The sequence below is a fragment of the Melospiza melodia genome, chromosome 6 (genome assembly GCF_035770615.1).
Source record: "Melospiza melodia melodia isolate bMelMel2 chromosome 6, bMelMel2.pri, whole genome shotgun sequence".
In the NCBI taxonomy this organism is placed as follows: Eukaryota; Metazoa; Chordata; class Aves; order Passeriformes; family Passerellidae; genus Melospiza; species Melospiza melodia.
The window spans coordinates 46,747,160-46,869,055 of record NC_086199.1 but is presented as its reverse complement, the minus strand read 5'-3'; the positions used below and the strand labels follow the sequence as shown (position 1 = coordinate 46,869,055).

Below are 121,896 nucleotides of genomic sequence, written 5' to 3'. Positions count from 1 at the left end.
GGGGCCGAGGAATCAGCCAGCAAAGGAGTGGTTCCTCTCCCCTGGAGAGCCAAGCCTTGAATGAGGCACACCTCAGTTAGGGTGAGGAACCCTTCCCGCCCATGATCCTTCGCAGTTCTGTGTTAATTGTTGTACCTCATTTGTTTTTCCCTTGTCACTCCTCCAAGTTACGTGGATCCCATTCATTACTAGTTTCTCCCTGCTCTCCAGTTCCCTATATAAACCCCTATTTTCCCCTGTGAAACTGGAGCTGCTGTCCCTGGCTCCCTTCACAGAGGGCCCTACTCTAATAAAGGTCTCCACTCTGTGGAACCTGCCACACAGTGCTCGAGTCTCTTTTCTCTTGTCACCGCTGCTGGGCTGAGAGCTGAGAATCACTCTGCTGCTGGGATTGTGAAGACCCAAGGTCCTGTGTAGCCTAGTTCTAAACTGCAGCAAAGGAAAAATATTCTGCAGTTTAGAACTAGGCTACACAGGACCCTTATATTCTGGTCCTGTGTAGCCTAGTTCTAAACTGCAGCAAAGGAAAAACCATCTGATAACTCCAGCAGGCCTTTGTGAGTCAAAATACTGAAGCCCAGGACATTTTTTTGTGCACAAATTCAGCTGGCAAGACTTCGGTCCTGGTAGCATCCATATGTTGCCCTGTGAGCTTAAGAGCAAAACAAGAAGATACTTAATAAATATGCAATATTTGACACTGATAAAGTCATTAAAATACATATGTAATGACTTATTGATTCAGGGAGTGTCCCCTGAATTTTTCTGAATATTCAAAAACATTAGACCAGAGCTTTTCTAATTCTAGCATCTGTACACCATCATTCTGCAGGACAGTATGCAGCTGGCTTTAAATAAAAGAGTATATCCATAGAAAGGCTGTGAAAGGAGAGAGGAACTCTCACAGAACCCTGTTGCTAAAGTCATGTTTACAAAGCTTTTCCTTGCAGGGAGGTGGATTTCATGTTTTCTATTCCACAGTATCCACAGCAGGAGTTCTGGTGTATGTACTTTCATACTTTGGATTTTGAACATGGTTAGTAGCAGCTCTGGCTTTTGGTTTGTGGAATTGGTTTTGAGGTGTCTTTCTGTGAGAGACTGAAACATTATGGCTAAGGGCTCAAGCATTGTTATAAAGGAATTTGCCCTTTATGGCAAAACTGCACAATGAAACTGTAACCACCAAAGCCCACCCCTTCCTGAATGTGCCTTCTGACTGGAACTTTGGACTGAGAGTTCAGCTGCCTAAGGGGACGTGAGATAACAGTGACAGTACTGTCCAGTTACCTCAGGGCTAGGGAGAAGTAAACAAGGCTGGGGAAGAAAAGGTATCCAGAAGAAAGCCAGACCCAGCATCTGTCCTGAAAATGAGCTCTGGCTGTGTCCAGGGTGGGGGAGGCCACAGACTCACCCGCTGAGGCAAGGTTTGCCCTCCCCCCAACCAAGGGGAGAGGAGGTTTCAGGGCTGTTGCATCATCTCTGGTCAGAGGGCATGGCAACGAAAGACAGCCAAGATGACAGATCATCAAATGGAAGGGATTTTTGAATAGATATGTCTGACTATACCCTCTGTCAGTAACATATTGTGAAAAATGCCTATTTTATGATTGGCTTTTTGCAAATATTGAAATGAATATTATATGTGTTATGTTAGAAGGTTATGCTGAATTAATTTTCTTAAGTAATGTGTTAAATATGGTTTTAGGTTATAACATAATGTTAAAATAGAAACTATGTATGTGGGATATTTTTTTAAAGACAGGAATGAGGTACTTGCACCAGATAGCAGCCACAGGACATCTAAATCTTTCAGAGAAAGAGAATTTATTGCTCCATGATCAGAATAAACTAACTTCTTCCTGCCTCGCTCAGCCCTGAAGATGCCATTAGGATTAGGAGGAAAAATTTGACCCTGACCAGAGAGAATCCTGTGTTTGAATGGAATTTATGCATCTTATGGTGTATGAATTTGCAACAGGCTGTTGCTTTTAAGGGTTAATCCTCTGTTAACGGGTGTCCATTTTCAGGCTTATTATGCCCAGAAAAAGGTACATGGATGTCCATAACTATTTGTTTCTATTGTCTCATGTCGTCCTAATCCAAATTGTCCAAATAATTATTACTCTAATTATATTGCTATTTTTATAACCATTTTATTGTTATTAAACTGTTAACATTTTTAAAAAAAATTTTAAAACATGTCTTTTTAAAAACTTTTTTTTAATTGCGTTTTTCACAATATAATGAATATTCCCGTAGTCTAGGTAGTTGGAAGGGAAGGGGGAATCGTTGTAACACTGTCCTTGTGCTGTTCTTGCTTCTTCAGTAATAAGCTGCTCTTGGTGGTGCTTTAGGATCTCCGTGACTGAGTTCCCTCTGGTGTTTTTGCTATAGGACCCAAAAGGTAGAACCCAATATACAATACAATACAATACTTTTTATAACTCTGCCATATGCTTCTCCACCACCAGCTGTTGAAAATACAGACATTTCTCATGCATTTAATCGCACTTACACTTTTTCCTCTCTTTATTCTATAAGTAAACGGCTTGAAACTCTGAAAAACAAATGGCAACTGGTTTCAGGAGCTCCATGACTTCCCTTTGACGTCTCCCTGTGACGTTTTGGCTACAGAGTCCAGAAAGCGGAGGAGGCGGCAGCGCCGCGGAGCGCAGTCCCGGTGTCTCGGAGTCCCGGCGTCTGAGCATGAGCGCGGCCGTGCGGACGGTGCGGGCTGCGGGCGGGGGCCGCTCGGTGTGCGTGCAGTGGGAGGACGGGAGCGAGAGCAGCTACCCGAGCGTGTGGCTGCGGGACAGCTGCCAGTGCCCACTCTGCTTCCTGCCCTCCGCCGGGGCGCGCAGGCTGCGCCTCGAGGACCTGGATGTGGACATCGTGGCCAAGCAGGTTGCTCTGGCAGATAGCAAAAAGGTATTTGAAGCAAGCCGTCGTTCACCTTCTCGTGAAAGTCGTCTAACGATGCTTATTAATTTAAATTCGAGACAATTGCAAGTCGCACTCTAATGACAGTTTGCTTGTTTGCACGCCTTAGCAGGTATTTGCAAAGCTTTCAGGAAGAATCGCATTTTGGGGAATTCGGATCTTTCCACCTTCATGTGAAACTTCACTGTATGGATTTTATGCAGAGGCTGCATAAACTCAAGCATCAGCTTTTATAATATAATAATGCTTTTCAAAATTCTGCCATATCCTTCTTCATCACTAGTTGTTGAAAATTCAGACATTTCTTGCACATTTAATCACACTTACACTTCTTCCTCTCTTAATTTTTTAAGTAAATGGCTTGAAAATATGAAAAAATAATGGTAAGATGATGAATGACTTTAATCTATAACAAAAATATCAGCTTTATTAGGAAACTTTCGATGCAAAATAACCTTTATCTTGAGTGAACGCTCGATCCAAAATTAAAGCAAATAATCAGAATTGGACTAATGTCTGTATCCCTGTCTACTTATCTACATTAACATTTCTTCCTGCAAAATAGAAGGTTATCAGGCAAGAGAGGAGAGGAGCTGCCCTCCTTATGAATGTCAACCTTTCCTGACATATAAAATCCTAGCATATGATTTAGATTTTTTTAATGTTTTATTAAAAACAGTTCGTGGCTCCTTTGGCAAACTGATTTCCTCGGTTTTATACTTTAAGATATTTTAAACATATTGGAAATGCAGCAGTCAGCCCTGTGTCAGATGTGGCAGCCTCGCTGCAGGGGCAGTTTGCAGAGGCTGGCTCATGTGTGAGTAGCTCAGCCACAGGATAAGGGTCCCTGGTGAGGAATTCTGGACTCCCAAGTTGATTGTACACAAAATTAATGCCATGTAAATTCAGTATTTGATCAGGCAAATTAGGAATTGTCTGCTTCCACTTAAATTCAGAAACTGATAAAAGCACAGCATTAATACTAAAATGATACTGACAGTGTTTTACCATCATGTGAATGAGCAGAGTCATGTGAATTGGGAATTGATACCTATTCATCCACCTTAAAAATTCAGCTAGGGGTCTGTGCGGGACTGATCTCTTTCAGTTCATGACAAGCAAAGCCATATGCTTTCTATCCATGTTTTCTTTCAGGAATTTGAAAAACTCAACACTTTTTAAAAATTTATTTGATAGAGGGAAGACTTCAAAAGTAGGAGGTGGACTTCTGTCCTAGAAAAAGGTCCTTGTCTGTCTTGTTCTTTTTCTTTTCTCATGACCTGTCAGTGTTTTGCAAGAAATTTTTGCTCTTCTGAGCTGGGTTGAGGTGCTCTCCCCAGTGATACGTGCCAGTTTTTACAATTCCCTTCTTTCTGTTAAGTGCAGCTCCCACAGTGGAAACAGTCCACACAAACCAGCAAATTAGGTCATGGGTTGAAATGAAAATTAACATTTATAGGAAGTAGCAGAATGTGAATGGTGTTTCAGTGGGGTTTTCATTACTTGTTTGCTATCATGTTTCAGGAAAAGTTTAACTCTGATATTATTGATCTAAGTATTACAACTTCTGCTGTTGCTAAGGAATTTTGTTGTTCTAGATGATGTTTTTCAATTTTTTTTTTCCTAATTCAACTTTTCCTTTGTGTTGAAAGATCTCTATTACATGGCCTGATGAACACACAAGTGAATATGAAGCTGAGTGGTTGAAAAAACGGTGCTTCTCTGAAGAAGCCAGAGCTGAAATGCGAGTAGATTTATTTTTGCCAGGTAGGAATTAAATCCATGTCTGCCATGCTTGTGACAAATGCAAGGGGTTTGACACTGACAGTCCTGGTTGAGGTGCCTGTGTGAGGACCAGGTCTACCCAACTGAAGCTGTGGGAACAGCCCTTGGTGCCCAGTGCCAGGCTGTGCATGTGTGACAGGGACCTGTGGTTATCTTTTCCCTCTTCTACCTTCTATACCTGGGAGAAATGCAACTACTTGGGCTACACTTACTTTCCTAAAAGCCTTCTCTTTCCAGAAAGTGTTAGTAGGTCTCATAAATGAGCCATGGACCACTAGTGGTCTGTGGCTAGGCAAGTGTCTGAGTGCTATTTAAAATATTTAAATTTTTTCTAAATTTTTCTAAAAAGAAAGTTTATTTGGAACTGCAAGGGAGTTACAACTGAAATATTTTTCCCCTTTTTCATGGCCTTCTTGTTAAAAAGTAACTGTGTAGCCTGGCAGTGTGTAGTGCTGAAGTTAAGGTTGTGTTTGCTTTGCTTCCCGCGCGTGTTTTAGTGGTAGACTGTCTTTTGATCACAAAGTATTTTGTTCAACTGTCTTTGTGACATTTACCCTGTACAGATCACTTACCCTTTAAAGTGGATAATTATAGAGCCACGAGGTTTGGCATGATGCATTTCATCAGTCAGAAATTTGACAGCATTTCAGACTGAGCATGGAGGTGTGAAAGCTTGGAGGATGCCTGCGATTGCTCTTGATGGTGTTCCTGTGAGATCTGCTCTTGCAGAAAGCTGTGCATCTGTGTTCAGTGTTAATACAGTATCTGTTAAAATAGGACATTACTGGTTTAAAAGATAAGAAATATCTCCATTCATTTCAATGGATGTGTAATAAACTCTTCATAGTTCAGAATGGATCTATTTCCCCTGATAATATAAATGTTTCTATCTACTTTACTTTTGGCAAAAATAAACGGTTGTGTTTAGTATTTTGAAGAGTTTGGCATGCTTCCAGAGTGAATATGGTGAAGATGCAGACCTCATTCAGGGAAACTAGACTTGATTTTTCAGATGGCAAGAACTTTTATTTGTGAAAATGAATGTCCTATGAAAGCTAGCAGGATGTTTTGTAGTCTTCAAAGGGATCGATGTAAATTGCTTTAATTAGTACCCATGCAAAATAATCTAGATCTCAGGTTGTGTTCATTGGCAAAGGTATTAATTACTGAGATTTCAATATTTCAGATGTAATGCTACATTTTTCACCTATTACGAAGTCTTAACTGACTGTGATTTGCCTTCACATGCATGAATTTGCGCAGTGGTTACCTTTGGCATCTAAATACAGCGCATGTTTTGGAAGCCAGTTCTCTGCTCTGCCACTGCTCCCCTCCATTAGAGCCATCCAGGTTAAAATATACACCAAAGATCTGTTTCATTCTTTGGGCAATGCTTTTTCAGATTCTGTTTCACATGGTTGGTCTGAAGAAATTGTGTATAAATGTTACACCAATTAACTGGCTTTATTTTAGTGGTGTCATTAATCTTCCTCATGCTCTCAGACAATGATAATAATGAGCTCCCTAGCTCATTATGATTGACACCTTCTTGCAGTTTTCCCCAGGTTTCAGTTGCAAAAAAAGGCTGTGAGTTTGCTTGCTGGCTGTTTAAGATCTGTTTTTCATTGTATATTTTGGTAAGTTTAGAACACACTTTCTTGTGGTGATGCACACTGCAAATTACATGCCCTTAAGCAACTAACCATAGCCCAGGAGTATAATGTTACAGACAGTGCTATGAAATGCCAGCCCTGCATGCTACTTCAACAAAGAGAAATGCAAGCTTGCCAGACTGCTGTAGTTAAAGGTTAACCTTCCTTCACTGCTGACATTCAGAGCTGTGGCTGGTTTTTTTGTGGTTTTTTTTTTTTTTCTTTTGCAAGGGGTTATTTGCTTTTAGTGCTGCTTTTTAAAAAAAAAAAAATGTTTTTCCATCATGGTTTCTGATTCCAGAAACATAGATGTCAGACATTCTGTCAAGCCCAAAAAGAAGAGTAGGTCAGATTTTCAGTGCATGATCAAGTGACTATAAATAGCTCTATGGCAGTATGTCAAGATTTCTCTTTTAAAACATTGCCAGAATCCTATCCATACAATATGCAAAATCAAAATCTGCTATTTGTGTATATCAAGGCTCATTTCAGCCCCACTTACAAGATGCTCCCAAAAGAACAGCCAAAGAGCCATATTCTACTTCTAGAGCTGTGGTGTCTCAAAGATACTCTTTTTTCTTTTTGTTTACTGGAGTTCTACACAGCAGATGTCGCAGGAATGATTTATCATGTCTGTAATTCAGATGCTGGGGTTAGTAGAGGGTGCTTGTGAGAGACACAGAGTAAGCCAGTATCCACTATCTAACTCCATTGTGTTTGCTGAGGCTCATTTTCCAACATGCTGGTATTCCAACAATAGGATGGGGCTGGGGGGTTCAGGAGGTGGGGGTGGAAATTAGATAACATCACAATCATATTTTCATGTTGGGTGAAAGAGAAGATTCTGCAGAGCTAGTCTGTAGTGGTACCTAATATTTTTAATATTAAATTAGGTTAATGTTTAAACAGCAATTTAAAGGTTTCAAATGATGATAATTCTTTAAAATGTGATAATATGGTACTGAATGTTTACATCCAGCTCCATAAAAGTTTGAATCAGGGTGCTAACAGTATCAATGCTGTTTTCAGTTTCTCTGCTAGGTCCTGAGAGATGATAATTTTAGGAGGATGAAGTTAAAAGTAGTTTTTTACTTTAAAAGTTTGGTCATTTGAATTTATCCTGCAGTAATAACTAATAAGGGCTTAATGACAAGTTAGGCTGCCATATACATAACTTACGATACAGCAAAAATACACTTGGCTTTCAACAAACATTAAAATACATGCTGTAGGCAAAATAATTTTAAATGAAGTAATTTACTCTAGTGGTGTCTTGACTTTCTTTTATTACTCCAGAAAATTTGATCAGCATTGTCCCAAGTTGTGTAGTAAATGCTGGATAATTCCAAGTGTTGATGCATGCACACCATCTGCAGGTACTGAACAAAGGGTATCTTCTCATTTTATGCAAACTCTAATGTAGTTAGGACTAACCTGGTATGATCAAGAAATGGGATTTTTGTTTTTCCTTTCTTCCCCCCCCCCAATTATTGTTCTGAAATTATTGAAAGAGGCAATAATTCTTTCAAAAGATTTTCATTCTTCCCATTTTGAAAAGCACATAGATCTGGGGATTTAGTAGTCATAATATAAATTATCAATAAAGATACAAAATTATTTTATAAGACTTGTTTTTATCCTGTATGAGTTGTTCAGTTACATTTGCAGAGGGACCTGGGCAGATTGGATAGATGGGCTGAATCCAGCAAGGTGAGGTTCATCCAAACCACAACAACCCCTACAGCACTACAGGCTGGGGACAGAGTGACAGGACAACAGCCAAGCAGAAATGGACGTGGGAATGCTGACTTGTGGCAGACTGAATGTGAGCCAGCAGTGTGCCCAGGTGGCCAAGAAAGCCAATGGCTCCTGGCCTGGATCAGGAATGTGTCCAGCAGGGGCAGGGAGGTCACTGTTCCCCTGTTGGGCAGCACCTGGAGTGCTGTGTCCAATTTTGGGCCCTCACTTTAGGAAGGACGTTGAGATGTTGGAGCATGTCCAGAGAAGGGCAGCAAGGCTGGAGACGGGTTGGAACACAAGTCCTGTGAGGAGCAGCTCAGCTGTGTAGCCTGGAGAAAAAGGGGCTCAGGGGTGACCCCATCACTCCCCACAGCTCCCTGAAAGGAGGTTGGCCCAGTGAGGGTCGGGCTCTGCTCCCAGACAACCAGCCACAGAACAAGAGCACACAGACTAAAGATGCACCAGGAAGGTTCAGGCTGGACATCAGGAAGAATTTCTTCACAGAAAGGGAGATTGGGCATTGGGATGGGTGGCCCAGGGAGGTGGTGGAGTCACTGTGATGGAGATGTCTAAGAAAGGCTGGATGTGGCACTCGGTGCCCTGGTTTAGTTGACAAGGTGGTGCCAGGTCATGGGGTGGACTTGATGATCACAAAAGTCTTTCCCAACCTAGCTGACTGTGATTTGCAAACATAAAGATTTTTAATTTGGCAACTGCAGCTGTGCTGTGCAAGTGAGACCTAAGGCTGTCCAGACACTAATGCCTCACCCTTATCTTTCTTACCCCTTCAGCTTTCAGAGCATATGTTCTACTACTTCTACTATAGTACAATGGAAACTGTATTTACTGCCTTAGCAGGGGGAAGAAATTGTTCTATGATGACATGATAAAACAATGAAGTGCTTGATTGGGATCCACAAGGAAATACTGCCAAAGAGTACAGTCCCTGTGCAGTCCAGTGCAGCTCCTTGATAGATTTTCAGGCTGAAGAGATTTTGTGAATAAAAATGGGTAGAAAGTTCCTGTTGTTTGGTATGTGGAAGAATAACATGCCATGGGTTTTCTAAGACTTTCAGGAAGTCTTTTTAAAAAACACTTTTAAGTGGAAGAACCTGCATACCACAAGATCTTTTTTCCATTCTCTTTTGCTTTCCTGTCCCTTTTCCAATTAATTATGGATCTGGTAATCTGTCAAATTGTAAATATTGGACAACATAGAGCATTTTCTTCTGGAGCCAAGGTGTAAATGCTGCTTCTTTTAGCATAGATCTATGACTTGTCTCTCACCTATTGCTGTTGTGCTCACCTGACTATGATGCTCTCTGGGACCAGTCAGGAGAATTCCTTCACTGTTTTTCATACAAATATGAATTGTTTAAAAGCTGTTCATGTGTATACCATAAGTGTGAGAAATTAGACCTCAGAACTATTGCAGCTAGTAGAAGGATCAAAATTGGCACTAATGTATTTAAATTAAGCTCTAAGAGCTCTTTGAAAAAACCCCACAATTACTAATATGTAAAGCATAAAGACTAAAAAGTCTGCTGGAGATCCTGTGCTAAAATTAATAATTTTCTTTGGGATAATTAGTATTAAATGGTGTGGTCACATTCATATTACCACTTGGAGCTATATGCAATGTCCCAACTTCTGGTGTATTTACCATGGTGTCATTATGGAGTACACTGGCAAATGTGAAGAGGAAAAGGCTGCTCCTGCAGTAGCTCAAAGGCTAAGCTCTTGACTGCATCAGCATGTCAGGAGGGGCTGGAAACTTGGAGCCTTTCTTCTCTGAAATTTGAGGTGGATTTACATGCGTTTGTGTACCAGCTTGCACCTTTGAAAAGAAAGACAAACCTAAAGCATTAAGGGTGCTGGCTACACTTGTCACTGGAAGGGAATTTATATAACAAAAGTGAAGCTTTGGGGAAAAGAGTCTATGGCTTTGCACGGCAGGATTGAACTGTATTTAATCTCTAGCTTTTTTGTTTTGTTGGTGTTTGGCAACTATTTTTGTTTGTTGTTGTTTTTAAAATGCAAAGTGGTGAAGCATTAAAGAAAAATAAAGCTCTTCAGTTTTAGTAGCTGTTTTAGGAGTATCAGTGTAGAGTTCAGTTTTGTTGACACTTTGCAATTTCCACCTTTAGCAGTACCACATAGAGGTTAAATATCTCTTCAGTCAGCAGGCATATTATGGTTACAGTATTATTCCCAAATACATTTCAGAGTCTGGCAAAGGCTAAATTCCCAGAAAAATTATTTCTCTTCAAGTTAAGTGATATGAGAAGCATTTTGAATTTAGCTTTTACCTCCCTTTGGCTCCACAGCTTGAATCTGAGGCCAGAGGACAGGCACCAGTGCTGCAGGTCTGCTTGGGTGGAGGATGGAGGGTGGTGGTTCCACAGGGCAGCTGTAGGGGTTGGCAGGTTTGTCATGCCAAAATCCAAGGCAATCCCAGCCTGCTATGCTGAGCATGTGCTGTTCTGCAGTGCTGTGACAAAGCACAGGTCTGTAACAAAAGCCAAACCCACTGGAAAACCCAACACCACAGGCCATGCTCTGCTCCAGAAGGATCATCTCATATCAGGTGAAACTTCTAGCAAGAGCAATTGGGAACTTGAACAAGAGCACACTACAGTCCATGTACCATTGGAAGCCTAGGACTCCTGGAGCTGCAGTTCAATTCTAGGTGCATGTATTTATTTTCCAAAGTGAAGAAAATATGTTGATATATTCCTTGAAATTCTACTTCTTGTTTCTGGAAAATTAGGAAAATATTTATTAGCAAGTCAGTAAGAAAACTAGGATGGAAAAGATGAAACTTAAAATGTTCTATTAATTTTCACATAGTTATTCACCTGCTCTGTCTTTCAAAGGATATTCTTATACAACATACTTAAGTCTATTTAAATTTCTTAACTTCTAATAGAGTAAAGTGAAAATATTCATACTTTATTTTTTCACCATCTTTCAAACATGTGAAAAGATGTATATTAAGTTAAACACAGTGGATCAGTGAGTAACTGACCATGGAGTGGTATCAAAAAGGAATTTAATGATGTGAGATTATATGTCTCCTCATGATTTGCATTTTTTTATTTCGCAGACATGTGTTACAAAATTGAACAGCTTGTTGAATCATACTGCTTCTTCTTTGAAAATCGGGTAGACCATAAAAGATGGTCTTTGTGGATAGCTTATTCCTGGTCATGTGTGTTCTGATTCTTGGACCATCTCTAAGTAGCCTTAGCCAGATGAAAGAAGAACACTACTGGTTAAAAAATATTTTAACTCTGTAGTGTCTGAGTTAATTTTTTTTTAAGAGCATATTGTATTTTGTGCTTCCTACCTATATCTAGAAAGAGGTAAAAAAAGAAGCCCAAACCTGATCTTCGCATTTGTTTGAACTATAGGATGTCCTTCAGTCACAAGGTAAAATTACCCAAAGTTCTCAATTCTGAAAGCTCCTTGGAATTTGTAGTTTTTATTTGTCCTGTCCACGAAGAGACGTTGGAATAAATGGAGATACAGGCGTTTTATAAGTCATGCCACCTGTGTAATTTTACAAATGTTTATGTGGTCTCGTTTTTTAGTGTGTGATCTCTGTGATTGATGATTGGGCAAGTTATCTGAATATTAGCTAAAACACCAAGTAAGGTAGTTATGATTTAAACAAAACAATTATTCTAGAAAAAACCTTTTTATGCTTTATAATACACTCTTCTAAGAATAGCAGCTTCAGATTAAATATATAATAGCAAGGAAAAACAATTATGTCTTTACTGTAAGAATAAAAGCCCTGATTCAATATTTTTGAGAATGCTTGACTTAAACCAGTAATGTTTCAAGTTTTGCAAGAAACTAGAATCAATGCTAACTCTAAGCAAAACAAAAAAAGTAAGAATGAGCATCTTTGTCCTTTTTACCCATTCCTGTGCACTATCTTTGAATGTGTGTGTATGTTTGTGCATACAAGCCAGTAAATGGAAGAGTTTTGATACTAAAACAGCTAAGAACTTGTTTCTCTATTTCTTCCCTTTCAGAACATCAGTACTGGGGCTCAGACCTTCAACTTCCCAAAATACCTTTTGAAGAGATCATGTACAATGATGAAAGTGCATACAGGTGGTTGTGCACCCTAAAGAAAGTAGGAATTGTTCTACTGACGGGAGCTGCTACAGGGCAGGGAGAATTGATTAGACTTGGCCACAGGATTGGGTTCCTGCGTCTCACATTTTATGGGTGAGTTTGTTTTATAAAATCTTTGTTTTGCCAGTGTTGTAATCACCTCTAATGCTCTTAGTCTAAGCTTGTTATATCTCTTTTGAGGATTTATATGCTAAAGCAAAGTGTATGTTTTTTTCTCTATATTTTAGAAAATTTGGCATCAAGTTCATATACTTTAAAAGATAATTGCTCTGCTGTTACAGGTAGGGTATGTAGAGAAGAGCAGAAATAACACTAACTGCAAAGAGAAGGAAAATGCTGTTGAATATAGGGTAACAGTGAGACAGACTTACTTATCTATGCCATGGAATCCCTAATTCAGTCCTGTTCTGAACAGAGGAAGTTATCTGTTCTGAAACTTCTATTTAGTCTGATTTTGAGTTATGTCTATAGGTAAGACTTAGATGATGGTATCATGGCCTACCTCACCAAGAAAATGGGCTGAGTACCCATTTTCCTGCTTTCAACAGAGCCTGCTCTGGAAAGCCATAGCCAATCCCAACAACCAGAATTCAGCTTGAAGGCACACAAGCAGGCACTTGGAAATTATCTTTTTGATGCCAAGAACTGGCAAACTGAAGCTCTACCTCTGCAAGCACCTACTAAATGAGCAGACAAACCATGGTGGCAACTCAGATCTTGCTGAGCTGAATCAGTAACCTTTATCTAACTAAGAAAAAGTGTTTGTAGCTAGTACTTACCATAATTTTCCACTCCAAAACAGAAGTTCAGTTCTTGCTGGCTTCCAGTCCTGGGGTGGCTTTTACAACTGTAATAAAGTAATAACTTTGGATCATTATTTCCCTGGTGTTTTACTGGGAGCCAAATACATGGCATACAAAATATGAGAAATAAAAGGATAAACTTGGAGTTGGCAAGCCTGCCAAATTAAACATTACCGCAACAGAACCCTGAATTTTAAACTGTAATGTAACAGCAATGAATACAATTCTAACACATGAAAGAAAAAAGCCTTTCTTTGTGTCTAGATGTCTACTTGGTGTGACCTCCCTAAAATGTCATTACTGTAAAAAGTGGAAACATTCTCTATATCAGCCATATAACAACACCAAGAGTTTCCACTTTTTAAATTAACTTTTTTCTTTCCATTATGGAGACCCAACTGCATTAATGAAGTCTCCAGTCATACTGCTATTTGTTTCTCCAACTTCTCACCTTGTGAGACCTTGTGTTCCTCCTCTGTTCTGAAGCCTTGTCCAGTGCTTGGTGTGGTGTGAAGGCCTTCCTTCAGGGCTCCAGCACTGCCATGGAAACAGCCAATCCATCAGTGTCACCTGGAGGTCCTCAGCAGCAAGAAAAGGACACGTGTCCCAAATCTCATATGTATAAGACATACACTTTTAATGAAGTGTAAGATCAAATTATTCAAATGTGTCTTCAGTTCCTAGTGCTGCACTTTGGCAGGACTAAGGAGGTGACAGTCAGCCTGGTTTTCTACTGATGAAGTCTGAACCCATGTTGCTATCTAATGCAAAAAAATTGCTACACCTGCTTGGTGCCAATCTTCCTACTCTATCAAACAGCCTGAACAATGGGCTTTGGAATCTGACCCTAATTATTAAACCACAAATCATTCCAACCCACTTTGCTCTCCTTAAGGTCCCAGAGTCCTCTAACATAACCTTACTACCTGTGCCCCCAACATGGCCAAGATGCTTCAGCTCAGATGAGACTTAGACAAAGTGAGGTTGATTTTTCCCTATTCAATGCTGAGCTCCCCATTAGCCTCTTTGACTTCAAGTCAGTAATCTGGGCTTTTACCAAAGCTCACTGTGTGGAAGGAAAGCTCCTGGAGAGCAGCTTCCCTTGCAAATCCTGACAATACTAAAGCAATGACTGCTTTTACAAAAGCTTCTGATGATTCTATAAAATGTTACCACTCCAGCAATTTTATATATTTTATCTAAATAAGACGGTGTTAAATTGTTTTAGAACCATCAAGTGACACCAAAGCTTATGAATTTAAAGATGGAGCAAATCTAGCTGCCTTCAGCACTAATTGCAGGAATTATTAAAAGGGGCTATTTTTTGGCTGTCAGACTGTGGAAATGTGGTTGAAATTGTCACGCTTGAGTGCTGAGGTCATGTGATAATGAATATGTGCTGTTACTCAAGTAATGTACTGATGAATATGTGCCATACCAAATAATAAAAACTATTTCTTCTAGTCAGTTAAACACATTTGCAAATACTCAAGAGGGTTTTCCCTCTGGAAATTGTAGAAAACTAATTTTAGCATTTTTCATAATTTCTATACTAAATAGCACTCCTAGAACAAAAGTGTTTATATACTATATATGAATAATTTTATCTGCATGATCTTTAACCTATTTTCTTTTTAAACTGTTATTAAGAAGTAAAAGTAGACACACACCATCTGGAACATATTTTGTCTATAGTATTCCACAAGGGAAAATGAGTTTCACAATTTCTTTTTGGTCACTGATGTGCGTGCAATTATATCATGTCTGTATGGTAAATTACACTTTTCCAGACAAACATCTGGATCTATAACATGCATCTGCTGAGGATTATCTTCCATCACATGTGCTTTGTATAAACAAAACCTGTGGTTCTAGGTCTCAAATTCTCCTGCATGGTGTGTCACTCAAAACACATTTTGTCTGTGCAGCAACATGAGGCATTCATGTCATTGTCATATAGCTGTGACTTACTTTTTTCACTGCAATTGTCAGAAAACTTTTTACTGAATTTGCCATATTCCAAGAGATGAACTATATAATAAAATAAACAGAGCTAGTTCTCAAAAAGGATGTCATAGAAAGGGAAGAAGTTTCAAAGTCTTTCATCAAGACATTTTTCTCCAGAAGCAAATTTTCAGCTTACGGGAAAGATCCCCTTGTAAAGGATATTCTATATTTTCTAAGATTATGAAGCCTTAAAAATAACTTCTGGGGAAAATTACATGGCCTTTACAAGTTCTGCATTTCATTGATAATGTGCTCCATGTGGCAGAGGGGAAGTGAAAGGTTGATAAAAAGAAATGGGCCAGCTTCTACTCACTTATTTCTGAAGCATCATTACTAGGATGATTTCTACTGGCAGAAGTCTCTTGGTTAGTGTCTTCAGCTGGCCTTTTCCACCACTGGAAAGCCATCCTTCTTCCAGGTACTGCCCTGAAGCCAGATGTCCCTTGACACACTGAAGTTTTATCTAGGACTGCTGAAATAAGCCTCTGTTGGGGTGGAGGGACACTGCTAAATCTTTATTTCCTTATAATGTTACAATATTTTCATGTCCAAAGATGAAGTGACTGTTGTGCTGTGATTTCACAGTTTCAATGTGTACTGTCTGGCATGCAGGCTGGATGTTCTAACGTGTTTTCTCTTTTCCCTTTCATTATAAAGACCAACTTGGCAAGTGCAAGACAAAGCAGATGCTAACAATGTAGCATACACAACTGAGAGACTCTGTTTTCACACTGATTACCCTGCTCTGCAGCATCCACCTGGGGTAAATTGAGTTTACTGGCTTTTTCATTCCACAAAAGGAGAAAGGGAAATGTTCTTGTAGTGTGAAAAATGATTGGTGATCAGTGGCTCTGAATTTTGTCTTAAAAGAGCAATGTAAATATATCGATATATTATACTGCAAATGCTGATCTATATACACATGGCATACAATTTATATGGTATGATATAAATTCAGCATGTCTCCCATATATCCCATAATTTTAAAATTAAATTCACAAAGTATTGAAAATATTGCCGTATGAGAAAACTTTCAGGTCCTTTATATGCTGTGAGTACTGCTCTCATTATTTCACAAAAGTTAGTGTCTAAATGCTATAGTCAGGTTGTGACATTTTAGGACTCATCTCTTCAGCTCAGGAGGGTAACAGAGAAAGAATGAAGATTAAGATGGTATATTCTGTTTTCTGTGAATTGGTAAAAGATAAATACTTTTTTGCCCTTTCATAACAGACAAAAAATCAGGGCCCTTCTGTAAAACTGGACAACCACAGAAAAGATGTTTTCACCCCGTTCCTGTCATATCAAACTGTAATCCACATAACTCACATCATTCCAGAGAACTGGAAAGTAGTAGGAAGAGAAAGAGGGACTCAAAGGAAAGAAGCAAGACCTCTGCCACTGACTCACAGGTTGCAAGCATTAGAGGATATCCCAATGGGATGGATTTATGAACACGCTATTTTAATTTTCTGCCTTTGTGATACTGGTGGCAGAGCTGCAGTAAATGAGAGCTCAGTCTGTCACTGAGAAAAAAACCAAACAACCAGAATAAAAGAACCACAGATGTGAGAGAACTGATACTAATAAACTGTTAAATATGCAAGCCAATTATTTTTTTAAAGAGCTGTTAATTCCTTCCAGGTTCAGTTTCTTCATTGTATAAAGCAAACAGCTGCAGGAGGTGAAAGTGAAGTTGTAGATGGATTTCATGTATGCAACAAGCTGAAGAAACAAAATCCTGAGGCATATCAGATCCTGTCCTCTACTGCTGTAGACTATACTGATGTTGGGGTGGATTACTGTGATTTTGCTGTGCACAGCAAACAAAGGATTATAGAGTGAGTAGTTTCAACAATACCTAAAAAGAAAATCCCTGTTGTCATCTGGTGGATGATGTGTTGGTAAGAGAAGGTCTGCTCCTGCCACCTTGTGGGAAAACACTGGTTTAACTTGGTCTGTAGTTCTAGGTTTGTGTGGAGTTTTTTTGGTTGATTGGTTGGGATCTTTAGTCTGGTTTTTTGGGGAAATGTGTGACTTGTACTGTGCATTGTGCCACTTAGTTGGTTTTGCCACACACAAACAAGAAGTGGTGGTAATTAGAGTTACTCTAATTACCGGTGAGCAAACAGCCAAATGCCAGCCAATGTACATGTATATGTCATGCCAAGGAGAGGTCATCATTTGAAACATTTAGGTTAAGAACTATATACTATCAGAAGATGAAATGTAAATGTTCATATTCTTTCCTGATTAAAAAAAAGAAGTTGATTATTTATTTTAAAAAGTCTACAATTAAAGAGTGTATAATATAGATCTTTGGGCAAATTAAGTGTCTACACTTTTTCCTGGTTATCCCTTTTCCTAGTTAGTCTTAATTAGCAAAATCCAATCCAATATCAATCTGAATTTTACTATAGAAACATACTGATATTCCATCAGGAGAATTCAGTTATTGTTTAATCATCTTGAACTGTTTCAGTAAAAACAGAATACATTCCTTTTTCTTTTTTCTTTTCCTTTTTTTCCCCTTTTCTTTGTTTTATAGCACAGATTCTAGAGGTCAAGCAATTCGCATCAATTTTAACAATGCAACAAGAGACACAGTGTTTGATGTACCAGCTGAAAAAGTGAGGCCATTTTATGCAGCTCTAAAGGAATTTAATGATTTATTGAACAGCGCAGAACACAAGTTTACTTTCAAGATGAAACCAGGTCAGTAAGTTCCTTCTCCTTACAACAATTTTTCACATGTTTTTCCTGACAATCAAAATACTTGAACACTGCTAGCACTAGTACTGGGAGGAACTTCAAGTCTTTCAATCATCTATTTTATTTCATACTGCTTTCTTGCATTAATCTCGTAGATTTCTTTTGCCATTGTTACACTATAAAGAAGAAAAAAGTGGCAGGGGAAAATAGTCTACCTATAGATTAGTCAAATGTATCTCTAAACTAAATACAAAACAGCATTTTATGCTACATAGGATATTAGAAATTGATGTTTCAATAGCACCATCGATTGGCAGTCCTATGTGTAATGTCTTGTGTGGCCTTAATCTCTGTTCTTTCATTCCTCAGCATTAGAATAAATATATGAATCTCTCAAGAGATATTACGAAAGTAAATTAATCTTTGTATCTGACTGCCTCATATACTATGTACTTGTGTCTAAAATGTCTGTGAGGAAATTAATCTCTCTCCTTTGGAAACACACAATAAAATAATATGTAAGATCACATTAATGGAAAAACAAAGTGCCTTACATTACATTAGTGGCATCCATTTTGTTGATTAATGGAAAGGGTGGTATGGGGAATGAGGAGAAGATAAAAAAGACTATGAGTTTATTTAATTCAAGATTTACCATAATGGAGACACACAAGGGAGAAAAATTAAATTGGTATTCTAGCATTATTTATGCAATTTCCTAACTCTGTGTTTTGACTTTGTTGTTATGAAATTCTCTTAACAGGGATAGCATATATGTGTATAGTACAGCTAGTACTAGACTGGTCAAATAAAATGTATCCTAATGGTTTTCACACATTTTATTTATTTCACCCCTATGGATTTGCATTCTCCTCAGGGCTTGATTTTCTCAGTATGCACTCCTCTAGCAGCCTGCTTTTTAACTCCTCATTATACAAGAAATGAAAGAGGTCTCAAAAGGAACTGGCCTCTCTGGTTGAGAAAGTTAAAATTACTGTGTTGTTGTTGTGCATCTCCAGCTGGGCTACTTAAAATTATTGCTCACTAACTGTTGATATGAATCTGCCTCTGTGTCTTTTGAAGGAATCAACTCTAACATTCCAACTACTGACCTTTGTCTTTGGTGCAATCTCTTTATAGGAGATGTACTGACATTTGATAACTGGCGTGTGCTCCACGGCCGCCAAGGCTACCCATCCTGTCCAGAAGTGACACGTCACCTGGAAGGTGCCTATGCAGACTGGGATGTAGTATTGTCAAGGCTCCAGCTCCTTAGGAAAAGGGTCCTGAAGAGGTCTAGGCAATGAAAGGTGATGCTTCCCTGGGAGATCTGCAGTTTTCCTCTGTGGAAGCAGGGAGCAGAAGTTAGCCAAGGAAGAAATTCAGTTGGGACTGAAATTTGCAGGTGAATAAATAAATGCTGATGATGAGAAGTAGCCCCAAGGAGTGTGGATGAGTAGGAAAGCACAAAGGGGAAGCAGGCTACAGCACTTCCTTGTAGGAAGGCAGAAACCCCAAAATCTAAGACACAAAACTTTCTCCTAAAAGAAAAAAGTACACAAAAGGTGATTTTGTGCCTTTTTTTCTTTTTTAGATCAGATTGCTTGTGAAATATTAAATGCTTCACGTTGCAGAACAATTTCTCTTTGCTTACTTGGTGTGATTACACAAAGCTCTGCAGGAAGATGTGCTGCAGCTACAATGTCATTGAATAACATTTTCTGTTGGTGGGTCTATTCTCTCCTTCACCAGAATATTTAATTGCCGCTGATGCTGATGGGAATTGAGAGCCTTTGGAGGGCGTGCAGATTTAATGTGGAGATGATTCCCCAGCTAAGGCAAACACAGTGAAACACGCACAGAGAGTTAAAGAAAAACTGTAAATAAATATCTGCCTCAGAGCAAGTTCTGAAAAAACTCATCTCCTCCAACATCCAGCTCTTCCTTGTAGCTCAGCTCCTCCTCTGAAGGGAAGCTAAATTACCAACAGGGGATGTGTGTTACAGATAAGTTCTGCAAGGCAGCAGAACATCCACCAGACTCTGAGAAGTGGCAAGTACAAAGTCAATTGAATGACATGCAGTTATCTCCCAAATTATAAACCACACTTTTCCACCCCCACAGCATTTTATGGAATTGCAATTCAGATTGAGAAATCCCACTCCACCCGCTGCTGACCTTCTCCTGGCTGAAAATAACCTCTGAGAAAACCCCAGGATGACTCCAACTGCCAGCCCATAAACCCCCCTGACCTTCTGTGATGGAGACAGATTTGTGTATTAACGTGTCACATTCCCAGTCCCAAAGAAATAGGAGCACTATAAAACTGGCCCAGGTCTGGTTAGAGGGAGCTGCAGCAGGACAAACAGCTTTGCAAACCCAAAGTGGCAGATCTGGCTTTATTGAGATGTTTCAAATGTTTTTCTCCACACCCAGCAGCTGCACCTGACTGAAATGCAAATATCAATCTGGTTTCCTGGGAAGTCTTTAATTCCTCATGAGCAGAAATAGGAATATAAATTATATGCAGGATTCATTTCTGCCATTCTATAAATCAGTTGCTGACTGGGATTTGGACATTTACAGGCCTGACAAAGAGCTCCTCTCCTCTCCTCTCCTCTCCTCTCCTCTCCTCTCCTCTCCTCTCCTCTCCTCTCCTCTCCTCTCCTCTCCTCTCCTCTCCTCTCCTCTCCTCTCCTCTCCTCTCCTCTCCTCTCCTCTCCTCTCCTCTCCTCTCCTCTCCTCTCCTCTCCTCTCCTCTCCTCTCCTCTCCTCTCCTCTCCTCTCCTCTCCTCTCCTCACATAGGAAAAGCTCTTTACACAAACAGATCACCTCACAAGTTAGTTCAGGTTTCCAGGTTCTAGGAGGGAATAGTCTGATTCATGAATTTTCTGGAAGTAGTAAAATTTTTCAAGAATTCTGCTGTTCTTTTATTAAATAAGACTGAGGCAGGAAATTTGCCTGGACCTGGAAAGCCCGATGGAAAGCCAGCTGATTTTTAGGGCCTACAAGTATAGGGGCCCACAAGTTTGGGGTTTTTTGTTTTCCTTGGTTTTTTTAACGGATTTAGACTCCTAAAATACTTTGGAAATTTAGCTACCTTTGAAAATTTGTCTACAAGCACCAGGCAGACCTGGAAAAAAGGGCAAAACTTGTGGTGAGATATCTGTAATGTCATTTCTAATTTGCTCAATGATAGAAGCTCTAGGGAGGTGGAATTAGCTATTCTGGAAGGTTTGTAGAACGAATCCTCGACTCTGCTATGATTTAACCTCATTCTGACACAGATCAGTAAAACAAATGAATATTTTATAATAAAAAATAGAAGCATTAGGAGATTTTAGGGAGAGAAAAAAAGCTATCTCATACTTCTGAGTGCACAGTTTGAGGAATTTGCAGTAGCTGGAATCAGGGCCTTTCAAGATTCCTCAAACGGAGCAGAAGAAAATTATTTTTAATTAGGGCAAGAGCTTGCTTGGGGCTGCGTGTCCCTCTCCTGTGGGGTGCAGGGAGGCCAAACTTAGGGAGGGCAGGCCCAGATTTTGGCTCAGGGAATGGGAAGGAGGGTTTAAGGGAAGAAGCAAAGCTCTGTCTGTAATACACCATCAGAAGTGTTTATTCTGTAGCAGTGAGAAGAACCCATAATCAGCTGTGAGCACATCAATTATTTAAAACAATTCCAGCAAGTACAGCCCTTGACCTCCCTCACCATCCCCACCCCCCCAATAAAAATACTTGGAGTGATCAAAATTTATTTTCATTCCTTCTGCTTCAACACCAAGTATTTTTTCAACTGGATTTGCTGTTGTCATGTAGGAGGGGAAAGAAAAATTTAAGTAAAAAGAGCTTGGGCAAGACAGTGAAATTTTTCCTCAGCTCTATCAACAGGATGTCCTTTGCTCTGAAATACTGCAGAAATCATAGAAGTCTTATAAAAGTTATCCAGTCACTGGAGCACTGAACACTTCAAAATCTGTGTCACCTGCAAATCCTGATTTCTTTTTGGCAGCTTTTCTAGGTAGGAGAGTGATGGAGGAATCGAGTCCGTGGGCAGGTCCACACCTTTGCAGTCACACTAAAAGGATGAACTGGAACACAAAAAGAGAAATAAAGACAGTGTAAGAAATGTAAAGACAGTGTAAGAAATGTTGTCTGACAGGGAAATTCCTGTCCCATGAACACAGAGTTATGTAGAAGAAACCCCAAACTTAGCCTTAGTTCAGTACAATCAAATCAGCCATTGGTCACTGCTGATTTATGTCCCTGCTTGACACAGATGTCGCACACTCACATTCCTGTTAGAAACATCAATTTTAAGCCTATTATGAACGTAATTTGTTACTGATGGGAGCTAAATGAGTGGTTGATGTCTCCCTTTTGGGTGGCCCAGTAGAGGGGAAAGGAGCACCCCACCCCCTGGTAGTTCAGGGGATGAAAGATCCCCCATCTCCCTGCCTCATGTGGGGAGGGGGAGAAGGAAGATGAGCAAACACTCAGCTCCTGGTTCTGTATTCAGGGCACATCCCCACTGCCTCATTATCACATCAGAGAGCCTGGACCCATCAGCGCTTTCATTACACAACCTATTCCTCCCCCAGGAATTTCTAATTCTGCCATTTTAATTTGTTTGGGGGACTCTTGGCAGCCTGTTCCCCTGTCAGAGAGGAAATTTGGTTTATTAGACAACATCTCGGAGCAGTTAATCTTGCAACTTTATTTTAGACCTTGAGAGGTCAATGCATAATTTAGAGGGGTTTGGATTCTGTTCTGATTGCTTCTTGCTCAAAGACAACCTCAGTTATAGGAGCTCAGCTTTCCCAAAGCTCTGCTTTCATCATCAGCTCTGCTGCCACGGGCCCTGACTCCCCTCCCTGCCCCACAGGGTCACATCCTGGAATTCTCATTTCCAGGGCAATGGGAGCAAACTGGAGCTGCAGCCCCCCTGCAGCACTGTGAAACTCTGAATTAAAGCCTGCAGCACAGGAATCCCGTGGCTTACAGACAGAAAGAAGGACCAGCACGGTCTTTCCCAGCCACAGCCCTCTTGCCTTCAATAATTGTTGCATTTTTGCTGCCTTTGTTTTGCTGGTCTGTAAGAATCCCAACAACGATGTGGTCAGTGACATAAAAAGGCATAAAAAAGCAAAGGAGATCATTTCCAGGCAGTTCACAAAGGCTCCTCTGTCACACGGTGGTGCAGAGAAATTCTGTGCTGGTGGGTCCTGTTACAAGTGGAGGGAGTGAACCTGGAAATAATGTTATTTCATCTTTATGACACATAAAGAAGTCAATTCAAATGTCAGTTCTCAATGGAACATGAGATCTCTCGGAAATGTGAGGCCCATTCAAACCTAAAAAATACGAGTGAGGTATAAAAATATCTGGTGGATTTTCAGGACATGGTGCCATTACAGAGCTGAGAGCTGGAGAGATGGACTTCTTTCTAAACAAAAAGTTAAGAACAAGAAATAATTTTCTGGATTCTCTAGTGTTTGTCTCATTTCCTTGAAAAGCTCCTGAAACCAGTGTCATGTTTATTCAGCTTTTAATCAAGAGTGAGGCAGTCCTCTTCTAATTAAAGCTGAGCCAGTTTTAATGCATTTTAACAGCTATAATTCTATCAAATGCTCCATTTAGATACTCTTCTCTGACCAAGCCTTACTTATCCAGAGCTCTCATTATTCCAGTCATCTGTGGTATTGCCAGTGCTCTAAGATAAGGGATTGTGGGTTTCTATGTTACATACAAATACATGTGTTTACCACTACCAGGTCTGAGGAATAACCTCCATCCAGGACAAGTAAGGAGTTTCTGCTCTGCCTTGCTGACCTTGCCCCCACAGCTCTGAGAACCAAGCACAGTTCATGTCACATTTCTGGTAAACCACCCTTTCATTTCCCTGTGGGCACAAAAAGCAGATATTTAAAAGTGAGTGTGTGTCTGATCTAGAGATACACAAGGCAGATATTCAGGAGTGAAGATATGTATGTCATACATGTTTGTGTGATATACACGGGCTGTGTTTGTCCTTTCAACTCCATAAAAGTCTACAGGAAGGGTTTGTGCTCCAGCACACTGTTTGTGTCCAGAACACTGAAAAAGGTAATTAAAGGTACTTTTCTGCACCAGTTTGCAGACTGAGACCCTAAATGACTCACGCAGTGTCTGAGGTTTCAAAAGCACAGCGCTGCTCAGCAGACAGAAGCTCAGCTGTCAATAACAGTCTGCAGGCAGTGCCCGCTGCACGGCCTGCTGGGAACATGAAAGGATTTGCAAACAAAGCGGGAAAAGCCCAGCGCATGACCAACCTCCCAGTCCAGCGAGAGACGTTCCCATCCTTTGCCCGTGTCCGGACAGACTGCAGTTTGTCCGTGCGGTGTCCGTCCGTTCCTGGTGCCCCCTGAAGGGAGGAGCGAGGCTCGGCGCGGCCCCGGCCGGGATGCAGGAGGAGCGGCCGGGAGGCGCCCGAGGGGCTCGGTGCCGCTCCGCCGGCAGCGCGGCCATTCCAACACTTGTCGGGCTTGGGTTTGGGCCTTTTTATGTATTCTCCTGTGGTTTGTCTGGATTCGCTGGGAAGGGCGCGGTCCGTGAGGTCCTGTCCTGACGATGCCGAGTGAGCCGGAGGAGCGGGAGGGTGCGGGCGGGCAGGGATGCGCCGGGCCGGGCGCCCCCGGTGCTACCTGACCTTCTGCAGCTCCTGCCGCAGCCACGAGGGCAGCGGCTGGCCCAGCCTGTGCAGCAGCTTGGACAGCTCCCCGTTGTGCTCGCGGTAGTAGCTCGACAGAAACGCTCGGGACTGAGAGGGGGGAGAAACAAACCAAGATCAGGTTAAAGGAGACCCCCCCTGTAATGGGTTAAAACTTTAAGTTTGTTCATCAAAGTTGACAAAGTAATTCCAGTAAGACTGTTGCAACATCTCTAGTTTGTTTAAGTAAATTTCCAGACTTTAAAATATAAGGAAGATGAAACCAAAAGACAATAGGTTTCACAAACATTTGTTTATCTGTTTAGTAAACTGTTAATATGGGTGGTGGGTTTGCTATGATTGATAACACAGTATCAGCTTATCCGCTCAGTAAATCTAAGATTCCAAGAACTCAGCAGATTGAACCTAAAAATTCCAGGAATCAGACAAAGGAAAATTACCAACCTTCATCTTCAGATCCCGGGAGGTGGACTATGACAGCGTGCTACACATCAACCCGGAAGAAGGACTGTATAAGAACTCCACAGAAAACCAGAAGAGTGTGGCAGTGTTAGAGCGGAGACTCTCCTGTCGCCCAGCGCGCTTGAGGCACTGACTTTGCCTATTATCGCTTGCTCTATCAATTAATAAATTTCATGTTATTTGGACTTATTAGTCGGTGATTCATTCCCCACCGCAACTAACCTATAACACCCCCCACAAATTGGCTCTCACAGGGGGAACTCAATGCCCTCTCTTCCAAAGCCCGAGTTTCTGATTTTTAAAAACATCCATCCATTGAAAATACAACAAAGGGGGGAAAGTAATCAGTGTGTTTGTTTAAGGTCAGTATTAAAACTGACCTTTTTTGCTCCCATAAATTTCCGAACAGCCCTTACCTCTTGGTCCATTGGTGGGTATTTCCGACCTTTGCTTTTCCCCAGGCACTTTGTTTTCCCTCCTTCCAATAACTGGCACCAGAAGCCTTTCTGAGGGTCAGACCAGTGGAGGATCATATATTTTAAAAGACCTTGCTACAGAAACATTTCCTGGCTACTGAGACATCAGTGTTAGCCCAAAATTAATGCTGCACACATCTCCCTGGATGACTGGAATTCTGAGGACAGAGGGGGCAACCTGTATAAACTCTGGGGATTCATTTTTTTCCCACAAATCTGCCTTGGAAGTGTCTAAAGGCAGGAAGTTTTTCTCACTACCTGCACTTGGTAACTTTTGTTGTTCTTGTCCAGCCCACAGGGTGATGTGCAGGTCTCCTGAGGAAGCGCTGCTTGGGTGCTGATGATTTAACCTTCCTGAGGAAGAAGCTGGCTGCTCCCTATCACTGCATCTCAATACCATTTTCCTTCCTAGGGTGGCATTGTAGCATAAACACTGTCTTAGCAGCCTTATCTGGGCCATGGCATTTGATTGTGGAGTCTGAAATGCAGAGATAGAAGGGGTTTGGATGAGGGCTTGGAAACGGGCTCGCTGAGGAACGAACGGCACACCACGTGGCGTCGGGTTTGGAATTTACTGCTCTGGGACTGGAAGCAGCTATAAAACATCCAAACACTGCTCATTCCTGCTGCTCAGCAGATGTTTGAGAGGGATGAAAGATAATTGGCTGGAGCACAGAGTTAATTAGTTACACACCACCTTTCTGCCCCTGCCCTGTCCCTACGATACAGATGCAGAAGTGAGTGAATTTCAGGAGAAGGGTGAACCTTCTCCATGGGTTTTTTCTTGCCCAGCCTATTAATGCAGCCTGACCTTTGTTTTCTAAATTGTCTCTGCAGTTGTATCAATTAAAAACAAATAAATCATTGATTAAATGGGTATATTGATGATAGATTCATTTCTGCTTTGGCCTTTCCCATCTGCTCCCTGCATGGTGAAGTGCTTTAGCTGCCTTGCATTGATTTCCCAAGAGGAGCAGCAACATCATGTGCTGGGTGAAAGGGAAACTGCAAAACTATGCCCCAAACAATCCTTCTGCCTCAGAAGCAGCTTATTGAACATTATGATGTGCAAATTTGGGAAGGGGAAAAGAGGGTGAGACAGTTCAGGCTGAATTCAACCCTCTGTGTTCAGAAATCACAGAACTCTCAGGGCTTCTGTGAATGTAATTGGGCACAGTGGAGGTATTTATTTAAAAATAGTGATAGCCCTAAGGCTGAAGCTACAGGGGAGCGTTTTAGAGCTGTCAGCAGCAAGCCTTGGAGGCCTGGTTATCTTCCCTTCCCTGCAGAGGAAGCCTGGGGGAGAGGCAGGGTTCTGGGAAGGCAGTACCTGATGCCAGAGGCAGGGAATGCCTGGGAGGGCAGAGCCAAGCAATGCCACCATGAGGATCTCTCTCTCACTCTGACAGAATGTAGCAGCCCTCCAAGGGAGAACACTTTCCTAAGCACACTCCTCTCATCCTGTCTTTTCCTCCAGCCCTGCCTCTGTGCTCCTTCGCTCCCCTCCCATGGCTCCCTTCTGCCTGGCTTGATTTCCCTCTCCTGCAGGACTTTCACACAATTACTCAGGGTGATGGACTTGTTGCCCAGTGCTGTTCACAGGCCCGGCTCCTTAGGCTGCTTCCTGACGCCTTTAGGAATGTGTGCTGTGCAGTGGTTAGGCAGTAATGACTAGGAACAATCCTAGGCAATCTTTTCCCCTTTGACAAGCCCTGCCAGAAAGCAGGTACACACTTTAATGCATTTTCCCCTTCCATCCCAAATCCATGCAGAAGTGAGGGCTTCCACAGCACATTTGCATTCTTGATGCCTCTACACAGGGAGTGCATAATTTTATGGATCTGTTTACAATCCATTTTTCCTGTCCAAACCAGTATGAGAGGCCAAATTTCTTCCTGCTGTGCGACTCCATGACTTTAATTTAGTTCCAGCAAGGAAGATGTATGTCTGTGGGTGTGGATTTTAAAAACCCAGCAGAAGGCACTGCAGATGTGCAGTTGTGAGTTGTTCAAGCATCAATAGCTCGGCTCTGTGATCAGACTCCTCCTCCCCTCCACCCTCTTTAAAAACTAGTGACTTAAAAATTTGCATTCTGAAATTCAAAATTCTTTCTCTAGAAAAAGGTTTTGGCAGAGCAACTTCCTTAAGCACTGAAGTCTTACTTTGAACCTGTGATATAAATAAGCTGAACCCTGCCAGGAGAGGAAACATTAAATGGAAATTGCAAGCAGAGAGGAGCAGTGTGGGGCAGCTGCAAAGTCCGTGGTTGTGTTTCCCTCAGGACCAGCCTGCAGGGAAGGTGAAGCAGAGGCTGTGCTGCTTCCCACTCCATGTGCTGGCTTAGGGGCTTGGAAAAGCAGTGCCAGGCTTCCCAGGCCACAAATATCCCAGGGCTGGGGCTGTAAGAGATGATGCTCCTCACACAGGGAGGCTCAGGGCAAAAGCTTCTTACAATTTTCTGCTGGACTACGAGGGGAGAGGGGAATTCAGCCCACTCCCTCCCCTGCAGGAGTCTCAGCTGTACATGGAAATGCAGACAGGAAAATGGGATTGGGGAATGAGCACTTCTCACCCAGCCTCTGCCATCAGGCTCCTTGGAATGGTGAAGGCAAACTTTCCACACCTGACACTGCAGGCTTCAGCTCCTGGACACTGATGGGAAAGAACCCCCGGCTTCTCCAAGTTATTGTTGTCCTGATGTGTTTGTAATTAGTAATGCAGGGATCCTGGTGGGAGGGGATGTGCCCTGGGACTCCACAGGGCAGATAAGAAAGGGAATACACTCACGTTAGGGCTTCAGAGTAATTGTAGTGAGGAGAGACTCCCAGAAACTTCTGCACTTCATCCATCACAGTAGCAGGGTCACTTCTCAGCTGCCATCCATCAATAATGAGCAACTGCAGGGGTAAATATGGCACTGATTTGAAAACAGGACTAAGGGTAACCAAAAAATGGCATTATTTCACTTCTGTGACAACCTGGATTTAAATTAGCTTTTAATGACTTTATACAGTGCTAAAAGCATTCATGTGGATGAACCCCTTTTTAGGTTTGCTTTTTACCTTGTTGAGTTGGATTTGCATAGGTGGGCACCTTGTAACTCTGTGTGTGCACCTTGTTCAAATGCAGGAGTTAAACCTCCCAAGCCAAACCTGACACTCAGACAACTCTGAGAAAAGAGATAAGGAAAGGATGTAAAATATTGTTGAGGTTTACGATGTGTCTGTTGGAAGTCCTGAGGAGAGAAGGCAGCAGCTCCAGGTGAGGGCAGAGGAGGAGCCCAGGGAACAGGGCATGGGATGCTCAGCACCCTCTGCATGCTCAGTTTGCCAGGACATCCCCCTCTCCTCTGGAGGAATAAGCTGGGATGAGGTGGGCAAGGAGGAGACGTGGCCTGTTTGCTCCCAGGGCAATGCTGCCCTTGCTGCCAGCTCAGCAGCTCTGGGCAGGACTTCTCCCCATTTATCAAAGAGTACAAAGGGCAGAGGAAAGAAAGAAGTAAATGACTGAGATTTCCTCCCTTCTCCTGCTTCTCCTCTCTTTAGTACAGCTGAGGCTGGATAAAAAGAAAAATCAGGATTGCAAGAAGACAGAGCTTCTAATTCTTTTTGTTGTTTGGTTTGGTTTTTTTTCCCCAGGTCCCTGACAAAGTAGGCAACGCTCAGCTCTGCCTCCTTTCAGCACATACTGTCCCACCCAGGGCAGACTCTGGGGATCCTTGCTGATGACAGAGCCTTTTCCAGCTTTGCCTGACAGGAGGCACAGACATGAACTGCCATGTGGCCATGTCCTTGGATAAGGAGTGCCTGTGCATGTGCTTTGCAGTACTAAAATGTTTGCTTTAGGTTATTTTATTATTTTTTTATTATTAGGCTATTATTACTTCAACAATGGAGGTATTCTTTAGATCTATGCATTTAGGTAAATTTTTCACGGTGAAGTTATAAAAGACAATGCAATAAAATATCTGAAGGAAGAGGGGGCAAAAGAAGGAATCTGTGCTCCAGCTCTAAGAAAGGCCAATTCCATATGAGGATCAAAGACATGTGAAGCTTTCTATGATGGGGACTGACTAGGGAGAAGGATGAAATTTATATTTCTTAAAAGCCCTGGCACAAGGTGTGACGCTGCAGCTGCGGCTTTCCCGGGGCGCAGGAGCCTCGGGACAGCTTCGGGCCGTGCCAAGGGCAGCCGAGCCGGGCGGGCTCCCTTACCTGGGCGGGCGGGAAGTGCGAGAGCCACCTGTGGATGTACAGCGCGTACCAGCCGGGCTCCAGGCAGCGCCGCTGCAGCGCCCGCAGCTCCGGCGGCGCCCGGGGCCCCCCCCGCGATCACCTCGTAAAAATCGAACCTCAGGGCGGCGGGGTCCTCGTGGGAGCGCTGGTGCTGCGGGAAGGCAGGGAAGGAAATACGTGCAACGGTATGGATGCTGCAGATGAAGCCTGAATTCTTAAAAATCTTAAAAATCACTGTTTTACTGCTTTGCCTCGGCAGCTGGAAAGCTGCCAGTGAGACATGACCCGGTACAAGCTGCAGCCCCTGGTCGTGCTTTGCTCCTTGCAGAACTTGCTGGCAGGATCAGAAATTATGTATTTCATGCTGTCTCCCAGGATTATTAATCCCAGGCTATTTTAACACTGCATTTAGTGTTTCCTTTATGTGTTTGCCTATGCCATTTTACCAAGCATGATTATATATTTCCCTAAAAATAGAATTTTTAAGTAGTTAAGATTTTGTTATGGAAGGGTGTGGGCTCAGTAAAAGGCAAAGAAGAGCATCCTGGAGTTTCCTGGGGAAAACAACAGGCTTGCTTTTGTTTCCAAGCAGAGAAAAAAGCCAGTGTCTCCAATCACAGCCCTTTTTACTTCCTTGGAAACTTCAGGAGACGCTGGGTGCATCTGAGCACGGTTGCAGGTTGCTGAGCACATGCTGGGGGAAGGGGAGTGGGGCCAGAGCTCAGCATCAGGAGCTCTGATTCCCTGGCTGGGCCATGCTCCTCTTCCCTGTGCATCTCCCTGGGCATGGAGCCCTGCTCTCCCTCTGTGCCCTGTCAGCTGTAATTGAGACTGAACTGTTTGATCCCAGCTGGTGGCAGCTCTGTGCTGGGAACTTCCATCATTCCCAACACCAGTGTCACAGGTGCCAGCTGCACAAGGTGGCATCCAGCAACCTCCTGCTTCCACGGGGTGCCAAGGCTGTGCCACAACTCCCATTATTGCCCAAGGACACAGGTTCCCACTGATGCCACCACCATCCCCTGGCAGTGGCCCCACTGTGCATTCCTGGGGCACAGAATTCCAATGAGGTCAATGAGGATGGTGATGATCTTGGCCTTGGGGATGAGGGAAGCAGCTCTCCTGGGAGCTTCCTCAGAGTAGAAATAGTTGGCACTTTTCTCAAACAGAAGGTCAGTGGTGGTGTTGGAAGGAGTGGGGAAGAATTCCATGTACCTTGGAGGGGAAGAGACTTGTCAGAATGAGCAGCAGCACAACAAGGTCATGGCCCCATGCTTCCCATTTCATGGTGGCTGACAAGGTGAATTTTCAGACATAATTCTCAAGAAGCAAAATTGAATTTTTCAGCTCAGCCCAGACTGGAGTAATGGGAATGCATCTTGGCTCTTAGGTGGTGCTGGTAATAGCTAAAGCCCTCATGAAGTCTGGTAATTAGGTTTTTCCTGTGATGGATGGGATTTTTGCTAATAACTTCAGTGTCAAAGGGATATCTTTCACCAGTTTGGAGTGAGTTCAGTTTTAGCTGCAGAAAAAAATTGGGAAAAGCTTCAAAATGTCAACATTTAATGTCAACATTTAAATGTCAAACTGTTTAATGTTAACATTGTTGAAGTACTTCATTTTGGGACTGACACATTTTTGCTTTTGGACGCTTTCAGAATTACAAGATTTGAATTTTGGCTTTGAATGGTCTTTTCCATTTAAAATTGATTGGATGGATCCTTGTGAAGAGATAAACAGAACCTCACTTCATGAAAAGCCACTTTGGAAGGAACAGAGTGTAAGTCAGTGCAGCTACAGCTATGACAAGACAGAGATGTTACTCAGGACAGAACTGCCTCTTGCATTCATTTGTGTGAAAACTCAGAAAATTCTTACTGTAATATCTAAACAAAATTAGGGGCTTGATTAAATGCCCCATCATTACCAATTAGATTCTCTTTCCATCTAATAATAATTCCCAGCATAACAAATTCATCCAGTAATTAAGGGGATGTCACACCCACTCCTGGAATTGTTCCACTGTGATTTTCCATGCATTAAGAATGAACACCTGGATTTTGTCATTCTCCTTACCAGTCAATTTCCTTGTGGTAGTTGTTGCCATTGAAGAATTGAACTTCCTCAAAAGTTTTTGGGCTGGGGAGATTGCTGATAATGGAAGGGTGCATCAGAAGGAATAAATAAACGGCTGTTGTACCTATGACAATGAAAAGAGGCGCCATTAGGAAATATTAAAAAAAATTTAAAAAGGACCTTTGACTCTGTAGAAACTTTTAAAAGCTCTCCTTGTGCTCCTTACCTGTTTTCTGGGGTCCTATCACCAGGAATTTGGGCAGGTGGTCACAAGTTTTGTCTCTGGACCAAACATCCCTGTGTCTCTCATCGTCACACGGGTTCTGAAGGACAAAAGGTGGTGGTGCCCATCACACTGGGAATCTGAAACCTCTGCAGGGTCTGAGTGTTCTGCACTAATGCCAGGGCCCTATACTGAGCAGCAACATCCCACAGTGTTTGTACAGTGGTTTTGAATGACTGAGGACAAGGTTCAGTCATTAGCAGAAAAGAAAAAGAAGGGGGAAAAATTGGAACATTGATTTAATCAAATTTCCATTTGAGGTTCAGATGGAAGCCTCTGGATGGCTTTGAGGCATTACTTTTTGAGCTGTCAGAGTGGTTTTGGATGCATGGGGCTTAGTGCCAATTTTAATTTACGTGAGAATGCAAAAGGGAAGGACAAAATAGAAATGTGGGATATTTTTCATCTCCTTATCTTTCTCCTACCTATGAATGCAAAATAAAAACCTGTGAACAAAAGGCCCTGCAGAAAAGGTTGGGACTGGCTGCTATTCAAAGCAGTTACCATACAGATGCTGCTTGTGCAGAGGTAAGAGAGGATACACTTTGCTGGTGAATAAAATTAACTAAATATGATGGAGAAAATAATCAGCTGAACAGAATTGCTGCAGCCCAGTGAAAATATTGTAGATTTATACTTCCTTTGTAGCTGGGCCAAAAATTATAGGGGAAATTTTCTGCACCTTTTTGCAAGTGTAAGCCCTAAATAACTGCACAGGTTTCCTTGGTGCCCTCCTGGATTTAACCCTGTGTAACCTACAAGCTCAGTGTGGCTCGCAGTATTCCAGGTAGAAGAGGCAGGTACAGGTAACCATTAGATGACAGTGTTGAACTCACATTCCCACGCTCGAAAAAGGCTTTTTAGAAGAAAAGATGCTCGTTCCAACGAGGGGATTGCAGCAGGAGGAGGGAAAGGAGGTGCCTTTACCTGCCACAGGGGGTCAGTCTGCTCGGGGAAGAGCTGGAAGTACTTCTGGGCCAGCTGCACGGGGGGCAGCGTCTGCAGCCTCAGGTTCGTGGAGCTCCTGACAAAGCTGGCGAGGTTGGCAAAGGTGTAGAGGCCCAGGTGGTCGTTGCCATAGTTGGACAGGTGAGTCATGAAAATGCTGATCTGGGGGCAAGAGGAGCCAATTTGCTGTCCCCCCCGGTGCTGGCTGGTGTGCCTAGAATAGCATGGCTGTAAGTAAGGGAATAAATTCTGACACAAACACTCCCAGGCTTTGTGAAGGATGGTATCTCAGCTAAGTATCTCTGTCTTCATTTTCTCCTTAAAGCTGATATAACTTCTTGTTATCAGCTTTTATGTGGCCACTGCCTTGTAGATCTCATGATTTTTTTCAGAGGAATAAAGAGAGTTTATAGGAATAAAGTGACAAATGTATTTCCCAGCATTTTCTTTCCATGAGGTGATTAAACACAGTTTTGTGGCTGTTTTACCTGTAGATTGTAATTTTTTACTTTTATGAAGATGGCACCAAACTGAATGTTGTCCCTTGGCTGTTTTAGTGAGTGCAGTGGCCTGAGCTGGGATGGACTGACAGTGAAATGGGATCACAACTGCAGGCAGATTTGGGGGACTGAAGCAGCCTCATTCTGAAGAAATGAGCTGTCAGCAGTGGGGACAGCTGGCAACAGTGGGGACACCTGGTTCCCAGTAAATGGTTTGCTCTGCACAGAGATAATTGTGTCCAGGTGAGCCTTGTCTGAGATGATTAGGAACGGGAGAAGTTTATAAAGTCACGTGCAGGACAGTGGCTGTGCTTTCTTCTTTTGGAAGCTGCTACAGGAGTCATGTTTAGGTCAGTGCATTTTGAGTTTGTAAATTCAAAATGAATGGAATTGATGTGCTGGAGGGTTTCTGGGTGTGTTTTGAGCGATGCCTTGCCCAACCCAGGCCTGAGGGACAGTGTTTACGCAGCACTCCTTTGGAGCCTGGGCTGTGGGTCAGATATGCTTGAGATAGGCTCTGAAATACCTCTCTGTGTGTCTCAGGAGGGTTTTTAGCAGTGATCCACCTGCAGAAAAGCTTTCCCTCCTGCAGGTTCCTGCTCTGCTGTCCCAGGCTTGTCCCTAGTCCATCAGGGGATGAGAAGCCACCAGCTTCCCGCTCTCACACTCTTGCCTGTGCCAAGGTGGTGCTTCTTTAAGCACCAGCCTCCCGTGCTTGGAAATGTGTCCATCAGTTCGTTAAATTATTAACAAGGAGCTTTTAGTGCTCCTCCAAGGGGGAGAGAGATGGAGCTTAGGAGAAAGTGTCCCTCATGGCTCCTCTGCAGTGGGATGGCATTCTGCACACTTTATGCCACAAAAGGTAATTTATTCTTCCCTTTTATTCTGCTCTGGGCCTGGGCTAAGCAGAGATTGGAAGCTGTACAAGTTGTTTTTTTCTGTGGATTGATTTGGTGGATTCCAGTTCTTGTGCGTTTTATGACCCCAAGTGTTTGACATAAACAGAGTGACTCTTAAAATTACCCTGAACTTGGTGCATGTCCCTAAGTACTACCCCAGTAACCATAAGGAAGGAAATAAATCATCCTCTTCTCACAAAATAAACCCCAGCCAATGCAAACAGATCCTTGCTAGTTCAACTCCCGCAAATGTGCAAAGTTTTTCCTGTAAACTGTTTTAAAGTGCTGAAAAGGAAAACATTTGTAGGGAATGTTGCTGGAGAATATCACCTTGTTTCTGGAGCATTTGTTTGATGAGTGCTAAATGACATTTAATGTTATTGCACCAAATGAAGTATGCAAGTAAATCTGTGTGCTCCTCGTGCTTTGTTTACACTTGAAAATGGATGAGATTGTTTTCAATGTTAAAATGTACTTGTAGGAGAAGAGTATTAGCTTATTCTAGGAGTTTCATTTTGCTGCAAACCAATTTAAAAGATCCAGTTAATCGCTCTTCATGGAGTCAAAAGATCTTGGACACTCTTTTGACTTCTTTTGCTCCAGTGGTCTTTTTGGAAGTGAAAAAGCCCCAGATATGATGCATTATTCATGGAGTAAAATGGGATTTAATTCTTTGCTGTCTACCTCCAAATCACTGGGGATGAAAGGTGATGGGTTTTAACTGCTCACTTTAGAGCATGGATGATCGCAGATTGTTTGCAAACTAATGGCAGGACCATCGCACCCTCTCGCTGTGTGCTTTTTGTCTCTAGGGCTATTTCACATCACTTACATCTAGAATTTAGATATACAGTGTTTTCTCTATATGGAATCTTGTTTTCTCTATATGGAATGCTTGTATATGCAGGCTTGTGTTATAGAAAATGAAACCTACAGTAGTTAGTAGAGAGAAACAAAGGGCTTTAAAAAAAAGCTATTTGAATAGAAACCAGTGGCTTGAAACTGTATTCTCTACTCAGAGTTTGTGTGCTTGCTCTGGATGCACTGCCCTATTAATTCAGAATAAAGCACTTTTTTCCTTCTGTAACTGCCAGACTTAGCACAGCTTTACCTAAAAGCACTTGGTTTTGGACAAAGATTAGCCACCTGCCTCTGGAGGGCACAGCTGGTATGCATCACGATCTCAAGGATGGCAATTCTGTGTTGGGAATAAAAGATTGGCTGATTCCTTTCTGTTGCTATCTGAAACTCTCCCTACCCATCGATCAAGCGCTTGCAATGAAAAAATCCATTAGGAAACTTAGGTATAAATGTGTTCCACCTCATCTTCTCAGCCACTCCACAATTAAATAGGATCAATGTTCCTCTTTAGGTCCTTTCCTCCTGCTGCTTGGCGCATTGCTAGAAAGCCCAGGAGCCAGAGTTGGGTGTCATGTGGGAATTCCACTGTTCTGGGAGGAAATGGATGTTTAGTGTCTTTAGCTTTTTTAAAATAAGGTTTGCTAGAAGGGAGGAATTAATGTGTGGATTCTTCTGCAGCTAGGGGGAGGCTGGGAGGGAGAATTTTGTGTTGACAAAGCACTAATTTTAATAATGACAAATGGCTTCTCTAGAATTCAGCACTATTCATATTCATGACCCTTCTGCTGCTGAAGCAAAATCATTTATATGCCTGAAAATCGCACCTTTTTTTTTTTTTTTTTTTTTTTTTTTAGTTTTGCTCTCTTTCCACTCTGCACATCTGTTTATAATTTAATACTCTTGACAGGATAATTAAATATTTTCCAAATATAATATCTCTAAAGAAAGCAACAAAGTCAGTGTTTGGACAGAAATATTTTTGTCTTTGATTGAAGGGGAAACAAAAGCACGGAATGGCATTTTATTTCCTGTGCCCATATTCATTACTGTGTCTGCTCTCCACCTTGAGTGCTCCCAGGATGGGAGTTGGAAGCTGCTGTCCAGCAGTGGTGGGAAGTGGCCTTGGGACAGCTGTACAAATGCTGCAGAGCCTCTATGCTCTTTTAAAATTCCCTATTGGAAAAGCAAAATTGGTTCTCATTTACCCAGGAACGCTTTCTGCTTTTCCATTGTTTAGTTGGCAGGATTAAATGAATTCCTCAGTTTTGACAGAACAATCTTTTGCCTTGTTCCTTTCCTTCTGAGAATACAGTTGCTATGTTTGATATTTTATTTTTTTTCCTGTTATCTCTCCAAGTTTTGCTTCTAAAGTAAAGGCTAAATCATGAGCACATTCCAACACAGCCACCGCTCCCCCGATCATATACATTTGTGACACCTCATGATATGTGGGGTCCCAGATGAAGAAAACTGGTTGGGAGGTTCTAATCTATTAGTTATATATATTAGTTATATATTGTTTTTTTTTTCAAAGCCTGAAAGTAGAAAAAAGAGGGGTTTTAGTTTTTTTCCCCTCTCAGCACATGCTTTGAGAGGCTGTGAAAAAAGTAACTACTGCTTCTGATGAATTTGTGCAATTGGTGTGTAGCTGGGTGAGGATGGAAGATCTGAATGGAAGTTTTATGGCTGTTCATTTGTCACACTTGTGCAAGTGATGAGCAGCACAGCTAATTGTGGCCAAAGCTGCTGCCAGTCACATCTGTGTGCCCCAGGAAGCCTTTGCAGAAGTCTACAGCAATTCAATTCTCTTGTTATTTCCATTTTCTAGTGAAATTCATGATACAGGAATTTGTTTTCTTGCCATCTGTGTTTTCTCATTGAAAAGACTTCCTCAGACTATAAACTCTCTCTTAAAAAAGGAAATAAATCTACTCAGTTCAGACTTAAGGACAAACCCAAGTTCAAATTAAGGAAATGAAGCAGATTGCAGGGGTTTTGGATACTGTTGGTTTAGGTCAAGCTGAACATGAGGCAGAGCTGTGGAGGACAAGGGACATGCAGGCAAAAAGAAGCCCAAAGGATGATGACTTTGGATAAGTGCCTATAAATGACAGTTCGTCTGCCATTTCTCTTTAGACATGTGGTAAATGAAAATCTGCTTCTAACTGGGCTTGGAATGATGGGAGGAATGATGTCTCTTATCCCTGACATGACCCTCTGTAATCTCCAGGCGGAGGAAGGAAACATTCCCTGGCATTCCCTATGGACCCTAAGTTACAGAACAAGTGTAAATCATTCTGTTTATTCTGAGCACTCCTATAAAAACTAAGAAAGAGTTTTCACCAGGATATTTTCTTTTGAACTGCAAAGAAATGCCTGGCAAGTTACTATAGGCTGGAGATACAGGAAATTTATCATTTGTTTTTATAGCAGTTCTACTGTCATGTTGCTATCTTAGCAGTTTTCTGACTGCTCTGGGTGATAGTGTTCATAAATGATGATTAATTAATCCAGTTTGGTGGCCTACTCTGAGCAAACACACCTCAGAGTTAATTTAATTCTCCACTCTTGGTTTCAGAGAAAAAAAAAAAAAAAAGGCAGCATTTTCAGTTCACTAGAAGATATAATATTCTCAAATCAGCCACTTTCCAATTAATTTGAATGGCAAGCACAGTGAGGAAATTTAGTTCTTGGCCATTTACTTCTATTAAGGATTCATTTTCAATAATCAGAGAGTTCTGAGTCAGCTTGTTTTCACCTGGAAGACTTGCTCCTCTCACTTGAATAAATAATTGCATGGTGTGTGCATGAAGGTATTGGATTCTTTCCCTCTCTCCCCAGTACCCCCTGGTTGACATGCAGTCGTTGGCTGCAATTTCTGCCATCACCCAACTTGCTGGGAAGGAATTCTGGTGAAATATCAAAATGTGTGGAGTGGAGCAGCAGCTTTCATAAAGCAGGAAAATGTCATGAAAGAAGGAAAAGAGATGTGCTATCCTTGAAATGTTTTCCTGATCCTCCGGGTTTCAAGCTAATTAGTTTCTAAATGTGCTGCTGAAGGCCTGAGTTTCCATGGGAAAATATTTCCCTGTAGTAGCTCTGTGCTTCATGTGGGATGAAGGGGGAAAAATAATTATTTACCATGGGGGGGAAAAATAATTATTTACCACGGGGGGGAAAAATATTCAGGACCATGAGGAAAGGTTGATTTGTGTGTTTATGAACATTAAGATAAATTCTGATGTAACTTGTTAACAAAACTCCCTTTTAATTTGGTGGAATGAACCTTTCCCTCTTGTCAGGTTGGAGAGGAACACGTGTGTCCCTGTGAGCTGCACCCTGATAACTGCAGCTCCACAAATATTGACATTTTTTATTGGGAGGTTGCCTGCCTGATTTTTTCTGTCCCCAAAATGTGCTGAGATGCTCAGCTCACAGAGCCCTCAGCAGAACCGCACTGTGAATTACTTTTGGATTGCAGCACATTTCCTACAATGCCCAAGGTTATTTTTTATTCTTTCTATAACTATGCTCAGAGAAACAAAGCAAATAAAAAGAAAAACATTACCAGCACTCAAGATGTTCCATAATAACATTCCCAAGTCTCTTGTGGAAGGTATAAATTAACCCCTCTCTGTATTTGCTTTTAATATGCCAAAGCAATAATGTGTGATTCTCCTGTCTCTGTGATGAGAGGGAGCAGGGAACAAGAATAAAGTCTTCCAAGTGTGGCACATGCAGGATGTGGAGAATGCAGATCCAACAGGCTGGGAATGAGCAAAAGCCCTTTAGTCATGGGGAGAGTTTAAAAATGGAAATGCCTTTAAGTGGCCCTCAGAATTAAAAGTGTCCCATGCCACTTCCCAGGGAGTTGGAATAATAATGTACATTATTATGGGCTGCCTGTAGCTTCTGCTGAGGGGAGTTCAAAGTTACCTTTCAATCACAGGTCTGATTTTGCTCTTGACAACCAAATTCCTGTGAAGAAAAGCTAATCTTCCTGAAATTCATCTGCCATGTTTCACCTCTGCTTAAAGCTTCTCAGGGGTGTTTGATTGAAGTGGGAAGAGAAGCCTGAAGAGAACCCTTTTTCTGCTGCTTTTCCATTTTTAACCTGATCTGTCAGTTGCAAATATGTGATACTTTGGTGGCTTTATGGGCCAAATGCTGTGCAGGGTGTGCCTGACTCTACATCCTATGTGGTGAGGCAGGTGTAAACCTAGAATAGGGAGGGTTATGCATATAAAAATAGGGAGAAAAATTACTTGAGCCCATTTTGATGGTGGAACTTTGGAAAGGAGTCAGTGGGAGATGGAGTAAAAACACCCTGTGAGAGGAAGGGGAAAGGAAGAGTCAGTCCTGATGAATTCCTTTGTAACAGGGAGAGAAAAAAGGGTGCTGCAGGAAAGGCGTGCCAGGATCCTGGGTTACCCAAAAGCTTTTCAAGATGAATGGGTAATGGGAAAACGTGTATCCCATTGGCAAATAAATCCAATTCACTGACTGCTCAACCAAGCCCGTGGGTGTTGTTGCTTCTCCTCAAAGCCCCATACACTCATTTTTGCTGTAGTACTCGACTGAGGTGCCTTTTGTGCTGTCACTTGCTGGCTTAATAAAAAGCTCTCCGGTTTAAGGAGGTTTTTTTTAGGAGAAATGTCTCTCTCGCTGTTGTTCATGGAGGCAATAATATTTAGGGCTGTATTTATTAGTTTATCTTGGCTGTTAAATGTTTATGGCTGTTGTTTATGGCCTGTGGAGCAGGGGAGGAAAGGAAAGGAGCCATCAAACAGATAGTGGGAGACCTTGTGGATACTCAAGACATGATAAATAGAACAGTTTGTAAAAGCATTAAACATGTCAGGCTCTTCCCGGGAGACTGAATGAAGGGCAGGGTCAGAGAACTCACTCGGTTTTGAGTCTGACATTTGGATGTGGAAAATCTCCCTGAAAACTTCAGCACCAATGGAGCTCTCTAACTTTGCCTATGAGAAACCTGCTTTTTTTTTTTTTTTTTTTTTTTTTTTTTTTTTTTTTTTTTTTTTTTTTTTTTTTTTTTTTTCCTGCTGCTGAAAGCTCTAAGGTTTTGGGGACCTTGTTACAAATGGGTTGCCTTTAATTCTGAGTTTTCACAGGTTACATTTGGAAGCAGAGAGGTATTTGCTCTGTTCATCCCATTTGCTCTCTCCACCTCCTGTTCTGTGTTTGGTCATGATAGCAGATGATGGGAGCCTGGGAAAATAGCACAGCTTCCACACCAAATTCCCTTTCCAAAAAAAAAAAAAAAAGCAGGCACCTTAAAGCAGGCTGGTTCTACTGCTCGTTTCTCTATGGAGTGTGGCAAAACCAGAAGTGCCTGGAGAGTTGATGGGAAGAGGTTTAAAAGAAAACCAATGTGGCACAGCACCGGTGAAATAAACAGTGAGGGAGGGAGATTGTACGAACATATTCTGTGAGAAGAAAAAGTTATTCTAAAGCACAATTAAGCTAAGCAAATAATGAGCGGTAGAATTTTTAAAAGGCTGAAAATAACTGAAATGTTGAACTCCTTTGAAATGCCATAAGCTTTCTTTTTTCATCTTATATAACCCAATGAAGCAAATGTTAAAAAGATATCTCAAAGCACTGCAAAAAGTTGTAAAGAATTGAGAAGGTTTAGGAAGAGAAAAAAAAATCACATGATGCTGTTCAACGTGGTTTTAAACAGAAAATAAATTTTTACAAGTTTCAAGCTGACTTTGCCTCTGCTGCTGGAGCTGTGGGATGCTGCACACCTGCAGAAAACATAAATATTTTTTTTCATAATGCTGATCAGAATCAGAGAATTTTCTAGCATATTTACATAGCTGGGTAGTGTTACTTTCCCATTAAGGACATGGTGATTTTATTTTAAGATGCTCTTTGATATTGCACTCCTGTCTTTGAAGATACATCATGAGCAGCAATGTACTTTTTGGAGTATTAATGTGTTTTCTTGGTTTAAGATCTACCTATACTTAATAGAAATACTTATGCTGTTACAAGAATCATAGTGTTGGGACAAGTTTTATTTTGCCATCAAAATTAGATTGGGCACAAAACCAGTTTTGTAAAGCTTTTTTACATTTTGGTTGGTTGTAGCTTTAGATGTAATTTTTCTCTCTTCCCTTATTTCTAGTGAGTGTGGTGGTTTTGCTGCTCTCTTTTCGCTGCTGCTGTGCAAGTGCTGATGCTACAGCTTTTGGGAGGTCTATCCTAATTAAGATTTAGTGACTAACTGGGTTTTGATGTTTGTCAAACCACATAGTAAATAACATCAAAGATGATTATAACTTAACTCTGATTGAACAGTCAGCTTTTGTCTGGCAAGGGAGATAGGAAACTTTAAACTGAAATTTTTCTTACTTGTATCAAATAGTAAAGCAAAAGTCTAAGAAGATAATATTAATTTTCTGCCCCAAACTGTATTTGTATTTATTATTTGTACATACATCTGAAGCTCCTTGTTATTGCTCTTAGCCTCCACATGAAGGAAACCCTTCAGAGGGGAGCTGGATTGATACCTTTGAAAGAGTTTGGCTATTTGGGTTTATTTCAAGGCCAGTCTGTTTGCTGAGCCTTCCCCACTAACTTCAATGAGCTTTTCTTTGAAGTGTTTATGCAAAGAGTAAGTACCCCAAACTGCAGACTTGAGCAGCCTGCTGCCTTAGCTGGATCCTGGAAAGGTCTGCCTGGGATTCTTGTAACCCTCATTAAAACTCCAAGGAAGTTGGTTTGATTTCTGTCTGTCTTGGTGGAATTTATCCCTCCTCTGCCTACTACTAAATCATCTCTGCCAGACATGACTCATCTTTAGGATTCATAAATTAGACAGTGAAAATATCTCTCTGAGTCACAGAGTATTTAGTAGAAGCCATTTAAAAAAAAAAATTTCCATCAGAAGATCCCCTTGACAATCTCTCTGCAAACTTTATTTCAATGCAGTGTCCCTTGGGCACTTTCTAATTTAATCATCTGTGTGATATTTCTTCATGGAAGCACAAACATTTTTGGTATTTGAGCTTAATAGGTATTTGTAATATATTTGCTGAAATTGCTAACCATGATCTGAGGAAGGGATGGAGTTTGTATATATCTTTTGAAAAACTGTTTAATCAAAAGTTGATCATGGCAGTTTTTTCAAATACTACCACCAATATCTAGGGCACTCTCAAGTTATTGGGACACAGATTGGCTGAGGAATTTGGGCTGTTCTAAGCATTGCTTGTGGGGTTAGGAGTTGTACATGCTCTGCTGCAGGCTGCTGCACTGCCCAAATCTGAGGAAATCTTCACCTAAGTGAGAAATGCACAGGTATTCATCCAAGGATGATAAAGCTCAGTGTGAATTCCAAGCTACAGTTCAGGAAAGCATGGGAAGAAAAGCCAGCCTGAGAGAACTGCAGGTAGTGGGGAGGCAGGATAAAGAAGAAGGATCTGTTTTATTCTCAAGTGAGCTGTCATGTGTATGGTATAGAAAAATTTCTGATAGAAAAGTTCCATTTCTCTAAGACCACTGAATCCCACTTGGACACCAACTTACTTACCCAGCCAAATGTTCACTCACCAGCATCTAACTGTATAGCACCAAAAATCTATTTTTAGGTGTCTAAATAAAAGTGACCTGGGTTTGAGTCAGCTCTATCTGAAGTTGCTTTAGCTCTGCAGAGGAGTCAATGAATACTGGAGTTTAAACTCACTGAAAATGAGGCCACCTGGAAAGACAGGGACATTCATCTTGTGCCTGGTGCAGCTTGTTTGGGTGCAATGGGAAGGAGGGAGGACAATGTCAAGAAAAAATAATCAATACATAGGGGGGTTGGGTCTTTTGCTTGCTCCTTGCACCTCTAGGCTCCTGTCTTAAATGGTACCGGGCATTTTTTAGCAGCTCAAAACCTGTTTTTAGGAGCTGGTGATGGAGGAATAGTATCAGGCCTGAGCCCTGGGGTTTCCATTGAGCTATATGAGGAGTGCCTGAGGAGCTAAGCTCATGAAAAAAAAGAAAAAAAATGAACAAGATCAGTTTTTTCTACCCTCACAGGTTAGTTTCAGCTTCACACGTCTCTCAGGGGGACCTGGCTTCAGGCTGGGAAACAATAAGGAGCTGGAATTAATGCATTTCCCAGGAAATTGTTGCAGGTACCGTTGTAGCTGGAAATTGGCAGAAGACACTTTTTTCCTTTGTTCTTAAACTGCTTGTTAAGTCTGAGCAAGTGGTCCTGGTTTTGATTTCCCAACCTGATCTCCTTCCCTTTCCCCCTCCCTCCTCCCTGCCAGTCAGCACATCCAAAAACAGCACAAGAAGGTACCTATGGGGTTCAGGAGAACGGTGAGGAACAGTTCCCCTCCTCAGATACTTTTGTCCAGCTCCTGAGGACCACTAGGATATTCCTTGTAAAAAACAGTGTGAGTGAAAAGGCCACAGGTCTGTCGAGGGAGCACCTGGGAACAGAGGAACAGCAGCTTATTCAGGTATTGCAGTGCCATAATCAACCTGGGGAAGGACTTTGGTTTCCTTTAATTCAATATTTTATATAGTTTTACTCAGTTAAAACAACAACCAAAACCTGCATTTGTAGAGCATTTGGGTACATGTGTGAAAATACTGCTGATCTTGAGTCTGTTCCAGCAGTAATTGGACTCTGCAGGAATTTGCTTTTGAGCCACTCCCTCTGCCTTGTTTAGGGGATCACAAATTGCACTTGGTATGCACAGGCAATATTCAGAGCAGCTTTTGGGACTTGAAACCATCCCTTAGAATATTTGTCAGTTCACTTTAGAACACCCAGCTTGGTAGGACAGGCCAAAGGGCTTGCTAAGTTTTCCTGTCCTCTGTGCACTTTTAAGTGCATGGGAGGAGACTTCTCTCCCCTGGGCGAGGGGGGTAAGAGTCAGGCAGGTGTCCCAGTCCTGCCTCTGGGAATTTCAGGAGCAGAGCTGAAACTTCAGCTTTGCAGAAGTGCTGGAGGAGATTACTTACACCTGTTCACCTTCCCAGGTGATGGGTTTCTAATCCTTTCATGCATAAAGATGAAGCAGAGCTGGGAACAGAGGTCTTAGGCCATTTAATGATTTCACAGAGTGCAGCCACAACTTGGCTGGTAGTGATGGGGCCACAAGCACATTTAGTTTCTGAGGAACACTTCTACAGTTGCCTGAGACTGTGTGACTTTTGTCCCCCTCTTTTAAACTGCCTAACAAATGCACTCTTTGGGCATCCTTACAGCTGCTGGATCCTGGGGAATTTTAAGGAATGTTAAGGATGCTGGCAGAGGCGAGGCCTCCAGTAAGAGCAGCCCCCTCTGGAGTCCCTGCAGTAGTATTGCTATGAACATGGAAATGCGGTGTACCATGATGCCATTGTGGATGAAGCCCCATCTATACCGTGCAGGTTTCAGGTGTGGGTACTCCTCTGTGCTGGTCACATGGATGTGCCACACCTTCTTCCAGGCCTCGTAGAGCTGCACGTGCACCAGGTACACCCCCGAGTGGTGCGGGGCCACCGCGTAGCCCACGCCTGTGGGGATGCCGTGCTCCTGCAGGGTAGGGCACCACAGGGATGGACACATTAGGGACACACAGAACACCCTCCCACGCCATCATTCAAAGCTGTGTTCCTGCACGCTGTGGCACTGGAGAAGCTGCTGTCCCTAGACAGAGTTGTACCTACTGTAGCATGAGCTGGAAGGAACTGGAATTACAGTTGGGTGACTGCAATGAGGAAGAAGTAATCCTTCTGGATTATGTTCCATTGCTGTTGCATGGAATAGATTTGCCTCCTGTTCCATTACATATTGCCCATATTTTGCCTTGTTCTTTTTAAAGGTAATCTAGTGAACCACTGCTGCTTATTTACTAAGCTAGTAAACAGACGGAAAAAAATGTTGCAGTGACATATATGGGTTTTCAATTCCTAGTTCTGGCATAGGAGAAAGATTCCTTCCTAGTTTTATAAGTAAATATTCCTCATATCTTCTGAATCTCCTGATTTTTTACATGGTGTTAGAGTATAGCAAAAAATAGCTTGGACTACTTTTACATTTTATCAATATTTATATTTAGCTCAATTCCTCTATGGAAATATATGCGTTCATCATATAATCTATAGGTTATCTTGCAAATTTCCTCCAAAGACACAAATTCATCTTGCTCCCAGTACTACCAGACAGGTCAGCCCTTTTCTACTCCTTTAAAACTGATCTGCAGAGAGAAATGGCTAAAATATGAGATGATTATTTTATGGGGGGTTTTTTGTCCTTCCTTTTGCCCACATTATCCATTGATTACTTTAATTCCAGGAACAGCAGGTTCTGCTGGGCATCAAGTACTTAACAAAGAAAGGGTTTTGATTCATTGGCAAAAATGAGGTTAAATCTGTAGGAAACACTAATTCCTACATTACGTAATGCAACCACTTTAAATGATCCACTCCTTATAATAAAGACCTCTGGTTACAGACCAATCCTGTAAAAGAGAAACCCAAACTCTCTATTTTGTCATTTACTGAGGACATAAAGTAATTTCAGTTTCTTAATGCTGTTACCTACTTGAGAGGCATGAGTCAGTTTAAGGGTGGAATGAGGGATAGCTCTATAATGACAGATGGTAAATCACCCTGTTCTCTATTTAATTTTTTTTTTTTTGCCATGGACATGTAAAAAGGAAAAAGCTGTATCAAAAGATTTCTTTGAATCTGGCCATTTATTGCCATGCCTGGGAGGTCTGTGATGCTCAGACTGTGAAACTGTTAACCTGAATATCCTGTCTCAGCTTTCATGGACAAACCTTCACAAAATGTGGGGTAGGGAGTACACAGAAACAGAGATGTAAGGCAAATGTGTCCTAGGGTTGACAATGAACACTGCTCCGGATGACTTATCCCAAAGTAGGGATTTGGATGAATATGTGTAAGATCCTGTTTATCTCCTGGCTGTTTGATGCTGGAATTGCCATGGCGACAGAATGCTGAAATGGTGATCTGCCATTCACAAATCAAATCTGGCAGTTTTTCAGGAGTTCTCAACATAAAACACAAGTTAGTCTCTGAATAAAACCTGCTCACTGCATAGCTCATCACACAAATACATCCAATAGCCAATATGGAGTTAAGAAAAAACAACTATCAAATAATTATGTTTTCTTTGGGCAGTTCTATTTGCAGTTTACCTGGGAAGATTAAATACTGTGTGTCCCCCTTTTAATGATTTTCTGATTTTTTGTTATTAAACTTATTTTGGGAGTGAAAACTCATGTGTTAAAGGAGGAGTATACTGGTGTGTCAAGATATGAGAAATACTGAGTATTTTTCTTGTGTATTCTAAGGAGCAATTGCCTGATTTTTGCCTTGAAAATGTACATTGGGTTTTTTGATTTCAAAATTTGTGCTTGTTGGTTTAGTTTGGAATGTAGGTATGATTTGCCATTGTTAGAGAAAATAAGAATGCTAACTTTTAATTTAATAAATTTTATGTCTGCTGTAGGTCTTTGTACACAGTCAGTCAAGGTGCAGGTGTGAAGGCTTTTATTAGATGCAAAAGCTAAGTTCAACCTCCGCTAAGTTTGCACAAACTTTTGGCTTTGTCTGATAGCAGGTGATGCAGCAAATGAGTATTTCAGAACAAAATAAGGTGAGGCAGAATAAATCTGATCCTGCTGCACAGGATGATTTTATCCTCTATTCACAGCCCATTTTTAGAGGCAGTGGGCAGCTCTCCTTCCCCACATGAAGTACAGATATTAATAATGGGCCAAATGAGGCTCTTTTCATCACATGTAGATACTTTAGCCTTGACTCTGTGTTCACTGAGCCCTCCCATTGCTGGGATTTAATTGGTGTATTAAAAGCTCCCGCTGTACTTGTGGTTTGAGCAGCTCAAGAAGTGCAGGCAGAGGAAGTGCTAATGTGCATCTGCAGTTGGCTGTAAGCAGGAGGTGGGAGCCAAGGAGTGCTGCTAGAGAGGTCCTCAATTGATTTATTTAGTTCTACATCTTTGTTTCTCCTTCCTGTCAGCTCCCAGCTGCCTCGTGGAGCCAGTGACAGTTTTTGCCCTGTCTCTGCTGTGCTTTGGGCTTTGTACTCACAAATGAGCACAGAAGATAATCACTGAGCAAACAAACCAGGGATGGAATAAAGAGCTACAGGCTTTGGATTAGATACATTCTACTTGTTTTTGTCAGATAAGGATGTACAAAGGGGGAGGAGGAATATCTTGTTATTGATGTCAGGGAAAGTTTGTTTTATTGGTTTATTGGTTTGTTTTATTTTTGGAATATATGCTATCAGAGATTTCCCCTTGAGTAATTTTTTTGCCTCTCTGTGTATCCATTGCAAAGCCTATAAACAAGGAGAATAGTACTTGAGGAATTATCAGTTTGTAAAATTTAACCTGAGATTTTGTTCATTAATGTTTTTAATGGATTTTGGGATTCTCTGATAGAGAAAAAACCCAAACCACAAAACACGATCAACTCAAACCCAACTGATAATCAAAATAATTTTAATTTCCCACTTCCTTAGGTAGGCTCTGGAACACACCCTCCATATTTGCATAAATAGGATGACATTGGGATAGCAAAGCTTTGGGTAGCCTGTAACTTTAGCACAGTTAAAACCTCTGCCTCTTGCTCCTCTGGGGCTGAGGATCTCATGCTTGATGAGAGATTTGGCTGTGAGGACTTTGGGAATGGGGCTATGCATGGTGCAGCTGTGGGGCCATCACTCAGGTACAATTGGATAAGGATTTTGCCAGGCAAATTTCCCCTGCTGCCTACCAGATCCAGAGCAATGGGACAATGACATTTATTGCAGGATGTGAGCAAGTTTCTTCCTCTCACCACGGAGGCAGTGGAAATGATAAATATCTCAGGGATGCATGGAACAATTTGGAGGGCTCTGGGTGAAGGCAGCCTCCTGGTTCACATGCAATGTGCGTGGAAGGGAATCTTTGAAGGCAGATGCACAGAGGTGTCCATATCTGCACTGAGATCAAGGCAATTAGATACCTAATTAGCAATTAGTTCTGTGTGTAAAAAGCTGTTTAGGTACCTGATTTCTATCTGTGTGCTGACAGGGCTATTTGAGGCAGGCTGCAATTGTAACCTCCATTTTACAGAGCTTTGTTAGGAGGTGTGGATAAAGCCATGTGAAACAGAGCCAAGGCTTTTATCAACCAGCCAGAGGAGACAAAAGGTCATAATAAACAGAACTTTTGGGTGTTATTTGGCATCTTCAGCAACCTTGAGTATTGTTCTTGGATATAATGGTGTGCTCTCCCTTCCAGAAAACGTTGTTACCTTCTTAGCCATGTTTAAAAAATGTGAACAAAGAAATAGCACCTTAGGTGAAGAATTAATGTGATCACACTTCCAAATAATTACTGCAGCTTTTCTTGCAGAAGCTGACACAAAGTGTCACCTGTATGTGCAGCCAAAACAGGAGGTAGGGAGATATGGTCAATAAATGAGAAATGCAGGAGAAAATGGCACCAGCATCAAGCTGCGTTCTCCTGAGTATAATATAGTGGACAACAGACAAAACACATGTAACATCAAGCAAATTTTCCATGTATTGTTCCAGACGTCTAATTTAAATTTGGATCCACCTTGGACATCAGAGACTAATGGGAAGAGGTTTGCTTTAACTTGGAGGTCTTAGAGAAGTGCAGCTGCAGAACAGGGAATTTGTTTCTTAAGTAAGACATGATGCTGAGGATGAGACAGCCAGGGAGGAATGAAACCACTCTGAAGTCATGGCTGGGACCTCTCTGATAGCTATCAGGGAGGCTGTCATAGAGGGAAGATGAATTTCTCCCACAAGAGAGAATTTCAGAGGAAGCCTTTTGAAAAGAAATGTTCTCATAAGTAAATGGTACAGCTCATATAGATTCAAGGTCAAGGGGTTGATACAACCCCTGTTGAAATGTTAGCAGGAAATAAAAGTGTAATAACAGCAGCTTTTCACTGACATCAGCTCCTTATTTATAGGCACCCTAAGGAATCTCTACCCTTCAGGACACAGGCTTTATCTCTCTGGAGTGGAAGTTACAAACAGATTCCATTACCAGCTCTGTTTTCAGGCCATGCTATAGATTTTACTCCCAAAGGTGGCTCGACCTGGGTGACTCCATGCTTCCTGAAAATACTAGAATTTCCCCAGAGGTTTAAAGATGAAGGGGTTGTGTATTTTTGAGATATGGATTATTTTAAAAATTACTCTTGCATTTCAAGTCTCAGCTCTGTTTGTGTCTCTGGGCCAGGCTACACCAAAGGCATGAACAGGCCATGCCAGGAAGGCTGACAGGGAAGCAGGAGTGTAGAAAGCAAAGGAAGCCATCCTGCCAAGCAGGAGATGGGAAGGGAGGCAAGTCTGGCATAACAAGTAAACAGTTAAGCCATTTTTAATTAATTTTCTTTAAAGGTTGGTTGGAAAGTATTTCCATAAACAAGGGAATAAATTGCTTCCAACTGCTTGTTCAGGCATTTGCCTCTGCCTTTTTCCTGATGTGCCTTGGCTGATGTGAAGGTTGGGAGGCAGGGGCTTGGCCTTTGGAAGCTGGGAAGGGTTGGGGAACTGCTGTTCCCAAAGCAGCTGAGAAAGCCCCACTGTGTCCCTCAGCTCCTGTGAGCAGCTCTGGTTGCTTGGCATTTCTGGTTGCTTGGCTTTGCCTCACCAAAGACCACACAGTGTCTTTCCAAAGCCAGCATTTATGGATTTCAGGTTCTCTTTGCCATGTGCAATAAGCCAGCAGAATTATCCTGAAAAGGCTGTAAATAGTACAAGTACTGTGAGGTCTGGGCAAGGGGGAGGGTGGCTCATGGAAGTTCAGAGCACAAATGAGGAAAAGGGAAGCACAATTATCTGTCAATATCAGCAAGAGGTTAGCTGTATTCAATGACCTGCATTTTCCAAGCAGGTCATTTAAAAAGACACAGTGAAACCCAGAAGCTTCACTTGTCAGCATTAAGATTTGTCCCAAACCACACACCAGGTTTTGAGTTCACTGCAGCTTCCTCCCTGCCTTACTGAGTATTTTGCAGCAGAGTTTGCCAAGCTGTGTACAAAGTGCTGCCTAAAGCTGTTTAGGCCAACTGCTGTCTGCTGTGTTTGCACTGATTCTGATCCCCATGGTCCTGCCAGGATACTGGGGCAGGGCTGCTGCCTCTGCAGAGAGCCTGTGTCAGTGGGAAACGCCAAGACAAAATTCAGTTTTAGTCACAAACAGGCTGGGTTTGGGATGAGTTTCTAACCTCACTCATGCCTCTGTTTGCATGCCTGAGTAAATTATAGGTATTGTATAGACAAGCATGAAACCAGTGGGGAAGGCATGGCCACGGTAGTGAAGGCATCCCAGTAAATCTCTTGGGAACTCTTCCTCACCATTGCAAACTCTTTGTTGAGGATCATCTGCTCCACCAGGGAGGACTCGTTGTGGAAGAGGTGTGGCTGCATGTGACTCCACATGTGGGGAAACCACCAGAATTCATCCACAGATCTCAGCAGCAGGTTGATCCCTTATCCTCCTCCTCAGTCCCTGCAGAGGGAAGAAAGGAACAAAAAAGTTACTAGAAAGCAAAAAAGGCCCATAATTGCTTTTTAAACACAGAAGAGTCTGCCAAAAACCCTGGTGTCCTTGGCTTGTCTCACTGTGTTCCTATTATGTTTACTAACTATGGGAATATTAAATATAAACAGTAGGACTTTCTTTTTAATATATAATGATCTTCAAAACCACCTCCTCCCCATTTTCTCTATTTACTTTATTTTAATGCCACACTATCTTTTTATCCCCATAACCTGGCTGATGGATTTAATATAAAAAAACAGTGCCAGGAATATTAATGCTGTTTTCCAGGTCTTTTGAAAGCTGGACAAATGATGATGTTTGGTATTAAAGAAAAGGTATCAGTTATTTTCCATTTTGTCCCGATAATAATGTCACTGTTAAATACCAAGTACTCTCCATAAAGGCAACATATGGATAAAAATGAAATCTTTTCAAAGCTTCCCCTCTATCCTCCTTGTAACTACCCCTTTATTAGCCTTGGTTAATTGAAATCTGATCATTTCTGGTAAAGTGTGAAACAAGTTTTAAAATACAACTAGGTGGAAAGCATGAAGCTGTAATGGCAAAGGCTTCCAAATATTTCTTAGGGTTCAATATTCAATTTTGACCAGATTTAATCTTGAAGGAAACCCAATAAAACCTCCTGTGTTAGTGAAGGGGATCTGCTTAAGGCAGAAGCAAAGATTTGTGGCTGTAACAAAGAAAACCTTCAATTTGAGAGAGGACACAATGCTGCTGCCACCATTTGCAGACACATCTGCCCTGCTTTTCCAGCCTGGAAAGGCACAGTGACATTCCAGTAACCTCACCTTCAAGCCACCCAACAATATTTGGTTTTTAGCACATTTCCTTTGTGTTCGTTGCAATTTGAATGCTTTCATTTTGTTTCAGTCTAAGAAATAATTGCCAAAATCAGTCTCCTGATGCAAACACAGAAATCTTGTCTTCTTAGAGGCCCTTTAATGTTTTGCAAAACTCATTGGAAGCGAAAGCTCCACGGATGTCACTGTTTACTTGGCAGGAACATCCAGAGATCCCTGTTCAGTGCCTGCACTTCAGCTCTTGGCTTTTATTTTCCATTTCTGCCGTGGTTTTTGAAGAATGCCACTACACAAGGAGAGCAGTACTTTGAACCTTTCTCCCAGAGTCACTGAATCCCTTTGCTTCCCTCTTTGCAGCACTCTGCAAGTTCTAAGGAAGCTGCTCTCCTATGATGGGAGTGCTGCAGGAAAAAGAAAACAACCTTGTTTACTGGAGAATTCCATACTGAAGAGAAAGGCCTGATGGCTGCTCCCTCTGTGCCCTGCATTTTGAGAGTGAATGCTGGCTGGTTTTGGGGTTTGTGATTCACTTGCAGTCACTCAGGCATAGGCAAGTGAAGAAACTTAACCCAGGCCTTCAAAATGGGACAGAGCAGGGAGAAAATGGAGTTTGTGAGGCAGCTGTGAGTTTCTTTGATAAGCCCAAGTTAGGGATGGAGAGGAAACAAGTGGGTATTTGAAATACAAAAAGAACTAGAAGAAGAGATTGTAGATTTAGGTCAATTTAGTGCCTTATTAACTTGTGAAGTAGAGTGTGGTTCTTGAAAAAAACCTACTTTTCCCCATTATTTTTTTCGTACATTGAGATATACACCTAATAAAACTTTGCACTTTTACTATAACAAAACCCAACCAAGATGAAGCATAATCCTTTCTGTTTTAAAGAAGAATAAATAGATGTTCCACCATTTCAGTGTCCAAAGGGGTAAAGACACACTATGGATGAACTGCTCAGGTACACAAGGATGCCCTTGGTGTTTTCCTGAAAGATGTGTGGTGGTAAATCTTAGTGTTATAAAGGAGGCAAAGTGGTTGCAGAGATCTCTCTATTTCCTCAGGAGACAGAGTAAGGTTTTTCAGGTGTGATAGGTATGATGAAATATAAAAGATTGGGAAAATGATGTCTCAGAGCCTCTGATTATTTAGAAAGGGAATGTTTAAAGGTAGATTTAAAATTCTGTCACCTATTTAACTGCATGAAGTTCCTTCTTACCTGTGTGGTAAAATTTTCCTGAAAATCCAAGGTTGAAGGTAAAATTTGCAACCTGAGTGCGCAGTAAATTTTGAGTCTCTAGTAAAGCCTGAAATAAATGAGAAATTAACATGGATTTAGAAAAATTAATATTATTTTGGGCTCATCTTTTTTTTATAGGACTATTACAGAGAGCTTAATTTGTTCCATGAGAGTTTGATGGGCTAGAAAAGGTAGTGGGAGTGCCTGAATGTCCAAGGAGGTGATGGTTCTGTGCCTTGGCCCAGGACATTTTCCCCTGGGGCACTGATCCATAGCAGGACTCAAACCCTGCCATTCAGAGGCAGCAATATACTGGCTCACTTCATTAATGAAGCTTGATAAAATGTGCTTACACCACAAAATAAAATTAGGAATACTGCTCATCATCTAGGCATGAAGGTGTTGGGATTTGCTTACCTGCAGGACCATTTTGGGCTGTGTCTGAATAGCAAATTCAGGCTTAAGTGTGAATGAGCAAAGCTTCAGGTCTGGCCTGTGGTAGAAGCTGTGTCCATGTCATAAATGCATTTTTAATTTAATTAATGTTTATTTATATTCTCTCCTCCAAGCTAAGGTAAGTCCACTGGAAATGAAAGGAAGCAAAAGGTGCTGCTTATGGAAGAAATAGTCTTGGCCACTGGTCCAGTTTTTGTTCTGGACGTATTTCCAGCTCCTAGGGAAAGGGAGAAGATGATTAAACCTGTGTGAGCTTTACTTGATGGTTACTACTGGTTGTTAGCTCTGCACTGCTCCTGGAGCTGCTCCTTGCTCACAGATCTGCTTTGGGTCCCCAGCCCCTAGAATTTGGGGGTGCTGCATGTGAGATGGGGAGTGCATTTCTCTCCCTGTTGGCCTTGCCAATGCTGAATAGGTTATAAACTCTGTTTTCATCCATTTTCTGTGCCTCCATTATGTGGCCCTTGAGAACTTTTCCTATTATCTATTAATAACACTCCTATAGATTGGACCTTCATGTTCTTGCAGAGTTCAAAGATAAAATGATTGCAGTGGTTTACACCCTACCCCAGCCCAGCTAATGTCCTTCATTTGAAAAATTACATTCTGTATGGTCATAATTTCCTTTAACTTCATAGGAAAATAGTTTTTTAATCTAATTTAAACAAGGACCAGAAACCAGAAGTATCTCCAGTGCAGGATAAACCACAAAAGCAGGGTTTAAGCAGCTGAGGTGTGTGAGTGTAATACAACAGACTTCCAGGCAGGGTGCATCTGCCTTGAGTTTTTAAAATAGAAACATACTTAGGGTTGCAAGGAAGATGTAAAATTGAGATAGTGTTTATCAGCTGCAACAGTCACCAAGCAAATTCCTCTCCTTGCCGAAGGAAATAAAGCAATCTTATGTCAGTAAATCTTGTGATTTAATAGTAAATATTAAGGTGATTGTATGGTTTCCAGCCTATCTTGCCAGACATTTTTAAGTTGATTATTTCAATCCTGTGACAATCTCACATGTGGGACTATATTTACATAATATATAACAAGTAAACGTTCACTAAAATGCAAAACCTCAGAGATGAACACCACTGTTAGCTGAGACATTGAGGAAAATCCCCAACTGGTAAAAATCCCCACTAAATTGACACCATTAAAGTCAGAAGCGTAGAATCAGAGTCGTTATATTTTAGAAGATAATTTTCCAAGCTATCTAGAGCATTTTAGATATGTTGAGAAAGACTGATGGGCTGAGCAAAATCAATTGAATTTTCCTTTGAGGGAAGAACATCTTGAGAAATTACCATCACTTAAGGTGCAGTAGGAGAAGGGGCAGGGAACAAACATCATTTCATCACTGGGGCTCCTCTCCTGCTCCCCTCACATCTCAGCAAGATGACAGAGCTGCAGGATAGGCAGGAGCCTCCCAGCCCAGCCTGGCCTCATTAAAAACACAGAGCGAGGATTAAGATGTGAATCCTGGAACCTGCAGTGTGTCAAGCATTTTCCTCTGTCTAAAGGGCAAATCTGTCACTCAAACTGGCTTTAGCTTGGTCCTAAAGGCTTTTTTCTTGCCATTTCAATTTCCATATATGCATATTAATTCATATAATAGGCAGCTCAATTTTGTTGTCATGACCTCCCCTCTATTTAATGCTAAGAAGATATTGTCAGCTAAGGCAGTCCAAACTCATTTTGACACTGCTTGTCTGTTTGGAGGAAGGCCACTCATGTCTTCCACACCCTTAATATGGAACAACTTTTTAGGTGATTAGGGTCTGCTTTCCCTATTTTTAATGAAAGAGTGGAGAAGCTGCATATCCCTGGCACCCAGGGCCAGAAACCTTCCTAGGATTTGCACAGGCTCCATGGGAGGCAGAAGGTATTTATTTGATTTGATTCTGAAGGCTCTGCAAGGTGGAGAAGGTCTATTGAATTTTAACAGCTGGAAAGCTGCTCCCTTTCCAAGGCCAGGTGCCACACAGCTATTCCCACTCTGCCTGCTGTCCCTGGCTTCACAGGCATCCCCCCTTCCCTGGGGGCTCAGTGATCTCCATCCCACCCCTGTCCCCACTGCATGCCTGTGGAAGTAAAACCAGCATTTCCTGTTGAACCACAGGTGGTTATTTTTGGACAGCTGAACAGATCATGCTTAGTGATTATCGCTTTCCAAGGAAAGAGCCATGGAGCACACTGTGCAGGGACAAACAGGCACATCTCTATGCCTGGCTAAGCAAAGACAGGGCTTTTTTTAAGGTAAGCCCTTAATTGCCTGGAATCTCTCAAAACTCATGGATTTAACTTTATTAATTGATTCTTTGCTTTGTCAGCGAAGCTTCTCTCTGACACTCACAAGATAGTTTCTTCATTATATTGCATTCAGTAGCTTTTTACATTAATCCATATAATTACCTTTTCTAAATTTGAAGTTGCTGTGTCTTTATTCTTCATAATTGGTGCATCTATTAGGAAGAGGTTGATATTTCCCTGCTATGTCCTTGTTAATTCTAACTCTATCCCTCATTTACATAATAAACATTTTAGGGCGATTTCTGCAGGAACATTTCATGCCTAATAAGAAGTAATTTGCTTTCCTTCATTAAGTACATTAAGACTTCATGCCCCAGACATCATTGACTGTGAACATTTGATTCTGCTCAAATTTAATGCACCAAGGCATTTTGCTCTGCCATATTAGATTTATTTATGTGCTATGTTCTGGATTGTTAGCTGCTAATGAGGCTTTGGCTCTTATCGCTCTAAGGCCTGAACAGTAACCTCATTTTAATGATTTCATTATTTGCTGCCTTCTGAGTGGAAGACAACAAATTTTCCTTTTAATTAAAGGCCAAAACACCTGTGGCTGAGGGAAGTGTAGAGGTTATCAAATCCTTAGAGAAGGCAAATGAATGACTTGGTGTGATTTTGATGCCAAGCATGGGCTGGCCAGGCTGAGGTAGAAGGTGCCTCTCTGGGGAGCAAAACTCCAAATCTGAGTTAGGCGATAACAATGCTAAAATGCAGTACTGGATTTCTGAAGATATTGTTAAGGCAAAACAGAACTTGAAAATCAGCCGAAGTAATTAAAGATGCTTTCCTCCCACCCAAAGGTCTGAGTGGATCAATAGAGCTGGTAAAGCACGAGCCCTTCCTTGCATGGGCAGTGGTGTTTGGGGGGAGGGGGGCAGATGCCACATGGATTGAGCCAGCATGATGGAATCCCATGTTTTTATTAGGGAAAGTGAGGCAAATATTGGGGCTCCATGTTGGGGCTGTCTGTAGGGAGACAGATGCATGTGCGGCTGTGGGTTGGTGTGTGTGCAAGTGCACAGACAGGGACTGGTGATCCCTGAAACTTCAGTTAAACCAAAAATGGATTCATTATGGGAATTGATGCACAGATCCTCGTCCTTTTTCTAGTATTCTATTAGCCAGTGTTGTTTGTTGTGCCCTTCATTCTGTTCCCACAGGAGGTAACAGCATTAGAGACAAGAAAGGCCCTTGAGAAAGAAAGGATCAGTGCCTGTGAGATCAGCTGGTGAAAACTGAGACTAGTTTTGGAGGAAAAATCCTGAAAGTCTCTGAGATGTAGACATTGTTTAGATTGAAAACTGCAGTTGTCAGAACATCTTTATGACACCTCTAAACATTATTTCTGCAAAGCAGAACCCAACTCCTGACACTCAGAGGTGTCTCAGGGACATTGCCAGAAACTGAGAGCATCAGGAAAAGCACAGGAGGGACACAAGGTTTGCAGGACTGAACATTTCCCCAGTGTGGAGCAGCCAGCCAGGCATTTCATTAGGGCTCCTGCTCATACATGTGCCCTTCCAGAGGCAATGCTGTGAATGTGAATTTTGGCAAGCAGCAAAATCTCCAGGTCTTGGAAGTCCATGGCAGGGTCTGTGTGGTTGGGGTGCTCTGGGGCATTCCACAAGGGAGAGCTGCCCAAAGAAACCCCATCCCAATTTACTGCAGAGCCTGCTGGTGAGGATGCTCAGTGGGTGGGGCAGGTGAGGAAGTTCTTCACTCAGTCTGGAAGGAGATCTAGGCAAGGAGGGGAAGTTGGATATCCCTGCTTTGCTGTGGATCTGTAATTTGCTGTCATCCTGAGTTGACTTGCACAGACTGGTTTGAGGAAGTGCTTCTGGCACAGGAGGATGTGCCAGTGCCTGGCTTCCCAGGGGTGCCGGCCAAGGTTGCACTGTCCCATCACCTTCTGAGGGTATGACTGAGTCTTGTCAAAAATGGGCTCACTTGCCATTACTCAAAGTCATGATTCATTTGGGGACAGATCCTAGTGCTGGACAGTGATTGCACTGCTGCAGGTTTCTGCTCTGGTCTGTGTGTATAAAATATGGATATGCTCACCATATACACAATACTTTTTATTTATCTATACTGTGGGCAGAAAATACGTGCAAATATTTGCACATACGTAACTTTAACATTACCTCTGCTTTGAGCTGAGGCTTAGATTAGCTCACCTCCAGAAAATCCTTCCAACCAAAATTGTTTTTCACTTCCAGACAGTTTTCTCAGGCTTCTATGGTACATAGTTGTTATTAATACCAAGAACATGGTATTAATAACAATTTTTAATGCATTTATTCATTTTTGTCCCTAACATCTGTCCTCAGTGCTTGTGCAGCTACGTAGCCCTGAGGTTCATTCCCAAGCCGTTCTGTGCAGCACTTTGCTGCTGGTCTGTGCAAAGTTGGAGGGCTACAAAGTAATAGTTTTTACTCTAAATTTCCAGCTGAAATTTTTTGGAAGGAAAAAAGAGGAAGCAAAGAGTACTTCCAGCAATGTTTCTCTGCACTGCAGGCAGCTGATGTCAGGATGTGATTTTTTGATTGCCTCTTCCTGCTCTTGCTCCCTCCCTGAAATCTATGCTAGGATAAAAAATCTGACTAAGCCTGCTGTGGTCTTGGCAATTTTCAAAGCTGGTGGAATTGGAATTGATAGGAAAACCACAAAGCACTTAAAATCATAGTAATGACTGTAAGGAAGGTGTGAAATAACTAGCCACTGCTATTTTCTGACAGGAAAGCCATCAGTAAAAAAGTGATGTCTAGCCTGACATTACTGATGGGGTCACTGCAAGACTGGGATTTTAAGTTCCTTATTTTCAGCTTTCAGATTGGAGCATAAATTTCTGTCATAAGGGGGACAATCAACTCAGCTGTGTCTGCACTTGTTAAAACTCAACTTGCTGAGGAATTTTTAAGCCCAGGGAAGCTGAGATGATGATTTCTGTGTGGTGAGGATTTTAGCCAACTTCCCATGCTTATAGCAGATAATACCAGTGTAGGAATTAGCAAGAATCCACATTATTGACTTAGTGGCTAGAGTTTGAAAGCAGTTTAGGGGTTGGTGTCAGTAAAATCTTTAATGGGATTTTGAAATCACTTGCTCTATACCCTACGCCAATCCTGGCTGGAATAGCAGGGCCTGGATCAGAGGGAAACTGCCAAACCTCACAGACCTGGAGGCACGTCTCATCCAGTCCTTCCTGCAAATGGTGCCTCTCCCAGTGCTGGCTGCAGAGCACTGGGCACAGCCAGGGCTTTGGCCCTGCCTTCCCTAGGGCTGGGACTGCATTTCCTGGTGCTTTTATTCCTGTGAAGCAGCCTGCTAATCTGTAGTGCCATATAAATAATTAACAGGGAGCTCTCAGCTGGGGCTGAACACAGCCAGCTCTGGCTGCAGATCTATTTTTCATTGTAGAGCTATTATTTGAGCCTGTTCAGCATTTCCCTGGAGTTGGCTGCCTTTGTGTGAGGTCTGACAGGATAGGTGGGTTTCTTAGAAGCAAGAAACAGGCGATGATCTGCAAATATTTGTGTAGTATGTTTATTGAAAACAGGAAAAAAAATCTTTTTATTTCTTGAATGGAATACCCACTTTATCAGATCCATTTCTGTGGCTGTGTTGTAACTCTGTCCTAAAGTCAGAAAACTGTCAGGAGTCTACCTGCATTTAATTGGACCTAGAGGAGTGCATCTGTCCCAGTAGAGGTTCAGCCAGTTCCAGCTGAAGGACATGAATGGGGGGATCCTGCAGCAAATTGACAACTCGCTGATGACTAAGTGGTGAATAACATCCCTGAGAACTCAGGAGGTGGCTCTTGATTCAGTATTAGAAGAGAGATGATGCTGAGTGTGTGACACAGCCTGGCAGTGAGAGCACCTTGACCAACTGCTCAAGTGTGGGTGCACAGATACATAAAAATATCCATGGCAATCATTCAGTCTCTTGTTGGAAAAAGGAATTCCTGGCCTTGTTAGAGCACCTAGCAGCAAAAAGCTCAAATGAAGAGCAAGGGGACAGTGTAACAGGGCGGAAAGTATGAATGGAAAATAGGGAGCATGAATAAGAAGCGGGTTTATTTTAACAGGGCCACACAGGTGAGCTAAGGCAATTGCTCCCATTCTGGGGAGGATCAAAGGCATTAGGCCTGGCTGGGAGCATCCACAGGAGCTGCTGCTGAAGCTGCAGAGGCAGGGAGTGGCTGCAGTGGCTCCCTGCCAGCAGTGATTGCTGCTGTGTGTTAGAAGAGAGAAGATTTACAGCCTGTTTGGGCCAGAGCTGAGGGTCTCCAGTATCAATCACTGCTGATGCTGAAGGATTTTCTAGGAATACTAACCAAATGTGCTGCCAAGTGCTGGGAGGGGAAAAGCCAGCCTGTGCCCAAGCTGAGAGCAGGAGCAATCTCCTGGGCTGTGGGGCGCTGCTGGCACAAGCCCAGGGCTGAGCAGGATCCCTCCCTGCAGGTCCATGCAGCAGGGATAGGAGCTGGTGGCACTTGGAGCAGAGCAGCAAAGGGACTTAGAGATTATTTCTTATCAGTTCTGACTTTTGGGAAGCTTAAGCATTTCCAGCAAAAGAAATCTCTTGAAGAAAGGCTCTTCAGCAGGAGACTCAGGAAAGGCAATCTGCCAGTGGGAGATCAAGGATTATTGGTCCAGTTTTTGAAACAACATGATCAGGAATGCTTGTTTTGATTTCAGTGGCTCTGCTCCCTGTGGCTGCAGTTCAGCCTGGCCAGAACAACAGCTCCATGAAATAAAGAAGAGATGCTCTATTTCCCCATATCCAATCTGCACGAGGCAGGTGGGGTTTGTCTCTCTAATTCCACTGTAGAGCCCCCAAGGAAGAGGCCCAAAAGGCAGGGACAGAGTCCTCATGTCAGCTCTGATCAATCACAAAATTAATCCCTAAAATAGAAATTGAATGGCAAAACTGTCTCAAGACTTTTCAGGGACAGCATCAAGGTCTAAAGTAGTATGTTAATAAATAATGGTTGTTGAGCCATTGTGGTCTTGTGGCAGGAAACTGTGCTGGTGTCAGTCACTGTGCTGCATGTCACCCACATAAAACCCACACTGCTCATTAGTTAGCTCAGGTCATGACTAGGCCATGCCCCAAAGTCTCTCTCTCTCCTTGGCACAATACAAATATAGGGTAAAAGACAAGTAACAGCAACAACTACATGTTGGTTGAGTTGTATATTCTTTCTTTTTCTTGTGTTTTGGTGCTTCAGACTTGTTTTCTTAAGCAAAAAAAAGAGAAAGAATTACAAATAAACTCTACAGTCTGTTACAGGTGGGTTCTCAGTTGCTATGAATTATTTGAAGACTAGACTAATGGAGGCTACCTTATTTATCTTCTTTAATTTATGGACTTGGATCTACTAAGGTTTAATTAGAGTGGTTTTCTGTTCCTTCACTGCCCTTGGAAATCATTCACTTGCATAACTTGTCACAGAAATCAAACTTCCTTCAAGTTCTCATCATGTACATTCATCTCAAAATTCTGAGCACCGACCAGCAGTGTCAAATCCCTGCCTTAAATTTACTGCTTAAAAATTACCTGCTGTATATGCTTTGTGGTGGGGAATTAAGGGTTTTTTTCTGCACACATTCAATCATAGAGGAGAGATTGGAGCAGGTGATCCATCCTGAGCTGAGGTGTGTCCTTCAGGGCTCAGAATGGGCATGTTGGCACAAGGATGGATCTGTCCTGTGGCATTAAGAGAGTGCCTCCACGTTTGGGGCTTTTCCCTGTGTGAGTCTGCCCATTGCCCACCCTCTCCATAAAAATCAGCAGCCAGGGAAGTCTGGAGAACTGTTTTCCTTGGTTATTGTCAAACTTTGATTTTGCAGAATCTTGATGAGTAAGGGTGTGCTCTAAAAACCACTAGGATTAAGTGTTGCTTTTTAATATTTCTGAGATGCTTGATAGTTGTCTGGCAGAGCTTAACTTCTCTGACCTTCCTCCCTTCTTTGTGATGCTGCCTTCCATTATCCAGGGAGCTGGCTTCAGTGTTTTGATAACTAGAATTGGATATTTCTGTGGAACAAAAAGGGAATTTCAAGGTAAATGTTCTTGCTTTGCACTGCATTTCTTTCACCAGAGATCAGAGTGCTTCTGCCACCCCCTGTTCCATCAGGTTCAGTGCAGAGAGAGCTAAAGCCTTTGTTGTCCTCCAGGATAGGTTTAAAATCCCTCCATGCCAGAAAATCCTTCCCAGCATGAAGACAGCATAGTGAGCTGTCCAGAGGAGAAGGCTGAAGATCCAAAGTTAAATGGCAATGCCCATCTTACATTTCCACTCAATTCTCTTGAACAGAAACATGAAAGGCCAGTATGTTGTCCAACAAAATCAACCCAGACCACCAACTGAGGCTGGCACATTTGAAATGAACAATTGCAGAAGTTTCAGTAGGCTGCTTCTTCATAAAACTAGGTGATTTCAGGTAAAATTGAGAACAAAGCTCTTTAACAGTCAAAGGAAATGCTTCAGGTTCAAAAGTATCACCACACCTTTCCCATATGTGGGAAAATTACACTCAGAGCAAAACTGAAGTACTGCTGCTCCTCAGATCACTCTGGAATAGAACCTGGCAAAAAACTCAAACCTGTACCTTGAGAAATTCAAGTGGTCCAAGGTAATTGTGGAAAAGTGGTGAAGTCTTTCAGTCCTTGCAGTAACTTCCTAGGAAAGAAACTTGTGCTAACAGGAAGCCCTTCTACATGGCTTTTCCAGCCTTTTTCCTTGTGTTCTGGAATGCTCTTCCCAGGGAGGTGGTACAATCACCATCCCTGGATGTGTTTAAAAAAAGACTGGACATGTCACTTGGTGCTATAGTGCAGTTGAGGTGTTCAACCTCAATGAACCTATACCTAGGGCATAGGTTGGACTCTGATCTTAGAGGTCTCTTCCAACTTCATTATTCTATGATTCTGTGTGAGTGCCCACAGCCAGCCAGCTGCTCCCAAGCTCCCTGAGCACACCCTAGAGGAGCAGTATATCTTCCAAGAGTAATAATGGCTGATGGCAATAATGGCCCAGTGAAAAATCAGTGTGCCATCCTTTCCTAAGTCTCCTAACTGTTGGATCTCGTGGCTTTCCTCTGTTCTCACATCCAGGAGCACCCTGGTTGTGAGCCCTTGTGGTGATAGGTCTCCAGCACTTGGGAACAGGGAGGAGAGCTGATCTCACCAGCACATGGAATACTTGCATGGCATCGTCTTAAAAAAGACAATTCACATCATTTGAATAATGCCAAGAGTGCTAAATTGAGACAGAAAGGTTGGAGAGGAAGGTTTGGTTTTTGCTTAAAACAGATTGCTATTTCAGAGCCATTCATAGGGATTCTGGTGGCAGCCAGAAAGTGGCATTACTGAGGCAGTTAACTTTTAAATCTACCTGCTTTTGATCTTAATCATTAAAGGCAGCACTTTTCCCTCTAAATATTCCCACTGAAAACTCTGTAGCTACTTGCAGTGTAAAGTATGATTTCATGTAACACAGGATCATTAAACTGGGAAAAATATGTTCAGCAAACTATCGAGCTTTTAATTATAGTTGTTACACTAAATTCCACTCATTTCTGAAGTGAGAGATTCTATTACTCTCACAGCTGAAGGGTAATGCCATAATTTTATTTTATATGGGAATAGCTGTTTAGAAATGACAAATACTGAATTGCTGTGACAGGCTTTGCTTGGGTATTGCTCTGCTAGCCCAACAGGATTGTTTGGCCAGGTGTACATCCAAATCCTGGAAATAATTTGCAGCTGTAAGATGAGGAAGTGCTAAAAGCTGGGTGTTTTTTTCCATTGTGGAAATCCTTCCTTACACCTCAAGCTCTCCTTTGAGCTGTGCATTCCCCCTTGTTTGCCCCCTCTCTGCCCCGCTGGGGTTCAGCACACCCTATGTGTTAGGTCACCAGTGAAATGAATAATCCAGAATATTTCTGTGCGTGCAATCTCAGCTGGCTTTGAGCAGTTGAAGAGCAGAAAGGTGGTTTTAGCCATCCTGCAGTGGGCTCTTTCCAGGCAGAGGTTTCCTGCCCAAAATTCCCTCTGGTCTTTAACACTCACCTTGCAATATTTACAGCAGGGATGGTGGGTTTTGTTTCCTGATAATGTACTGGGAGCCTGTGCCCAGTTACAGCAGAAATAAGAGGGAAAGCATATGGGAAACCATATTCCCTTTCCTAATAACAAATACAGAGGAATTACACTTGATAATACCACAGACATGTTTGTTTATAATGCACATAAATCTTGGGATATGTTACTAGGAAGAGACATGCAGAGCTTTTTTCAATAAAGAATTCACATTCTGCAGATGAACCTATTTTTTAAATGTAATGCATTATTGTTGTTATTATTGTTGCTATTAACCATGCAGAGCATAGCCTCAGCAGTTCACACTTGTCCCTGTAACTCCTAAAGTAATAAGATTATAGAGTATTTAATCTCTATTAATTATAGATTCATGGAGATTAATGCTTATTTATGTATGTATATTCAGTTCCCAAACATTTGTGCTAATTTGTTGAAAAACCTACAGTAAATATTATTACAAAGGAGGTCTCCAGTCTTGTGGCCCTCAGGGATTAAATATTACTGGGAAATGGACAAAGCACTTTTCCCTTGTCCTGCTCTTCACCAGGCTGCTTTTCCCTAGGTACAACTTGCTGCCCTCTAAAAACAATTGGGTCTCCACCAAAAAAAAAGCACTTGTGCTATCAAGAATCACTGACAGCTTGAAGAGCCAATATTTCATCAGGTTTGGGCCAGGCAGGCAAATACAGTCTGCTGTCAAAAATGTGAATTCCATCATTTTTTAGTACCATTTTTTACTTGAAGGGCTGATGTTTTGGGGTGAAAAACACACAGGTGCTGAAGCCAATGGATTTAATTGATTCTGATTCAATCCCAGCAGTTCAAGTGGAATATTGAAACAACTTTAAGGAATTGCCTCAGAGTTGGTATTTTAGGTTTAATGTGTAATGTAAAAGCTACGTTAATAATTCTGTCTCTTAAGTAAAATGAAGAGGCAGCAAAAACCTGAAATATCCATTTCCTTGAAATTCTTGTATTAAAGGAATGTCTCAGCAAATTGTGAGTTACTTGCATTTTTTAATTTCTGGAAGATCAGCAATTCCAAGGCTACATTTAATTATGATCTTTGGAATTTATTTTTTTTAATATTCTACAAACTGCCCCCTTTTCCTTTAGTCTGCCAGAGCAGATGAGCTGGCAGAACACAATTTTGTTTGAATCATATTTCAGTGAAACATTGTGCATTTCATAAATCAACATTTTGCCACAGAAAGCTGTTTCAGTGGAGCAATCCAGGTTGATCAAGTAACTGGAGTATAAACTGCATTTTCCTCTGCCTTGTCACTTTGCCATTTTAGAAGGATTTTCTACCCATCTATAAGTATAAGGATAAATGGCTAAACAAGTAGGATGGAAGGAAAATTAAAATCCTAACCTCTCACTCTTTGAGTATTTCCATACCTTTGTCAGAAAGTATTGGGAGGGTGGTATTATCTTTAATAGATTTAGTTTGTGGGGTTTTTTAAAATAAATGTTAAAATTCCAATTAAATGATGGCATCAATTAAAAAATTAAACTCTGAGATAAGAGATTCATCCTTTTCCGATCAGAAGTGTTAAAAATAACAGGGATGTGATGTGCCAGAGAAGCTGAGTGTGTCCCACACCACAGATCCCACTTGTGTTTGGGTGTTGTCTGGATGGAAAATGGGAACAGCAGACTAAGAGAGTGCTGGTAATTCGCAGAAAGAACATAAACATAGACAAGGGTAAGACTTACAAATACCTAGAGAAATTGTCATGGCTTGGTAAAGGACATGTAAAATTTGTGCTTCTGAAGGGGAAAAAATACTTGATCCATGGCTTTGTTTCCTAAAGAAAGCCATGAAGTGTTTTAACTAATACACTGCTTTGCAGGAAATTCTTATTAGCTTGTCCTTTAATTTTCTGGTAAACACTGAAAATGAAATTCTTAATGGAATTGAATAAAAATGGTTTTGTTTTCTCCCTGATATTTCTGGAGAGAAATTGTGAACTAACTTAACTTAATATCTTAAGATATTATCTATAAAATGTGTGTGACTATTTAAGTTATAAATTACTGTATTTAACATTAGAAATTTTGTTGACACAAAATGACAAAGTTAAATTCCTAAATAGTCTTATATTAGAATTTCCCATGAGGTGAAAAAAACTCTGTAGTACTTTGTTGGGGTTTTTTTCTGCCTGAATGGAAAGAAGGCAGGTGGAGGTGTAGAACACTGGGAGTAAAAGCAGTAACTGAAAGGATCTTTGGCCATATTCACAAAAAAGACAAAGACTTTAAGACTTAATTTCTATGAGCATATGTATGTAAAGTATAGGGGTGGATGGTTATGGCTAAGGATTTGAAGCCAGACATAGTCAAATATTTGGTTTTATACTTCATTGTGACACAGAGGTTGGCAGAAAACTCCTGGTTAATTATTGCTAAGTAGTTAAGTCTCAAATTTCTCATTTTTTCTGGGAGATTTTCTCAGTTTCTCACCTGTTTGTCCATCCCTCCCTGTCCCCACCCTTTTCCTGGGCACTGCCACTTGCACATCATTTGAATAATGCCAAGAGTGCTAAATTGAGCTTTTGCTCCAAGTGTTCCTCCTGCTCCCATTTGGATGACAAAGGCTTATTTAAAGTCACTTAAGTAACGCCGCTGAAGGAGCTGCATTATGGATGGGCTCCTGCTAATGTGTTAATTGCTGCTTCAAGTGCTTTTAAGGCAATAATTATCACTGCTCTTGCAGTCTGCACTGCCTGGCCCTTCTACAAGGCCATTCCATCATTCCAGAGTGTTGTTTTCTGTGCAGGAAGCAGCTGCTAGGGCTCCTTTTTAACTAATATGTGTTGTTTTAAAGCTCAGGTTAATGCAGGTCTCTGGAGGGGTTGATATTAAGCAGATGTGTTTTTTGGCTCCTATGGATTCCTAAGTGAGGCTAAATTAAATAGAATACCACGTGTACCCTGAAAATATATTCCATTTTGCTATAACCTATGACTTCAGAATTAGTTTGGAGAAAGGATTCAAGAAATAAGTACAAATCCAGGAAATCAGTGCAAGTGTAGAAGAGCAATGCGACACAAGTCAGCTTGTGAGCACCAGAAATCTGAATTTGACCTGGAAGACCTGCCATTTCTATATTATAAAATGTATTGTGACATTTTTTAAAACATCACATTTTAAAATGCTTTTCAAAATGAAGTTCTCTTGAGTTCTTATAGCCAGAATGAAGGATGATTTCTCTCACTTTTTTAAATAATTCATTTGTTGTTTTGTGCAGTGTTAGACTTTTTTCCTTGGGGGAAAAAACCCCAAACATCTGAGATTAATTCTGTGTTTAACAGAGATTATTCTGAGATGAATTGCTTGTACAAACAATACCAAATTGAACCCTACAGACCAAACACCAGTGTGTTCCCTGGGACAGAAGAATACCAAGTGAGTTTTCAAACATTGAGGAAAATCTTGCTAGGGACATAGTTGTTCAATAAATTCAAGAGGTAGAAAATTTGAGCCACCAGAATCTGTTTTCTGACAAGACTCTATAAAACTCTGAAGACCACCTAATTTTGAGTGGGAAGGTGGCAGATGAGAAAACCCCAAATCTATTAGAATTCGGGAGGGTCCTTGGATAGACAGTCAATCCATCAGGCTGCCAAGGAGAAGGATACGGGTTCTGCTGGTGCCAAGGGAATTGTGGTGTTTAACTACACTGCTACTGAAGTTGTGAATGAAAGAACAGGCCCTGTTGAAACAAAAGAAGAATGAAACATTCTGTCTGATGTGTCTTGACAAGGCACTTGAGTGGTATTCAACACTCAAATTATTACAGAAAGAATTGGGTGATTCAAGAGACCTGAACAAGGAAAATATTGAATTAACTGTCATCTCTGATGAAGCAGAACGGAGCAGGGACTCCCATTTAAAAAAAAAAGATTATTAAAATTTTCATGTAATGCCTCTCAGTTGCTTTTTGAATTCATTTTTAAGGACTTTAAGACTGTCCAAAAGTGGGAGCTGCAGACTCCACTTCATTGTGTCACTCTCAAGTGCTTCAGAAGGTGACAGAAGTGCCACCCAGGCTCAGTGACTAATGCTTGGCTTGCTCTGGGTTTCTGGGCTCAGCTTCTCCCTGAGCTGGCCATGGCCATGGTTCCTTTACTGGAAGGGGCTTATTATGATTAAAAGGGTATCATGGTGACTGTTTTATCTCATGACTGACCATTCTGCCATACCTGGTGATGTGGCCCAGACATTTCCAGTAGTTCCACCTGAAAGCAGCTGTCCTTGCACAAAAACCAGGGATAATCATATGCTGGAGAGATGGAGAGGTTGAGCTCAGCTCCCTGCTGTTCCAGTACTCTTTAATTTGGAATTGCCAGGAAAGATGCAACTGCAACATGATTTTTGTCTTGAAAACACTAAAATGAGCCAGAAATCACAGGCTTTAAGTGTTCCAGGCATTTTAATGATGATGAAGGTCAAAGACAAAGTGCAGACTGTGGCAGTGAGGGGGTGTCAGAGACAAATTGTTATTTCCACTGAAGGAAGTGGAGCTCAGAGGGGGAAAGCAGCAGGAGAAGGCAGACAGGCTGCAGGGAGAAGGGAGGCCTCCAGTCAGCACTAACAGAAATGACATTCTCAAGCATGGCTCCATCATTTACTGCAGCTGAGAAAGCCCCAGGATCCTCCCATCCCTATAGTGACAATTAGAGGGGTTACAGAAAAGGGAAATGGAGCTTTTAGGGAAGGGAGCTCTGGAATATGGTGGTGCTGGGACAGGCAATTTCTCCTCGATTATCTCATCAGCTCCAGCTGGGAGAGTGGGATAAGAGAGGGGAGCAGGTGGTTCTGACTCCACCCAGAAGGAGGTTTGTTGCAGTCTAAATCCTGGGGCTGAGAGGAGGGTACCAAGTGAAAAGCTAAAGCTTTTTGTTTCATTTGGAGTAGGTTTTTGTTTGTTTTATTTATTGAGGGGTAAATGCCTTAGCTTGCACTGTGCTCTTGCGGGGCTTTTGAGTTAACAATAGAGGGTGTATTTGTGAAAGGTGCTGGAAAACCCTGGTGGCTGCATGGAGCTCTTCCTGGGTGAGTAAATATTGTAAAAAACTGGCTCATACTATGGCAACAGGAAAAATAGCAATACTTCAGCAAGCTCTTACTCCTTGTTTGGGAAATGCAGCCCTCTTTGTGCTCAGTTAAAAGCAAACTTTAGGGGTGAAAGCTTTGTGTTTTTTCTGTTTGGCTCTCCCAGAGACAGCATAAAAAGACTTTTCCAGGTTTTTTTTGCCAAATCACTGATGCCAGTGATACTGGACTCATGTGGCTGGGACCCAGTATCATTTACAAGAACACAAATTCACCGTTTCTGCAAATTAACTGAAGAAATCTTTTGCCTTTGAAAATCAAGCACTGAGATAATGTATTGGCAGGCAGGAAAGGGAGAAATTCATTTGCAGAGGCTCGCTAGGCTCAAGATAAAACTCCACAAAGCTGGGAAAAACAGCTTTCTGTGGCTCTGCTGAGTTCCTGTTAATTACTTAGCCAGACATGACCTTGCACAACTTCTTCAACACCAGGGACTAGGAGATCTTCTGTGGTAAACAGAGCCCATAGTAACCCTGTTCTCTAATCTCTGTTTCTGTAGCTGATGCCACCCTTAATAAAAGTGTGTGTGTGTGTCTATATATATATGTTTATCTCCCTGAGGCACCTAATTGACAAATGGCTTTGTGAGGGAATAGGAACATTTGCGTTGCAGGAAGTCATTACCCAGGCACAGGTTGACTTGTTTGATTGCTGTTATATGCCAATATTGCTATCAAGGGACTGGCTGGGTATTAAAGCATTCCTGAGGGGTTTGGATGGGCATGGCACCTTTAGAGAGCCTAGCGGAGAGTCCCTAAATCTCTGCTCTCTGTGAGCAGCCACAGCCCCTCCTCCCAAGGGCAGGGCAAGGCTTTGCCATCACTGAAATATCAGCCTCCTAAGTAGTTATTTCTGCCTCTCAAGCAAAGCTGCTGTGCCTTACAGGGTGAAGGCAGGTCTGCTGGTTCTTAATTTCCTCCTTCCCCAGTGACTTGGGAGATTATTCTCTAATTGGCTGTAATTACCTTTTTCTGTAAACTAATCAAAGTGCACTCTACTTTCAGTGTTATGCTCATTAACAGGATTCTCTTCTGTGGGTTAATGGATGCTGGGAATGTCCAGTCTGTAGGAGCAGACTGATTTGTGTAGTAAGTGTTTGTGAGTTACCCTGAGGAACAAATCTCTGCCAGGTTTGAAATGAAATCCATAATGTTGAGGACAGAGTATCTGTGGGTGCTCAAGCTGCAGGGTGGATTTATGTGTGAAACATTCACCTAAAAATGGGAGATAAACTTTTTATTGTCCCCAAAAGAGAGTTTGAGGGGAAGGTTTGTTCTGAGCTTGTGCCTGTAGGAGATTTCTCCTTGTGGTTAGTGTTTGTGGTGTGATTACTTGTGTGAGGTGAGGAGGGGATTTATCCTATGAGTGGCACTTCTGGTGTTTTTGTGAGGAAGGTGGGCTGCTAATTTGGCATTGAGAAATGTGGGGAAAATGAAAGCTTCCCTTTGTACCCTGACTCAAACATAAGGAATGAAAGAAGGCTCACCATGCATTGCTTGGGAAAAAAATTAAAAATGTCTGAATCCCAGGCAGATGTTTTTCCTTGTTATTGTTTAGTTGTTCAGCAGCGTGGACTGGTTGGTTTTCAGATGGATAAAGGCAAGCAGCACATAAATATAATTCTGAATGCTTTTAACAGCATCCAGCTCTTACTGCAGCCCCTGGATGTGGAGTTTTCTGCCGTGTCTCCTATAATGAGCGCAGAAGTGTGGCTGCTGTGCCAAGCACAGCTGGAAAGGTTTGCCTGGCAATGTTGTTGACTGCTGGACAGTAATGGGGGTGACTTGGGTTTTTTCCTGCATAATGAGGTGATTCCACTGAGAGCTCAGCTCTGAATCTCCAAGTGTCCTGTGTGGACACTGCTCTGCTGGCAGTGGGGGCTCTTGAACTGCTGTGCGACAGTAACATTAAGGCTTCCTTAGCGCAGCAAACCACATCAGAAAGGTGCTCTCAAAAAGGTGCAGGCAGGAAGCTATTGCTGAAAAACTTGTTTCACAAGTGCCTTTGGAGTGAGTTTCCTCTTGTGTATGAGCCCTTGCTCAGAGCATTTCCCCATGTATTTCCAGAGAGAAAGCACTTGATGCACAGTGCTCAGATCTCAAAGGCACCAGGCACTCCGAGTGCTTGGTGCTCAGAATCAGCCCTGATGAGCATTCATACACCTGATGTGGCGAATGGCTGTTCTGATGTGCAAAATTGTTTCAATTGTATGTGACTACTGCTCTTGCTGGGTGTTTGGCTACCCCAAAGGTCTGGAGAGGAGGCTGAGGAACATAGAATTTGTAGAAATGGAAATAAGGGTTTAGAAATGAAATAGAAATGTGCTTTTGAAAACAAAAGGCTTGCTTATTGTTCCTGAAAGCATTGGGTATTTACAGGAAAAACCCTCCAGAATAAATGCTGCAGATTGTGATATTGCATGCTTAGGGATTCAATCAATCTCTATGATTCCCACATCTGGAAAATGACAAGAAATAACTGTCATGCTGTTGAGCTCTGTCTATTCTTTCCGAGCTGCACATATCTTTGAGAATTACTCTGACCAAATTTAATGGTGTCCCTGGATACAACAAATCAGGAAAATAAGTGTGGAAGAGCCCCCAGTGAGTAGTCTGTGGGCCTTTCACTCTGTCAGATGGTTATGTCACTTGCTCAAGTGCATGATGTGCTTCCACCCTGTCACTGGTAACTTTAAATGCTTACCTGCTAGTCTGTAATGAGAATTATCCTGATAACTCTTAGGAGTCATGCTGGGGCTGTGACTTCTTCAGGCTCTTTTTTTCCTTTTGCTCTTTGTTTTTTTTTAAATGCAGTGATGGTGAGGTTTAAAAAGGCAACCGTCTTGTAGTGTTCTGGCTACTTGACAGCAATAGTGAGAGAAATAATACAGAACAGGCCTCTAGAAGATATTATGTATGTGCAAGATATTATGTATGTGCAACATGTGTATGCCCCTACGTAGACACATCCCTAAGTGCATCTCTGTATGTTTGTGGGAAAAATGGCTTTTCATCTCAGGCTGTGGTTTATGCTTCTGCTGGCTGCACTTGTGCACTTCCAGCCTTTACCAGGAAAAAGGGCTGCTCAGCTTGTACAAGCTTTGCCTCCTTTTAAACTCCCATTAGCATGCACCCATGTCTGGGATGGTATCCCCCAGTTCTTGCCTTACCTTCACATCGTTGATGTTCATCCTCGTCCCCTCCTTCCCCATGAAGATGTCATCGATGTCCACCAGAATGTACCTCTCCAAGGAGAGCGTCAGCTTCTTCCCCGACAGGAAGGAGATGGCGTCGATGAAGATGAGCTTGTGGAGCCAGAAGATCAGGTTGTTCCCAAAGAGGACTCTCTGGATGCTGTCGTGCAGGCCCAGGTCCTGGATGACGGTCGCATGGAGAGCGGTGTGGGGCAGCGAGGCTGGGGTGGGCCTGGCGGGCTGCAGCTCGCCCAGCAGCACGGGCTGATAGGTGGAGTGGTTGAACTGGAACACCATCCAGTCCTGGCCGGGCAGGGGGCCCTGCTCCAGCCTGGGCGCTTTGGTGATGCGCAGCAGGGGTGAGCGAGGGTTCACCACACAGTCTCGCAGGGCCACGTTGTTGTACAGCTGCAAGGGCAGCCCTTTCAGCCTGCTGCTGGGGGAGCTGTTCTCGTTGGCTTTATGAAAACCAATTATGCTAGCACTGTATTCCACACAGTATTTTTCCAGAAGCTCTCTATTCCACGAGTCCATGGACACATACTTTAAAATATTCTCATATATAACGATGGTGTACTTCCCTCTCCCGTTGTCTGTGAGAGGGGGAATGTCCCCCTTGGCTGGTGCAATGACCATGTGGTACTGAAACTTGCTGGACTCGAGGATGGCTATGATATCTTGCCTCAGCTGGGAGTACTGGCTTTCCATGAACAGGAGCACAGTGGGATCAGTCCTAGAGGGATCAATTGGCTTAGGTGTTCTCAGCTCCGCAGACCTGTAGGGCAGAAGTTTGAGGTCCTCGCACTCTGCTTGCCCAGTGGTTTCCATGAGGGCCATTTCCTGCTTGTAGCCAGTGTAGAGGAAATAGGTGGAGATGACAATACTTGCCAAGCAGAAGGTGGCCAGGAGAATGACCAGCATTCGGAAGCTTCTGTGGAGCTTCCCGATGAGATTCATCTTTGGCAGGGCTTCCAGTTCCTGCTAGACTTAGCACTCTTCCAGGTACTCTTCCTAATGTGCCATGGGAATGAGGAGTTGCAGAAGTTCCCTTTCTGAGGTATTCATGTGACCATTGCAGTACATTTATGAGGCGTTCGGGGAGGCTGTAAGGCTGTCGGAGCGGGAAGTCAAAGGATCGGGAAAGACAAATTGGAAGAGGTTTTCTCACAGAGCAGCAGCTGCCAATAATCAATGAAGAGGACTCTTAACATTATCTAAATGTAGGAAGTAAAAGAAGAGTAAGTAAAACAAAATCCATAAAGCAATTAAAACCACACATTAATAAGGCCAGTGATTGATACTGGTAATGTGAGTAAAGAGGGAAGTTCTGAGTAGTTCAAGGAGCACTCAGTGTCACTTGCTTTCTTGGTGCATTAAGATAAACTGCATTAAACAGCTCCCCCGTGTTCTTAGGATACAGAAATGAACTCTGAAGAAAACCAGTTGAGGATGTGCATCTCCTTATCTGCTTGTCTTATCTAAAATGTGTCATTACTATTGCAGATGGAACAATGGAAGATTTTAGGGGCAACATTTGGACCAAGTGAATATTTGTTAAATCTGGGACCATATTCTGCATCAAATTCAAACTGCATAAGGTATAAATTCTGTGTTGGGTTGAAAAACTAATGTTACCAAAGTGAAAGATATGACAGGAGTTTGAGGAGAGATTTGTAGGGCTTTCTCTCCAGTTTCCATTCTGCACTTAGAGCAATCAGAGTTCATGGTCCGGTTTAGGAACTATAAAGATTCTGTGGGGATTTTCCAAATGAATGAGCAGGCTGCTACTAATCTGGGGTACAGCTGTGCTTGGCTCTGCCTCCCTCAGTGATCAGTGGGAGGTGCTGTGTAGAAGGAGAAGTACCTCAAGGAAGCTGTTTTAGTGCTGGGTGGGCAAGTAGGTGGTGTGTGTGCTGGTCCATGGCACCTCTGGCTGAAGCCCTCAGCCTCTGGTCTGTTCCTGTATGCATCAAGGACAGGGTGCTTAAACCTCATTGCTCTGAAGCCCTTGTGCAATTCCTGGCAGTTCTGCCTAAGTTCATGAGAAATTGCCACTGGTAACAATAAACCCCATGATTCAGAGGCAGTTAAAGCTAACTAAATAAATAGCCTTTGCTGCTCTATGAATTTAAGCAGGAATTAACATCTTTGTGAATTGTTGATATTGTTTGTTTATTGGAACAATGTGAGACAGTAAACAATGAACTATTTTGGAACTGCTGGGAAGAAATGCTTTTTCCAGGCAGATCCTTCCCAGTTGATGTGTCCTCTTCCATTAACTCAGATTACATTTTTGACTTGTGTTCTGAAAACTATTCATTCATCTTAAGGTTTGCACCTAAAACTGGAAAATGCTTGTAAGAAGCATTTAGAAAGAAGGAGTTTGTTTTCTGAGACCATTTGTGAAGCTCTTATCTGATTTACCTTCCTCAGTTGGAAGTTTGGAAGGAGATATTGAGACCCCTGGATTCTGAGCTGTTCCAGTAGTGACCCTTCTCTGTCACATAACTGGCCAAGAGGGGAGTGAGGTAGGGACAGAAATAGGAAACCTCTTATGCATTTACTCATTTCTTATGTGTGAGAAAACAAATGTAAGAGGAATCACAGCTACCATTAGGAACTTGAAGTCATCCTGATAATCTTAAGAGCATTTGCCCTGCTTTGGTGCTTCCCTTGTTCTACAATTGTCTGCCTGCTGGGATTTCACTTCTTATTAAACCTCCAATTAAGATTCCTTCAAAAGATAACACTGGATCAAGTGAAGCATCCTCTGCAAGATGGTGCTGGAGTTTGGGTGGCATTGAGGACTCCCTCAGGACTTTATCAGATCAGGACTCCTGCTCTCCGTGGGAGGGGCAGCCTCCAGGGCTGGGTCATGTGTCCCCCCAGCAAAGAGCTGACTGCAAAAAGCCTGTTCGGTCAGCACCAGACAGGCAGGTGACTGGGAAAGAATTTTGAATTCCCGCTCCCCGGGCTGTGCATCCTTGGCTTGCTTTGGGCACCAGAGGGCAATCGCTTCTTGCTTTTGCGAGGCAGCACCGGCTCTCCCCTCGCTCCGCAGCACAGTGCCCTGCCTCCGGCCACGCTCCCGCCAGAAGGCGTCGCAAATCCCCAGGGCACGTAAAAACCTTAATTAAGACTCCGATGTTTAAAAATAAATAAAAGGCAGGAGTTCTGCTCGAAAAAATGTGCCGCTGGATCACCCTGGATGGTTTGCAAATGTTTCAGCCTCCACCTGTGGCACAAGGGAATAGCTTGTGAGAAGACCTAAAATGGCACAGTTTTTCTTCAGTATTTGGCCCTGCTGGATCTCCTGGGTACTGGTATTGCAAGCTGTCAAAACAATCAACTTCACTAATATTATAGCTTGTGTTACTAAAACAGGAGAAGCCCCTGACTTTATACTAGTAAAAACAAAAGTATGGTTTTCATCCCTAATTATTTCCTCCCAATAACACTGGTAAAATCTCATTGAGACAAAATATGAATAATCAGATTTCATATTAGCTACTATCTGTTGTATGTAGATGTTGTAATTAAGTGCGAGTATTCCCACTTATTGAGATGCATAATTACCTAAAATTGATAAAGAATTTAAACTTGCATAAGGAAACCTGGCATTGGAGCGGACCTTTTTTAGTCTGCCCATTGTTTTTCAACTGCTCTGTTGAACTGATTATACTGTTCAAAAAAAAAAAAAAATGGTGTGAAGTAATTAAAGGTTATGAAAATAAATCAGCTAAATTAGCCATTAGTGGAACTTTCTCCAAGTTAAGTGCCATTTGTGCCTTTGAAACTCTCCTCCTTAAAGTTCAACAGCTTTGCATTCACTCCAGAATTCAACTATCTTCGTAGAGTTCCTGTGCTAGATGTATTTGAGCAACATGAAAATAGGCCATATTTCATAATTAGTATTACTTATGGAGCTTCATTTTGGTTACTGGTATTTGAGGTCCTGTGCTCCTGTGGTCACTGATGAGCGCTCACTGACTCTTCAGAGAGCTAAAGGCCAAAGCTGAGCGCATTTGGTTGAGGAATCAAGGCTGCACTCATCCAGGGTTAGTCCTTCAGTAGATCTTGTCCATTGAGCTGATTTCCTCCATGTGGGGCCTTGGGCCAGCAAGAGCAGAATGCTGCAGTACAGCTCTGTTGTGATGTCAGACACATCTGCAGGGACTCTAATTTTTCTTTAATTCAGGCAGCTGAAGAAAAATGGAGGTTTAAAAATTGCTGCCTCCTTGCTAAATAACACTTCCTGCTTGCCTGCAGAAAGGCGTTTGATGGATGACTAAAGTGTGCTGCTTCTGAAGATGATTGATTGGGAGATTTGGATTTGACTATTTAAATCTGATGGCAGGACAGCCAGGAGAAGCAGCCCCCTGGTAATGCCATGTGATAGCTGTGCAGCAGGAATTCAGGCTGGCTCCTCATGGGCCAGCTCCCACGGGGACAGCTTCCCCCAGGGCTCGGTGCCTTAGCCAGCACACTTGGTGTGTGGGCTGGGGGAGCTCCTCTGGCCTCTGATCATGGTAGGCAGAGGATCTCTGAGCTCCTTGAGCTTGTGGGAAGTAGAAATATGGATATGAAGCCATCAGCTGTGCTGGCTCACCCTGAGGATGGAGCTAATGGGCTTGACATCTGCAGTGGGTTCAGAGAGTGGCAGTGCTGGCACTGCCCAGCAGAGCAGCAGGACCCTGGTTGTTCCACAGCACTGTGGCCATTCCCAATCTCCTGTCTGCACCACAGTGCACTGCTGGGAGCAATTCACCTGGAGGCAGACCAGAGCTTCCCCTTCCTTATTCTGTCATAAATCAGAAGTCAGAATGTCTTTATTGTCTGTATATAAAACTTCCCTTTAGGCTAAAAACCTAATGTAAAGCCTTTCCTTTTTCTTTTCTTTCTAAGCTTGTATGACTCCTGTCATTTACTGCCAGCCCAATGAATTATGACAGCTGCCTTGCTGCTCCTTGCATGAGACTCCTCATTCATTACAGAAACAAGCAGCCTGATTTGAGTGATAAATGACTCCTGGTGACCATTTGCAAAAATTCAGGGTTTCTGTTCACTGAGGAAGGAGAAAAAGAGCATTTTTCTTTTCTTTCCCTCAGAAAAGTTTCCAGGAGATTTTTTGGCTAAACTCACAAAACTTACATCCTCTTTGAAAGTAATTTTTTTTTTCAAACTTAACTAAGCTGCAATGTGTTTTATGTTTGTAAATGTGGCTTTGTTTGAGAGAGGTCTCAATACCAGCTTCTCATAGCTCATCACAAAGTATTAGAAAACTCTTTTTACCTAGCATAAGGCCAGCTTCTGAGCTGATAAGGGCTGGAGAGCTTCTGACTTCTATTTTATTATTTTTGAGTTGAGAGGCTGCTCAGTACTTTCACCTCTTTTGTTGCTTTTATATGCATTATCATGGGTAAGTTGAACACCCAGTTTTTCAGTATTTTCAGCTGTTTGATCAAGTCTATATTGTACATATAATCTTGTGTGATTTCAGAAAGCTAAATGATGCCAGAGGGTGAAGTCAATAATCAATGAATATAAAGCAAAGAGTTTGAAATACCTCAACTGGTGCACTTGATGAAAGCTGGTGTGATTTTTAGCATGAAACAATACTTGGAAGGGAGCTGTTTGACCCTTCTGACTTCTATTTCTCTTTGACTTTGAGCTTTTCCAGATGATTTTAGAAAGTGGTGAGAGGGCTCCCTGGTGGAGCAGTGGTTGGAGGGTGATTTGCAGATGAGTTTTGCCCATAGGGATCTTCTCACACCTGTGCCCATCCTTTGGTTCCCCAGCCCAAATGTGACATTTCATGTGGCTTAGCTCCTTGTAGAAATGTGTTTTAAGACTTAGCCAGACCACCCTTGTGGTGAATGTTGCCTGATGTTCAGCCTCACCGCTTCCTTCTTGTGACCCATTAACTTCCAGCAGTCCCACGGTCTTTTGGACCACCCAGAAATTCCATAAATATCCCATCTGGGATGTTTCAGTGAGGCTTCCTCCAAATGGCACCATTTATGGGTCTCTAATGCATTGGTACTTCTGAACATAATGAGTAGTTGCAACATTTTCTCAGGAATTTCTGACTCGTGCTCTCTCGGGAGTGTCAGGAGTGGAAGCTCCCAGCAATCAGTAATTAAGGTATAGTCTGAGGAGATCCATGCATGAAGAGAGAATCTATACATGTATTTCCTGTTTCATGACAGAGTGGCTCTAGTGATCATCACAACAGATAAGTGTTAGTGACCACACTCACCATCTGAGCAGCTCCAGATGTTGTGTGGTGGTACCACAATTATCACAATACACATGATATTTTGATGTCACAGGCAAAACAGCTTAACTCTCAGGGCAGACTTAATGATTATTTTAAATATACCTTCTCAATGCAGTTTCTAATAAATGTGTCTCTCTAGAATGACTGATGGTGTTAAGATCCACCACTTCTCACCAGTAACTCACCAAAAATTGCAAAAGCTAAACAGCATTAAAGGGATCAAGCGTGGCTTTTCCAAGGTCACTCAGACACCCCGTGGCTGAGCTGGAAACAGCAGCCCCCTGCATAATGGCCTTCAGCAGCTGTTTCTTGATGTGTGTAGGACAGCAAAAGGCTGAGAAGGTGGTGTTGAGAGATGATCTGAAGGGCAGCAGCTTAGTGCCAAAGCCACGATGACAGAACCAAAATGTCAGGGCAGGGAGTTGGGGCTGCAGTCACAGAAGTGTGTGCCCTGCAGGATTGAGTCCTTGCTTTGCTTTCCTGGTGGGATTACTGGAGAGGGCAAGTGGAATCACCATGCTTTCAGTGCCCCAGCCCAGGGGAATGGAGGTGAATAAAAACAGGCTTTGCACGGTGCTCTGAGGCAGCCCACAAAACATTGCCCTGACTTGATGCAGCAAATCTCCTGCTCTCGCTTGGTTAATAGCTCTTCATCACTTTTCAATTCATAGTTTAATGCTCCAATGGAAGCCAATTTGAATTCATTTAACTCTTCAAATAAAACTTTTGTGAGATGCTCTATCAGATGTTGTAATAGAGTCCATCTATTCTGGTAGTGTTTTCCCCTTTCCTAAGGCTGTCAATTAGCTCTCCAGTTCCAACAGAATGATTTGTGCTGTGAACTCAGCTGAGACACAACATTTGTGCAGTAGAATGGCTGCCTAACTAGGACTCCTAAAAGTCAATCAATGTAGTAGCCAAACTCTGTATGTGTTGCCTGAATGGGTAGAAAAGCTAAGCCTTAAAAAAAAAAATTGTTAAAAACCTTTCTTATGGTTCTATTAGAACCAAGTAGCTGCAGATTTTCTATATTGATTTTGACAATTTACCAAGGATTACAGGTTTATGGGTGATTACTAAAATTTACTTTTACAAAAAAAGAGAGATATATTCCCAGGCTCTGGAACAGCCTGTTAGAAGCTGAAGTATTTGGTCTTTATGATTTTTTTTTTTTTTGTAGTTAATTGTTTCCCACACTTTCTGTTGTCCTATTGCTTTTCTGGGAGCTAAAAATGTTTGCCACCATGTAAGATAATTAAAATGTGTCCACTCTTTTACCAATGCCAATATATTTCATTGAATAACATGTTTTGTGGTGTCTGTATCCTGTCACAGGAACTGTTTGTGAGCAAGTCAGATGTGGTCACATTTGTGCTAGGAATTAAAAGGAGGCCACTAACTTATTTCAGAGGGACTACTGCTGTCACATAGTAGTGATCTATTGCTACTGCAGAGGAAGTCTATTTAAACCCAGATAAGAAAGACTTTGTACTTTAATCTCTCATACAGCATGTTTGCCACATGAAATTTAAACAGGGCTTTATGCTGAGTTTGCTCAGGCCCAGTTCCAGCCAGTCAGACACAGCTTTCAAGCTCTGTGTACATTGATTCTCATTATAACAACTTCTCCTTATTTATTCTTTGAGTAATTTCTGCCGGAATCCCCTATCTCTACCTTTGTCCTCACTGGCTCAAGGATTTGGTTATTGTTGAGAGGATTTGGTAGAAAAAGAGGGAGAAGGCTCAGAGTTTGGTCCCACCAATCTCTGATCAGAGCAGATGTGAGGGCTGGGGCATTACCCAAGCCACCAGTCCTGGTGTCAACCTGGCAGGGCTTGGCAAGTAGTGGCTTCCAAGCAAAATGAAGCAAGGAGAGTAGATGAAGCCAGGGTGACCCTCCACGTGTGCCTCCTTTTTTTTGTGTGTGTGTGTGTGCTTCTTGGACTTCCAAACACCTTCTAAAGGGCAAAATTCAGTCTCTTCACCTTGCTCATAAATACTTGCATTTAGCACTGCTTCTGTTGCATGGCAGTTGGGGAGAAGCAAGTTAAGTTTGTAGTATCTCTCCTGTCTCTTTCTAGTTTTAGTTCTACACTAGGTCCTAGGCAGTCCTCCAAGAAAATGTTGAGTCTTAGTACCAGTTCTTTACAGGCAAGATCAGCTTTTTGTGGGGACCACTTAGGGCTGCACACATGACTGCCGTCAGTAAACCTAATCTAGACAGAGAAATGTGGTCATGTAATAAAAATACTACAGTATCCAAGAGACTTTCCCTTTAATGTACTTAAGTGTTGCAGACAAGACAGTCAGAGGAAGTTTCATGCAAGATGATTAACACAAATTGAAATTCCTACCTTGAAATGACTGAGGGGGTACTGTTTGCCTATCAAGAGGAAAAATGCTTTATGGTGAAAAGATAAGGCAGGGAGTAGAACCTTTAATTTCTGTCTCTGCCACTGTCATGCTTTGCCCTCTGGAGGCCAATGATTTTTTTTTCAGTATTTCATTTTCCCTGTCTTTGTTGAGGGAATACTGGTCTTTTCTACCTTTACATGGATATTAGCTGTAAAATGCTCTAAGATTATTTGTTTGGTTCGGATGTGTATAGCAGGGATATTGCGAAGCGTGCTTTTGGGAAAGCCAGTGCAAAATTCGTGCTTTCGTGTGCAGGCAAATGTGTTTGCTGTGCTTGCTTCCTATTTCTTCTTTTTTGTTGTACCCTGGTTAAATTCCTTTGTGTTTATTCCTGCCACTGCTTTATGGGGTTTCTCTGAGAGAAGCCACTTTGTCAGCCAAATGAAAGATCTCTGTAGAGATTTCTGGTGTGTCATCTGTGACCTATAGATACTGTTTTGCTCTTGGTTCAAAATACAAACAAATGTTTCCTTTTGAAAGATCTATTCTTTGTTTTGTCTAGATAAAGTTCAATTTGGAAATGCCACTAGTAGGATAAGGGTCCTGCTTGGGAATTCAAGGGATTTTTTTGTTGAGTCATGCTCAGCTCGGAGACTGGAACTAGAACTAATGCCATTAGAGCTCTGTGATGGAATAGACAGGCTTTGATTAACCTCTTGCTTTCTTGAAAAATCTCTGTTTATTGAACTACTGAGGCATTAACTGATTGTTGAAGGGGGAGAGTGTGGAATAAAAAATAAATCCAAATGGTTGTCAGTCTTTCTGAACATAGTGCTCCTGAATCAGGCTGGAATTGTCTTTACATCCCTCTCCTCCTCTCCTGGAGGCTGAATGTAGAACTCCACTTGGTTTTCAAAAACAATCTCCAGGGTGTATCATGGACAAGGAAATCCAGCCTGACTTTCTGGGTTATGGAAGGGGCTGACAAAATTGTGCCTCGTCATTTGACACAATATCTTGTAATCCATAAAGCTCAGTTTTAGGTAACTCTATATACATAGAGACTTTATTTTCTGCCAAATATTTTTTTTCCTGGGGGAGAACACCTTATGGGAGGTCCTTCAGTTAAAAATCTAAGTGTGCAGAATGATTGCCTGTGGTTGATGCAGGCACATGGATCTTGCACCAAGGCTGATGGGGAGTTAGTCTGATGGGAGCCTGTCAGGTGTTTGGAGGCATGTGTGGCTCACTTTGCTTGCTGTGTGCACACTGGATATCACAAAATTCTCTTAGTCTTTAACTGTGATTTTTGAGGTACAAACAATGGTACCATGCCCTTCTGCAGGTGATTAATTCACCAGGATGCTGATGCACAGTTCCACTCTAAACAGCAGGACTCAAAGGGGCAGAGTAGTGGAGCCATTTAAAATTGCACCCCAAATAGGGTCTATAGAGTAGTAATAACTAAAAATGCCCTATAGTTACACCAACTATTTAGGGGGGGTGGACTGCAGGTAGTCTGGCAAAATATCAAGGCAGCGGGCCCTGATTTTTTTTTTTTTTTTTTTTTGTTTAAATTAAAAAACCCTAAGAAGCTCTGAGGGCTTTAAAATCAAATGTGATCAATAAGTCTAATTTCTGTATCTTACCTCGAAGCCTAGAAGAGTGCCCTTTCCTCTCATTTCCAAACATTTCTCTGTGAATTACTGACCACCTGCCCTCCCTTCTGGTGCTTTAGGGGGTAATCTATACCCCAGTGAGAGAGATTAAATTCAAGAATACTCTGAGGGTCTGAAACTTGAACCCTGGCCTCCTCCTTGCACATTATGGTCCTATGGAAAAGGACAAGATGTTGGCTGGAACAGCCCCTGGAAGTAGAGCACAGAGGAGGTGGGTGCATATTTCATGACAGACTGCTTTAACTTTCCAAACAGCCGCCTCTTCTACGGCCAGCAGCTACTATTAGTTATTTATCAGAACACTTATTTATACACTAAAAGCTAAATGCAGTCCTTTCAGTGGAGACTGGCAGAGAGTGGGCTGGAATAAGTAGCTGTGGATAGTCCTTCAGGAGAGGAGGCTTTGTGCAGAGCTCTGCTCAGGGGAGAGCCTGTCCACATGATTCTCTCTGCTGTTTGTGCCTGGTACTGATATTTACATGTGGGAGATGAAAACCCAGACATTAGTAAGAGTCTGGAGCTGTGGGGCATCAGCCTGATCTCCCTTGGCCAGGTTTAGTAAGGGGAGTTCTTATGCCACCAGCATCCAAGGAGGAAGAGGGAATCCCTTCCCACCCTGCCCTGGCTTCTCCTTCTGTGTTTGCTCTGGCTCTATAAAACCCATCCTTGCAGCAGAGGAGGGAGGATGAATTTGCTTCCTTTGCCTCCACTTGGGGAGAGCAGCTGTGACCCCTTCTGTAGCCAGAGGGAAGGGAATAGGTTTTAATATTTCTCTCTTCCTTTTGAATTGAGTTCAAATGGCCATCCATGACTTGTGGTACCAATGTGTTTTCCTCATCAAATACTGATATGGTTTCTGTTCTGGTGTGCTGTTGCCATGTAATTCTGGTGGCATTGCTGTTTAGGTAAAATGTTATTATTTTTCTGTAGCAACTGTTGTTTCAGTAGGAATTCCAATTCCATTGTAATTATTTGAGACTGTAGTTGTAATAAATGTTTAGGATTGATGTGCATGATTTTCATTTTCTTCCAGCACCTGATACTTTTAATGGCTCAATTTTTTCTAATTTGAATGTTGACATAGATGGAGAATTGATGCTGAACTTCTATCTAGCACTCTTCTGGGTGGCTTACCTTGGTGGGGGGCATTGCTTTAGCATCTCAATAGGAGAGAGAGACTTGTTGCTGTGAGCTGTGCCTTCTTCAGCCTATCTCAACGTGGGAGGCAGGACTCTGATGTTCTACCCAATTTCCAGCAGAGACCCTCCTTCTCTAAGAGTCCAGTCTTCTACCTCCTCTGATGGTTCTCAACTGCATCCCAGGCCTGAGAACAAGGGATGTGATGGGCTGCCCCATTACACTGTGTTCCTTTACATGTGCAAATGGTTTCAACCCAGGCTCCCCTCCCTTTGGGAAGCGTAGAGAGCCCTTGGCTCACCCTAAGCTCAATGCCCTGCTCCTGAAATGACTCCCCAGGCTGGGCCAAGTGCAGCTTCCTGCACAATTCCAAGGTAACCTTTCCTTCAGCCATCCAGGCCCCAGCTTGCAATGCCTTGCTGCTCTCAGCCCAGGGGTCGCTTTGTTCAGAAAAGCCAATTGTGCGGGTATGGAAAGCAGTTTCTTGGATGCACCTATGGACCTGCAGAAAGAGGGTTGGGATTGGGTGCTCTTTAAGGTCCCTCCCAACCCAAACAATTCTTAGATTCTGGGATTATGGAAGCTTTGCAAGGCAAATGCTTGATGAAAGCAAACAGCAGAATATTCATGCAGCTGAAGCTCAGCCAGCCCTATGGTCATAGAGGCAGTCAAAGCAAAATTGTCTGTGGACAAATCAGAATGATTTGGAACATAAATGATACTTTTTATTTGGTAGAAGTTCATTATATGGCTTCCTTTACTGCTTGTAGAGAAATGATGAATCTTTTTCTGGGGACATAGAGTTAAATGCAATTTTTTGTTTATCTAACTGAAAACTCATAGTCAGAACTAATAAGAACTTATCAGCATTTTCTGTGCTTAGTATTGCTGTGGGTTTGCAATATATGGTCACATTTTCCTTAAAGTATCTCATTGTACTGCTGGGATAATTCCTGTACTGCAACCTTAAAAAAGCCCATCTTTACTTTTAGCATATTTTTATCCTGCTCATAGTGAGTATGGCAGTTGAACTCTAGAGCAGCTCATGATTGCTGCACGGTGCTAAGGCTGATCATGGGCATTACAGGGAGTGATACAGCAGATATCACAGCCTCTAAACACCCATAAAGTTTTAATAGGACTTGCAGAACTTGATGGTGTGGGTTAATAGGGTATTCAGGCTGAAAAGGATTTGTATGTGGGGAGTGTGTGTGTGTGCAAGTGGTCAGTCACTGAAGCATCCTGCTCTCTGCTGAAATGTAACCCTTTGAATTTGATTTACTCTGATAAAAGGCAAGTTAGAGGAACATTTCCCCAGCCTTGCAGAAGAGAGTGGTGTCAACAAGACATGAAGATACTCTGCTTTCAATTCTGAAGCTTTCAGACATTACGCATCTATTATGAATCCAAAAAAGGCCATGTTCTGGGGAAATGGCACAAAAGCTGACAGATAGCTGTAAACTTGTGCACAGAGCAATGGCATGAGAACATCCAACCCAACTGAGCAGATCATAGAGTCTGGTTGGTAAGATTCTGGAAGGAACTCAAATCCAAGAATTTCTTTAGTTAAATGGATTGGTAGTTCAGAGCCCACCCCAGCCCCTCCTTTAGGGCAGCATTCCCAAAAGCAATGCAGGCAGTACAGCTTTAGGGAGGGGAAGAAGTGCATGGGGAGAGTGCACAGACAGGATGGGGCAAGAGAGGGAGCACCTGGAAACATGGCCAGCTATTGGAACTTTGTGAACAAGGAGATCCTGCTGTCCTTCCAGGCTGAACATTTAGAGCAGGAGGATCATGATTCAAGCTACTGAAGAAATGGGGTGAAAATGAGTTGCTTCTCTTTTTATCTTGTTCTCTGAGAGCATTCAAAGCTAGGAGAGGTGGAGTAACCTGCTACAGGGGGTAGGCCAGACTCTGCAGCGTTGATTCACACAGAGGGAAGGAGGGAGGCTTCAGGCAATATGAATGAGAATGTGGAAAACTAGTGTTTTACTAACAGGAGATAATAAAAAATGGCCTGGTAAATTCCCTGGGGAAGAGTGAATTTCCTGAGCCTGGAGTTTTGTTGGTATGTGTGGTTAGGACAGTGCAGGGCTTGTGGGAAGAGACTTCTTCACCTCTGAGCATTTTCCTGTGACTGTTCATTCCCAGCAGCAGTGACTTGGAGCCCCTGTGCCAGCTGTGGGATAAAACCCCTGGGCTGCTGCTGGACTGGGCTCTGGAGCATCTGAAGAGCCCACACCGATTTCTTCAGTTTAGCTCTTACTACCTCTAACAATCCTTGCTTTCACTCTATAAATGATCATGCTGTTTATTAAAAAAAAAGTTTCTGACAGATGTAGTTTGCTATCAAAGTGCTGGAAGAGAGCAGATCTGTAGGTTTTGGCTTCCTCACAGTACAATTACTCTTCCTTTGGTGCACAATTAATGTATCTCCGTGGAAAGCTTCTACCAAGTCATTTCAGTGCAGTAGTACTGCTGAACTTTGCTGAATGGTAGCAAAAAAGGCAAAGAATGTGGAGAAGACTAACCTCACCTAACTTCCCATGCTCTCCCTTCTGTGATCTTTCATACATGTAGGCAGACAGCTGCTTCCCTTGGGAGCAATATCCCTTGGCATCAGGGGCATGTGGCAAAGACTATCTCATCTCAAACTTTCAAACAATCCTTGGGATGTCAGGCCCCGGGCAGCTTTTGGAAGCACTTACTGTGCAGAGGTTCCAGGCAGATCATTGGGCACGTTCTGGGTATTTGTACCTGCTCTGAGTGTAGGCACTGTCTGTGTGCTGGTATGAATGTATGAATGTGTGCCCACAAGCGGAGGTTGAGAAGCTGAACAGCTTACCTAGAGAAGAATTTCTTTCCTGGTGTGCAGCAAAGAGACTCCTGCTATTCAAAGCTCTTCACAGGGCTCCAGGTGAACCAGGCAGAGTTCTCAGCTGCCAGCAGCTCTCAGCAGCATCCCAGGGAGGCTCCTCTTGCTCCGGCCCCAGTCACTGAACTCCACCGGCGCAGTCACATCTCATTTGTACCCAGCCTGTCCTTTCAGAGTGAGCAGTCAGCTGGAACGATTCACACCTCTGCTCAGCACAGCGTTCCAAATGCAGCTTCCTTCCTGGGCACGGGGATGACGCCGGGCTCCGGCAGAAAGGCTGCGAGAACTCTGGGATCAGCCCAGGAGCCGCTGCTCGCGGTCCTGGCGCCGGCGCCGCGCTCCGAGTGCCGGAGTCAGGCTCCGGCTCCCGCGGACCTCCAGCAGCAGCGCGGCGGCTTCGCGGGGCTGCGCTTGGCAGCAGCGGCCGATCCCGCCGCTACTCAGCCCGCAGGCTTGCAGGGACTCGGAGCTGCCCTGATGTCATTCCGGCCGAGGGGGGATGCTCGGCGAGGACGCCGCGGCGGGGGCTGGTTCGGAGATGAGCCGCGTTCCTCTCCCGCCGCCCCGATGGATTCCGCGCTCCGCGAGGATTTGCATCATCTGTCACCGCGCGGCTGGACCACCTCCCCTCCTGCCCGCCCCAAATGCGGGAGGGAAGTGCCTCTTCCAGCTCCCGGTGTTACACCTGGAGCCTGCAGCGGAAAGTCTTGGAGCAAGGCAAAGTTGGCAGAATCATTTTTCTAGCAGGAGGATGCTTGTGCCCCCAGTGCCCCCCATCACTTCTCACTGTCTCCAGGTGCTAAAAATAGAGGCTTAACAAAATCCCAGGGCTGGAAGGTTTTTGGTTCCTTCTCTTGTTAGGTCACTGATAAGATCATCTGATACAATAAAAGGTGGGTTTTAGTGCATGACCAAAATCAAGGAGGAGTCACCCAGCAAACATTCCCTGGCACCAGCAAATATTCGGTGCTCGGAGGTGAAAAGTATTTTCTTGCTGTACGTGACACAAGTTCCACCTATTTGTTGCATAATTTCTTATTAAAATCCTTCATTTCATCCAGCTGGATACAAAACCAGCCTCCACAGCCAAGAAACATGATTGCTACGTGATTTCAAATTATATTACAGAGGCAAAACTAAACACTTTGTATATTAAAAGAATTAGATTTCATTCCAATCTAATTTTCAGTTTTTGCCAGCTTGACATCCTTCACTCCAAAACTGTTCTTTGTACAATGCACCTTGGAATTGAAATTCAGCCAGTTCTGTGCAGCAAATGTGAAGAGAAAATAGTTTTGTTCAAGGAGACTGGAACAGACCTGGTCTGAGATGATGAATGACACTGTAAACTCAGATTTGAATTTATAGGAGGGTCAGCTCAACCTTTTGTGTTTTCAAAGCAGCGTGAATAAATGGCGTTCCATGCAGTTCAGCATTTACATCCTTCAGCTGGGACCTTCTACATGAAGAGCTGTTTGCTCTCTGTGAATATCCAAGTTTCAGAGACTAGTTTCAGGTAGAGATTCTGAACTGGGGACTTATTGATTCCTTCTGGCTAAATTAGAAACTGATGGAAAATTAAGATTCAAACCACTGAGTAATTTCCTGCAATTCCTAATTACAAAGTACTTGCTGAGAGATCTTTAAAAAATGCCTTACACCTATTGCCTGGCTCTAGATTTGGGATTTGTTTTCCAGAGACTGTTGGGAATGCTGGGCATGGAGATCCCATTGCAGCTGGGTGGTAAGCAAGTGCCTCCTTGCATTCTGTGTGAAGGTCAGAGCTTTGGTCAGGCTGCAAACTAAAACAGCCAAACTGAGTTACAGAGTTTCTTCCCAACACAAGGAAATCTTCTGGTGCATTTTGTCTGAAAAGTGCCAGAGGTTCCATTGCTTATCTGATGGGGTGAAAAGTTCAGTTTGTTGCTCTTGGTACTGCTGTCCTTGGCTCCTGGCTGCACTTGGAGCACTGCAGAGGTGCCTGTGAGCAGGAGGGTTTGGCTGAGGGACAGCTGTGCTGCTCCAGGTGTGATGGGAGCAGCGCTCTGCCCCCTGGAAGCCACCGCTGCGCTGTGGATGTTCCTGGGTGGGCCAGTGGCCAAGTGCTTGCACAAACTGTTGAGAGTGTTTTAATTCAGATGCTAAAGTCACTCTTTGAACTGAAATCCTTGGCTTAAGCCCAGCTGTGCTGGGTGAATTCAACATGAAGGAGTAGGGCTGCGGATTCACAGGGCTGCCTCCGGAGCTGTTTGCTCTGCTGGTGATTTCAAGCGTGGGATCAGGACAATGACTGTGCCAGGGTCTGCCCTCATGAGAAACATGTGGGAATCTGCTGGCAGAATTGCTCCAACTCTGTGTAGCAGAAAGAGCACACCAACCCTCGGGAGACGAGAGTGCAGTTTGAATTTTCACTTCCCTCTCCTTTGGGTAGTAGAGAGAATTGAACTCTTCTAGCTCAGTCACAGATGCACTTGAGGTACTTGGAATGTCCTTCTGATCATGACATAATCCTGAAGCTCTGCTTGAGAGGAAAATAGACAAGAAAGAAAACAGGACAGCAAGAAACAGAAATTGAGTGTGGATGGAGAGAAACAAGAAAATAAGAGAAATCCTAGTAATAAAACAGTCTATTAATGAGGCAGCACACTTATGCTGAGATCCTTGCCCCAGGATATAAGTTTTTCTGGCTCTTACCCTGCAGCACAGATTTTGCATTGGGTGCTGTACATTATTCTGTAGCTGTTAATCTTCATGTGGTTTGTTTCCTCCCTGTACAGGCAGGCAATCACAACAGCTTATTCTACTTATTTTGGTAGCACAAAACCTAGAGATGGAACCTACCACTGCTTTGCCCAAAACTTTGTGGAAAACGTGACTTTCTGGTTCTGAACTGTAGGCTTGACAGTGGTTGGGTTTTTTGAGTTTTGGTGGGGTTTTTTTAGGTGGTTGTTTGTTTGTTGTGCTTTGTTGGTCAGGTGAAAGTGAGTGTTGCTGTGTTCTGTCCAAATCTTCTTGCAGTTTACACACCTCTCACTGCAATGTCTGTACACATTTTAAAGTATTCATCTTCACACTAGCAGATGTGGAAAACACAATTCCTGCAGTTCTATGGTTGGAAACACAGAATCCTAGAACATTTATGTTGAAATACACCTTTAAGGTTATGGAGTCCAGCTATTAACCCAGTACTGCCAAGCCTAGCACTAAATGATGTTCCTAAATGTGCTACAGAGCGAGCAAATCCTCTCAGAAGTCAGTGTGTGAACACGTGGTATCTCCTTGGTTCACTCTCCAGACTGTCTGGAAACTGTCACAGGAATGTCTGGATTGAGGTTCTGTTGCTCCTATGTTGAGTTTCTGCGGTCTGGCTGCTCCCAGTCTCCCCACCTGTTATTCCAGTGCCCTGAGGACACTGGAATGGGCAATCCCTTCTTCTCCTCTCAAAAACCCCCTCACAGCACCAAGGCCACGCTTCAAAGCTGCCTGCAGGACACAGAACCTTTTCTTTCAGCTCAAGACACGTCTATGGTCTTTAGTGAAAGAAAGATGGCTTTCGACACTGAAGTTCAGAATAAGTTTAAAAGAACAAAAAAATGACTCTTCCTGGCAGAACCAGCTTTTTCTGGAGCTGTGGAGATTCCTTCTGAACCTGCCTGTAATTAAACAGCAGTGTGTCTTGTTAGACACACAGAGCAGTTCCTCAGATGGTGCAAATTGTCAAAACCTCCCTTGATTTCAGAGGAACTATGACAACTTCATAAGAGTTATAGATTAGTCGTAGTTCTCCAGCAGCAGTTTGAGATATGCAGAACTTGATTAACATCAAAAGTACGAGAAACACAAAGGCATAATGGAATGTGGTTTGGGTTTCTTTGTGTATTCATATATTTCATTAAGAAAAGTCTATTTTGTTGTCTTGATTTCTCAATAAATTGTTGGGGTTTTTCATCTGACTATTTTGGCTCTGGCTCAAAACATGTCAGAGGTTTTACAGAAGCAGAAATGCAGGGATGAAATGTGGATACACTTGGAGCTGAGTTTTGTGCATTAGAACTCAGTTAAGGCATTCATGTCTTCTACTGGCAGTGCCTGCCTTGTCCTGGGCTGTTCTTTTTTCCCAGATGTCAGGGGAGAACATGCTGCTGGTGGTGCTCTTAAGCATGAAGTGCTGATTTGCAACAACATCAACAGCAAAAATGCTGCTCAGTCCTCAAGTAAAATTAAAGAATGTAAAAAATAGCTGGATTTCCTGACTGCTGACTTTTTCCAGCTACACAATCTCTTTTCCAGCTTCTATGATCCCCTTTTTATGTCTGGACACACTTGTACAGATGATAAAGGCAAATCAGTGCATACCAGTTCTGTAATGACCTTTATCTTATGCTTTTATTCCTCTCTAAGGTTACTTTGATATCCCAGTGTGGCTTTGTTCCTGTATGGCTTTGATGTATTAGTTTCAGAGAGGGTGCTGATAGAAACTGATGTGGAAATATCTGTTAAACCAACAGACATTCATTTACATCCAGCATTAGAGCTGCTCCACGTATCTCTAATTACATTACTGTTTTATGTCTTACTCAGCTATGAAAATATAAACTGCAGTTTTAAGTGCTCCTATTGAGATACCATCAAAGCAAAAATAGGGTTTGTGCTTAATCCACAGCCTGACCTTTGTCACCATTTGTGACACTGAGCCAAGGGCTCCTGATGTGTGAGAAAGATGGATGTCTGTGTGTATCCATGGAGCCTTCTGTACTCTGCCCCACAATTTCCTTACAGAATCCTTCCCAGGTTCTGCTTTGGCCTGAAGCAGCTGACAGTTCCTGGGAAGTGAAAGGGGGCAGGACTGGAGCTTGGAGAGAGAAGAGCTTTTTTCCCAGGCCACACTTGAGTATAGCAGGAGAGACTAAAGCAGTGAGCAGGGTTAAGCTCTGCTCAGCCCCCTTGGGTTTGTTGTTTGTCCCTGTAGCATGTGACACTCTCTAAGAGTTGTGTCCCCTTTGCTCTGTTTCCATGATGACTCCTTTTGTGACCTCCCTGCTGGTAAGCAAGTCTGTCTGGTTTTGTAAATCCTTGCAAGAACAGGACTAAAAGCAGCTGCAGGTCCCATTCACCAGACTGCTTCACCCAGAAAAGCTGGCTGCTGCCCCCCTACGTGGCAAACTGTCACAAAACCAGATCTAGGAACTTTGGCTGTGCCCCCATGTCCCCTTCCTGTGAAAGCTCAGGGAATCCTTTGCTGTGTGACTCACAAAGGTTGTGCTTCACCAGAGACCACCACAGGGTTTCTCTGGTCCCCAGTGCTGCAGAGAGAAGTGGGGTCACCCCGTTGTGCAGCTGCTCCCAGCCCCAGTTCAGGCTGGCCAGGGGCTGGTTTGGGTGGTGACACATTTTGTACAGCTCTGCTCACAGCACCTGCAAGGGACTCCTGACAGGGTGGGCAGGGCTCTGCTGTTCCCTGCAGGAACTTCAGCAGGGCCCTTCCAGCTCCCGCAGATCTCCAGCCAAGCCAGCACCAAAAGCTAACTGATGATCTCCATGGGTTGGGACAATGATCTCTGTGTGACAGCAGCAATCTGCTGCCATGTCTGAGCTGTGGCAGGGCTGCTGACAGGCAGCAATGCAGGCCAGCTGCTGGCACAGCAATTATCATAGGGAGTGTCATCCATAACATGAAGTGATGGCTTACAAATCTCAAACCCAAGCATTTCTTCTTTGATTATTAAAAACAAAGGGGCTTGAACTCTTGGTTTGATGTATTAAGTGATTACTTTTTAAAAGAAATTGAGTTAGTCAAACTGGAATGATTCCTAAAGTAACTTAATTAGACCAGAGCTCCAGTGGGAGTCCCCTTTAACTTGCCTACAGAGACTCTTTTAATACTCTAATCCACCTCTGAATTAAAGGTGAAACCAGGAATGGTAGTTTCAAAGAAGGAACTACAAAGAACATTTATCTTTCTCTTTTTGCTCTTCTGTCCTTGCCATCTAGATATCAAGCTTCCATTGCATTCTAAGGATGACTCTTTTCTAGGTTAGTTCACACAAGCAGAGCTTTTTATATCCCACAATTTAAAACTTAAAAAACACTTAAAGTGAAAAATTCATTACTGACACACTCTCAAACTGGTATTCAGGAATTGCTGTAATAAATGATCCTGTTGTGCAGGGTTTTGTTTCACCTCCTAGCAATTTTTAATTTTTTAGGTAATCCTATTATAATTTGTTTTCTGCTTTATCTGGTGCTATAGGAGGAGGCCTCGTGCTCATGCTCCAGTAGGGTGGGAAATCCTGAAATGGGAAATGGAAGTGTGCCCTAAGGTCTCTTTTTAGACTGATGTGACTAGGCTGTGCTTGAAAATAAAATTTAAAAAACCCACACAGACCTGGGCTCAGCAAAAGGGAGGCTAAAGACTTGAAAATGCTCTAGTCTGACAAGGGAAATCAAGATCATGATGTTATACTTACTTTGAACTGGCCTTCTCTAGAGATGTGAAATGTCTCTGCAACATCTGCTAGAACAGAGTTAATAATCTAAAGAAATACTTTTAATGTCTCACTGCTATTGCTTCCCATTGCTGGAGGTAGGAATTGCTTACAGACTTCCAGCACTAACCCTAAAATATCAGGATGACGGCATAAGGAATGGTTGGGTTTTTGTTTTGGGTATGCAATACAGTTCAGTGTGAACAAGGCCCAGTGATCATTGCTCTCCAGCCATCTTTTGACTGAGGTTTCTTTTTAAAATACATTTTTCTCATGGAAAGAAAACAAGGGTGACTTAATTAAAATAAGCAAAGGAAAATATGGATGGAATAATCCAGAGAGCACTCCGAGTGAATAAGAACTTGATACTTAACCCTTGTACTTCTTTATCATGCTCGTTCCTGCTTTACTTATGGCCCTAATGTTCAGCAGGTTACATTTGAAAATATCTGTAATGATATTCTGGAGTTGCATCTTGGCTCCTCGAAGAGTTTGGGGCACTTTAGAAATAATATTCTATATGTTGTTTGCCTGTTCATACCAGTGCTGAGGCTACTGCCTTGTGTGCACTTGGGTTTAATTTTTGTTTATTCATTGTCTTTGTGTGACAGAAATGCTGACACACATGGAGCAGGGCTTCTGTGGACTGAAATTATCACATAAAAGCTAAATGCCAGTAATGGAGATATCTGTTACAATTTCAAGGGTAAGCTTGAAAGAAATAAATTACATGATAAGAGGATAGGAGGTTGATTTCTCCTGGTGGCATAAAGCTTTTATGTTCAAGAGGAGTGTTTTAGGAAAGTAGATACTATGCTAAAAAAATGAACGGGACCAGAGAGCAACAGCGCCGTGTTTCTGTTGTAAATCTGTTACACCTTGGGCTCCCATAGAGGGCAATGTTGTATCACAGATGGTTTTAAGCCCTGGATTAGGGGTCTGCCAATTCATCTGTGCTGATGTACCTTAAGGAAAATTGCTGTTACAGTAAATTTGATGGTGCATTTCCCTTCAGCCAGGCTGTGACTAACACACACAGTAATGCATGCCAAACCACATCACAGAGCCTCGTTAGACATGAAGGAAATTAATTTTGTAGATTACCTATTGTAGGTTTTAGGGGGAAAGTCCCATTTTAGCTTACAGTGTTCTGTTCAGTAACCAGGTCACAGCAAGTGTGAGCCCTCCTTTAATACAGGTGCTTGGACAAACCCATAAGAAAAAGGACCCAAGTTGGTGGTGTCTGTTGTGGACACAGGGTTTGCAGAGATGTGTCTGGGGTGCATGGAATCCTCTGCATTTCTGATTGTATCCCCTGTTTCCTGCCTGTGGGACACATAGACACATTTATAGTTATGCTTTCCTTTTGTGCTTCTCTGGTTTTGATGTGTGGTTCAGCACAAGGCTCTGATTTCCATCTGTCTCAACCCCCTGGGTAGTTGGAACACTGAAAGGTCCATGCCCCTTTAAAACAAGTTCATACCCTAAATTTCTCTCCTATACTTATTTACTGCGTGAAATCTCTGCTATGTTATCCTGCCTAAGCTGTGGAAGTACAGAGATGGTTAAATTATTTTTATTACATCTCTATTCCAGCAGTGACACTAAGGACAAGCCCCACTGTAAATGTTGTACTCAGCCCTGGAGCTCAGTCAGTGAGGCTGAAATCCATGGCACTCCTTGTTTCACTGTTTCCCAGCAGAACTGATCCAGGGAGCCTCACAGCAGCTTCTTGTTGCTGGCATCATGGAATTCTTCACAGACTAGGAAAGAAAAGTAACCAACAGGAGCAGAAACCAGAGATACAAAAAGGAGTAGAAAAAGCCCCAAGCTTTTGTCCAGAACATGAAAATGGGCTATCAAACGTTGGGTGTATGAGTGAGTTTGGGTTTTTACTCTGAATTCAATTTTCCATCCAGGTTTTTTTACCTGAAGCCAGGTCCCCTCCTGGGCATCCAGATGCATCCCTAGGAGCTCTCCTGTTGCTGATGTGGCAGTCTGTGCTGGCAGCCAGGGCCTCCTCTCTGGGGCCATGTGTCTCATTTTCTGCTCTCTGCTACTTCAGGAATCTGGAGAGAGTGGGAAAGAGTGGCTGGCTGTACTAGCCAGGGTCCCAAAGAGGTGGATGCAAAGAGGTGGAAAGACAAGAATTACAGGCAACTCACAGTTAATGCAGGGGTCTGTGCTCTGTAAAGGACAATTTCCAGCTCTTAACTAATGTGAGATTTGGCAGAGTGGGTTTCTCTGCACTTCTGTGCAGTTTACATCTCATTAATTCACACATTCAGGGGTTATTTAAAAGTGAGTTGATGACACCTCATGGCATTTGTAGCCATCAATCTGTACAAGCACAGAGTAGGGTAAAGCAACACTTCCCAACACCACCCTATGTTGGTGAATACAAGAATACTTAGATTAGACCCAAAACAACAGTTAGAAGGGAGCTCTGATGAATCTATTTGAGGCTTTCTAGAATGACATGGATACTTGACATTTTTAATAACACATTTTTCAATAATCAATAATTATCCAACACAGCTGTTCTTTGTGTTGCTGTTGTTATTTTGCTGCTAATAAGTCATTGGCAATTACATTCCAATGCAGAATGTTAATGGAAAATGAAGATGAGTAAGCAGCATATACTGAAAGCTGATGTCAGTCATAAATAGGAGCACTAATTATGGCAGTGGATCTGTCTCCCATCAAACAGGAATGAGGTGTGGAGTAAGGACATGGGTATGTTCTCCAGAGCTCTGCTCTGCATAACTACAGCCAATTTGCATAACCTCGGGGGTTTGGATAATCCCCTGTAACCTGGATGTAAGAATTTTAGGTTCTTTGTAAGCTCTGTAATTTGAGAGGCTTTGCACACGTTGGTGAGAAGAATTATAACACCACTTCTAGAACTACTGAAATGCTGCCAGCAGAGTTATTGTTGGAAGAGGAAAGCTTAGTGTTTGGGTTAGAAATGGAAAACTCCATAGTAAAGTGCATCCTAGAAGTTTAGTCATGCAAAAGATTGACTGGAGTTACAAGTTTTGAGGTTTTATGTCTAAGTGGTAGCAGCTTGCTGCTTCTCAGTGGTGGGGTTCTCTTCAAGAACTTCTCACTTTGACTTTTTGTGAAGCACTGGGTACGGAACAGGCAGGAGTGGGAGTGAAGATTTGCACGCAGGGTGTAAGAGTAGGGAATTATTTCATTGAGCACAAGCCTGGAGGTGGAAGCTCGTTTGAGGGCACTCCAGCAGCTTTCCATCCTGCCTGGTGGCCCTGCCATCCAACCCTTGCCTTTCCCAGGCACCTGTCAGTGGGACTGACAGGATCCAGGTGCCCTGGACACCTCTGTGCCACCTCTGGCATTCCCAGAGGATCACACCCAGCTGCACAATCTGCACTGGTGTGTTTGGAACCAATTTTGGCTATTAGAGGTTTAGAGTCTTCCTGTTTGTCTGTGGGGCTGACTGCCCAGGAGGGAGAGCAGGTGAAAATGCACTGGCCCAAGATCCTCTGTCAGTAACTGCAGTGTGGGGATAGGGAGATTGCAGTGGGGTAGAAATCATTTCATTCCAGGATAAATCCAAGCTGGAGGGTGTGCCTGGTGTGAGATACCTCCCATGGGATCTTCTGTGTCCATTGCAGTTAATACATGAGCAGGAAAAATCTACCTCATTAAAAAATAATGGAGAAGACAAAAGGCTTCAAGCCTAACAAAGATGCAGAATTGGAGTTTAAAAGTGTTCATTGATTATTATCCACTGCTTTTCTGGCTGTGTGCCTGCATGGGCATGCAGATGTTACCAGCTGGAGATGCTCTTTAAATCAGCATTTCACATCTACTTCTCCAGGCACCAAGATCTTTTTAAACAAAGGTGCAAAGCCAAGACCAATCACAGTTTTAAACTCAGTTCAGGTGAACAGGAGAAGTCGCCGAGGTGCCAAAACTCTGAACTCTTGGTCCCTCAGCTGTTCTGACAGACTTCACATAATTGTGCAGACAGGACACATCTATAACCTCAAAGCTGATTTTTAAAATCACAGTGGTGAATGTTTGGGTTTATTTGATTTTCCTGAGTCAGCAGGAAAAAGCAGATTTATTGTTGTGCCCCCTCTGGGAACCAATTCTTCTTCATGCAAAAAACCACCCTTCTTCTGCTTCAAGGAAATGATAATTTAATTTAAAAATGAAATTAGTTCCTCACCATTGACAATTCAGTTTTCTGTTTGTCTATGGCCAAAGAATATTCACATAAACCAGGTTCATTTAATTGCAGTTCAGTAATGCCATGCAGCTTTCTGTACTGATAGAATGAACCTAGTCAGCTGAAATAGGCACAGGTGTTTCAAAGCCAGCAAGAAGATATGAATATGAAAGCTCTGCTATTAGAAAGCTAAAAGCTCATTTTCTCCGTGTTTAAACTCACTTTGTGGTGGTTGCTATGCTACCAACTCTGCACCTACTTCATGGAGCTTTGAACTACAGCAAAAGAAGTCTCTTGAAAATCACAGACCTGAACTAAACTGAAATCGAACGTGAGACCATCCTGTGAAGTTTTTACAGTGGATAAAACTTTATATTTAGCAATATTTAAATTGGTTACTATGAGGATTCAGCTAGCCTTTTCTTCCAAACCTACTGAACTTTTTTTGGTTTTCCAACATGTTTGGTAAGTTTTATCTGTTACTAAGCTTATACTACCAGCATTAACAGTGTTAGTTTCAGGATGTGTGTAATTTGCAGCTACTGCTAAGAGCACCAGCTGTTACACTCTTTAATGTACATGGAAATGGATCAAAATCTCAGTAAAAAATGTATTTCCATAATGGGAAAGAGTAGCCTGCATTCAGATGATCCATCAGAAAACTGCTAGGCAGGTACTCTGGTGTTCAGGAGGCAGAAAGGTAATACCAGGTAAAGGGTCTGAAGATATTCAAAAGCTGTAACAAGCAGATTGCTGAGAGAAGGAACATGGCAAAGAAAGTTTTCCCTTTGGAAAACCAGGAAATGCAGTCAGCTGTGAGTGTAAAACGTTGTGGTAGATTTCTTTCAAGATGACATCTGCAAAGCCCTTTTAGGGAAAACACAGGTACCATTACACCAGGAGGAAGCAGGGCCACGTTTGGATGATGAATTCCACCTAAGGGAAGTGGTGGTGGATAACTTGGGTGCTGCAGCTGGAGAAGACCTAGAGGGAAAGGGGATGAAGCTCCTGCCGGGCACTGGCAGGTCTCTGCTCCTGGTCCAGCCAGTGAGGAAGCATGACATGGCTAAACCTCAGGTGCTAATACAGGCAAGCAAGGAGAGCCTCCTGTTTAAGGCTTGGGCAGCTAAACTCAGGAAACATGAGGTTTTATTCTGCAGAGCCTAATGGCAAAGAGATGGATGGGATCCCCTCATGTGACCTATTTCACCCCCAGAGTGATTGTTTCTGTAAAGTGGAAATAGATGAAATTGCATCCCAGGAGATCCATCTGACTGCTCTGAAAGCACCTTCAGAGAGCCATTCCTAGAGGAGGAATATTGGTCCTGCAGCAAATCCCTGCTCCCTTTGCTTCTTCCTTGGCACACCTGTGTGTGTGCACATGCTGGCACTGGGGATTGGCAATTCCTCTTCATGGCTCTGAAAGGCTCCCACATGGTTCCTCAGCTTGGCTGTTTGTCACATGGCTGTCACTTCTGTGCCTCCGTACTGGAGCAGAGAGGGAGGGATGTGCTTTTCTATAAATACCTGCACTGTAGGGACTCAAAAGATGCAGAGGAATTATTGAGTATTTAAAAGATGTAATGGATGGAAACCAAACCAAATAAAGTAATTTCTATGCTTTAGGAGAAAAAGGCCCTCTTGAGGGAAGGTCAGTCTGACAATAACCTAGGTAGAGAAAGTTGACTGTGACTGTAGAGGTGATGATGTGAGTAGTTGATAAGGTACAGGAGAAAACAGAGAGGCATAGAAAAGTAACTAGTAAATAGGAAGTAGTTTGTTGTAGTAAATAGCTTGTAGAAAATGTTAATGCACTAATGAGCAGCTGGAGGGGAGAGCCTGGCATTCCTTCCCCATCCCTGGGCTGTTTAGGGTTCTGCTCCAGTGACAGCAGCAGCTGTTCATGGCCAGGGGAAGGGAGGCACACCAAGATGATCTAGGAGGCCCCTCTCAGCTTTAACATCCCCAGGATTCATTTGGCTCCCTCTTGGCACAGGAGTGAACTCACCCTACTCTGATTTATATATCCAAGGTTTTCATTTTAGTACTCTTGCATGGAGGGGAAAATATTGCAGCCTGACAAGAACTTGAAAAAGTTACTTGCCATGAGAAGAAGTGCATTTCTGCTGTTGTCACCAGGGACTGCTCATTTTCTGCCCACTGGCCACAAGTGCATTAAAGGCTCAGGAATGGTAGCACCAGTAATAAATAATTATCCTAAGCTGCAGTATTTGCTGTGCAGAGACTTTCAGCCATCATAAAGATTCCTTTCTGTACTGTCAGATTTCTGTATTGTGGAATTACAAGGATTTATTTTACTGAAAAGAAAAAGCTGTCTGCTGATAAGATCACAGCAGATGCAAAAAGATGCAAAAATGTTCCCTTTACATTGGCTAAGACAGGGACTGCATCCTTCTTTTGCATCCTAATTTGGAGACCCAGAAAGCGTAGTGCTAATATTGTAGTGCTAATATTGAGTGTCTCAGCTGTGTTTTCCCTCTGTTCAACTCCACAGCACCCACATCTCATTCCTCCACCAGAAAGTACAGGGAGAAGGGGGTGGTTGTTCTGTAGGAGCAGAGTGCAACCTCTGTAAGGCTGCTGTGCAGTCCTGAGTGCTTGCTCCTCTCTGGAACATCAGGAAGGAATAGAACTCAGCCTCTTTTCTTACTGAGGTGCACAGAGAGCCCAATGCAGCAGAGAGGGAGGTGGAGAGCACGTGGTCCATCCCTCTGCCTTTCCTTGAACAGCTGGAGGTACCTGTTCTCACTCAGACTTCAGCAATTAAATGGAGTGGACAATTTCCTTGCTCTCCTCTTTTTAAGATTGCCATATCTGGGAAAAGCTGAGCTTTGGTCATCAGGGGAGGCATCTCATCAGGGGTTCTAAGTGATCACAGCTTTGTTGAGTACACTCCATGAAAAGGAGGGGAATGCTCTGAGGATTATGATCTCCCTCCCCTGCTTTCCTGGCTTTCCCCATGGATGGTAAACAGCAATTATTTCTCCAGGGCAGACAGATGCATCCAAGATGTTCAATTTCCACCAACTGCAAGGCAGCAGGTAGGGATATTTTTTTTTTCTGTTTATCACTTGATTTCAGTCTTAATTTTTCCCAGAAGAACTTTGCTTTGTGTTTTGATTTCCTCAGGGATATACAATATTTTGGGAGCTTTGTCTATACAAAACAGACTGGAGTCTATTCCACTTTGCAACTTGAGTGTGCTTCTCTTCCCTTTTAGAACTGAGATGGCCAAGAAAGCACCCAATACAGAGTTGGCAAGGTCCTTGCACAGGGACCTTTGTATCTTAACTCTTCATCCACCCCTCTCTAGTTTTTAAACTCTCTGCTGCTGAGTTGCTTTACTACATATTCCTTTCAAGTCTGTGCAGGCTGCCCAGACTTCCTCCCAAGCATCTATAGAAAAGCACAGGCAAATACACTCAGTCTTCATGTCTTGCATCACTGACTAAGTGTTCATACTTGGGACTATTTTATGATTTTTGGCTTTTCCCCTGCTTTTGACCCCAGGTTTTAGGGCTGCTGCATTTCAGGTGACCTGGCTGCTTTCTGAACTCCCAGTCTCCATCTTTGAATCTCTTCTTCCTCTTCCAAAGCCCTTAGTACTGATGGATTCAGGCAGGTGATCCCATGACACCTGGACATAATTTATCCTGAGGTTTCTCTGCAAACAGGACTCCTGTTTGTTTGGTGCTCTCGGTGACAGCACCTTCCTGCCCAGAGCCATGTCCAGGTCATTAATTCCAGCAGTCTGCTGCCAGGGAGGGATGCTGCTGGGCTGGGCTGAGAAGGTCACTCCCAAGCAAGCTCCTCCTCTGTCAGTCCTGCTCCTCTCAGCTGATGATGAGGATTGGAGAAATTTAAGAGCCAGTCAGGAGAAATGGTAGAACAATTGAACCCCAAAGAGGGACTGTTATGAACAAAAACTCGGTTAATATTTTTTTTATGAGAAAAAGTTTCAAAAAGGCAGCCAGACCACTGGCCCTGCCCAAGTTCTGTGTGTTTTGTTATTGTAATCACGGGTCGTTGTCGTTAATGGTTGTTTTTGTATTAGTAAAAGCCCTGGCTGGGGCGAGGTAATGGCCCTTCTCCTGGGTGGGGACCTTGCCCAGCTAATTTTTACCTTTCTCAGAATAGGGAAGACACCTGAGAAGGTGGGGGTGGTTATGCAAAGTGACTCGCAAGACCAGAATGCTTTGTGGGACCCCCATCTCCAAACTCATGGAGAAACCCCAAAAACAACGAGCCACCTAAGAGTTGAGAGACTGGAGTGATGTCTGGACATGAGGAACCAAGTGCTGAGCCTGCAGAGATGTGGGAAGCCTTCATCGTTCCTCACCCTGTCCTCGAGATCTGCCGGGCCAGGACTGGGGGGTCTGGAGACCCGGACCGAGGCAACATCTGACGGGGACATCACGCCGTAAAGGCTCCCACGAGGACTGGATTTCCCCCAGCTCTGCCCCTAGTGGACAGAGCTGCGCATATCCTCCTCCTCTGAGTCGCCTTGGGAGAGACGACGGAGCTGCAGACCGTCGAGCCGCCCAATCCTGAGCTGATCACTTTTTAATAAAGGCATTACACAGGAGAAGAAGTCTCCTGGCCCTTTTTGTTTATTTCAGCTGGGGGCTCTCGTCCGGAATAGCCACGCCGCAAGAGGACTCAGGACTGGCCATCTTGGATCTGCAGAGGACAGCTGGCTACCAGGACCAGAGGGACTGGCTCAGGACAGCGACGCAGAGGAGCACCGGAGCACCAGACTGGTGAGAAACTCGGTGGCGGGAGTGGGAGACGTGCGCATGTGTGTGTGAGTGAGACGAGGGCCGGCAGCCGGACCTTCGAAGCGAGAGTTGACCCCTCAGTACTGCGGTTCCGGCTTTTCGCGAGAAAAGCGGCCAGGAACAGGGGGACGCGAGTGGAATTAGCGTGAGCGAAGTCGTCTCCCAAGGGGGAATAAAGGGCCCCCCCACTCCGGGCATGCGGAGTGAATTACTGTGTATGAGTGGCACGCACCCCAAAGTCCTGACAAAGGGAGGTCGGGCACTTTTGTAAGTCTCGAGAAGGATTCAAGTAAGATTTGTCAGTCCCGAGAAGGATTCGGGTGTTTCACAAGCCCTGCAGGCAAAGTAAGTCCTGACAAAGGAGTCAGGCACAAACCCCAGCGAAGGAGGCTGCGGTTTGCTTTTAAGTCCTGATACGGTGAAGCCTAAAAATTGTCAGGTTAGACAAACTAAAAATCAGGCAGTTGTTTCTCCTGACTGAGGGTGTCAGGCACGACCCGGATTCTTGGCCGTGGCTTTGTGTGTTTAAGTCCCGATAGATGTAAGACCTGACGCTGGGAAGTTGGGCAATCAAGAGATTGGGCAGTTGTTTCAGTATAAAGTCCTGAGCATCAGGCAGTAAATTTGAAGTTCAGTGGAGGAGGCTGGAGCTCCTCAAGGAAGGTTTTTTTTGAAATTCCCGGTCAGTAGAGGCACCTTCGGGATTTTTTATTGAGACTTGAAAAATGGGATGTTGTAATAGTAAAAAGACTGGCAAGAGACTGAGGGATATACCTCCTAGTAGTCCCTTAGGAGAACTGTTAGTAAAATGGGATTCTATAGAGGCCACGGAGGGATTAGATAAAGTGAAAATGATCCATTATTGTATGGAAGCGTGGCCAGAATTAGAGTTGCAAGGAGGATGGCCTTGGTGTGGGACAAAGGATAAGTGGATGTGCCAACAATTAAATAATTATCTGACAGCTCGAGGGGATACTGATCCTGAGCAATTATTGTATGTGGCTTGCTGGTTAAAGAGGATGAAGGGGTGCGAATTTGTAAGGTACAGAGGAAGAAAGAGGGGAATGAAGGAGGGGATGATAGAACTAGTAAAAGATGGGACCCCCTGGATTATTTGCCTCCTTCTGCCCCTCCACCTTATAATCCTCTTCTTCAAGCACCTCAAATGGCAGGTCTGGTTCCTCCCCCGGCTGCCATCTCATCACCACCTGCTCAAACTCCTCCTTCCACCTCTTCAGCTTCTGCTATGATAAACCCAGTATCTCCTCCAGTCCCTTCTGCACCACCACAAGTGCCTACTCCACCTGCTGCATTCTCCACCCCTTCTCCAGCTCCGATTAATATCTACTCAGGTCCCTCTCCCCCTCCTATTGCTGTCCCTTTACCTCCTTCTACCTGGGACACAAATGCCTCCTCGCCCGATAGACAGCTATCAGCAAATACACCTGCTGATGGGCAGAAAGTTCAGGGTAACCCAGATGTCCCTCAAAGTAGTTTGGCATCTGAAGATGGGCCATACTGTAGCACCAGATCCAAGACCTCCAAGGCAGAGAGACTCTTTCCCCTCAGAGAGGTTCCTATGGGAGGAGTGGCGGGAGGTGTTGGCTTTGTGAATGCTCCCCTAACTGCTTCTGAGGTGAGAGGATTCAAGAAAGAGTTGGGGCATTTGGTTGAGGACCCAGTGGGCATAGCCAACCAAGTGGATCAATTTCTAGGTCCAAATATCTAAACTTGGGGGGAGATGAATTCTATCCTGAGTATATTATTTTCCCCAGAAGAGGTCCAGATGATAAGGGCGGCTGGCATAAAAATTTGGGAGAAAGATAACAGTCCAGAACCCCAAGTGCCAACAGGTGAACAGAAATTGCCACTAACAGAGCCCAACTGGAACCCTAATCAGGAGGAGGGGAGGAAGGCCATGAGGGAATATAGGTCTTTGATAATACGGGGGATCAAAGAGTCAGTTCCCAAAGGAACTAATACCCAATTGGCATTTGAGGGTGCACAGGAGAAAGATGAAGCTCCTGCTGCCTGGCTTAATCGCCTAAGGCGGAATTTCCAGTTGTACTGTAGAATAGACTCAGACACCCTGGAAGGTCAAATGCTATTGAAGGTGTATTTAAGGAGGGAGGAAGAAAAAGTAAAGGCCAAGGCTAAGATCATGGTTGCTGTAGCTAGAGAAAGTGCAGGGTGGGCCGGTCCACCATCAGGGGGAGGCAGAGGTAGGCCAGTACTGACCGGGGCACGAAGGGTTGAGAGACCTCAAGAAGTCCCTTTGAGAGGACGACAGTGCTATTACTGTGGGGAGGCAGGACACATCAGGAGGTTTTGTAAAAAACTCAGTCTCGATGAGGCAATAGCCAAGGAACAGGACAATTTAGGAAGGATTCTTAAGGGGGAGGACTAGGGGTGTCAAGGGCTTTTTACTATAGGGGACCCGATGAAACATCTAGAAGAGCCCTTGGTAAATTTTGAAGTGGGACCCCTAAATGAAGAATTTGAATTTTTGGTTGATACAGGGGCAAATAAGTCCTGTCTCAACAAAATACCACAAGGTATGGAAATTGGGAGACAATTTTGTGAAGTATTGGGTGCAGAGGGGAGACCATTTAGAGCATCGGTGATTGAAGAAGTGAAAATAATTGGAAACTCAAGGCAATATAAAGCTAATTTTCTTTATCTGCCTAACTTAGAAAAAAGTTTGTTAGGAAGGGATCTGCAAGTCCATTTGGGGGTTGGGATTGTTCCAAGGGAAGGGAGGATGGTAGTACAAGTGATGAAGCTGTCTCAAGGAGATGTTGCAGAAATAAACCCTGAGGTATGGGCTGAGGGGGGAAAGAGAGGTTTATTAGACATTCCACCGATAACAATAAAAATGCAGGATGATACCTCACCCATACGGGTTAAACAGTATCCGATTTCCCTAGAAGGAAAGAAGGGGCTTGCTATAGTTATCAAGCAACTGTTGCAGGAGGGAATTTTAGAACCCTGCATGTCACAGCATAATACCCCTATACTGGCAGTTAAAAAGGCTGAAGGGAAATATAGGCTGGTACAAGATTTGAGGGAAGTCAACAAAAGAACCATTGCCAGACATCCAGTTGTGCCCAACCCATATAGTCTCCTAAGCAGAATTCCAAGAGAACATGCTTGGTTCACTGTCATAGATTTGAAGGATGCTTTCTGGGCATGTCCTCTGGCAACAGAATGTAGGGATTGGTTTGCCTTTGAATAGGAGGACCCGAGTACGAAAAGGAGACAACAGCTAAGGTGGACCCGATTACCACAGGGGTTCACTGAATCCCCCAATCTCTTTGGACAAGCTTTAGAGAGTTTGTTGGAACAATTTGTCCCTGAACAAGAAGTGCAGATCTTGCAGTATGTTGATGACCTGATGGTATCAGGAAAGGAAGAAGATCAGGTCAGACAAACTAGTATTAAACTTTTGAATTTTCTGGGGGAGGGTATAAGAAACTAAGCCCTGACAGAATTTCAGGTATTTTAGCTTTCCCGGCCCCAAAAATGAAGAGATGTGAGAAAACTCCTGGGCTTGTTCGGGTATTGTAAGTTATGGTTGGATCAATACACACAGAGTGTGAAATTTCTGTATAATAAACTAGTAGATCCAGAACCCCTAATTTGGACAGCTGAAGATGATCAACAATTGGAAAACTTAAAAAACAAATTGTCTTCTGCCCCGGTCCTAAGCTTACCAGACCTCAGGAAGGGCTTTGACCTGTTTGTGAGTGCAGAAAGAGGTATAGCCTATGGAGTATTAACTCAAGAGTGGGGAGGGTGCAGGAAACCTGTGGCTTATATATCCAAATTGTTAGATCCAGTGGCTAGAGGCTGGCCAGTTTGTATACAGGCAGTAGCAGCAACTGCAATCCTGATAGAAGAGACTCAAAAATTGACCTGACAGGGAAAAATTAAAGTGCATACTCCTCATGATCTTAAGGCAGTACTGAGACAGAGAGCTCCGCAGTGGTTAACCGATGCTAGAATATTAAGATATGAGATAATACTAATGAATACAGAGGACTTAGAATTTATCACATCAAATGCCCTCAATCCAGCACAATTCCTAATGGGAGAGCCTATAGAGAATTTAGAACATGATTGTCTAGAATTGGTTAATCTCCAAACAAAAGTAAGAGAAGATTTGGAAGATCAGCCTCTAGCAACTGGAAGAAGCTTATTCATAGATGGCTCTTCGAGGGTAGTAAATGGAAAAAGAGCTTCAGGTTATGCCATTATAGATGGAGAAACATTACAAATTGCAGAAAAAGGGAAACTATCCCCAAGCTGGTCAGCCCAAAGTTGTGAAATATATGCCCTGAAAAGGGGACTGGACTTACTGGAGGGGGACCGGGGAACCATTTTTACGGACTCCCAATATGCATATGGGACAGTTCATACATTTGGGAAAATATGGGAGGAGCGTGGGTATTTAAGTTCAAAGGGAAAGAGCTTAGCCCATGAGAACCTAGTCCGATCAGTACTAGAGGCCCTACAAAAACCTATAGAGATAGCAGTGGTCCATATAAAGGGGCACCAAAGAGGAGACAGTTTAGAAGTTAAAGGAAACCGACTGGCTGATCAGATAGCCAAAGAAGCAGCTCTAGAACCAGGGGACCCAGTAAAAATTTTGAAGACAAAAATGACACCTGAAAAAGGGGAGGAACCTATATTTAGTGAAGAAGAATTAGAAGCAATAAAAGATTTAAAGTTACATCAAGGACAACAGGGAGAGTGGTTAACCTCAGATGGACGGGTGTTTTTGAATAAAGCACTGGCTCGGACAATGCTAACAGAACTACATAAATTAACTCACTGGGGAGTCCAAGGACTATGTGATCATTTCCTAAGAAATAACCTATGCATCGGGGTATATAGCCTGGCTAAAGCTGTTACTAGAGGGTGTATCATTTGTCAAAAAGTGAACCAGAAAGTTATGAGAAAAGTAGCACCTGGAGGAAGGGAATTAGCCTTGAGACCCTTCCAAAGCATACAGATAGATTTCACTGAAATGCCCCCAGTGCAAGGATACAGATATTTACTGGTTATAGTTGATCATCTCACACACTGGGTAGAAGCCTTCCCGACCAGGAGGGAAACAGCTCAAGTCGTGGCAAAAGCAATCCTAGAGAATATTATCCCCAGATATGGTATTGTGAACACCATAGACTCAGACCGAGGTCCACATTTTGTGTCCCAAACATTACAAAATATAATTGAGGCTTTAGGAATGAAATGGAGGTTGCATACTCCGTGGCACCCCCAGAGTTCTGGGAGGGTAGAGTGAATGAACAAAACTCTCAAATGTATTAACTAAATTGATTGAGGAAACAAAGATGAATTGGCTGAAGTGTTTGCCCCTAGCGCTATTGCGCATCAGAACAAGACCTCGGGCTGACATAAGAATTTCACCTTATGAAATGATGTTTGGGCTGCCATTCTTGTTAACACCTTATAGCACAGGAGACTATCTGGAAGGGGAAGAAGCTACCAGAAAGTATTTAGAAATAATTGGAAGAACTCTGGAGGGACTTAGAAAGAAAGGATACCTTCCTCAAACTTCCCCTCTCGACACAAAAGTTCACAACATTAGTCCAGGAGATTGGGTTTTGATAAAATCATGGACTACAGGAACATTAATGCCTAAATTTGAAGGCCCCTTCCAGGTGCTCCTGATCACAAATTCAGCTGTGCGGACCAAAGAAAAAGGTTGGACTCATATCACAAGAATAAAAGGGCCAGTCTCACCCCCAGGTACGGGACTGGATCCAACATCAGCTTCCCCCTCTGGCATTGGACCAGAGTCTACACCACTCTCACCCCCCGGCGCTGGACGAGATTCATCTGCTTCACAAGCTAAATCACCTGAGTACACTGTGGTAAAAGGACCAAAGGATTTAAAGTTGACTCTCAGAAGGAAGAGTCAAAAAGACTGAACTGTGTGGGAAAAAAATTGTTTGTTAAGAGTTCTAATATTGCTTAAAATGTTTTAAGACTGTTCTGTGTAAATTATGTTGGTAAAAAGTTTAGGACTGTAAATAAGTAATTCTGGTTAATTCTCCAATTTATTTCTAAAGACTCCAGGTTAATCCTCTACAGAACACTCCCCTGGGAGGGGAAACCAAAATCGGTAGGGAACAGACCAAGAGAGGTTTAACCAGAGAAACGGGTAGAAGGGACTCTGAAGAGCTTGGAAGCTTTTCCTCAGTAAAGTTCCCCAAGAGGCAAGGCCGGGTGGGCAGGCTGTGTGAGATGACCCATACTGGACTCTTGGGAAGGGTAGTAATGATGGCTCTGATTGCTGGTGGTGCTCAGGGGAGCCCAGCTGAGCCGTGCAATGAATGCTACCAAGCCCGCTGTGAGGAGGAAGTGAGCTCCTTGTCGAGAGTCCACATCAGTTCTAACCCTGATTGTGTTAACCTCTCCCAATTGGTCTTTTATCAAAAAAATAAGAGAGTGTATTGGATAGTATACAATACTGCCACTTTTAGGCAGCCACTCCTAGGAGAGTGCCCTATAGGGGAAGCCTGGTTGTGCTTTAAATGGGATGCTGCTGAAACAAGCTCAGCAGATCTAGTAAAAAGCAAAGAAATGGTGAAAATGGTAAGAAAAATTGTTTGTTACAAGTATTTATATGAGTGTACTGGAAAAGAGATAAACCCCTTTAGGAACACATTTCAGTGGAGCCTTAAACCCCTAGATTTGATCTTGTCTGGCAGCTGCACCGCTAGAGTGATAAAACCAATTTTCTTATTACCCAAAGAAACTGGATCAAGTTTGGGAGTTCCTATATATAATAATTTGGGAGAAATTAAACAGAACAGGCACAGTGAAATAGAAATTGAGAAAATCCAAAATTGTAAAAGCCAAATTCGGATCCCAATATCTATGTTAAACAAAGTTATCCGGCTCCAGGCAGTATTAAAAATTAAGAATTCAATTATTAGAAGCATTTCAAACGAAATAAAAAGGTTAGCATGTGTAAATAATGAAGATCAAACTCCTACACTTGATCCCAGTGGGTGGGAGAACCTAAAGATTTTCAAAAAGGATGTATGGGAGAAGGTAGTTTTTCTCAGTGTGTGTATACTTGGAGCATTGCTCTTTTTACTATGCTTGTTTATCTGTTTTAGTAAAATAGTACTGGCCGTGCAGACCAACCTGAAGAAACCAAGGAAAGTAACAAGGTTAAGTAACCATGACTACCAAAGTGCACAAGAGATTTATATTAGATTCAAAACAAAAATTAAGAGTTGATGCGAGCTTAGAGTTTAAGCTCGATCAAAGAAAAAGTGGGGGGACTGTTATGAACAAAAACTCGGTTAATATTTTTTTTATGAGAAAAAGTTTCAAAAAGGCAGCCAGACCACTGGCCCTGCCCAAGTTCTGTGTGTTTTGTTATTGTAATCACGGGTCGTTGTCGTTAATGGTTGTTTTTGTATTAGTAAAAGCCCTGGCTGGGGCGAGGTAATGGCCCTTCTCCTGGGTGGGGACCTTGCCCGAAGCTAAGTTTTACCTTTCTCAGAATAGGGAAGACACCTGAGAAGGTGGGGGGGGTTATGCAAAGTGACTCGCAAGACCAGAATGCTTTGTGGGACCCCCATCTCCAAACTCATGGAGAAACCCCAAAAACAACGAGCCACCTAAGAGTTGAGAGACTGGAGTGATGTCTGGACGTGAGGAACCAAGTGCTGAGCCTGCAGAGATGCGGGAAGCCTTCATCGTTCCTCACCCTGTCCTCGAGATCTGCCGGGCCAGGACTGGGGGGTCTGGAGACCCGGACCAAGGCAACATCTGACGCGGACATCACGCCGTAAAGGCTCCCACGAGGACTGGATTTCCCCCAGCTCTGCCCCTAGTGGACAGAGCTGCGCATATCCTCCTCCTCTGAGTCGCCTTGGGAGAGACGACGGACGCTGCAGACCGTCGAGCCGCCCAATCCTGAGCTGATCACTTTTTAATAAAGGCATTACACAGGAGAAGAAGTCTCCTGGCCCTTTTTGTTTATTTCAGGGATGAGTAAGGTAGAGGCCAAGTCTGCATTGCAAGAGGAGAAGCAGAGACACTGTCAGCCTTTGCAGTGAGATGCACATTCAAAGGCATGGCAGGTTCAGTGAATTGCTTTTGTAATCTGTTCATTTTACAGGATTTGAAAAGTCTCTTTTCTGAATTAGTCAAGTTCCAAATGGAGTATCAACACTCCCATTTCACTGCCTTTCCAAGGAATTTGGTTTGAGACAGTCAGCTTATCTCTCCCTATTAACCATGGTCAGGTACTGAGCAGGGCTGTGAGCACAGAATCTCTGACAGAGCAGCCACGGCACGGCTGAGCCAGGATTGGAGTCAGCTGCATTGAACTCTGTGCTGCCACACCCAGCCAGTGGCAGCTGCCACTTGCAGGCCCAGGGGACAGCAGAGCTCAGGACTGCCAAGCTCCCTCTGCAGAAGCACATGTGGCTGCAGGGGCAGCGAACTTCCCTCTTGGAAATGCCATCGTGCCCAGGAGCCCATTGAGCTTCTGGTGGCTGTGTCAGGGACAGGGCTCAGCTCAGACAGGGACTGGATCCAAGCTTTGCAGCTACTTCCTCTCTTAATTCTGGGATTTGCAGTCCAGAACCAAAGGGAGATGGGAGCACAGAGGTAGGGTGGGAATTACCAGCATGGTGGCTATCCCAGACAGGAGGAGCAGCCTGGGCACACCCCGTGGCTCCCTGCTCTGCAGAGGGACTGAGGGCTGCTGAGCCCCTGCTGCCAGGCTGCCCTGGCCAGGCTGGCAGAGCTGGCTCAGGTGCCAGCTCACTGGAGCTGAAGGCAGCCACTCCCTCAGCCGGTGCAGGGCAGGAATCTTGCCAGAATGGCCACAGCACAGGCGAGGGAGTTGAAGGGAGCAGACATGACAGCTCATGTGTGCTGTTCCTTAGCTGTAGTCACTCTAAGTAGGTGTAAATTGCTGCATTTTAAGAACAACTTTCTTGTTTTCACTGACATGCCAGCAAAGTTCTGGCAGTTTTCTTAAACATGATAATTTTGTATAAAATACAAAAAGGGCCTTCAAGGGCACATGTAAATCAAATGCAGCCGGTTTTAAAAATGCATCTGGCCTTTACCACTCTTATTCTTCTGTGTCCTGAGAGCAATGGCCAAATTAACTGAGCTGCATCCCAGTAAAGGTAACCAGTGCCTGATGTAATCCATCCCAGGCATTGTCATGACCCTTCATTTTATACCAAGTTCCTCTAGCCCAGCATCTTGCTTGCAAGTTCGAGTTCAGATCTGAAATGAGCTGATGCTTCTTTCAAGATTTTTCTTCTGCTCACTCCTCAGAGCCCTTGCCAGCCGACCTTCAGCAGTATCAGGTATGAGAAGGGTTTGATTTTTTTATTCTTAGGCCCTGCTTAATTTACTCCACATTGCATGAAAGAATCCCAGACCAGGCCCAGAGAGTCAGGAAAATCCTTCAGAATCTCTGGGGTTTGTTCCCATTTTTCTTTGTAACATCTTTCAGTCAATTTGAACAAAATTGTCAAATGAAGTAAAAATCTGGTCTTCATTATAATGACCTCATCAAGGAACAGCAAACAGAGAAGGAAAACTCTCCAGCACTGTGGGAGCATCCTGCAGCACCTGTGATCTAGCCTTTGATGAACACAGAGAGAATGTGAGGTGCTAATGATACATTGGACACAGAAAACAGGTGCCAGCAGGGGATTTTTTAACCTGTGTTATTCCCACAGAGCTTTTGAAAATAATTATGCCTTTTTATACTATTTCAATAGCTCCTCACGCCTACTGTATTCCAATTGCACAATTCCAACTATGAAATCACTAATTAAAATGTATTCACAGCAAGGTCATTTATTGCAGCGAAATAGATGGGGTGGATGCAGAGCACTCTTGAGACTGAATTCGCCTTTCACCTATCAATAAAGCATGATGAAGAGAAAGGGGGAAAAAGAAAATAAAAACAAGGGATCTCTGTTCCAAATACTTCTGCTTTACTTGCATGATTGAAGAGAGACAGGTGACAGAAGTGTGGTTGATTGCCAGCCAGTAAAATTATTTAATGAGATTTGACTTTTCTGGTAGCCAACAGAAGTCCTGTTGTACTGGAAATCTCACAATGCAGGAAAGGTAGATGGAAAAATGATAGAAACAGAATTGAAAAGCTGTTAAGCAGAGAAGCTGCTGCTGTCCCAGCCATGAGACAGAGCAGCTCCCAGCGCAGAAGGACACATCAGCTGGGTGCCTTCCCTGTCTGAGCAAAAGGTGAACACAAGTGGGAAACAGAGCTAGGGAAAGTGCAGGGAGTGCACTGCAGGGGAGATGAGCCTGTCCTTGGAGCTGTGGGAGGGGATTTCCTGTGCTAGCCCTGGTGCCTGTGACCCTTGGACTTTGATTGTAGAAATCTGTCATCAGACAATGGATGGAGAGAGCTTTTGTGCCCCATCCTCCATCACCAAGGTCTTTTGTGTTTGAACTTGTTAGTTCATTTGTGGGACTATGAGCATTGGTCAAACCAGAGCCTTTAAAGCAACAATTGCAGAAGAGTTACAGCAATTAAATTTGGAATTGTGAATGAAAGCACCATGGCTCTGATTTTCTAAGGGCTTGCAGACAATCAAGAAGCAACCTATATTGAGAGCACCAAATGTTCCATCAAAATGTTCTTCATGTCAAATGTTGGTTGCTCAGGAATAATCTGAAGCCAAGAAATTAAAAGTTTTACCCAAGAAATAAGACAGAATATTAAATATCTAACTTGAAATGAGCCTGGAAATATAGAGATGCTGTGTTTTCTCAGTGTGTGATTTAGCACAGCTTACACATGGAGTAAATCAGGGCTTGGTTTTTAGCTGGTTTCTGTGTTCTACAGGCTCTCCAAAGCTTGGTATACAATATAACAGGGAAAAAATCCTTGTGAAGACTGGAAAAGCTTTGTGTTTGACATTCTCCATGACAAACCTGATGTGTTAAGACCGGTGTGGTTTTGGCTCCTCAACTTGGAGCACTTTCCAAGTGCTGGTTTTCAAGAAATAAACGCTCAGCACTTGGGAAAGGCTTCCCCAGCATGAATACCTGTGGGACTCCAAGCCACCCCTTGCTGCAGGCAGTGTCAGTTCTGTAAAATGAGCCAGAATGTGTCACAGCAGTGGGGAAATGCTGTGTCTCTAAGGAGGGCTGTGCTTTCATTGGCAGGGTCTCTCTCCTTTGGCCTGGCACTCCTTGGGAAGCTCGTTCCTGGCTCAGCTAGCTGCAGTAGGATGCACTAAGGTCTGCTCAGCCTGTAGGTGTCCTTGCCCCAAAGGCAGTCGACTCATCCATTTTTCCTAGAGAAACTGGGACTACAGTAAATCTCCTCTGGTGTAGGAGGAGCTCCAGCTTAAATTCCAGCTGAGGCCACCGCTTCAACTCAGCCAATGCTGTTATTTTGGATGAAGCAGTATTTTAAACAGCTTGAAACACAGAGCTAGGTGGGAGGGGTTCCTGACAGCTCACAGCTCCAGCAATTAGGGAAATGCTAATCCAAACCATCAGTGTTTTCTTGGACACATTTGAAACCTGTTACAACATCCTGTTCTTCTGCTCATGTGTTTTCTGGTAGCAGTGCCTCTCATAATTAGTCTGAATAGGTCCCTAAAAGTGGATAAAAATTACCTTGGTCATACTCATAATCTGTTATAGTAATGCAAGCACTTCTAACTTTCCATTTGTTATGGTTTAGGCCTGGCAAAGCCAGAGCCCCCATGAGTATACCTTCTACCTGATATCCACTGTGAGATGTGAGCAGGAATAAGCAAAGCAGGCTCCTGCTTAAACATAAAGAAAAGTTTATTAACTAAACTACACACAATTACTAAACTACACACACACAAAAAAAAAAACACAAGGAGAATGAAAACTACACAGAAACACTTCCCCCTCCTCCTCCAGATCCCAGTACAATTCATTTCCCAAAATTATCCACACTCGGTCTGGCACCACCCTTTAGAAAATCAAATCTTCAGCTTATGAAGAGTAGACGGAGTCCTTCCTTGTACCACGGACTTCTTATCACAATTAGCACCGCCTGGAGTCCTGCTATCTTATGACATCTCCTTTCCATGCCAAGGTGCTCTCACCACCAGGCATGGGATGGGGCAGAGGCCTGCTTTCAGGGTGGACCTTTTTAAGGATGCCTCATCTCGTTCCAAGCAGAGCACAGTCTCATCTCTGGGACCTTTGTCCCCCCCATTTCTTCTATACCCCCTGGGGCCGAGGGGTCTCAACACCAAACTCTCCTGGCTCCGAGCCTCCGCTTCCCCCTGCAATGCAGCCTCTGTATCGCCAGGAAACAGTCCATGGATCTACAACAAAAGAGTCCAGCAAAGTTGCCACTCCATCTTCCCCTATTCCTTCAACATCTCTCTTTCTCTTTGCCAGACCCCCTTACTGGCCTGTTCCTTCCTTCATCTTCCACTCTTATCCTTTTCCTAGGAAAGGTAATGTTCTGTGAAGTTCTCACTATCCACAAGAGTTAAAAGCTCTCCCAGGCGGCTGGGCTGCTCACAGCCCCCCCCCTTCTCCTCCCAGCCGTGCTGCCAGCACATGATATCAAGTTTCAAGGTAACGGCACAGGCTGCATTCTCTCTCCGTCTCCAAAAGGGCGGGGGGGGGGAATAAACAGGTCGCTCAATGCTCCCCCACCCTTCCACCGAATCCGGGCCTACCGTAGATGGGCCACGTGGCTTTCCCCTCCCCCAGCCCAGCCAGCAACTGGGCCGGGGGAGGGAGGCCCAACCTTTCACACCGGAAATCCAAAGAGGGCTCTGAAGGACAAGAGCCCTGCTTTTAACTCCTTGGGTTTGTAGTCTCAAGAGGCGGATACAATACCCCACTGGTCAAACCAGGTGCTCATCTTAAAATCCGAACACCCATTGGTGACCACTGCAAAAACAACATATCCCAGATGTCCCATTTCCGGTCAAGCCACGACACCATTTCATCTTGTTCTAGCTAATAAATTTTTGATGGGCACTGTGAATTTTTTTGCAGACTACCAAGGCATTTCAGGTAACAATGATGTTTTATAAGTGCCCCTTACTGACTCTGGTGAGCAAGAACAAGGAGTCACTCTTTGTACACTACATATTATCCTTTGCTTGTAGGTGTTTTGCCAGGCACTCATAACAAAATGCCACTTCCCACCTCCAAATCTCCCGTGAAACAGACTGAGATGAAATCCCTTGGATTACATGGGTGGCTAAGACACAGCACATCACTCTTGTGGACAGGCTTGTTCAAAAAATAGTTGATATCAAATACGATCCAATGGGGCTGTGCTTTCTTCCCACAACATTTTTATATTTCCATTAACCAAATGCTGATAACCACAGGATCCAGCAGTCTCATCCCATGGCAGGAAATCAACATCCCTGAATACAAATACCTGTGTGCATGAACAAAATTTCAGAGCAAGTGTTCAAAGATAATTGAAAGACTACTTTTTGTCATCAGAATTTCTGAGCAGTAGCTGTGTTGTTTACAATGATGGAGATGTTTTGGCTACCTGCAATAATTTTTTTTACACCAGAAATTTTGGTCCTTGACCTTACCAAAAGAAAAATTGTAGTCAGTGTCCCACATCTGTTCAGGCAGTTGCGCTTCTGCCCAGCCCCAGGGTGCTGTTACCAAGCATCACCCAAAATGGCAGCTGAAAAGCTGCTCCTAGAGAATTTGTATCCACACTTAGGGCTGCACACATCCATTTAGCAGGTAAATGGGCATTCCCATGGATGCTTTAATACCCTATTATTCTGCAAAACCAGCCACCACAGCGCTTTTATGGGGGAAGCTCGGAGTGGCTCCTTAATTGTTTTAGATGCTCACATAAAGTCCTGTAAACTTCAAGAAATATATATAATGTTCAATCATGTGGCAGTAATCCTGGTGCTCTGGTGACAGAAAAGGCTATTGGCATCCATCTGGGAATGTAATTTTCAGCTTATTTACAGGCACAGAGCAAACTCTCTTCTCTCCTCATTTTCTCTCTCCTGTCTTTGTTTCTTCTTTATGGGTATTAATTTGCTCTTTGGTGCTTGAACCCTTTTTCTGTGTCCACCTTTCTACTGCTCTTGCTTTGAATTTGTTCTTAATTAGCATTCTTAAATGTGCATTTATGGGTATGCCAGGGTAGGTGGGGAGGACTGAGGGAAGAAGGGCATAGTTCTTTTCAAAGGAAAGAAAAGAAAAAGTGAAACTTCAAATCTTCTCGCTTTCCATTAGGTTTTACCATTGATTTCTGCGTTAGCTCATTCACAGTGATCCTGAGTGTAAAGTTAAATTGTTGTCCATTGTAAGTAGGGAGCTTTAGACCCCAGTTCAGCAAAACAAGGCCACTTAAATGTTTACAGCTAAGCCTGGGCTAAATTTTGCATTCAGCTGGGATTTTAATAGGCTTATAGAATTTCCTCCTTTGTTTACAGCCTGTCATGGCTTTCCCTGGCCTGAATCAAGAGAGTCTTGTCTTGCAAAAAACTGGAAGGAATCAGTAAACAAAAGTGTAGGCAGGAATATTTCCCTTTTGGAGCTGGTTTTGGAGTCAAGAGTGCAAAGGGCTGAGTGGCTGTGCCACTAAGGCATTCTAAACTTGGAAAATGATGGAAAATAAGTGCAGGTTAAAGGAATACCAAAAAATCACAGCATGTACCAAATTCTGATTTGGATTATGGGAGTTTTCTCTGACACTACAAAAAAGCAGAAAGATGGAAGAGAAAGTGTCTGTGGTTTACTGGCTGTGCTGCCTAAATATAAACTTCAGTTAATTTTTCATGTGGTATTTGGAACAGAAATATTCTGAACATTTCACGAAGTAAACCTTACAGGAATCCAGGTGGTAGCTGGATTTCAATATGGATGTGATGAAAGTTTGATAAATTTAGATGTCCAGAGTAGGCTGGAATGTGATGTCTCCTAGACAGAAACATATTTAATGTGGATGTTGACAGAAGCACTAATACAATTGATGCTGCTAACTTACCTTCCAGCAAAGCAGGAAAATCACAAGAAACAAACCTGCTGCTTTGAGTCAGTTGAAAGAATGAATATTATTTTTACCAGATACTAAGGCTAAGAGGAAGAAATAACAGATGTGTTTTATTTTATCTGTCTGGGCCTAAAGCTGTTATTTACACAACATAACCTTTCACAAAGGGATGTTTGAGAAAGAATTCCTTGGTTACTTAGGCTCTGGCATAGAAACAAGGCACAGTAGACAGCCTCTTGTCCAGCTGCAGGTGTTGAGTTCCATTCACTTCAGAATCCCAGATGAGCCTTGCCTTAGAAATCATAAACAAGGCTTAATAACAGTTAGGCTGAGCTGGAAAGTTTTATCACCTAGCACTTTAATCACAGTTAGTGTGGAGCAAGTTCTCAGCTGACAGGTTCCACAGTGCAGAGATCTGCAGCATTTAAGTTATTGACACTGCCAGAAGGAAATCTCTGACTGGTCAATATGAACTACTAAAACTCAAAACCTTGTCCTTTGAAATCTGGAACTTTCTAGAGCAGCACTGCCTTTGTTCATTAGGAGATAGGGCAACACAATGAAATTCTCTGGTGATTTTCTTTTCAGTTAAAGAAACTGTTCACAACCACCAAAATTAGATCAGGGCTGGACTCTAAAAGCTGAATGCAGCCAGGAGTGAGAAATAGTAAATCAAATCCTGTAGCTCATGGATTCTTTGTAAGAGCAAACTTAGAGACAAAAGAGCACAAAGGAAGATCTATTGCAAAGCTGTGGACTTGAACTTCTCAGAAGGATTTAGAGCTCATCTTTCCAGTCATGTACATGCTGACAGGGCTGTGTGGATGTAATGGAAGGTAGATCTGATTTCAGGTGACAAAAATTGCAGTGTTTAGAGAAGGTCAGATATTCTTTCCTCCTCCCTCATAATCCTATTTTTCAGTTCTTGACCAGGAAAACAAAACACATCTTGTTGCAAACACCCAAATGCTTATAAGGCCTGAGGAGTACTAAAACAATTTCACCTCCCCTGAAATCTTTAACTCTTTATGAACAGCATGCATCAAATTTTAAGGAAGTCTGATCTTTCCTAACACTTTAGGGGTACATTCAAGTGTGAGCTACAGGAATAATGCAAACAGAGAAATGAAGAGTGTGGGCTTACCTCGCATTAGGCACTGCCTGTGTGAGAATCCTTGCTCAGGGGTAGGTGTGAGGTTGTACAGATCATTTTGGAGAACCTTATTGCCTGTGAGATTAAAATTGTTGTATGAAAGCAAAATTGTAAAATATTTATAAACTTGTTTTAAAAGCATAACTTAAACCAACATATTTCCAAAAGCTGTAATTACTCAATAATGAGAATCCATGAGGAAAAGGCCAAGGGATGGTTTCTGTTTAGCCATGTCAGTCCCTTGGGAAGGTCACAAAGTCCCAGAATGGTTTGGGGTGGAAGGGACCATTAAAGGGCACCTGGAGCAGCTCCCTGCACTGAGCACCCTGATCTGCAGCCACATCAGGGTGCTCAGAACTCTGCCCAGCCTGGAATGGTTGCAGGGTGGGACATGTGCCACCTGCCAGGCAGCCTCTCAGGCAGGCAGGGCAAGAGGAGAGCACCACATCTATTTGCTTTAACAATCAGCTGGTTCCAAACTGACCTAAATACAATTTGTAGCTGTTTTGTAGGGAACTTTTGCCTGAGCTTTGGCTGACTTATGGCTCGTTTACACATTCCTCTTGGGAAAAACAACGTTGGACTTGTTGATTTGCTGCAGACATTTCTTTTCAGGAACTCCTCACTAATATCCCTACGTGATTATCTGGGAGAAGTGTATGCACATGGGACAAGGTGGAACAAGGCATAATATTTGTGTCTTGGCAAAGTAGGGAGGTTGTTTGCTGGCTAAACCTGTGAGGTCATGCAATGCTCAAAATAAACTCTCCCTACAGCATTAAATAGAATTGTTATGTGGCTGATACAATATCCTAATCAACATCTTATTTTGGGTTTATAGAGGTGTTGTCATAAACAGGCAGCTTCATTGATTTCAAGGACTCTGTCATTATCCATTTTCCAGGGTGAGGTCTCTGATTACTGAGCATTCTGGTGCTTAATTTCATGTGATAGGCCTGAAACTCATGGATAAATTGTCTCACATCATTCTGAAGGCAAAATCCTTTCTAGAGAAAGCACCTTTGAAAGGAAAACCTACAGGTAATAGCTAAAAACACACATTTCACATGGCAGAATATCATTTAAGCAAGGCTTGTCTGCTGTGAGGCCACCAAGAAGTTTCTTCTGTCTCACTTTTCTGGCACTGTGCTAATACAGCTCCACCAAAGGAGGTGATTTTTTCACCCTTTCAGCCAAACCTCTGACCATAAGGCACGCTGCACTAACAGGAGTTCATGATTCATTGAGGAGTTGTCTTTGTGCCCTTGGCTGTTTGCTTTGAAGAAAGCATGTGGGCTGTAATTTCCAAATGCCATTTTTCTCTCTAAGAGCACTGCACCTGCTAATGAGAGCTTCTCACCTGCTCACAGAATGAATACTTGGGGTTTTGCAGCTCACATCAAACTCATTTCATACCTTTTTTTTTTTTTTCCCAATATTTTGCTATGGTGTTTTAAGTACACAAGCTAAGTGGCTTTCCCACTCTGGAAAGATTAGGCAGGGGCAGACATCCCTACAACTGGGCTCTCAGTGGGAAATTGGCAGGAAATAAGCCTTCAACTCATTGGAAACACATGCAAACTCTCATTTTTTTCATAACCAAGAGGATCTTCCAAACATTTATTTATTCCTGGTTCCATTTTGGAGCACATGCTCAGCCAGAAAAGCACTCTGTCCATGAATTTATCAGTGAAGCAGTTCCCCTCCACCAGGGCCATTCCACAGGCAGGTGTCAGGTCCTTGGCTCAGGCACTACTTGCCATTCCCAGGCACAGATTTCCACCAGTGAGAAGTGGAGGCAGAGGAACAACCAGCAAGGCTTTTTTGTGGCACTTATAAAACTCCTTTTCTTCATTCCCCAGTGCCTGTGAGCAGCTGTGTTTGCAGCTCGGGTCAGCCCAGCCTAAAGAGCCTTGGGGGCCATTTCTGTCCCTGCTGTTCATTCTCACCTTTCAGCAAGAGGACTCAGTTCCCAAACTGGGGATGCCAAATCAGAAGTTTCTGTTTTGACCTTTCTCCAAAGATCAGCCCTTAAAAAGCTGCACTCACACCTGGCCACTCCTCAGGGATACCCTGTAACCAGGAGGGTGTCACTGTTCTCTGTCCCAGCCCAGCACACCCCCTGTGACATTGCACAGGCACAATCTGCAGTGCCACGGTGTGACAGGGGCAAAGGGAAAAGGAGCATGTGAGAAAATAGGAAACAAAAAGTTTTGACCTATGAATTGTGCCCTCAGTTGTGCATGAAGTTACCATAAAAATCTTACAGGAAAATGCTCTGACAGTGTATCAGGCTGAGAAACCTCCTTGCCTGGGAGAAACATTTTCTTAAATGGACTTTGGTTCTGGAAGTCAGGCTTTGTCTATGTATTCATCTGATATCTTTGTTAATTCCATCTTTGTGAAGATGGTTTCATGGTATATTGCAGTGTAATTGGGCGGGTTTCTTAGAACTAGTGGAAATCCAGCCTCTTGGGTCGTGTACAAAAGGATCTCTGATTCCAGAAACAGCAATTTAGTGTTTAGGAACTCCTGGAAGACATAGCAACATTTTACCTGCTGATAAAAAATGTATGAGCTGGAAAAAGTCCATAGGTGTGACAGGTACAGATATCACTGAACTGTCTAGATGAATCAAAGCCACTTGGAATTCCTTTAATAAGGACAACAATGCAGCCTTTCTGACAAGAAAAATCCTTTGATACCAGTGGTTTTTATCCTTTCCCTCGTTCTTGCAACAAGAGAGAACAGAAAACATTCTTAGATGCCACAAAGATTTGTGGTTCTGTTCCTTCCCAGCTATCAAGTGTTTCCTGGTTTTTTAATTTTTTTTCCTATTAATGATGTAGGGCACAAACTTTATAATCAAGATCAGATGTTTTGCTTCAGAGAGAGAGAGGGGTCTGTGATTTCCTGACAGCTAGCAGAGTCACTGCTCTAGTTTGAGGGGCTCAAAAAGAGACAGATTGATTCCTCTGTGAGTGTCCCCTGACATTCCAGGCATCTGTCCAGGGTCCTGCCATTCCTTACAGAAAAAAGCCTACTGTGGAACTGGAAGTGTTGGGTCCTAAAAGCTCAAAAATAATTTGTCTAGCAAATGACATGATGCTGAGTGTGCTGCTAACAGTGCCCCACTGGTGTCCGACCTGTGCCCACCAAGAGCAGGAATCAGGCAATGGATCTGTGTGGGATTGTTCCTTCAGGAGCTGCCATGTGCCTTTGCAGAGGTGCAGCTGATGACACAGAAATGCAGAGCCCTCCCAGCAGCAGCAGCCATGGGCAGGGCCCTTTCCCCATCAGTATGGGAGAGAGGGGAGGGCTGTGCATCAGCAGCACCTGGAGCATGATGCAAATGGCTGGGACAGAGGGACTCCATGGGCAATGCAGTGTTTAGAGGTTCTGGCAGAATTAGGGATGGACTGCAGAGGAGTTGGGTGAGAGCTCTTTTCACTGACTCTCTGTTGGAATAAGGAGCCATAGATTCAGCAGCACATCCATCCTCCTAAGTTAGAAGACGCATGACTTCTGAAAATGTGTTATTCTGCTTGCATACATACAGCAAGCAAGTCCTGGCTCTGCATTTCAAGTCTGACTGAAGTGATTCCTGTGTATGATATTTTTAAGATTCACATATCAGCATGCACAGGACAGCTGTTACAGACCTGGGAGATGTTTGAGAGGAGAGGCAGTAACTAATAATGTACTGCTGGTAAACACTTGGTCTCCTAATGCCATTTGTCCCATGCTGGCATTCCAGCCATGCCTTTCATTTCCCATTGTGATTAAAACGAGGTGGGTGTTTAGCTGCCAACAGGCACGGTGCTAATGCTCAGCGCTGT

At 43.0% G+C, this 121,896-nt stretch overlaps 2 protein-coding genes and 1 long non-coding RNA gene across 3 annotated transcripts; 1 reads left to right on the top strand and 2 right to left on the bottom strand.

The window, feature by feature from the left end:
• Positions 1-2,560: 2,560 nt before the first annotated feature.
• Positions 2,561-19,427, top strand: BBOX1 (gamma-butyrobetaine hydroxylase 1). Its single transcript, XM_063160524.1, has 7 exons — positions 2,561-2,928; positions 4,593-4,707; positions 12,161-12,359; positions 15,734-15,839; positions 16,721-16,917; positions 17,625-17,791; positions 18,929-19,427. Exons 1-7 carry the CDS (start codon positions 2,707-2,709, stop codon positions 19,093-19,095), a joined length of 1,173 nt encoding a protein of 390 aa, XP_063016594.1. The 5' UTR covers positions 2,561-2,706; the 3' UTR covers positions 19,096-19,427.
• LOC134420385 (uncharacterized) lies at positions 7,416-18,986 on the bottom strand. The gene is made up of 4 exons (XR_010028329.1): positions 18,901-18,986; positions 13,521-13,639; positions 13,046-13,113; positions 7,416-10,875 (listed from the first exon to the last, which is right to left on the bottom strand). It is a non-coding gene; the product is annotated as an uncharacterized LOC134420385 (long non-coding RNA).
• A 2,131-nt stretch (positions 19,428-21,558) lies between the features above and the next one.
• On the bottom strand, positions 21,559-86,734 carry LOC134420382 (bifunctional heparan sulfate N-deacetylase/N-sulfotransferase 4-like). The gene is given in 17 exon segments (XM_063160522.1): positions 21,559-21,877; positions 24,098-24,585; positions 25,374-25,476; positions 28,221-28,330; positions 29,648-29,758; positions 29,760-29,848; positions 30,738-30,883; positions 31,745-31,868; positions 31,971-32,067; positions 32,955-33,132; positions 43,549-43,691; positions 44,600-44,785; positions 50,626-50,756; positions 50,759-50,779; positions 52,847-52,934; positions 72,033-73,270; positions 86,353-86,734. Coding segments are annotated over 15 exon segments (2,628 nt in total). The 5' UTR covers positions 73,014-73,270; positions 86,353-86,734; the 3' UTR covers positions 21,559-21,877; positions 24,098-24,465.
• Positions 86,735-121,896: the final 35,162 nt, after the last annotated feature.

Bases quoted from the DNA above. Each gene is read 5' to 3' on its own strand.
- BBOX1 (XM_063160524.1), top strand. From the start codon at position 2,707: ATGAGCGCGGCCGTGCGGACGGTGCGGGCTGCGGGCGGGGGCCGCTCG. The intron at 12,360-15,733 runs GTGAGTTTGTTT...TTCATTATAAAG, and splicing joins CTGCGTCTCACATTTTATGG to ACCAACTTGGCAAGTGCAAG. The intron at 17,792-18,928 runs GTCAGTAAGTTC...ATCTCTTTATAG, and splicing joins TACTTTCAAGATGAAACCAG to GAGATGTACTGACATTTGAT.